Source organism: Labrus bergylta, chromosome 11, assembly GCF_963930695.1.
Source record: "Labrus bergylta chromosome 11, fLabBer1.1, whole genome shotgun sequence".
In the NCBI taxonomy this organism is placed as follows: domain Eukaryota; kingdom Metazoa; phylum Chordata; class Actinopteri; order Labriformes; family Labridae; genus Labrus; species Labrus bergylta.
In genome coordinates this window covers 6,911,780-7,055,958 of record NC_089205.1, presented here as the reverse complement: position 1 = coordinate 7,055,958, position 144,179 = coordinate 6,911,780, and the positions used below count along the sequence as shown (strand labels likewise).

The 144,179-nt window shown below is 39.8% G+C and overlaps 11 protein-coding genes and 1 pseudogene across 11 annotated transcripts; 10 read left to right on the top strand and 2 right to left on the bottom strand.

The window, feature by feature from the left end:
- Positions 1 to 26,310: 26,310 nt before the first annotated feature.
- LOC114921185 (trace amine-associated receptor 1-like) lies at positions 26,311 to 28,554 on the top strand. The gene is made up of 3 exons (XM_065960512.1): positions 26,311 to 26,599; positions 26,669 to 27,256; positions 28,478 to 28,554. The coding sequence occupies exons 1-3, from the start codon at positions 26,311 to 26,313 to the stop codon at positions 28,552 to 28,554; spliced, it is 954 nt and encodes a 317-aa protein (XP_065816584.1).
- Positions 28,555 to 38,023: 9,469 nt separating this feature from the next.
- Positions 38,024 to 39,019, top strand: LOC109976432 (trace amine-associated receptor 1-like). Its single transcript, XM_065960511.1, has 2 exons — positions 38,024 to 38,312; positions 38,382 to 39,019. Exons 1-2 carry the CDS (start codon positions 38,024 to 38,026, stop codon positions 39,017 to 39,019), a joined length of 927 nt encoding a protein of 308 aa, XP_065816583.1.
- A 2,805-nt stretch (positions 39,020 to 41,824) lies between these two features.
- Positions 41,825 to 43,861, top strand: LOC109976433 (trace amine-associated receptor 1-like). Its single transcript, XM_020626551.2, has 2 exons — positions 41,825 to 42,648; positions 43,845 to 43,861. Exons 1-2 carry the CDS (start codon positions 41,928 to 41,930, stop codon positions 43,859 to 43,861), a joined length of 738 nt encoding a protein of 245 aa, XP_020482207.2. The 5' UTR covers positions 41,825 to 41,927.
- A 3,453-nt stretch (positions 43,862 to 47,314) lies between these two features.
- On the top strand, positions 47,315 to 48,042 carry LOC109997372 (trace amine-associated receptor 1-like). Its single transcript, XM_020651835.2, has one exon. The coding sequence runs from the start codon at positions 47,341 to 47,343 to the stop codon at positions 48,040 to 48,042; it is 702 nt and encodes a 233-aa protein (XP_020507491.2). The 5' UTR covers positions 47,315 to 47,340.
- Positions 48,043 to 61,675: 13,633 nt separating this feature from the next.
- Positions 61,676 to 62,692, bottom strand: LOC109997371 (trace amine-associated receptor 13c-like; annotated as a pseudogene).
- A 3,653-nt stretch (positions 62,693 to 66,345) lies between these two features.
- On the bottom strand, positions 66,346 to 70,250 carry LOC109997370 (trace amine-associated receptor 1-like). The gene is made up of 3 exons (XM_065960510.1): positions 69,723 to 70,250; positions 67,053 to 67,341; positions 66,346 to 66,983 (listed from the first exon to the last, which is right to left on the bottom strand). Exons 1-3 carry the CDS (start codon positions 70,248 to 70,250, stop codon positions 66,346 to 66,348), a joined length of 1,455 nt encoding a protein of 484 aa, XP_065816582.1.
- A 14,888-nt stretch (positions 70,251 to 85,138) lies between these two features.
- On the top strand, positions 85,139 to 86,019 carry LOC109989276 (trace amine-associated receptor 1-like). The gene has a single exon (XM_020640962.2). It carries the CDS (start codon positions 85,255 to 85,257, stop codon positions 86,017 to 86,019), a length of 765 nt encoding a protein of 254 aa, XP_020496618.2. The 5' UTR covers positions 85,139 to 85,254.
- A 21,534-nt stretch (positions 86,020 to 107,553) lies between these two features.
- On the top strand, positions 107,554 to 117,789 carry LOC109997374 (trace amine-associated receptor 1-like). The gene is made up of 3 exons (XM_065960509.1): positions 107,554 to 107,649; positions 116,794 to 117,082; positions 117,152 to 117,789. Exons 1-3 carry the CDS (start codon positions 107,554 to 107,556, stop codon positions 117,787 to 117,789), a joined length of 1,023 nt encoding a protein of 340 aa, XP_065816581.1.
- A 5,028-nt stretch (positions 117,790 to 122,817) lies between these two features.
- LOC109989278 (trace amine-associated receptor 1-like) lies at positions 122,818 to 126,106 on the top strand. The gene is made up of 3 exons (XM_065960507.1): positions 122,818 to 123,345; positions 125,111 to 125,399; positions 125,469 to 126,106. Exons 1-3 carry the CDS (start codon positions 122,818 to 122,820, stop codon positions 126,104 to 126,106), a joined length of 1,455 nt encoding a protein of 484 aa, XP_065816579.1.
- A 3,625-nt stretch (positions 126,107 to 129,731) lies between these two features.
- LOC109989279 (trace amine-associated receptor 13c-like) lies at positions 129,732 to 130,787 on the top strand. The gene has a single exon (XM_029278698.2). It carries the CDS (start codon positions 129,756 to 129,758, stop codon positions 130,785 to 130,787), a length of 1,032 nt encoding a protein of 343 aa, XP_029134531.2. The 5' UTR covers positions 129,732 to 129,755.
- A 5,038-nt stretch (positions 130,788 to 135,825) lies between these two features.
- LOC109989280 (trace amine-associated receptor 13c-like) lies at positions 135,826 to 136,845 on the top strand. The gene has a single exon (XM_020640966.2). It carries the CDS (start codon positions 135,826 to 135,828, stop codon positions 136,843 to 136,845), a length of 1,020 nt encoding a protein of 339 aa, XP_020496622.2.
- A 4,086-nt stretch (positions 136,846 to 140,931) lies between these two features.
- On the top strand, positions 140,932 to 142,785 carry LOC109989281 (trace amine-associated receptor 13c-like). The gene has a single exon (XM_020640968.2). The coding sequence runs from the start codon at positions 141,055 to 141,057 to the stop codon at positions 142,075 to 142,077; it is 1,023 nt and encodes a 340-aa protein (XP_020496624.2). The 5' UTR covers positions 140,932 to 141,054; the 3' UTR covers positions 142,078 to 142,785.
- Positions 142,786 to 144,179: the final 1,394 nt, after the last annotated feature.

Here is a 144,179-nt window from a genome sequence, read left to right as displayed (position 1 = left end):
GGGAAAGACTTGTGATATCATTCTGCACAGAGGAAACACACAGGCTTCACAGACAATATATTATAAAATGTTGTTTATCCTTCAGCTGCCTGACGTCACATTGCCATGTTGTGTAATGTGTTTCCCTCTTCTAGGACTGAACATCGAGTTAGTGAGAGATTAGAGCACAAACATGGAAAACAGCCCGAACCAAATGAAGACTGATGAAACTCTCAGGAAATGCCAAAGATGATAATGAAATGATTCTTTTTCATTTTCAGCGCTCAAGTTGTCTGGGAATATCTGACTGTTGACATTTTGTGTTGCTTTAAAATGTCAAACAGAAATACTTTTTTTCCCCCTGTAAATGCAGAACTTCACAATACTGTCATCTAGTGGAGAGATTCACTCAGCCTGATATTGTAAGCGTTTAGGCCATGCACTTCAGTAAATCCTCTTAATGAGTTCAATCAAGCTGAATTAGGGAGAAGGAAATTGTGTTTTTCCCTTTGTAAAACAAAAAAAAGCAGATGAAGGACCCACTTAAATTGTGACAGAGACTACATCCTACTTTGAGAGAACTAGACAGAAATTGTGAAGAAACGCTCCATCAAGCAGCAAAAGAAGATTTTGGGTCGGCAACTGAACATTTATCGATCGCTGTTGGGCTTCCAATGGAAAGGTTGACGTCATACCCAAAACAGCACATGTCACTCCTCTGTCATTATCCCTCTACTGGCTCCCAGTTACTCCTCCCATCAAGTCAAAACTCTGCATGCTGCTCACTCACCAAATAGCTACAAATACAGCTCGTCCTTACCTGAACTCCTTCATCAGGTGTGCACTCCCTCCCACCCACTGCGCTCTGCCAAAGGAAGGCACCGGGACCAACCTTCACAGCAGGGCCCTAAGTGGTGAGCTAGACTCTTGTCCTCTGTCGCCCCTCAGTGGTGGAATGAAATGCCAACCTTCATTCAATCTGCATGAGTCCCTTTCCAACATCAAGAAAAGACCCAGCGCTTTCATGAAAGCCTACAATGATGATAATCATGACGATGATGATGAAGATATTGATGATGAAGCTCTTCATGATGTTGATGATAAAAAACAACAACAAAAAACTCTTCGATACACACTGTGCTCCACCTGTAGGCACCTGTTTCCTTGCTTTTGTTGTACTTCCTCTCAAATGTACATCGCTTTGGACCAAAGCATCTGCTAAATTCAATTGTAGAACTGTAGAATTGTAGAATTGTCATGAGCATCTCGAGAAATTACAAATCTTACAGGCATGCATACTAGCAGATCAACTAAGAAGAAAACTCTACCATCACTCACGGGAAATGCTTGTGTGTGTAAATGCTTATGCACAACATGATCACCAGCCCTGTCTTATTTTAAATGCCTGCTCTTTGCAAATAAATAAATAAATGTGTAAGTTCAACAATGAGTACAAATAGCAGCAAAAGTTCAGGGGTTTCTGAGGGATGTTGAACATTGTGTTCTGCATGTGATTTTCAGATTGTAATGAGGAAAAGCCAGTTTAAAGTTTTACTATGGACTCAGTCCGTGTTAATCATGAGCTAACTCTTTTTTAAATATTTTATGCCTGAACACTGCCCTCTCCTGGCCTCCTGCCTGCTGTGTCTCTTTTCACCTCTTTGTGGGGACACATCCACTCTTTGAGCCTCTCCTGACTCCACCAGCATGACACTTTACTTTATTACAACAGACCCTGATGCCAAACGACATGAGGAGAGTGAACCTTGGGTTGAACACACAGTGTGTCCTCAGACCTGTCACTGTGTAGTCTCATTGTTTGCTCTCAATAACTCCCTGCAGGGTCAGCTACACAGAGATGCAACTCATCAAAACAACACAACATAACCTGAAGTTTACCTTTTTTTCTTTCTTTCTAGAAAAAGCACAATTTAGAAACATAATGATGAGAAATAAAGCAGAAAATGTAATCTGACGGATCTTAATCTGCAATGTAAAGGACTCCTATATGAGACATTTCATGAGACATTTCAAGGAGTAAGAGCAGAAACAAAAGGCGTCTGCATCATATGAATACCTTCAAAGATAACTGTGCTCTATGGGAATTTGGCACCTTTTTTTCGAGACAGATTTTAAGCCTTTACATTGACATATTATCCCCCTCATTTCTAAAATAATAAAATGGAAAGCCTTCAGGCTGCTGGATGCTGCCTGTGAGTCTGAAACAACAGTGTGCTTGATGTTTCTCATTGTGTGTGTTTGTATTTCACATTAAGCTGTTTCATTTCCTCGCTCCTCTCATCCCTCCTTTGTTCATGTGAAATCCTGACTCCCACAATCCCTCTCTCTCTCTCTCTCTCTCTCTCTCTCTCTCTCTCTCTCTCTCTCTTCATTAGGGATCTGAAGCTCTGATCAGGTGATGCTTTCAAAGTTCCACATAGAGTTATTCCACCTCTCACAGTTTTGTTTTTGTTCAGTTCGAGTGAGCGCTCCTGCCAGCTTGAACCTCTTCTAGAAACACGATTACCCTAAATCAATATACCAGGAGTGAGTCAAATAAACTCTCTTTGGCTAAACCAAACCAAACTTCTCAGACACGGGGCGCTGCATGGTCTAGCTGTTGCGTTGCGCTCCCGATCTACAGAGGCTATAGTCCATATGCCTCGGCCCTTTGCTGCATGTCATTCCCCACTCTCCCCACCCAACATTTCCTGTCTCTCTTCAGATGTCCTATCCATTGAAGACAAAAATCACTCAAAAATATTTGAACTACATAAATAAATGAAAACTTCTCAGACACTGTCGGAGTTTCCTCTGTACCAAGAGATCTTTGTGCACTGGGAATGTTTGCTTCCCTGGTGGAGATCCCTGAAGTGGGTACACACAAACACAGGACACAGGACTCTCAGCTTTTCAGTTCACTCCAATGAAAGATCGCCACAGATAGATTCATGTCTTCCACATTTTCTCCCAGTAATTATCACAAAAAGGACCACAGTGTGTGACAAAATGTGATGGAAATATGGATCAGGATGGTGAAGAGAAACTATTGGTCAAAAATTAATCACAAATCAAAAAAATGATATTAACTTTCATTGGTTGAATTACTGACCTGAGGTGTTCAGGTTGATTAGCCTCTGAATGTTCATCTTCAGCTTCAACACCTTTGACTTGTTTTATGTTTGGGATTTATATCAAACTCGCATAATCATCATAAATACAACCAAATCAGCGGTGAGAAAACAAGCAGCATTTGACCATGAATCTATTCTCCTCTTTATGGACAGGAATCATTGTTGATTATTTCTGAATTCAACTCCAGAGGAGTTCATTAACTGCTGCTGATGACTGATTTTCTCTGGATTGACTACAAACAATGACAGTAGAGAGTTGCTTCTCTGTCAGAATCCTTTGTTTGCTCAGCAGTAAGAGGCTTTCTTTTCCTCTTTAATCTTCAATCCATTTCTTTAATAAAACAGAGCAATGGTTTTGGTGTGGTTAGAGGATCTATATGAGCTATTTCTGCACATCTGTTTGGTTTCACAAAAATGTAAAAGCAGCAGTCTGCTTTCAGGAGGGCAGCACCAACCCAGACACTTCACAGCATCTGACTTTCGGTATTATCTGTACTGGTGTCAGTTGTTTGGTATGGATAGAGACTTTAGCAGTCCTGAGGTTGTCTGGGTCAAACTGTCCAGCTGTGTGCATATTATCCTGTCTGACTGCCTGACCTGACTGGTGAAAGATGAAGTCAGTGCTGAAACTTCCACCATCAGGGTTGTAAATGATATCCTGATGAAAGCCTCTGAATGTGAATGCAGAGTGTAAGTGCTGCCTGAGAAGTGAATGTGAGCACAGTGGCAGCTATTTTCACTCCGTGCTTGAACAAAATCACTCCTGCTATCTGCTGCAGGATTTCAATTAGCAACTTTTTTGAAGTCGAAAAAGTTACAAAGAGCTGAAAAAGAGTTCCATGTTGCATCTTAGAGCTCCTGATGGATATGGATATCTGACATAGGAACATAAAAAGCTCCTCCTGAATCACCCGGGGTTACCTTATGGGAGCAAATGTTACTTTAATCAGGGGAGGAAGCAGAGGAATTGCCAGCTTAAAAGTATCTATTCAGTTATTCACTGAACAGTGAGTGACAACATGTTTTGCTTTCTCCAGAGTAGAAAAACAAACAAAGATATCATGCAATGTTTAGCTGAGATGTTATTTCTTCTCAAAGCTGCTAACATACAGTAGTTCAAAATGATTGCTCTGTATGTTTAAAAAAATGTCATAACAATAACTATAAAGGCATCCTTGAAATGTCTAGGAGAGAACAAGCCCTGCTGACTCTGCATGAAGCAAAAACATATTTCACACACTCTAACTGTGCATGGAGACATACTCCTGTGAGGCTGTTTGCCCCTGCTGGGCTGCTAAGGGAATCTTATATAAAAATATGGATGTTCCAAGATAATAACTTCAAAATCGATTAAATACAAATTAAATGTTCATACTAGATAATTATTTGTCTACTAATCATGGGACAGAGTTGTGTGAAGAGTACTTAAAGACAGGAAGAAAAATATTTTTTTACCTGACACATTGTTATGGGGTAATTTGATATGTTGCCAGAATTTAATTCCTCATTGGAATAATTGAAAAGAAAGAAGAGGTTGGGCAACAATCAAAGCTAATTTTCACGATGTACTACAAGACCAAATTTTCCAAATTTTTTATCAATATTTTCAGATAGTTACTCTGGGATTTACAATTGTGCAATAAAATATAATGTATCTTTTGACATTTGAGTAATACTGTAACACTGTGACAGCTGCAGCCATGTTGACTTTATGGTGAGTTTGACACATTCTGTCCTCATAGCCGTGAGCACAGAGCTGTCATTTAAACTATTTCTTGTGTTACTTGATGACATCATCAATTTGAAGTTGTGATGCCTTTATTTCCAGGTTAGTAACTGTGTTAAATATTCTTTATTTTACTTTCCAAAATCACCAGGGAAGCACAGAGGTGGACTTTGCCTCAAATTTAAATCTTACCTCCAGCTGTTTTGATTCATAATTTATGAGTTATGTCCAGCCAAAATTGTTTCAGTATTCACATTAAAAAATAAAAAATAAAAATAACAGCAATAGTAAAATAACAAGGCCCTAAAACCCTTGTTCATCCATTTCTGTCTACTAAGTGAGATCATGGTCGGTAGAAACGAACAGAGAATAGCAGGGAACCTCACAAGGAGTTCAAAGAGTTGAGTGGGGATAGTCTACACACTCAATAGTTTGTTGAGTGAGGCTGTTTTTCAGCACCATGGACAGAGTCAGTGCACTGACAGCATAGTGTGCTACTAAATCACAAACACAAAGCCTCTTAACATTTTTTAATGATTTGTTATTTTAAAATACTGGAAATGTATCAGATTGAAATGCAAAGAAATCTAACAGCGGCCTACTGCAACGCAGCTCATTTCACTAGTTGATTTTGGAAAGCAGATTTCAAGAAGAACCCCAGCCACACAGGCCACTCCCTGGATCTGCCCCTGCTGCCTAGACAGAAAAACCGGAAGCCAATCCAACAAAATCACAGATCACAACATGTATAGAGGCTCCTATTAGGCTGTAATATGGAAGCAAGCACAAGACCACTCAGACAACTATCTTTGCAATCTTCAGAAACTTGGACAATAATAGAGCAGTAAGCTGCATCACTCTTTGTTGGTTTCCTGTGTGAGACTACAGTTTATAGAGGGTACTGCAAACTCAAATAAATGTTCATTTTTTATAAAATAAAAGTCATAATTAGAATATTAGAATGATAAAAAGTTAGTAGCAAGTTCATTCAGAGATCATAAAATAGTTCTTCTGAAAGCCCATTTTCTTGATTTCCTGTAGTTCATTGAGCCATGATGATATCTTAAAGACATTTTCTAGAGTGATGGCATCAAGGTCTTTCAATCACAACTGATACTTAATTAATAACTAAGTATTTCCTATGTGAATGTCTTCTCAAAACCAGGCAGCGTGCATGGCGAGGTCATCAGTCTTTATAAACTTGTGTGAATACGACAGATAGATTATTTATAAGTGCAAATATATATGCTAAGGATAGAACTTATAAATGACTCCATATGAAAGAATAGAAAAACAATATGACTGCAGCGAGTGATAACATGTTCTTTAGCACTTTAACTGATAACTGGAATCAGCAGCCTTAATATCTCCCAAAAAAAAACTGCTTGAGTGTCAAAAACACACACACACACACACACACACACACACACACACACACACACACACACACACACACACACACATACACACCCTCACACACACACACACCCTCACACACACACACACACACACACCCTCACACACCCTACAGGAGACGAGGGATACTGCCTCTTCCAATATAATCAGAGCTCCATCAGCAGTGAGCGGTATAAACAGCTCTTATGGGAGCATTAAATCACTCCCCTGCCTTGATTTACTTGAATGTGAAACTGGTGTGTGAAGCAGAGCCCTTCAAGAGCTGTCACATAAAATCAAAAGAGAAAATCATTTTAAATAAACTGACTGATTGATCTGCACAGTGGTGCAGTGGTTCCCTGATTCGAATCGCTGTCTGGACGGTAGCCTTTCTGTGTAGAGTTTCATGTTCTCCCCGTGCATGTGTGGGTTCTTTCCGGGTACTCCGGCTTCCTCCCACAGTCCAAAGACATGCTCGTTAGGTTAATTTGAGGCTCTAAAATCCGTAGGTGTGAATGTGAGTGTGGCTGGTTGTCTGTCTCTGTGTGATTGACTGGCAAACAGTCCAGGGTGTACTCCTTCTTTCGCCCAATGACTGCTGGGCTCAGCTCCTCCCCCCCCCCCCCCCCTGCAATCCCGTACGGGAAAAAGCAGTGGAGAAAATGAATGGATGGATGACTGATTGATAACTAATACATGTCAAAGCATGACTCAATGCCCATACAATACACATTATATTGACTGATATGGGAGCCGAGCTTTGCCTGGTTTCCTTTTATTAAGTGGTCAACTATTAACACAACTTGTTTTATTATAGAACCACACAGGCTTTGAAGATAGGACTTTATTGATCATAGATCCATTGCTGACACATATTGAGGTCTTAAAGCTTAAAACCTATATATATTTCTTTAAAAAAGTGTATCTACAGCCATGGACTCTTGAGTCTAGCTCTACCTCTTAGCGTCAAGGTGGGAAGCCCATCTTTTGATAAGTGCAGTATGTATGCAGAGAGGGTGATTAGCTGCAACCACGACATGTACACCTCCAAGACCCTGAGGTGTGCAGGTTAAACTGTGGCCGATACCTCTCACCCCGGACATGGCCTGTTGACCCTACCGTCTGGTAAGAGGCGGCAGTCTATCAGGACCAAAACCTCACACCACAGGAACAGTTTCCTCCCGTCTGCTGCCAGCCTGATCAATAATGTGAACTATTCTGATTGTAATGTGTGTGAATATAAATCTGTGTTCGTGTCCCTCTCTGTGTAAAGTTTTTGGCATACAAGTCAGATTTTTTGGGGGGACAGTCAGCCTGTTGAGAGGCCTTTAACAAGTCAAGCAGCTGTTGACTCTGTGTATCACTAAGACAGAACATCATCATACTGTTGCTGTTTCCATTTCCCATTGACCCTGGCAGACCGATTGTTCTCACATGGCCCATTTGTTGTGTCTGTTTACATACTGACTCTATATGTTCCCCTTTATCTCTCCATCATTAGTTCTTTTCACATTGCTTTTTTTCTGCTGAAGTGTCACAATTCAGCTCAGCCTTCATCACATCTTTATAGATTCATATTGATGCTGTGATGGCGTTATACATTGTGTCCAGGTCTGTGAATTCACATTGCGTTTCAGCATTGCCGAAGCAGGAGTTCCACATACACACGCAGTCAGACATGCACACTCATACAGCGCTGCGCTCCCTGATGGCTCAGCTGATACCATCTCGCCTCTGTAACTAAATTCAGATTAAAAGCGAAACTTCACAGGGCGGGGTTAGATATCGTGGCTTGAAACAGCAGTCTTTTAGTTCAATATTTCTTCAGCATCTAATGGGCCACGTTTGTCTACTCAGCACTTCTTACTCATTACTACTGGCGCTTATTAAAGCTGTAAATTATGTGGCAGCAAACTTGTACAATCCCAGTCAGTAGTTCTCTATATTGGCTACAGCAGCAGCGGTCCAGAGACTTTGCCCTCCCTCATGAATTGCAAGTGAAAATGCTTATGGAGCAGCTTTAAACGCCTGCAACAGAACCCTGAGGGGGCATTAATAAAGAGGCGGAAGAAATACGCACTGATTAAATCAATGAATAAACAGACTTCATGTTATCCACTAATAAATCTTCCACATTTGAACACTCAATCCAAACCAACAGATTACATCAATAAAGACACCACTGACAGGTAACATAAAGTTTCTGTACCTCTACTTTTCACTTTGTGTTTGACTTGTGTACATTTCTTCATTACATGGTCCACAGACTTGTCTCGTACTGTAGTCCTCCCACAGAGCCCAGTCGCACTGACTGATTAGTCTCTCTGACTGATTAGTCAAAAATGGCTGACAGCCAGACTCAATAAAAACAAAAAGAAGAGGCAGATTTGGGTCGGGAGATGTAGATACCAAAAACAAGACATTAAAATGGCGACATAAACCGAGAAAAATATTTTTTGTATGCTGTAGTAACCAAATTCCAACTGTGACTGGATGTCTGTTTGGTGTTGTTCAAGTTCAGGCGAAAAGAGACGCAGTGATTAAACGGCAATCAATCACATCACATTTCCAGATGACTGTTGGAGGGTGGTGATCTTTTAACTGATCTAATGAAAAGATGACAAACGGTGAATGATAATCGACTTACCTGCTGATGACTGATAATTCAGGAACTACAAATATCACCCTTGATGAATGTCGGTAAAATGATTTAACATGATCAAAACCAGGGATGCACTGTTGCCTCACAGCAAGAAGAAGGGTCCTGGTTTGAACCCTTGGTGGGACATCGGCCTTTCAGTTTGGAGTTTGCATGTTCTTCCCAACAACAACTAAAGACAGTTCAGAGGTATTCTATAGATTTTAAAAATCTAGATTGCCTTTTTCTGAAAAGCTGAGAGAAACATCTCCTCATTGTTTCTTTTTAAGTGCCTTTGTGAACTTTCTGTCTGTCTCCTCATCTCTCAGCTGTGATATTATATTATATTTAAAGCCAGCATCCTAATTATTGAAGCCCAATTGATTAAACATATTGTCTTACTGAAAAGAATAACAACAAGAAAACAAATAATAAAAAGGGATTGTAAGGGGGAAAGAATGTTTAAATTGTGGTTAAAAAAAAGGAAAAGCATTTAAATAAAATGGACTGGTTATAAATGAACCTAATAATGTGACTGTGGCACAAAGTGCCCGCAGCTACAACAATCCCCCACTAGGTGGTAGGCTTTAACAAGGAATTTGTCAGAGGCCCCAGCAGCAGCCCACAGACTGCAAGAGGTCGGAGGTCAGGCTAACTGTAGAGACGTTAACCTGACTCATGCCAGTCCCAGCTCTATTGAATTGTAGATGAAGAATTTGTAGATGTGTAAAAAAGTACTTAAAAATGTACAGTTTTATTGGTGGTCAAAACTTAATGTATACCATATGTTATAAACTGAACCCAAATAAAGGCTAATGTTCTCAATTTTAAAGATAAAATAAAAATAACAGAAAATAAAGAAAACTGACCACACAGAATATGAAGCCTTATACCACAGTGCTCTTCGCTTTATCACAGGCGACAGATTTCAAACTCATCATTATGACCTTTATCGTTCTGTAGGCTGGTCCTCGTTGGGTCAATGAAGAAAGCAGCACAGTATTTTGTGTATTTACAAGGCACTCATAGGTAAACTCCCTTCTTACCTTACTACTCTCCTGTCTATAAACATATCGAGCCATTCGACAAGGTCTCAAAACTGGATAACTTTGAAAACACTGAGGTTTAGAACTGAATGGGGAAAGACTGCCTTTAGTGTTGCTGCACCAGTTATGTGGAATGACCTTCAGAGGATAGCTAAGTTGCCCTCTCTTGTTTCATGCAGCGTTTTTAAAGACCTCGGCCGTATCCGAATTGTCAAGTACATACTCAATCTTGCAGTAGGCAGTAGGCAGTAGGCAGTACGTACTATCCGTGCTGCATACTGTTAGTACCTACTATTCAGTATGCACACACAGTAGGCAGATATTTGTGCCTACTTCGTCTGATTCATTCAGTATGGAAGTGACGTCATTTACGTTTCTCGAACCGGCCGCATTCATCCGTTTTTTTTTTTGTTTTTTTGTTTAGCTTTATTCAAGAAGAGTAATACGCATATACAGTCAGGTAAACAAAAAACAATATCACAATGTAAATCAAGTAAAAGGCAGATTAAATAACTAAATAACATAGAGTACATAAAGAAAAGTACAAATAAAAGACAGTAATATACAAAATATAAAATAAACTAATAAAGACACATTTAAATAGTGAAATCATTATTTAAATAGAGGGGGAAAGGTTTTATAATAATGCAGACATTTGTTATATTTTCAGTTGTTAATTAAAAGTAGTGATTTCAGTCGGGACTTTAACTCTAGATTAAAAATTGATTCAATTAATCCACGCTCGTTTGTTTTGATTTGGAGGCGGACGTGACGTGACGATGTACGTTAAATTTCGCACAGCATTGTGGATGGTAAAAAAGAAGATGGCGAGCTAAAGGAGCAACTTCAAAAGACTCAAGATTCCCTCAAAAGGCAGGCCTCAAGCCTGGCTATCTGGTTAAAGGTGTGGTAGGATTTGCCCTACCTAAATAAACATTTGAATTCGTTGGACATCTGCACACACATGACAAATAACTGCAGTACGTGTAATGTGTTTGGTGTAATGTGTTTGGTACATTGATTTATACGAATAGAATCGGGAATATTTAGCATATGTCGTATGGAGGGTAAAAAGTGCCCTTAAGAATCTGTTAATTGAAGGCCTATTTTCTTTTATTTAATTGTGGTATTTTCCTTGATTAGGTTCAAGTGTTTTTTGTTATTTGTTACAAATTGAACTTTGAAATACAAAACTGGTTATCAACATTATGTGTCGTGTGTTTAATTAATTCTCCACCAGCTCCAAGAGTCTGAAGTGTCTGATGTAACCAGGACAGAGATAATATACTGCTCCTTTAAGTTTACAACGGGCGCGTCTGGAGATAGTATCTGAAGGAGATTTAGGAGTCCCCTCAAGTGGAATGTTTACATTGAGGTGTTGTATAGGAGTATTGCCATATATGGTTGCATAACTTGATGTTTTTATGACCCATGACGAAAAGCAGATGTTTAGATGCATATAAGCAATTGTCTCTGTGTGTTCGAGAGAGATCATTATTGGCTTCTTGATCCTCCTGGTCAGACGTGACCAGTGATTCTGTTTCTTGCTTAAATAAAATTATACTCTTTGAAAGCAAGTCAGTCTCAACGGCGAATTTCTTCATCATCAAACATATCAACAACAAGGAAATCCACATCAATTTTGGCGTCACGAACAGGATCAGTTGGGGCCTTCTGCAGGGGACCACAGCTTGTTCATTATTTCCATCACTTCGTAAGTGTTTCTTTCTTTTTTCTGCACATATTGCGGAGCTGTTTCTGTCGTCTATCGGCAATTTTGGTCGCACTGTCAAAGAACTGAAGTGCAATGATGTGTTGATGTTGGAGTAATTCTCTGTCTAAATTGGGGTTTATTGAGTTAAAAAGTATGTAATTAAAGGGGAATAAAGAAGAGATGAATAAAGTTGAAAGGTAATGATAGCATAAGCGCAACTAGTAACGAGACCAGTTAGCTAAAAAACTATGCAAGTTTAACAAGGACAGGGCCCGTATCCTCTTAACAGTAAGTCATGTGTAAATTAGACACTGAAGTGAAAGTTGGCTTTAAGAAGTAGTCAAATTTGAGTAAAAATAAAACAAAGGGGATCCCTGGCCAGGGTATTTGGATAAATTATAAACATATATTGTAGGTAAATAAAAGAGAAGAAATAAAGATGAGAAGTGTAAAGATGAGAAGTAAAAAGATGAAAAGTGAAGATAAGGAATAAAGATAAGAGAGATTTCAAGAGATTTTACTGAATTGATGTTGCATTGTCTATATGGATTCAGAGTGATTAAACTTTTGTTTTGTTTTCTTTCTGTTTTCTATGTTTCTCTTTACTATGCTGTGTGAGAGCTAAAGGGAAGACAGACAGATGGATTGTGTCTGAACTGGATCAGTCAAAAAGGGCAGATGAGGAGAGACCTGGCGGGTACTTCACAAACACTGGAAGCTTGCGGATGACAGCATGTAGGGATCCTGAATCCAGCTTGATCAAGGCCAGTGCGGTTTTATCCACAAACTCTTTCAACAAACACCTGAACTTTTCTATCTGTGTATACACATTTTTATAGTCAACATCTTTGATACATGTTTAGTCTGTTTTCACGTATAGGCTTACATTGTTTCTTCTATGTATCACATTACAATTATATAGGAGGAAGTCTTGGCAACAGACTGACTAATTGAAGCATTTGGTCAATAATGGAGTATTTTTGATTTGATTGATCATTTATGGAAAAGTTGATTTGATTCAAATGTTGATTTGATTCAAATGCTGGTTTCATTGTCTGAGTATGGTCTAGCTTGACCTGGGCTATTTTGAGATGGAACATTGACATTATTTCCATAATTTTAAGATAAATAAGTGTGATTAGATGCACTAGGTGATAAACAAGTGCTTTTGCTTTTATAGTAAGAAGGCTTTGGTCTCCTTTGGGGTTGGCAAATTTATTCACTTTCAAGTGTGGTAACAGTACTTTCTAAATAGTTTGACTAATTTCAGTTTGACTTACAATACGAGGAACTAAGAGGGTCATTGTAATGTCAAAGATGGACACCAAAATTACAAAATCAATCACTCCTGTTAATGTAGTACAGAAGACTAATCCTCTTGTTAAAGATATTCCAAAAATATCAGAAAAATGGAGTAAGCGTTGGCCTGACATTGACCAGCCTTGGCCAGTGGAAGGGACTTTGAACCCAGATGTGATCAAAACAATACAGGTACTTGTGTCTATATACAAGGTAAAGCAGAAGAAGGGGAAAAAGGGAAAAAGGCGTATGGAGAAAAGACAAACTGAGCTTGGAGTTCTGCAGTTGTTTGAAAATGAAGGACAGAAACTGTTAGAAGCTGCAAACGAAAAAAGAGGCCGCGGTATGCAAGAAATACAGAAAAATGATAAGGCAGTGGGTAAGTTAATGGAGAAGGTTAACACACCCTTCTCGCATACTGCCTTAGTAAAGAAGCCCCCGCCTTATGAGAAGGAAGTGAAGTTTACTGATGTTTACCCTCAGCTCCCAGTGATTATACAGAAGGGCAACTATCACATCACAGATGAGGATGAACAAATAATCGAGAAGGGAAAGGCTACAACGACCATAGAAATGTACCCAAGCTCCGACAGCAAACACAAAAAGACCAGTTTGAGAAGTTGGAGCGGTCAGCGGTTCAGACGACTGGACATGTGATTGTGATTGATTCGGATGAAGCTGTTGGTGGATATGACCCAGCAGTAAGACGGATGTTGGCTAAAGCGGAGAAAAAAGGAGACAAGCCAATAAGAAGAATGGATCCAGGAAAGGACGACACAGATGTGAGCAATGGTGATGAAGACTCAGAGAGAGAAGGTCCTTCATATCTTTACCCACTAGCAGCCGGTTCAGGGGTGGAAGATGATGGATGCAGCGCTTTAAGAGAGGTGGAGAGAACTATAGATAGATGCCTTGTGAACATAAATGAATCTACCAGTCCAGAAACCCAGCAAGTCTTGGAAAAGCAACTACAGGAACTGAAAAAAACACGGAAGAAAATACAGAAGAAGTCTCAAAGGTCTGACACTTTGGGGTATGAATTACGTCCAAGAGAAGAAAAGAGACTCGATAAAATGTGTCCAGTAATTGTGCGAGGTCAAAATTTAGAGTATAAACCTTGGCAAAGTACAGACATGTCAAACATACTTGAAAAGTTACCCACTCTTCAAGATGGAGCGCATCCTTGGATTTCGAAGTTGGAAGAGGTTTTGGTGGGAACACAGCCTGCCATGGGAGACATTAAGAGACTCTTGGCTAGCCTCATTGGGGTCCCAGCGATGGAGGAAATCCTACAGGCGGCAGGCCTTAATAGATATGTGGCGACTGCAGTATATGATCCGGAATTGTTGGCTGCCAGTAGAGGTCGGATGTGGAGAGCATTGAGAGATGCATTTCCAACCAACGTACACCCTGATAATATTCTCATTAAATCATTGGGCCCACAGGAAAACCCAAGAGCTTATGTGTCAAGGGCTCATCAAGTGTGGAGAAATGTCACAGGAAATGACCCGGATTTGAATCAAATGGAGCAATCAATTTTGAGAGCTAAGATACAGAAGGGATTGCCCCTACCAGTGCGGAGCAAGCTGGCGGAGGTGGTTGGTCTTGGAAGCATGGCAAAAGGTGTGTATACAGATCACATAGCACATCAAGTTGATCTGTATCGGAAAAAAGAGCATGACCAGAAGGAACAGGACCAGGAAACTCTTAGAAAGCTTAACCAACTACAGTTGGTGGATGATAAGAAGAAGGAGAAGAAACAAGCTGTGGTTATGCAGAGTCAGCCTCAATCAACTCAATTACCACCACAACCGCAGCATGACCAGATCCAGTATCAGCCACCCCAGCCGTTATCCATGATTCCCAATGTTCCTTTTTCGCAGCCAGGGTTTGGCCAACCACAGATATGGAGAGGAAGAGGTCAAGGAAGTTTAGGAAGAGGAAGAGGAGGAAACTTTCAACAATCTTGGGGAGCATGTCATAATTGTGGTCAGATAGGCCACTTTGCTCGTAACTGTGATAAAACAGGAGGAGGTTTCAGAAGAGGCTTCAGAGGAGGCTTCAGAGCAGGTTTCAGAGGAAAACCAAGGGAACTCATGGGACCGGTGAACCCTTACAGGGGCCCGGAGCCAGGGTTCTAGGGGTGCCCAGAAGACTCAAAAGGGGGGTGTCAGCTGGTAGTGTCAGGGCCGGAGCAAGATCCAACAATAGTGGTGAAAGTCAATGATCAACCATTGGAAGTAATGGCGGATTGCGGAGCAGCTTTTACCTGTGTTCGGCCTGAAGATGCTATACATCTCCCCATGTCTGACCAATTGGCACGGACGATCGGGTTTGAGGGTGTGAAACAGCTGATTCCTCTCACAAAACCAATTGAGCTCTGCTATAAACATCGGAAAATCACAATACCTATATTGGTGTCAAAACATACGCCCATTGCACTCTTGGGAAGAGATGCTTTATGCAAACTGAATTGTACAATACGGTGTACACCGGACGGCTGTCTGGTGGATGTGCCGAGTGATGTTTATCACCAACTATTTATGACACCGGAGACTGACACTTCTTCAGTGTACTGGATTGGAAATCTTAGTCCAGAGCTATTGGAGCCGGCCAAGCTGTGGGAGAAGTTCATTGTGGCAAATATGCCTAATGCTAAGCTCCCTGAGTATCCACACCACTGCACACTTAAATATTTTAAGAACGCTGGTCAAATAAATCCGGAGGAGTGGTTGAGTAGTCAACCTAAACAGGTTCACCTTAACTCATGTTGCATGATTTTGGGGCCACAAGGAGCAGCAATGAAGATAAACAGTGATGATTATCTTAACAAGGAGCACGACATCAAGGAAAGTGTTCCACATGTGGAAAGTGTTCCACTTTGCTGGTTGCTGAAGGATTTGAACAGAAGCATATAGGGGCAATGATGGCAGAAGCTGAGAAAATACAGTTTGCACCAACAAAGGAGAATCCTGCTATCTGGATGAGTGAAGATCAGCAGTTCATGAAAATCATGATCTCAGCTCAAGGACAAGGATGACCACAAGTGGTGATAATGACTCATGAGTCAATTTTCAGTGCTATATTAGACTCAGATAGTATGACAGAGGGGATGCTGCAACAAGTTCCAGAATGTTTGTGGTCACGGCATAGTACTGATATTGGCCTTGTGAAGTCAGCCCAACCGGTGAAAGTTGAACTTCGACCAGGAAGCAAACCTCCTTGGAAGAACCAATATCCACTAAAAGAGGAGGCAATCCAAGGGATTGAACCACAAATCGAAGGTCTGTTGCAAGCAGGTGTGTTGGAGAAATGTTCAGATCCACAGAGTAACACACCTATATTGCCTTTAAAGAAGCCAGATGAATCGTATCGCTTGGTACATGATTTAAGAGAGGTAAATGAAGTGGTGGCTGGCTTTTCGGCGGATGTGCCCGATTCTCATACTATGTTGGCCCAAATTCCCCCAGACGCTACACATTTCACAGTGTTAGATCTGTGTGGAGCATTTTTTAGTGTTCCACTAAGTGAAGAAAGTCAAGGGTTGTTTGGATTTACATATAAAGGACAGGCTTTCAAATACAAGAAGCTCCCTCAAGGATTCAACCATAGCCCTCATATTTTCAATAAAGTGTTGAAGGATGATTTGGCAGGGTTAAATCAGATTTTGAAAAGTACTGTTATTCAGTATGTAGATGACATTGTCATCTGTTCACCAGATAAGGAAACGTGCCAAAAGGATTCAATTAAATTGTTGCAGTTATTGGCAGAAAAAGGACACAAGGCTTCTCGGAAGAAGTTGCAATTCTGTCAGGAGAAGGTGGTGTATCTGGGTCAAACAATAACTCAGGGACACAGAGGCATCTCTGACAACCATTTGGAAGCCATTCGAAAGGTGCCGAAGCCCAGAACAGTCAGAGAGATGATAACATTTCTTGGAATTGCGGGATATTCTTCAGCATGGGTGGAGGACTATGCCACTCTAACAGGGCCTTTGAGGGCTATGATCAAAGAAACCGGGAATGCTCAACTCCATTGCAATCTCACATGGTCACCCATGAAGTGGACTTGGAGGATAACATTACGCTCAGGGATGTTGTCTCAATGCAAGAAGCTGCTTCTGCGATGGATAAACAATTATGGAGAGACAGAGGAGCCACTCAAGATTCCACTGGCCTGTGGAGAAATCATGAAGGACTGCTGGTAGCGCCCCCAGACCTGCTGGGTCTGATGATCCAGGAGGCACATGGTTTAGCCCATGTAGCAAGGGGGGAGGTTAGGAGAAAGATCAAGAAAGAATATGGTTTTTGGGCACCGTACTTGCTTGAACAGATTGATTATGTCATAGGCAGGTGTACTATCTGTCTAAAAAACAACGTTCGTAGGGGTGTGATGGTTCCTCCCGGTTACATTCCAACGCCAACAGGTCCTATGCGTGAGTTAGTTGTGGATTTTGTTGACATGATAAGACCAGTAGGAGGTAAAAGATATATGCTAGTCGTTGTGGACAGATTTTCAAGGTGGCCCGAGGCCTGTCCAACCAAGTGGAAAGATGTTCAGTCTGTTGCCAAGTTTTTGTGTCGTGAGGTTATAAGCAGGTGGGGACTCCCAGACCGCATATCCTCAGATAATGGGAAAGAGTTTGTGGATAAAACAGTTAGACTAATTCTGCAAAAATTGGGAATTAAACAACGTCTAGGAGCTGTTTATCATCCGCAAAGACAAGGTGCTTGTGAAAAAATGAATGGTGTGTTAAAAAACCGCATTGTTAAAATCTGCCAACACACAGGTTTGAATTGGGTGGAAGCGCTTCCGCTGGCGTTAATGGTGTGTCGTTCAAGTGGGCTCCGTGATTTGCGCATGACACCCCATGAGTTGGCAATGGGCAGACGGATGCCGACAACCTTGTTTGCGTACAAGTGGCAAGGGTCCAAGTTTAGCCCTTTTAGAAGATGAAATACGAGTGTATGTTAATTACATGGCTGCTTTACATAAGAGAATATACACATGTCTCTGACAGGCAAAAACGAGAGGAGGTGCAAGAGAGACTCGATGAGCAAAAGACGAATGCAGTGCAACCTGGAGACAAGGTATTCGTGAAGGTGTTTAGGAGGAAGTGGTTTAATGAAAGCCGCGAAGGACCATTTGAAGTAGTCCGCAGTACGGGAACTGCAGTCCAGGTTAAAGGGTCTCCTACCTGGTATCATTTATCACATTGTGTTAAAGCGCCAACAGAAGAGGTTCCACGATCACAGAACCGAGATGTTGAAAGCGCAAGAGAGCCGACAGAAGCTGCAGAAGCAGCAGAGGTTCATGCAGACCCCCAAGGTCAAGATCCGGAAGAAGGGATTGACCATGTTGGGGCTATGCATGATGATTTTGATTACACTTTTGATGATGTCAGGGATGACTTGTCAGTCCATGAGCAAGAAAGACGATTTGGTGACATTGATTTACAACATGTCCCAGAAACAACAGAGTCTATTTCTCAAGAGCATGAGTCAAAGACTCCAGAGGGCTGTGATGCCTCTACAGGAAAATCCACAGACCCAGTTGGACCAAGGAGTCCAAGGCCAACCCGAAGAAAGGTTAGACCAAAATGTTACGAGGACTAGAGTAGAAGTGATTTTGGGAAAGTCAGTTCAGCTCCCATGTCAGTGTACAAAGGAAAATAATGGGAAAGGGAAATTCCGAGTCCAGTGGGAAGATAGCCATGGTAAGGTTATTGATTTATCAGGGGACATCACCACTAGAAAAGTATGTGTTGCTTAATGATCGAAGAAGGTCTAAGATTGAGGGAGACTGTAGTCTTTATTTACGTAGATCTCAGATTGAAGATCAAGGTGACTATAAGTGTACATATTATGACCCAAAATTAGTAAATATGGGAGAGCATAGTGTCCAATCGGGGTTAGGTTACAGAAACAGTATTGTGACTTTAGTGGTACTAAATGAAACTAGAATTGCAAAACCCCTGGTTGTTGAAGTAGGAAAACTGTCAACTACCATATCAACTCTCCCGCTGATTGAGAAAATAAAGCAGACATCCACCTTTTCAAAACTGAAGGTTACTGACGTCACAGAGATATTGCGTTTAAATACAGCTGAGCCTCAGATGATTTCTACAACTCAAATTCCTGTAAACATTGTGATTAAAGCTACGTTAGGGAATTCAGCACGCCTTCCATGTAAATGTGGAAAATGGAATAATGATGGTAATAATCCCCCTAATTGGAAAAATGCTTGTGGTGAAGAAATAGTGCTAACAGGACCTGAAATTAATAGTGTGCCTCGTGATCAAAGAAAGTATATTTTGTATAATCACATAAGGTTGTTTAGGGTTGTAGACAACTGTACACTTGTCCTAATCAATGTAACAGGGGAAGATCAGGGAGAATATACATGCACTTATTTGGATCCAGAGTTTAAATTTGTACCATATCACAATTATTGGGTAAAAGGGTATAGAACTCGTAAGATAATGCTTGTGGTAGAAGGCCTAGATCCTATTGAAGTAGTTACGGTGGCTAAAGAGGTTCAAAAGCAACTAGTCACTCCAAGGGTGACTGATGAACAGATGACGTCTACTACTGTAGCTCAGAGAATAACTAGTAGTATTAACGTATCAACTTTGGTTACTACTCTAGCTGCGACTTTGGTAAAAAAGGATGTTACAACAGCGATGATGACAATTTCTACTTCTGTTACTCCTAGTAATTTTACAAGTGAGGTTGTAAAGATGGGATCTACTATCAACGAAACAATGATGAGTTCTTCGGTGTCTACAAAGTCTGTAGGTATGATGTTGACATCTGTTGCTACATCTACATTAGTTAAGGCAGCTGAAACAATTCAGATGACTATGTCGAATCTGATTGGTGATTTTGTAGATGCTGACGGGACATCAGAAGGCATGACTAAACATCTTCATGCATTAGAGAAGCGTGAAACCCAATAGAAAGCTTATGGGTTTGATTCCTCGGTGTTGCAAATTGCAGACCCGTGGGCAAGTAGAAATATGTGGTACCAACAGTTGACTCACTCTGTTAGATTGGCTAGTAATTTGAGTGGTCCATGTGTCGTGAGAGTTCCGGCACCAGGCACATGGCCTTCAATTCTAGAGACGGTACCAGAACCTTTAACTTCTAAATGTCAAAATTATGCGCTATCGTGGTTGGTATTTAAGCAACAAGCACCAAATGATTATTGGATGGCCGTGTCGGTGCATCTATTTACACCTCAACGTCATTGTGCTTGGTTGAAGAACTTATCATATATAAATCTCCTTTATCAGTATGAAGATATTACGACAGCAGTCCCTGATCCTATGGAAGTGACACCTGTGAAGGTTAAATCTTGTTTTTGTTCAAATGGTACTCATGGTGGAGATGGTATGTTTATGGGAATATCAGAATGTGATAACTATATGATGCAATTTGGACGACGTGATCGAAGGGCTATTGATGACATGTATACAGTGACCTTTCATGCACCACATCGCCGACTGAGTAAAACTCTAAGTGTAAAGAATCAAACTTTACCGGGTCATTTTACCATAGGAACATTTAAAGATATCTGGTGGATTTGTGGCGATAAGGCATACTTATTTTTACCTTATGATTGGATTGGATGTTGTTATATGGCACAGTTGAAACTTCCGTATGATGTTTTTGTTATTCAGAAGGGACAAGGGTCTGATCAGGATAACTCTACGACAATCTCTGGCAGTAGAAAGAAAAGAGATTTGGCACAATTTCACAACTTGGAGTCTTATCATTGGAGGATAAGTTTGGGAGAGAAATGGGGAATAGGATTGTTTCCATGGTATGGTGTTACATACTTAGCTGATCATATTGATAATATTACATATACCCTGCAAGGGTTTGCAAACGAGACCATAAAAGGTTTTGAATATTTGTCAAATACTCAGAGGAGTCATCGATTGACGTTGCTGAAACATGACATGGCTCTTGATTACATTTTGGCCAAACAAGGTGGCCTCTGTGTAGCTTTGAATCTAACTGGAGAAGCCTGTTACACTTTGATTCCTGATGCCGCTGACAATATGACTAGTGTCATAGATGCTTTGAAACTAATTAGGGATTCATTTGGTCCATCAGAAAGAGCGGGATGGTCTGCGAATACCTGGTTACAAGACCAATTAGGACCAGTAGGAGCTATAGTGGTTCAGATTTTGGTGGCTACCCTTCTATCACTGTGTGTGATGTTTTGTTTTTGTACGCTGTTGTTGACCTTTGCTAAGGCTATGATATTGAGATGGGTAGGAGTTGTGATGCCAGGAGAAAACATTCAGATGCCGCTACTGAGTGGTAATGACCTAAGTGAAGGTGAGGAGGTCATAGAGATTGGAGAGAAATATCAATTTTTGAATATCTGAATTCAACATTGACTCACTATTATTTTGTACTGGAAGTGAATTGATAAAAGGGGGGAATTGAATATGTTAATCATGTATATTAATCATGTATATGTTAATCATGTAGTGGAATAATGTGAAAGTATGATACAAAAATTAATATTTTTGATGTTTTTTATGTACAAAGATACTGGCTGTTGATTTTTCTTCCCAGGATGATATTTGGGAGACCAATGTGAGGGTGGCTGATTGTCCAGAGATCCTTCCAGATTAATGGACTTGAAACAACCAAACTTAAGAAAATGGAGGATGGAAATGGACAACGGAAACCTGAATGAAGACATCATGATGAAGGGTTTCGATTGAAAAATCATTGAAGGTTTATTACAATGTAACTTGTATTGTTGATAAATATTTTTGTATGTTTTACTTTATAGTAGATATTTTTAGCAAGACATATTTTTCTGGAACTGTATAAGATGCATATATTGGGACCTCAGGTGTTTTCTTTCTTTATCGATCCTTAGGGAAAGTGGTGTTAGGTAGGGAAAGGTCCATTGGAAGGTGCGATGGGTCGACCAGCCTGACTTTGGACAATTTTTAGATTTTATTTCTGAGGTTTTAAATGTGTGCATTTATATATCAGCCTAAAAAGTTTTCATAACCCTTTTCTTTCTAATTGGTTTGGAGTACTATAGGTGGTTGCCTGGGGCAGAGGGTTTTCCTGTCTAGATTGTTTGATGGATAATAAAAAAAGATAGCTGCCTGATGGGTTTTTCGCTCTCACACAAATAAAAATTGTACTATATTGCTAAGGTTAAGCATGGACAGAAGTGATTCGTATGAGGCTAATTAACATCATAATTGTATAATTTATCTCGTTTGCGAGACTATAGTCTCGCTAGGGGGGACTATGAAGTGTCTGATGTAACCAGGACAGAGATAATATACTGCTCCTTTAAGTTTACAACGGGCTCGTCTGGAGATAGTATCTGAAGGAGATTTAGGAGTCCCCTCAAGTGCAATGTTTACATTGAGGTGTTGTATAGGAGTATTGCCATATATGGTTGCGTAACTTGATGTTTTTATGACCCATGACGAAAAGCAGATGTTTAGATGCATATAAGCAATTGTCTCTGTGTGTTCGAGAGAGATCATTATTGGCTTCTTGATCCTCCTGGTCAGACGTGACCAGTGATTCTGTTTCTTACTTAAATAAAATTATACTCTTTGAAAGCAAGTCAGTCTCAACGGCAAATTTCTTCATCATCAAACATATCAACAACAAGGAAATCCATATCAAGTCTAAATTACATTAGCCAAGCACACCTGAATTTGGTATATCTTGTTTTTTTGACAATTTATTGTTTATAAATACATATTTGATTTTAAGTAAATTTTGTGTCTGAGTGTTACAAATTGCAACTGTTTCACAATGTGAATTCATGGACATGGTTTACATGTGTGAATATGTGTTTCAGTGTCTAGATGCTATTATTGTTAACTGTTAATATGTTTATATTTGTGTGGTTTCTATTTTTGTATTGCTGCAGGGCACTCCTAGAAAAGAGACTTCGGTGTCAGTGGGTCCTCCCTGCTAAAATAAAGGATGAACTTAAAAAAGCCAGTCACGTGTCTGAGAGCTATGAATTGTTCCCATTTTCTCCAAATTTGTCTATTAATTCATAAAGATGTTATGCTGGCCACCATCAACGTGGAGGCTAGCCTGACGCCTAGCCTCCACCATCGGGCTGTGACGTCCCAACCACCCGACGCCCAGCCAAAACCATTTGACTGTGTCGTCCCAATAACAACCGTCCTCATTCATGCACGGCCTGCTCCGACCTCCACCTCAGCAGCAAGGAAGTGTAGACAACAGGAACGCAAGGAATACATAGGAGAAATCCTTCCTGCGTATTATCCCATATGCTCTTTTGTAAAGCACCTCAAGATAGCGCTTCTCATGAATTGGCGCTTTACAAATAATGATTAATTGACTGATTGACCGAAAAAAATCTGATACAGATTTATCGGCCGATATCTTTTTTAGATCTATGTTCGATCAAAAGAGGCAGGTATAGATACAGAACAGGAAAGAAACTGAGGATGTATGTGTATCAACTCTGGACACTCTGGAGAGTGATAACACAACATGTGGAATTTATGGGGATGTTGCCTAATGTAGTAAAATGTTTGTTTTAATAGAGGTATGGAAAATTGTTTGGATATGTATGTAGTCATAACCCCTTTATCATGATTCACCATATAATCTTTGATCATCAAAATCTAGTTTAGTCATCCTTTAGTCCAAGTGAAACTTTTTCCAAGTGTTTCCGATTGTGTTTTTGGATCTATTGACCTGGCACAAATATGTTTTTCCATAAAAGAACACAGGTAGAGTCATCGCTTGTGAAAATAATGAGTTCCCTGGTTGACGGTGCACTAGTGTACAGCCAGCGGTAATGAGCTCCCTGTACTTGGAGGTGTGAGAAGTGAGGAGAGGAGGCTGACTGCCTGAGTCCCCACCACACCATCATTCACACCTCTTACTGATGTTTATGTCACGCTGATTATTACATCAGACACACACTACAACTTTTGATCATAACAAACTGTTTCCAGAACACTCAACAAAAGTTTGCAGACAATAAGAAATAGCATGATGTGTCATTGTAAAGCAACTCTTGGCTTTTTCTTTGTGCAGCTTGTGTGACTTCTTCAAATGTTTTGGAGAAACATAGAACTGATATGGACTGGTGAACAGTGGAAGCTTTGGATCAAATGTTGGATCGACAATGTATAATTCACGTACTAACCACATTAACATGGATCCTAATATTCCATGAAAAATCATAACCCTATCTAAAACCTTATGAGTGAATAATAATAACTAATAGTCATCCTAAGGTGAGACACAGCAGGCAAAAATATAAATGTTTTATGCATTGGTCAATTTTTTAGATTTTGGGCTAGTTCACTCCCTGAATATTTCAAACTACCATAAAGCAAATATCCAAATTATACATTTATGTGTATACTTTAATACATTTTTGTCTGATCGCAGCGTAATGGCCGTCATGACTGATATCTCTGCAAAGCTCTCTCTCCTGCACAACGCTACGTAACCCAAATAAGGACACTTCCTTTCTACCAGCAATGAAAAGTGAAAGTTCAAAGGGGGGTTTAACACTAAGAATGTAATCTCATTGGCTTGTGTTGGTATCTGATAACGTGATTTGTTCAGACGCATCACGTGGTATGCTTTGACACTTCCTTGTTTAGCTTTCAGCGGCACCTTTGAGGAATGAATGAAAATATCTAGCCCAACCAAGAATACATGTTCAATCTGTTAAAGAGTTGTGAATTTATCTTACAGTCTGCTGAATAAAAAACTATGGAGGTCAATTGTATTAACTCTATTAGACTGACACCTTACGGCCCTTCTGAGGAGGACCCTGATGAAGGCCACAAGCAGCATCGGTCTAAGAGAGTTAATACAATTGATCTTCATACTACAAGTGTTGCTGGAGTATTTTAACCTTTTCAAGTCTATCACTCTCCGTGCACCTTGGTAGTCGGTGAAGTTGTGCCAGAAAACCTTACTCTGCTTCTCCAATAAAAATAAAAATTGTAACATTATAACAATAAAAAATATTTGTCCACATAATAAACTTGGTGAGGCTGAGATGCCTTTCTCCTGCTGTAGCCAGCAAAATGTTTCTGTTTAATTGTTCAATATATTACAAATATTTTCTGTGCTTTACCTTTCTGTCAACAACAACCATGTTCATATGAATGCCTGGCACTTATATAATTATATCTTTATGACAGAGAAGACAGTGGATAGAGTTGGAAATCAGGGAGAGTGAGTAAGTAGGGAATGGCATGCTGCCGGGGAGCCACAGGTTGGATTTAAACCAAAGCTGCCTGCTTTGGGGACTGTAGCCTATGTACATGGGGCCTACATGAGGACATACAAACTGACCACCGCCCCTGCAATGATCACTTATAAAGACCATTATATAAAACAAAGGGAAGTGAGTCACTGATGCACCCAAGGATAAGATAAATTTATATTTAAAATAGAAACAACTAACCAATGGGGACAGGGGGGGCATCTCTCTCCTATGTTTTCAATTTAGTTTTAAGTACCAATTTCAAACCCTACGTGTCAGAGTTACATATTGCCCCTTTAAATGACAATCTGCACTATCTCTTAAGTAAGCCATAATTCTCTTCACTGACTGACTGGACAGGTTGGACTGGTCGGGTAGCAACTTGTTATAGGTTTTAATCAGAATCCAAACAACATTTTATGATTGTTAAACACATACACATGGGGCTGACATCAAGTCCAGTTTGTCTTTTGCCGTCTGAGCCACTAGTCCAAGAAAAGTGACTCCTGTCGGCCATTTGTAAAACTCCCAGCCAAACATTGAAAAAGTTTAAAACTTTCAGCGAAGAACCCATTGTTGAATTGTGAAGGGACCTTCACTACCTGCTGTATCTCTTTTTCTGTCTGCTGGGACAGATTGTCCAACCTCCATCTCTGAAGGTCTTTTATTTAACCTCTGACTTTACTGGCCTCAGAGGCAGAGCTCATTTGGTTCAAAAAAAGCTGACCTCATGTGGCAGATTGTGCTCTGCTGGCCACTGTCCTACTAACTGTGGAAGGTAAGTGGAGGATTTGTATGTATGTATTTGTACAGTATGTAAACTTGCCAATGCTCATATTTCTTATTTCATTAATACGAGTAAATTAATGTCTGGAAATGTTTGTTTTTGTAATTGAGCAGACTGTCTATTAGCAATGGGGTAGGCCTAATCAAACCTAATGTTTTACAGTAGTTCTAAGCTGTGTGCAGAATCATGAACCAAAAGAAATAGACAGTTGAGACCTGATTTTGATTTACTGATTTTAAGCCAAACTGTATTCCTATGACTCTTTTTTTTAAACAAAATCCGTTCCTATTTTGTTCAGTTTTTGTTTCCTTTCAAACAGATGGAGCCAGAATGCTGCTTTGAGTCCAGAAACACTTCATGTTTGAAGTCAAGTTATCCCATACCCCTACGTGTTACCCTCTACATCATTTTCGGGGTCATAATCATCCTAACAGTGTGTGGAAACCTTTTGGTCACTTTCTCAGTGGCTTATTTTAAGCAGCTCCATACTCCAACAAATTACCTGATTTTGTCTCTGGCTATGTCTGACCTGCTTTCAGGGATAATAGTCATGTTCCCTTTTATGATTCAAACAATTGAGTCTTGTTGGTATTTTGGGGACTTCTTCTGTAATGTCTACATGAGTTCTGCTCCCACGCTGTGTACAGCATCAATTATCACTCTTTCCTTCATAGCAGTTGACCGATACTACGCTGTTTGCCAACCTCTGCTTTACAGAAGTAAAATATCTGTGAATGTTGTGTTGATCATGATCCTGATCTGTTGGAGTATTTCAGTTATTTTAGGTTTTGGAATGATTTTTCTGAAGTTAAATATTTTGGGTGTTGAAGAGTTTTATTATAACCATGTTGCATGTGAAGGAGGATGTATTTTTTTTATGAGTAGAGTGTCTAGTACTGTCGCCGCAGTGATTTCTTTTTACTTGCCCGGAATAATAATGCTCTGTGTTTACCTTAAGATTTTCCTTGTGGCACAGACACAGTTTCGCAGCATACAAAATGCAGGATGTGTGAACTCAGTAAAAAAGTCAAACACAAGCCAGACAAAGGCCACTAAAACCCTGGCTATTGTAATGGGGGTTTTTCTGTGTTTTTGGACTCCATTTTTTGTCTGTAACATCATCAATCCTTTTATTAGTTACTCAACACCGCCAACATTTATTGTAACACTTGCATGGTTGGGATCCTTGAATTCTACTGTGAACCCTATGATATATGCATTCTTTTATAGTTGGTTCAGAAAGGCTTTTAAATTATTAACCTCAGGTAACATCTTTATATATGGCATTTCTGATACAACACTTTTCACTGAATAAACTGATGAAAATTTAACAATTTGGGAATTCAGTTTTTATTTTTACAAGCAAAATGTTCATGAAATTGTTGTAAATGTGCCTTTTGAATCAAATAGATCTGCTAATGGATCTTTTGGAAACAACTCGGACCACCACTGATTTAGTTGGTTGACCAGAATGCAGTGGATCTTTCTGCTGGGATTCCTCCAAGAATATGAACAGAAGCTATGTCATTTTAGCTACTGTCATTTTAGGTGAAACATAGATTTGATTTTTCAACATTGTAAAAATAATTGTGTCCTAAGCTTTCGAGTTTTCTTAACTTGTGAATAATCCTCTTCCTGAAATTCATCGCATTGGGTATCATTCAGTTAGAAAGTTAGAAAAAAAAGGGTGATTTGGTCCTTGGTGAGCAACACACCTATTAGTGGAGAATGTGTCACCTTCAACCTTTAACTGATTTTCTCTGAGAAATAGGAAATGTTGAAACTGTCACAACAGAACCATATCTTGAATATTTTCAGTAAGTAAGTCCTTCCCTCAGTAATCAACAGGGTAAGCTAATGAGTCATTTTGATGACCTGTAATTAAACTTGAGATAACACTTTATAATAACCATCATCTATTAAGGGTAAATAGATAATTAACCATTAGTTAATAGTTATTTTGTTACGTTCAGGTAAACAACAAGGAACTGGACCCAAGTGCAGAATCTGAAAAAAAAAGATTTATTTTAAATAAAGTTCAAAAGTCCACAACAAAACTTACTAACAAAATCCAACAGGAGAAAACAAGGAGCCACGAGGAAACACAAGGAGACACTAGTAAACTGACGACCGACATAGACCTACAACTAACATTCGACATACGACAATGAACTGACACAGAGGGCAAGAAACACACAACACAATACATATATACATACATATCCCACCCATACAAAAAAAACATGAGCCCACAATACAGTTTAATATGTGATATTTGCAACTCAGGCTAAAGTTTAAAAGTTTAAATGTCTTCTGTCCTTACTTAAAGGGGAGTCGTTATAAAGTGCAATTGCAGTAGGTAAAAAAGTATTTTTAAATCTGACCTTTTTGCAGCTTAGCTGCCGTAGCCTCCCACTAAATACACTCTTTTGTTCACACACAAGATTGTGTAAGGGATGCATGTTATTGTCCATAATGTTCAACAGTTTCTGTATCATCCTTCTCCCCATCACCACCTCCAGGGGCTCCACAGCAGTCCCAAGCACAGAGCCAGCCCTCCTAATCAGCTTGTTAAGCTTTTTAGAGTCACAAGCCCTGATGCTGCTGCCCCAACAGACGGCTGCAAAGAAAATGGCACTTGCCACAACAGTCTGATAAAACATGGATAACATTTTGCTATACACATTAAAAGACCTAAGCTTCCTCAAGAAGTAGAGTCTGCTCTGACCCTTCTTGTAGACAGCCTCTGTGTGGTGGCAGCCTCTTCCAGTCCATTGACTACAATCAATGACAGTAGAGAGTTGCTGCTCTGTCAGAATCCTTTGTTTGCTCAGCAGTAAGAGGCTTTCTTTTCCTCTTTAATCTTCAATCCATTTATTTAATAAAACAGAGCAATGGTTTTGGTGTGGTTAGAGGATCTATATGAGCTATTTCTGCACATCTGTCTGGTTTCAAAGAACTGTAAAAGCAGCAGTCTGCTTTCAGGAGGGCAGCACCAACCCAGACACTTCACAGCATCTGACTTTCGGTATTATCTGTTCTGGAGTCAGTTGTTTGGTATGGATAGAGACTTTAGCAGTCCTGAGGTTGTCTGGGTCAAACTGTCCAGCTGTGTGCATATTATCCTGTCTGACTGCCTGACCTGACTGGTGAAAGATGAAGTCAGTGCTGAAACTTCCACCATCAGGGTTGTAAATGATATCCTGATGAAAGCCTCTGAATGTGAATGCAGAGTGTAAGTGCTGCCTGAGAAGTGAATGTGAGCACAGTGGCAGCTATTTTCACTCCGTGCTTGAACAAAATCACTCCTGCTATCTGCTGCAGGATTTCAATTAGCAACTTTTTTGAAGTCGAAAAAGTTACAAAGAGCTGAAAAAGAGTTCCATGTTGCATCCTAGAGCTCCTGATGGGTATGGATATCTGACATAGGAACATAAAAAGCTCCTCCTGAATCACCCGGGGTTACCTTATGGGAGCAAATGTTACTTTAATGCTTTTCAAGGCTCTGTCCAACAAACCTCAAATCAAAGTGAATCAAAGTGTTATTTCTAAAAGAAAACCTGGTTGAAACTTGATCCTTTACCAAAGGCCGATAGATAAAAAGCTAATTCAGCTGTTTTTGACATTTTGTTACATCACAGTCATTTGCTTGACATCTCCCTCATTTGATTGACATCTCCCTCCCTCCACAGACATCACAAAGTCGAGCAGTACCCATTTCAGCTATCTGATTCAGAATCAGGGGATGAAGCAGAAGATCTGCCAAATTAAAAGTACCCATTCAGTTCTTCACTGAACGGTGAGTGACAACATTGCTTTCTCCAGAGTGGAAAAACAAACAAAGATATGATGCAATGTTAGCTTAGATGCTATTTCTTCTCAAATCTGCTAACATACAGTAGTTCAAAATCATTTCTCTATGTTACAATTCCCTTAGCAGATGCTTTTATCCAAAGCGACATACATCAGAGATTAAGTACAACAGTAATTCATCCATACACCGCCACCGAAGCAGCGGGAGCAATGCAGGGTTAAGTGTCTTGCCCAAGGACACATTGGACATGTTGCTCAGCTGGGGATCGATCCCTCGACCTACTGGTCGAGAGGCGATGACTCTACCAACTGAGTCACAGCCACCCCCTCTATATGTTTAAAAAATGTCATACTAATAACTATAAAGGCATCCTTGAAATGTTGAGATGACATGTTTGAAATGTATAAAAATGCTGGAAACATGTAGATTTCATAGCTTTCTATTGAAGATGTCATCTTCAGTGAAAATGGTCAAATGTCAGAGGTTGAATGAGGTTTAGCAGAAAAAACAGATTAGTCTCACATGGCTGAGAGCAGAAAGAGCTGGCATATGGAAGAGACATGATCTCACAGAGTGGGAGATTCTTCAACATTGATATTAATAATGGAGGATTTGAGGGGCTGTGTAGGAGGCTGAACAAGACGCATACCATGCATCCATATTTTATTAGAGCACTGCATGAAGACACTGCTGCTTTCCAGAGACAACGTTAAAATGTAAGCAATCAACGTCAGAGCAAGAGACTTTACATTCTTCTATAATATCAGATCCTCACAAGAGGCCACATATGACATCTCTCCATTAATGCATGTTCACAGGTCCTGTTTGTGTTTGCGTGCCATCCTCAAGCGGACACTTGACAAACTGCATGATTTTACACTTCCACATTGGCTTCATTTTTCAAGACTGGAGGTTGCCGCTTGGCAAAAATGCAACTTAATCTCAAAGGGACAATGATTCCAACAAAGCAGAGGACTCTAATGATATTCAACCTGACAGGAATCAGAATAATTAATAGAGAAAGTTGAGCCAGAGAGACATGCAAGTGAAGATTTAAATCATTTCCAACAGTAGTAACTGTTATTAAAGACTGACACTATCAGTAATAATATCGACACAGATAATCATGCTGAACACTTACAAATTACTAACTGTGAACCTTAAAGGGAAAATATATCAGTAATATTCATTTGAGTATAATGGAACTGATAAAAATCAAACTAAATAGTTGCAAAATATGTGAAGACAGCAACACTAACAGCTGCACAGGTGTCTGAAGAAGAGGTCATTCTCTGGTTTTCAGAAATTCCTCCTGAAGCTGTGTGACTACAGGTCTGTTCATACCTGTAGGCTGCTCTGCCACATTTCAGCTGCTAGTTCATTACCGGAAATAATAGTAAAGAAAAAACTGCATCTCTCTTGTATGTCATTATTTCATACCTCTGGCTCGAGATGGCGGGGTGTTCAACCCTCCAGCCAACCAGTCTAGGAGAGAACAAGCCCTGCTGACTCTGCATGGAGCAAAAACATATTTCACACACTCTAACTGTGCATGGAGACATACTCCTGTGAGGCTGTTTGCCCCTGCTGGGCTGCTCAGGGAATCTTATATAAAAATATGGATGTTCCAAGAGACTAACTTCAAAATTGATTAAATAAAAATTAAATGTTCATACTAGATAATTATTTGTCTACTAATCATGGGACAGAGTTGTGTGAAGAGTACTTAAAGACAGTAAGAAAAATATTTTTTTACCTGACACATTGTTATGGGGTAATTTGATATGTTGCCAGAATTTAATTCCTCATTGGAATAATTTAAAAGAAAGAAGAGGTTGGGCAACAATCAAAGCTAATTTTCACGATGTACTACAAGACCAAATTTTCCAATTTTTTTATCAATATTTTCAGATAGTTACTCTGGGATTTACAATTGTGCAATAAAATATAATGTATCTTTTGACATTTGAGTAATACTGTAACACTGTGACAGCTGCAGCCATGTTGACTTTATGGTGAGTTTTACACATTTTGTCCTCATAGCCGTGAGCACAGAGCTGTCATTTAAACTATTTCTTGTGTTACTTGATGACATCATCAGTTTGAAGTTGTGATGCCTTTACTTCCAGGTTAGTAACTGTGTTAAATATTCTTTATTTTACTTTCCAAAATCACAAGGGACGCACAGAGGTGGACTTTGCCTCTAATTTAAATCTTACCTCCAGCTGTTTTGATTCATAATTTTTGAGTTATGTCCAGCCAAAATTGTTTCAGTATTCACATAAAAAAAAAAACGAACCCCTACCAGGGATGATTGAAACCAACCTGAATCAGACTTGGCAGGGGTCGTCTGTGCTTTGACAGAGGGAAAATAACAAGGCCTAAAACCCTTGTTCATCCATTTCTGTCTACTAAGTGAGATCATGGTCGGTAGAGTTGAACAGAGAATAGCAGGGAACCTCACAAGGAGTTCAAAGAGTTGAGTGGGGATAGTCTACACACTCAATAGTTTGTTGAGTGAGGCTGTTTTTCAGCACCATGGACAGAGTCAGTGCACTGACAGCATAGTGTGCTACTAAATCACAAACACAAAGCCTCTTAACATTTTTTAATGATTTGTTATTTTAAAATACTGGAAATGTATCAGATTGAAATGCAAAGAAATCTAACAGCGGCCTACTGCAACGCAGCTCATTTCACTAGTTGATTTTGGAAAGCAGATTTCAAGAAGAACCCCAGCCACACAGGCCACTCCCTGGATCTGCCCCTGCTGCCTAGACAGAAAAACCGGAAGCCAATCCAACAAAATCACAGATCACAACATGTATAGAGGCTCCTATTAGGCTGTAATATGGAAGCAAGCACAAGACCACTCAGACAACTATCTTTGCAATCTTCAGAAACTTGGACAATAATAGAGCAGTTCGCTGCATCACTCTTTGTTGGTTTCCTGTGTGAGACTACAGTTTATAGAGGGTACTGCAAACTCAAAAAAAAAATCATTTTTTATAAAATAAAAGTCATAATTAGAATATTAGAATGATAAAAAGCTAGTAGCAAGTTCATTCAGAGATCATAAAATAGTTCTCCTGAATGCCCATTTTCTTGATTTCCTGTAGTTCATTGAGCCATGATGATATCTTAAAGACATTTTCTAGAGTGATGGCATCAAGGTCTTTCAATCACAACTGATACTTAATTAATAACTAAGTATTTCCTATGTGAATGTCTTCTCAAAACCAGGCAGCGTGCATGGCGAGGTCATCAGTCTTTATAAACTTGTGTGAATACGACAGATAGATTATTTATAAGTGCAAATATATATGCTAAGGATAGAACTTATAAATGACTCCATATGAAAGAATAGAAAAACAATATGACTGCAGCGAGTGATAACATGTTCTTTAACACTTTAACTGATAACTGGAATCAACAGCCTTAATATCTCCAATAAAAAACTGCTTGAGTGTCAAAAGCAGCTCGCTGTGCTTATCACACACACACACACACACACACACATACACACACACCCTCACACACACACCCTACAGGAGACGAGGGATACTGCCTCTTCCAATATAATCAGAGCTCCATCAGCAGTGAGCGGTATAAACAGCTCTTATGGGAGCATTAAATCACTCCCCTGCCTTGATTTACTTGAATGTGAAACTGGTGTGTGAAGCAGAGCCCTTCAAGAGCTGTCACATAAAATCAAAAGAGAAAATCATTTTAAATAAACTGACTGATTGATCTGCACAGTGGTGCAGTGGTTCCCTGATTTGAATCGCTGTCTGGGCGGTAGCCTTTCTGTGTAGAGTTTCATGTTCTCCCCGTGCATGTGTGGGTTCTTTCCGGGAACTCCGGCTTCCTCCCACAGCCCAAAGACATGCTCGTTAGGTTAATTTGAGGCTCTAAAATACATAGGTGTGAATGTGAGTGTGGCTGGTTGTCTGTCTCTGTGTGATTGACTGGCAAACAGTCCAGGGTGTACTCCTTCTTTTGCCCAATGACTGCTGGGCTCAGCTCCTTCCCCCCCCTCCCTGCAATCCCGTACGGGAAAAAGCAGTGGAGAAAATGAATGGATGGATGACAGATTGATAACTAATACATGTCAAAGCATGACTCAATGCCCATACAATACAAACTATATTGACTGATATGGGAGCAGAGCTTGGCCTGGTTTCCTTTTATTAAGTGGTCAACTATTAACACAACTTGTTTTATTATAGAACCACACAGGCTTTGAAGATAGGACTTTATTGATCATAGATCCATTGCTGACACATATTGAGGTCTTAAAGCTTAAAACCTATATATATATTTTTTTAAAGCGTATCTACAGCCATGGACTCTTGAGTCTAGCTCTACCTCTTACCATCCCCAAAAACATTTAAAAAACAAAAGAACACAAAGAGAACTTCCCAAAGAACAACATCACAGATAGCAACTGCAACAGCAAGTTGCAAGCTCTTCCTAACTTTTCCTATCCCATACATGTACTTCCTATCTACTCAGCCTCAGTCCCATACTTGTATAAGTGCCTCAGAATAAGTGGTCCTCAAATGTAAATGTTCACTACACCTTGCATAGAGGATTTTAGAAAAGTAATATTAGCATATGAGTGAGGGAATTATTATACAACCAATGTGCAACACACAGTGTGTAACCAAGTAAGGAGGAGTCCAGGCTCAGTTTTGTGTATGGTAGTTTTCCCGCACAACCTGCAGGCAGTTGGGGGGCGCATGGCGTTGTTGCTATGCAACAGTGTAACGGAGTCCTGAATGTAAACAAACCAAGTAGGCCCCGTGTTAGCCGGGCGAAGCTATTAGCACAGTAGCATCTACCATATAGGTGGATTGGCAAACGGATACACAGTTGTAAGGCACAGTTGTACTGTTTAAAACAGCACTCCACAGTCATTATGCTGTGATTATTATTATAGACTAATTATTATTATAGCCACATGTAAACACGGACAGTGACCGCCGTCATGAAAGTTACCACTGTTCCCCGGTTGAGGATTACAACGCATCGCCACAGTGCGTTTCCAAGAAAGTTGTGGCGTCCTCCACCGAAGTTAAGAACCTTTTCCTTCTCTCTTTGGTCGAGATCCGTAGCCTAGCTGGGCACAGGAGCGATGGTTTGCAGCCTTGTTGGTACAGCTTCGACATCACCTCCCGGTACATGGCGCGTTGCTCGATTACTTCGGGGCAGTAGTCCTAGAAGATTGCAACAGGTTTCCTGGTAAGACAGCTTACCTCTCTTCTTTCGGGCTTCCTGGACTATTGCCGTCTTCGTTTGGGAATGATGAATGTGTGCAATTACCACTCTAGGCCTGGATCCTGGGGCTAGCTTGGCTACAAGGGGTCTGTGGGCACAGTCAAGCTCCGGAGCCTTGGGGAGAATCTCGTCGCCGAGAATCTCCTTCAATAGTTCAGAGAAGAAAGCCTGCGTACCTTCAATCGACTCAGGGAGGCCAACTATCCTTATAGTAGTGCGGCGGCTACGCAACTCGAGGTCGATAGTTTTAGCCTTTAGCTTGGTATAGCTATCTTCAATAGCCGTGCATTTAGCTTCCAGTACCTCCATTTTATCGCTAAGTTTGTGAGCGTTCGCCTCGAGTGAGGTAATACGGTGTCCGTGGTCTGTGACCGTTGTTTGGACAAAGTCCAGTTTCGCCTCCAGTGGTGTTATGGCCGATTTGAACTCTGCACAGAGGGCAGTTTTATGCTCCTCGAGTAGCTTCATGAGGGCCGCCATGTTATCCTCAGTGGTGACTGGAGCCGGTGTATCCCATTTCTTTTTGGACACTTTCGTTGACATTTTCAGGATCTTTTGCATAGGGAATAGTAAGCAATCAGCAAATTGCCGGGTTCCACCTTGCTAGATGTGCAAATGAGGCTTAAAAAGGTAGTAATACTGTATATAGCGTTGAGTGGGAGCTCGAGGAAAACACGTTTACTCCATATGTGACCCGGAAGTCCTCCCTTGATAAGTCATTTTGATGACCTGTAATTAAACTTAGAATTAGACTTCTCTTGATTCAGACAATTCAGCTAACTCTAGAAATATACATAAATCCCTTTCTCTCAAAGCCTGAAAAAGTGCATGTAGTTGCCAATCAATTGTTGCTCTTGTCATATAATACTTTGAGGATTTTCAGTCTGAGTTAAGGGGCCTGTAGGTGCTGTATTGGAGCCAAATGATAGTCAATCAATCAATCAATCAATCAAACTTTATTAATATAGCACCTTTCAGACAAATTAAATTGCAGTTCAAAGTGCTTTACAAGAGTGCAGAAAAGTTATTGACAAAAAAGTTGTTTATTAAATCATTGAGAGACGAATACACACCAATAACAATTTAATAAATTAAAATGAAAAAATAAAATACGACTCATAAAAGCAATAGGATAGTAAAATTAATACATATGAGAAAAATATTTAAAATTGTAGTAAGATAAAAAAAAGACAATACAATAATGTTAAGATTTGAATTTATATAAAGCACTATATCAAAGCCAGGCTGAATAAATTAGTTTTAAGACTGTTTAAAAATCTCAATATTCTCTGCTCCTCTCAGACCCTCAGGAAGGTTGACCACAGTCTCAGCGCGTAACAGCTGAAAACAGTATCACCAAAGGTTTTTGTCCTGCTCTGTGGAACAACTAAAATCAATACGAAAACTAACAGGCAGCCAGTGTCAAGATTTTAAAACAGGTGTGATGTGTGCTCTCCTTCTGGTCTTTGTCAGTACTCGTGCGGCAGAGTTTTGTGGTAGCTGTCGCCATGTCCAGTTCAAAATTAGATTTAACCTATTAACATTAAACCCCTGAATCTTGCAAAAGTTTGTTAAGGTTTTAGCATGGACTAAATCTATTTGCCTCACATATATTTAGTAAATCCTGGTTCAGACTGCAGGAAAATAGGGCCCATTTGAGGTCCGATTCCTCCTTCCCAACAATTGTGGGGTCATTCCCGATTCAAGGCACCTCGGAACCGATAATCTTACCAGATAATATTTTAGTGTTAGTCTTATAGTCAGGCATGCTGATTTGTTTCAAACAATGTTTGATATTGAGAATTGAAAATCTTGACAATAACTTCATGAAAGGGTTTGGCGGAAGTTGTGTGAGAATATAATGACAACAAGAGACGAGGGAGGACAGTAAAAAGTGGACATTAATTGCGACTTGTGCTAAGAAGCAACCCACACAGGTGCACTGCAGGCGGTTTTAATGCAAGCGATGGAAGCAGGCAAGAGAACTGGTTCAAAACTGATTCTACCCAACTTAAAAAGCCTCTGCATGTTTCTAATAGCATAACGGAGCAGAAACGTGCTCAATATTGGAGATGCTTTTGAAAAATGGTAAGAGGTTAGAACGCAGAAAGGTTCAAGACTGATGCAGAGCTGGCTAAACACTGAAGCTTCAGTGTCACTAACATGGCAACCTGCATAAAGAGTGATAATAGGGAGTAGGGGGCCAGGAAGACAGCTCTATTCAATGTTTTGAATTTAAGAACCAATTTTAAAGCCTACATGTCAGCGTGACAGCGTTAAATATTTCTGCTTTAAATGACAATCTGGACTATCTCTATAAGACTACACTCAAGTCATAATTGTCTTCTCTCTCACATGTTGCACATGCAGACTGACTGGGCAGGTTGGACAGGTAAGGGAGATACTTGCTGTGGCATATAATAGTAAAAATAATAAAATAAAATAAAAACATTTGAGATTGTTAAACAGATACACAGGTGCTGACATCAAGTCCAATTTTTCAAATTCCGTCTGGGCCACTAGACCAAGGAAAGTTACTCCTGTCGGCCATTTGTAAAACTCCCAGCCAAACACTGAAAAAGTTAACTTTAAAAAGATTTCAGCTAAGAATCCATTGTTGAATTGTGAAGGGACATTCACTACCTGCTGTATCTCTTTTTCTGTCTACTGGGACAGATTGTCCAACCTCCATCTCTGAAGGTCTTTTATTTAAACTCTGACTTTACTGGCCACAGAAGCAGAGCTCATTTGGTTCAAAAAAAGCTGACCTCATATGTGGGATATTGTGCTCTGCCGGCCACTGTCCTACTAACTGTGGAAGGTAAGTGTAGGATTTGTATGTATGTTTTTGTACAGTATGTAATGCTCATATTTTTTATTTCTTCAAGAAGACGAAATTAATTCCTATTTCGTTCAATTCTCGTTTCCTTTCAAACAGATGGAGCCAGAACGCTGCTTTGAGTCCAGAAACACTTCATGTTTGAAGTCAAGTTATCCCATACCCCTACATGTTACCCTCTACATCATTTTAGGGGTCATAATCATCCTAACAGTGTGTGGAAACCTTTTGGTCACTTTCTCAGTGGCTTATTTTAAGCAGCTCCATACTCCAACAAATTACCTGATTTTGTCTCTGGCTATGTCTGACCTGCTTTTAGCTATAATAGTCATGTTTCCTCGTATGATTCAAACAATTGAGTCTTGTTGGTATTTTGGGGACTTCTTCTGTAATGTCTACATGAGTTCTGTTTACACATTGGTTACAGCATCAATTATCACTCTTTCCTTCATAGCAGTTGACCGATACTACGCTGTTTGCCAACCTCTGCTTTACAGAAGTAAAATATCTGTGAATGTTGTGTTGATCATGATCCTGATCTGTTGGAGTATTTCAGTTATTTTAGGTTTTGGAATGATTTTTCTGAAGTTAAATATTTTGGGTGTTGAAGAGTTTTATTATAACCATGTTGCATGTGAAGGAGGATGTATTTTTTTTATGAGTGGAATGTCTAGTACTGTCTCCTCAGTGATTTCTTTTTACTTGCCCGGAATAATAATGCTCTGTGTTTACCTTAAGATTTTCCTTGTGGCACAGACACAGTTTCGCAGCATACAAATTGCAGGATGTGTGAACTCAGTAAAAAAGTCAAACACAAGCCAGACAAAGGCCACTAAAACCCTGGCTATTGTAATGGGGGTCTTTCTGTGCTTTTGGACTCCATTTTTTGTTTGTAACATCATCAATCCTTTTATTAGTTACTCAATACCGCCAACATTTATTGTAACACTTGGATGGTTGGGAAATTCAAATTCTGCTGTGAACCCTATGATATATGCATTCTTTTATAGTTGGTTCAGAAAGGCATTTAAATTATTAACCTCAGGTAACATCTTTAAATCTGACATTTCTGAGACAACACTTTTCACTGAATAAACTGATGAAAATTTAACAATTTGGGAAGTCAGTTTTTATTTTACAAGCAAAATGATTATGAAATTAATTATGTAATAGTGCCATTTGAATCAAATAGATCTGCTAATGGATCTTTTGGAAACAACTCGGACCACCACTGATTTAATTGGTTGACCAGAATGCAGTGGATCTTTCTGCTGGGATTCCTCCAAGAGTATTATCACAAGCTATGTCATTTTAGCTACTGTCATGTTAGGTGAACCATATAGCACCAAAGATCATCATAACTGTGTTGAAATAATTTTGTCTTAAACTTTCGAGTTTTCCTTAATATGTAAATTAGCGTCCTTCAGAATTTCACCCCATTGGAGAGCATTCAGGTCAACTTGATAAAAAAGGGTGCTTTAATCATTCAATAGGAGAGCTACACAGAATTATACCTTGAATATTTTCTCCAACTGAGAATTCTGAAATAAGTCAGTTATCCAAACAAGTCCTTTCCTCAGTAATTAACAGGGTTCATAAGTCATTTTGATGACATGTAATTAAACTTCAGTCAAGACTTCTCTTGATTCAGACAATTCAGCTATCTAAAGCTATGTCTAAAGGTATAGACATATATATATATATATATATATATATATATTTATATATATATATATATAAACCCCTTTCTCTCAAAGCCTGAAAAAGTACATGTAGTTGCCAATCAATTGTTTCTTTTGTCATATAATACTTTGAGGATTTTCAGTCTGAGTTAAGGGGCCTGTAGGTGCTGTATTGGAGCCAAATGATAGTCAATCAATCAATCAGTCAAACTTTATTTATATAGCACCTTTCAGATAAATTAAATTGCAGTTCAAAGTGCTTTACAAGAGTGCAGAAAAGTAATTGATGAAAAATAGTTTATAAAATCATTGAGAGACTAATGCACACCAATAACAATTTAATAAAATTATATGAAAAAATAAAATATGACACATAAAAACAATAAGATAGTAAAATTAATACATGGGAGAAAAATATTTAAAATATTAGTAAGATAAAAAAGACAATACAATAATGTTAAGATTTGAATTTATATAAAGCACTATATCAAAGCCAGACTGAATAAATGAGTTTTAAGACTGTTTAAAAATCTCAATATTCTCGGCTCCTCTCAGACCCTCAGGAAGGTTGACCACAGTCTCAGCGCGTAACAGCTGAAAACAGTATCACCAAAGGTTTTTGTCCTGCTCTGTGGAACAACTAAAAGAGAGGAACTGGAGGATCTGAGAGGTGGTACTGGTACATAAACTAAAATCATATCTGATAGGTATTCTGGTGCAAGGCCATGTAATGCTTTATAAACTAAAAAAATACTTTATTAAGAAGCAACCCACACAGGTGCACTGCAGGCGGTTTAAATGCATGCAATGAAAGCAGGTAAGTGAACTGGTTCAGATCAAACTGATTCTACCCGATTGAAAAAGCCTCTGCATGTTTTTAATAAGCTCCACGAGCAGAAACGTGCACAAACTAGGATCAATATTGGAGATGCTTTTGAAAAATGATAAGAGGTTAGAACACAGAAAGGTTCAAGACTGATGCAGAGCTGGCTAAACACTGAAGCTTCAGTGTCACTAACATGGCAACCTGCATAAGGATTGATAATAGGGAGTAGGGGGCCAGGAAGACAGCTCTATTCAATGTTTTAAATTTAAATTTAAGAACCAATTTTAAACCTGTCAGCGTGACAGCGTTAAATATTTCTGCTTTAAATGACAATCTGGACTATCTCCATAAGACTACACTCAAGCCATAATTCTCTTCTCTGTCGCATGTTGCACATGCAGACTGACTGGGCAGGTTGGACAGGTCAGGGAGCAACTTGCTGTGGCATGTAATAATGGAAAAAATATATATATATATTATTGTTAAACACATACACAAGTGCTGATATCAAGTCCAGTTTGTCAATGGCCCTCTGGGCCACTAGTCCAAGAAAAGTGACTCCTGTCGGCCATTTGTAAAACTCCCAGCCAAACAAAAAACTTTAAAACCTTCAGGTAAGAATCCCATTGTTGAATTGTGAAGGGACATTCACTACCTGCTGTATCTCTTTTTCTGTCTGCTGGGACAGATTGTCCAACCTCCATCTCTGAAGGTCTTTTATTTAAACTCTGACTTTACTGGCCACAGAGGCAGAGCTCATTTGGTGGAACAAAAAGGTGACCTCATATGTGGCAGATTGTGCTCTGCTGGCCACACTGTCCTGCTAACTGTGGAAGGTAAGTGTAGGATTTGTATGTATGTATTTGTACAGTATGTAAACTTGCCAATGCTCATATTTCTTATTTCTTTATGAAGATGAAATTAATGTCTGGAAATATTTGTTTTTGTAATTGAGCAGACTGTCTATTTTCTATGAGGTAGGCCTAATAAAACCTAATGTTTTATAGTAGTTGTAAGCTGTGTGCAGAATCATGAACCAAAAGAAATAGACAGTTGAGACCTGATTTTGAGTCCCTAATCATGAGCCAAACTTTATTCTCAACAAAATGTACATCAAGTTTTGTTCTTCCATCAGGTTACGGTTTTGCAACGGTTTTTGAGCTTGTGTATTGATTTTAATAATAAAGATACATCTATTGTTTAGAAAGCAATATCATGTGCATTTGAATCCATTCCTATTTTTGTTCAGTTCTTGTTTCCTTTCAAACAGATGGAGCCAGAACGCTGCTTTGAGTCCAGAAACACTTCATGTTTGAAGTCAAGTTATCCCATACCCCTACGTGTTACCCTCTACATCATTTTAGGGGTCATAATCATCCTAACAGTGTGTGGAAACCTTTTGGTCACTTTCTCAGTGGCTTATTTTAAGCAGCTCCATACTCCAACAAATTACTTGATTTTGTCTCTGGCTGTGTCTGACCTGCTTTTAGGGATAATGGTCATGTTCCCTGGTATGATTCAAACTGTTGAGTCTTGTTGGTATTTTGGGGACTTCTTCTGTAAAATCAGTTTGAGTTCTGATGTCACGTTGTGTACAGCATCAATTCTCAATCTTTCCTTCATATCAGTTGACCGATACTACGCTGTTTGCCAACCTCTGCTTTACAGAAGTAAAATATCTGTTAATGTTGTGTTGATCATGATCCTGATCTGTTGGAGTATTTCAGTTATTTTAGGTTTTGGAATGATTTTTCTGAAGTTAAATATTTTGGGTGTTGAAGAGTTTTATTATAATCATGTTGTATGTGAAGGAGGATGTGTTATGTTTCAGAGTAAAATGTCTAGTACTGTCTCCACAGTGATTTCTTTTTACTTGCCCGGAATAATAATGCTCTGTGTTTACCTTAAGATTTTCCTTGTGGCACAGACACAATTTCGCAGCATACAAATTGCAGGATGTGTGAACTCAGTAAAAAAGTCAAACACAAGCCAGACAAAGGCCACTAAAACCCTAGCTATTGTAATGGGGGTCTTTCTGTGCTTTTGGACTCCATTTTTCGTTCGTATCATCATCGATCCTTTTATTAGTCACTCAACACCGCCAACATTTATTGTAACACTTCTATGGTTGGGATACTTGAATTCTGCTGTGAACCCTATAATATATGCATTCTTTTATAGTTGGTTCAGAAAGGCTTTTAAATTATTGACCTCAGGTAACATCTTTAAATCTGACATTTCTGATACAACACTTTTCACTGAATAAACTGATGAAAATTTAACGATTTGGGAAGTCAGTTTTTATTTTTACAAGCAAAATGTTTATGTAATTGATGATGTAATAGTGCCATTTGGATAAAATAGATCTGCTAATGGATCTTTTGGAAACAACTCGGACCACCACTGATTTAGTTGGTTGACCAGAATGCAGTGGATCTTTCTGCTGGGATTCCTCCAAGAGTATTATCACAAGCTATGTCATTTTAGCTACTGTCATTTTAGGTGAAACACATATCAGATAAAGATTATCATAACTTTGTTAAAATAATTTTGTCTTCAACTTTCGAGTTTTGACTTTCGAAAACTTGATAAAAAAGGGTGCTTTGATCATTCAATAGGAGAGCTGCACACCTATTAGTGAAGCATTTGACTCTTTCAAACTTTAACTGATCTTCACTGAGAAACAGTAAATGCCAAAACTGTCACAACAGAATTATACCTTGAATATTTTCTCCAACTGAGAATTCTGAAATAAGTTAGTTATCTAGACAATTAACTAGGCAGCTTAAGTAAGTCCTTCCCTCAGTAATCAACAGGGTAAGTTGATAATTCATTTTGATGACATGTAATTAAACTTCATTCAAGACTTCTTTTGATTCAGACAATTCAGCAAACTCTAGACATATATATATATATAAACCCCTTTCTCTCAAAGCCTGAAAAAGTACATGTAGTTGCCAATCAATTGTTTCTTTTGTCATATAATACTTTGAGGATTTTCAGTCTGAGTTAAGGGGCCTGTAGGTGCTGTATTGGAGCCGAATGATAGTCAATCAATCAATCAATCAAACTTTATTTATATAGCACCTTTCAGACAAATTAAATTGCAGTTCATAGTGCTTTACAAGAGTGCAGAAAAGTTATTGACGAAAAAGTCATTTATAAAATCAATGAAAGACTAATGCACACCAATAACAATTTAATAAATTAAAATGAAAAAATAAAATACGACGCATAAAAGCAATAAGATAGGAAATACATAGGAGAAAAATATTAAAAAATTGTAGTAAGATAAAAAAGACAATACAATAATGTTAAGATTTGAATTTATATAAAGCACTATATCAAAGCCAGACTGAATAAATTAGTTTTAAGACTGTTTAAAAATCTCAATATTCTCGGCTCCTCTCAGACCCTCAGGAAGGTTGACCACAGTCTCAGCGCGTAACAGCTGAAAACAGTATCACCAAAGGTTTTTGTCCTGCTCTGTGGAACAACTAAAAGAGAGGAACTGGAGGATCTGAGGGGTGGTACTGGTACATAAACTAAAATCATATCTGATAGGTATTCTGGTGCAAGGCCATGTAGTGCTTTATAAACTAATAAAATAATTTTAAAATCAACACGAAAACTAACAGGCAGCCAGTGTCAAGATTTTAAAACAGGTGTGATGTGTGCTCTCCTTCTGGTCTTTGTCAGTACTCGTGCGGCAGAGTTTTGTGGTAGCTGTCGCCATGTCCAGTTCAAAATTAGATTTAACCTGTTAACATTAAACTTCTGAATCTTGCAAAAGTTTGTTAAGGTTTTAGCATGGACTAAATCTATTTGCCTCACATATACTTGAATTTAAGAACCAATTTTAAACCCTACGTGTCAGCGTGACAATCCGAATAGAATAGAATAGAATAGAATAGAATAGAATAGAATAGAATAGAATAAAATAGAGTTACTTTATTGATCCCAAACTGGGAAATTGTGGCGGTACAGCAGCAAGTTATCCAACACACAATATGAGTAAAAAACACAATGTTAGCAATCTAAACACAATATAATATTAACTACAAAGTAAATAAGTACTAAAAGATATCAAAAATAAGAATGTGAATATATACAACCAGGATTTCACTAAGCATTACTAGTCTTGAATAGGAAGATTAAATATGGAAGATTGAATGTAAATGTGCAAAAACAGAGTCGTAGATGGTTATAAATTAAATATTAAAGATTAAATGTAAATGTAAATGTGCAAAAACAGAGTAGTAAATGGACAGTATTGACATAAGTTAAAGTGCATGAGTGTAGACATATTATAAGCAGAAACTATACAATATAACGGCGAGTAGACAGCCAAATGAAGTGAGCATGAGTGCAGGGATAAATTGTAAATTTAACATGTGCAGAACAGATTACAGGAGAGACAGATATTATCATGATGACAGTTCTCTGCTCGCATGAGGGGAGCTGTTGTAGAGTTATGGCCTTCGGTAAGAAATATTTCTTGTATCTGTCCTTGTGACAGCGGAGTTGGATCAGTCTGTTGGAGAAGCTGCTCCGCTGTTTGTCCAGTAGGGTGTGCAGAGGGTGATCAGGATTATCCATAATGGATAACAGTTTTTTCAGAGCCCTCCTCTCTGTCACCACTACAAAAGAGCCCAGCTTGCAGCCTATCACAGAGCAGTTTGTCCAGTCTCTTAGTCTCACCAGCTCCAATGCTGTTCCCCCAGCAGACCACAGCAGAGAACAGTGCACTGGCCACAACAGACTGATAGAAGATCTCCAACATCTTGCTGCACACGTTGAAGGATCTCAGCTTCCTCAGAAAGTAGAGTCGGCTCATCCCCTTCTTGTACACAGCCTGAGTGTTGGCCTTCCAGTTCAGTTTGTTGTCTATGTTGACACCCAGGTACTTGTACTCCTCCACCACAGACACATCCTCTCCCAGGATGCATAGCGGTGGTGGCGCTGTCCTCTTCCTTCTGAAGTCAATCACCATCTCCCTGGTCTTATCCAAGTTCAGAATCAAGTGATTTCTTCCTGTCCACTCCACAAAGTTATCCACCAGCTCTCTGTACTCCCCCTCTTGCCCATCATTTATACACCCCACCACCGCAGAGTCATCAGAAAACGTCTGCAAGTGGCATGATCTGGAGTTGTACTGAAAGTCAGAGGTGTACAAGGTGAAAAGGAAAGGAGACAGCACAGTCCCCTGTGGAGCTCCTGTACTGCTCTCCACCATTCCAGACTGAACACTGCCAAGTCGGACAAATTGTGGTCTGTCTGTCAGGTAGTCAGTAATCCAGGAGGTGATGGACGAGTCCACACCCATCAACTGCAGCTTCTCTTCCAGCAGTTGTGGCTGGATGGTGTTGAATGCACTGGAGAAATCAAAAAAGGTGATTCTCACAGTGCAGCCGTTTCCCTCCAGATGTGAGTGAGCACGCTGCAGCAGGTAGATGATGGCATCGTCCACTCCCAGGTGTGGCTGGTAGGCAAATTGTAGAGGGTCAAGGGATGGTTTCACCTGCGGCCTGAGGTGGGTCAATACGAGCCTCTCCAACACTTTCATCACATGAGATATGAGAGCCACTGGTCGATAGTCCTTGAGATCAGATGGTGTCGTCTTCTTTGGGACCGGGACCAAGCAGGACATTTTCCACAGCACCGGTATCCTCTCCTGGCTCAGACTCAGGTTGAAGAGGTGTTGCAGAACCTCAGACTATAAGACTACGCTCAAGCCATAATTCTCTTCTCTGTCGCATGTTGCACATGCAGACTGACTGGGCAGGTTGGACAGGTCAGGGAGCAACTTGCTGTGGCAAGAAAAAATAAATAATAAGATTCTTAAACACATGCACATGGGGCTGACATCAAGTCCAGTTTGTCTTTGGCCATCTGAGCCACTAGTCCAAAAAAAGTGACTCATGTCGGCCTTTTGTAAAACTCCCAGCCAAACATTAAAAAGGTTAACTTTAAATCTTTCAGCTAAGAACCCATTGTTGAATTGTAAAGGGACATTCACTACCTGCTGTATCTCTTTTTCTGTCTGCTGGGACAGATTGTCCAACCTCCATCTCTGAAGGTCTTTTATTTAAACTCTGACTTTACTGGCCACAGAGGCAGAGCTCATTTGGTAGAAGAAAAGCTGACCTCATGTGGCAGACTGTGCTCTGCTGGCCACACTGTCCTTCTAATTGTGGAAGGTAAGTGTAGGATTTGTAGGTATGTATTTGTACAGTATGTAAACTTGCCAATGCTCATATTTCTTATTTCTTTAAGAAGACAAAATTAATGTCTGGAAATGTTTGTTTTTGTAATTGAGCAGACTGTCTATTAGCAATGGGGTAGGCCTAATGAAACCTAATGTTTTACAGTAGTTCTAAGCTGTGTGCAGAATCATGAACCAAAATAAATAGACAGCTGAGACCTGATTTTGAGTCCCTAATCATGAGCCAAACTTTATTCTCAACAAAATATACATCAAGTTTTGTTCTTCCATCAGGTTACGGTTTTGCAATATGTTACCAGTTTGTTTTTTTCAGCAAATGTTAAATGAAACAGGTGAATGGAGCTTGTGTATTGATTTTAATAATAAAGATACATCTATTGTTTAGAAAGCAATATCATGTGCATTTGAATCCATTCCTATTTTTGTTCAATTCTCGTCTCCTTTCAAACAGATGGAGCCAGAACGCTGCTTTGAGTCCAGAAACACTTCATGTTTGAAGTCAAGTTATCCCATACCCCTACGTGTTACCCTCTACATCATTTTCGGGGTCATAATCATTCTAACAGTGTGTGGAAACCTTTTGGTCACTTTCTCAGTGGCTTATTTTAAGCAGCTCCATACTCCAACAAATTATCTGATTTTGTCTCTGGCTATGTCTGACCTGCTTTCAGGGATAATAGTCATGTTCCCTTTTATGATTCAAACAATTGAGTCTTGTTGGTATTTTGGCGACTTCTTCTGTAATGTCTACATGAGTTCTGCTCCCACGCTGTGTACAGCATCAATTATCACTCTTTCCTTCATAGCAGTTGACCGATACTACGCTGTTTGCCAACCTCTGCTTTACAGAAGAAAAATATCTGTGAATGTTGTTTTGGTCATGATCCTGATCAGTTGGAGTTTTTCAGTTATTTTAGGCTTTGGAATGATTTTTCTGAAGTTAAATATTTTGGGTGTTGAAGAGTTTTATTATAACCATGTTGTATGTGAAGGAGGATGTGTTTTGATTATGAGTGGAGTGTCTAGTACTGTCTTCTCAGTGATTTCTTTTTACTTGCCCGGAATAATAATGCTCTGTGTTTACCTTAAGATTTTCCTTGAGGCACGGAAACAGTTTCGCAGCATACAAAATGCAGGATGTGTGAACTCAGTAAAAAAGTCAAACACAAGCCAGACAAAAGCCACTAAAACCCTGGCTATTGTAATGGGGGTTTTTCTGTGCTTTACGACTCCATTTTTTGTTTTTAACATCATCAATCCTTTTGTTAGTTACTCAATACCGCCAAAATTTATTGTAACACTTGCATGGTTGGCATACTTGAATTCTGCTGTGAACCCTATGATATATGCATTCTTTTATAGTTGGTTCAGAAAGGCTTTATAATTATTATTTAATTATTAACCTCAGGTAACATCTTTATATATGGCATTTCTGAGACAACACTTTTCACTGAATAAACTGATGAAAATTTAACAATTTGGGAATTCAGTTTTTATTTTTACAAGCAAAATGTTGATGAAATTGTTGTAAATGTGCCTTTTGAATCAAATAGATCTGCTAATGGATCTTTTGGAAACAACTCGGACCACCACTGATTTAGTTGGTTGACCAGAATGCAGTGGATCTTTCTGCTTTCAAGAATATGAACAGAAGCTCTGTCATTTTAGCTAATATATATATATATATATATATATATATATTTTTTTTTTTTAAAGTGTATCTACAGCCATGGACTCTTGAGTCTAGCTCTGCCTCTTAGCGTCAAGGTGGGAAGCCCATCTTTTGATAAGTGCACTATGTATGCAGAGAGGGTGATTAGCTGCAACCACGACATGTACACCTCCAAGACCCTGAGGTGTGCAGGTTAAACTGTGGCCGATACCTCTCACCCCGGACATGGCCTGTTCAAGACCCTACCCTCTGGTAAGAGGCGGCAGTCTATCAGGACCAAAACCTCACGCCACAGGAACAGTTTCCCCCCGTCTACTGCCAGCCTGATCAATAATGTGAACTATTCTGATTATAATGTGTGTGAATGTAAATCTGTGTCTGTGTCTCTCTCTGTGTGCCATTTCGTGCATACAAGTCAGATTTTTTTGGGGGGGCAGTCAGCCTGTTGAGAGGCTTTTAACAAGTCAAGCAGCTGTTGACTCTGTGTATCACTGAGACAGAACATCATCATACTGTTGCTGTTTCCATTTCCCATTGACCCTGGCAGACCGATTGTTCTCACATGGCCCATTTGTTGTGTCTGTTTACATACTGACTCTATATGTTCCCCTTTATCTCTCCATCATTAGTCCTTTTCACATTGCTTTTTTTCTGCCTAAGTGTCACAATTCAGCTCAGCCTTCATCACGTCTTTATAGATTCATATTGATGCTGCGATGGCATTATACATTGTGTCCAGGTCTGTGAATTCACATTGTGTTTCAGCATTGCCGAAGCAGGAGTTCCACATACACACGCAGTCAGACATGTACACTCATACAGCGCTGCGCTCCCTGATGGCTCAGCTGATAACATCTCGCCTCTGTAACTAAATTCAGATTAAAAGCGAAACTTCACAGGGCGGGGTTAGATATCGCGGCTTGAAACAGCAGTCTTTTAGTTCAATATATCTTCACCATCTAATGGGCCACGTTTGTCTACTCAGCACTTCTTACTCATTACTACTGACGCTTATTAAAGCTGTAAATTATGTGGCAGTAAACTTGTACAATCCCAGTCAGTAGTTCTCTATATTGGCTACAGCAGCAGCGGTCCAGAGACTTTGCCCTCCCTCATGAATTGCAAGTGAAAATGCTTATGGAGCAGCTTTAACACTAGAAAGACCAAGGCAGTCATTTTGACTGTTTGTTTTATTTTTCAATGTAATAACTTACTTAAAATAAAACCTATGTAACTACAGGACCATGACTTTTCCTAAATGTGTCTGTATTTTATTCTAGCATTGTTATTTTATCAAAAACACAAAACACAAAAGAGTTTTGAGTATTTCTACCTTGAAAGTCCATAGCGGTCATATTGCTGACAAGTTTAATCTATTTGAAAAACATCTTTGTAGGAGGTCTGGAGGTCTCTCACCCAGAACATCTTTAACAACAGAAATGTCTTTCCCTCGATTTGATCAATATTTATGCACAATTTGAAGGTTTTCCTCACCACTTTGAAATTAGGATTTAGTTATGTGTCCTCTTTTTATGTTCATCAGGAACATTTTCACGCAGTGATGCATTCATTTAAAAACATGCAGACTTCGAGTTCTTGTGTTTCTGTTCTATTTTAGCCCTGCAGAGTTCCTACAGCTGGAGCTTCATACAGGCTCTGCAATCTTTGTTGTTTTTATGACATTATTGGACTAACGTTAGTTTAGTTTATATATAATCAAACATAATACAGAATGTGTTCATTCTGTGACACATGATCAAAGTACGTTTTACTGACAGAAGAGTTTAATTCATAGAGGAGGCGGGACATCGTTGATTGACAGACAGACAGTCACCATGGTTACTCACTCTCACCTGCCTGCTGCTTTGTAATGAAGTGTCTGATGTAACCAGGACAGAGATAATATACTGCTTCTTTAAGTTTACAACGGGCTCGTCTGGAGATAGTATCTGAAGGAGATTTAGGAGTCCCCTCAAGTGGAATGTTTACATTGAGGTGTTGTATAGGAGTATTGCCATATATGGTTGTGTAACTTGATGTTTTTATGACCCATGACGAAAAGCAGATGTTTAGATGCATATAAGCAATTGTCTCTGTGTGTTCGGGGGAGATCATTATTGGCTTCTTGATCCTCCTGGTCAGACGTGACCAGTGATTCTGTTTCTTGCTTAAATAAAATTATACTCTTTGAAAGCAAGTCAGTCTCAACGGCGAATTTCTTCATCATCAAACATATCAACAACAAGGAAATCCACATCAATTTTGGCGTCACGGAACAGGATCAGTTGGGGCCTTCTGCAGGGGACCACAGCTTGTTCATTATTTCCATCACTTCGTAAGTGTTTCTTTCTTTTTTCTGCACATATTGCGGAGCTGTTTCTGTCGTCTCTCGGCAATTTTGGCCGCACTGTCAAAGAACTGAAGTGCAATGATGTGTTGATGTTGGAGTAATTCTCTGTCTAAATTGGGGTTTATTGAGTTAAAAAGTATGTAATTAAAGGGGAATAAAGAAGAGATGAATAAAGTTGAAAGGTAATGATAGCATAAGCGCAACTAGTAACGAGACCAGTTAGCTAAAAAACTATGCAAGTTTAACAAGGACAGGGCCCGTATCCTCTTAACAGTAAGTCATGTGTAAATTAGACACTGAAGTGAAAGTTGGCTTTAAGAAGTAGTCAAATTTGAGTAAAAATAAAACAAAGGGGATCCCTGGCCAGGGTATTTGGATAAATTATAAACGTATAATGTAGGTAAATAAAAGAGAAGAAATAAAGATGAGAAGTGTAAAGATGAGAAGTAAAAAGATGAAAAGTGAAGATAAGGAATAGAATACAAAAGAGTTTTGAGAAAAGTGGAAAAAAGTGCTGAGTAAAGGAAAAAGTGTGCATTGAAGCATGCAGTGTGAAGTAATTTGTTAAAAGACAATTTGTTAAAAGTTTGACCAAAGTAAAAAATTTGATAGAGGAAAATTATAAATGAGTCGACTTCAAAATTTGAACTGAAATGTGTGTGCGCTCGCTGAGGCGCTGCTGTTTTTGAAATGTGTGTGCGCTCGCTGAGGCGCGGCTGTCTTGGAATGTGTGTGCGCTCAAGCTCTATACAGCCTGAAGTGTTTGTGTGTGTGTGGCTGCTGGATGGTCTCTGTCTCTGTCTGTGTCTTGTCTCTTGTGTTGTGATTTGGATGTGTTTGAGAGGTCTGTGTGGTGTGAAGATGTGTATTTGATCTGGAAATGTTCTTGTATATGTGTGATTGATAAATAGAATAGATTTATTATTAAATAGGCATATATAGCAGGTGATTGGTTCAAAGGCGATTTAGTAACTTATAAGAGGGCACATTTTTGCTTCATCAGTGTTAAAAATCTATGAGCCCTTTGTCTAAGGGGACGTTTATATATCCGATTTGATAAAAAATATGAGCCTTTGTTTCAGAGGACTTTTACTTATCTGATCTTCATCAGTGTTAAAAACCTATGAGCCCTTTGTTTCAGGGGACTTTATATATTCGATTTGATAAAAATATGAGCCCCTCAGAGGATGTTTGTTTAATCTGATAAATACACATGAGCCTAATAAAGGACGTTTATACATAACATAAGTATATATAGTATCTGTTTTTAACAGAAGTGGAGAGACCAGCGAGGATAGTCTGTACCCATTCAGGTAGCAAGATTCGATCAAAGAACAGAAAAATTCCTGATAAAGTTTAGAACTGCCGGCTGATTGGAGTGTGAACTTCTCTTTCTGTCTGTTTGAGCGTATGTGTGTGACCACATTATGCTGCAAATTTTGTCTGTTCAAAAGAACATATAGTTTGGTTTAAAATAGGTAGAGAAGTTGGTTTTGACTATTAGAGAATACATTTTCTATTTGGCTGTTGATTGGGAGGATACTGTGCTGATTTTTGTGTGTGCATAGACTCTGTGCACAGGGGTGTAGCAGTGATCTTAAAAGTGTGTGTTCTGTGCTAGTATATTACCACCCTCTACGAAATCAACACATTCTGTTTCATTTAATGTCCAATAACTAAGTTTAGCTGAAACATCATATAACAAGACAAAGTTACAAAAGATAATTAGACACTAACTTTATGAACATCCATTGTGAGTAACCCAGTCAGCTCTAGAAACCAGATTCAAAACGGTTCTTTGTGATGCCATTATTTTGCTTTTCTTATTGCCTTACGCCTCAGTCTCTTTATTTCCGGTCTTCACATAAAATGTGAAATGCAAATGTAACCTTACCGTGCTTCAACTGTAATCAAATAGCTATGATTGGCTTAGTTGTCACTTAATAAATCTTACTTGACCGATAAGTTTTCTTTTAATGACTCCACTAGTAAAAAGCGTACATTTCAGTGAAAGTATGGGTGCCACAACACCCACGGGTGAGATGCGCCTGTCTGTGCATTAAATGCACTAGGTTTGGACCATAGGGTTTGGAGACGATGTTAACCCTTTGACAGCCAGGTTAGACTGGAAGCCCTTGCTAAAATTAGGAGGCGGGTCCAAGAGGCGTTGCCTCACATAGAAAGCCAATTAGCTTACTCCTCCTGTTAAGGGGAGTGGAGAGGAAAACACACCCCAGGCAGGGAGACAGCCTTTGCAATAGATAAAAAAAAATAGATAAAGATTACAGATAATGTGTGCATATTTCACTGAATTGTTATTGCATTGTGTATATGGATTCAGAGTGACCCTAAGACACTCAACTTTTGTTTTGTTTCTTTTTTGTCTTCTCTGTTTTTACTATGCTGTGTGAGAGCTAAAGGGAAGACAGACAGATGGATTGTGTCTGAACTGGATCAGTCCAAAAAGGGCAGATGAGCAGATACCTGGCGGGTACTTCACAGACACTGGAAGCTTGCGGATGACAGCATGTAGGGATCCTGAATCCAGCTTGATCAAGGCCAGTGCGGTTTTATCCACAAACTCTTTCAACAAACACCTGAACTTTTCTATCTGTGTATACACATTTTTATAGTCAACATCTTTGATACATGTTTAGTCTGTTTTCACATAGAGGCTTACATTGTTTCTTCTATGTATCATATTACAATTATATAGGAGGAAGTCTTGGCAACAGACTGACTAATTGAAGCATTTGGTCAATAATGGAGTATTTTTGATTTGATTGATCATTTATGGAAAAGTTGATTTGATTCAAATGCGGTTGAGTGCTGTGAATGCTGGTTTCATTGTTTGAGTATGGTCTAGCTTGACCTGGGCTATTTTGAGATGGAACATTGACATTATTTCCATAATTTTAAGCTAAATAAGTGTGATTAGATGCATTCGGTGATAAAGGAGTGCTTTTGCTTTCATAGTAAGAAGGCTTTGGTCTCCTTTGGGGTTGGCAAATTCATTCACTTTCAAGTGTGGTAACAGTACTTTCTAAATAGTTTGACTAATTTCAGTTTGACTTACAATACGAGGAACTAAGAGGGTCATTGTAATGTCAAAGATGGACACCAAAATTACAAAATCAATCACTCCTGTTGATGTAGTACAGAAGACTAATCCTCTTGTTAAAGATATTCCAAAAATATCAGAAAAATGGAGTAAGCGTTGGCCTGACATTGACCAGCCTTGGCCAGTGGAAGGGACTTTGAACCCGGATGTGATCAAAACAATACAGGTACTTGTGTCTATATACAAGGTAAAGCAGAAGAAGGGGAAAAAGGGAAAAAGGCGTATGGAGAAAAGACAAACTGAGCTTGGCGTTCTGCAGTTGTTTGAAAATGAAGGACAGAAACTGTTAGAAGCTGCAAACGAAAAAAGAGGCTGCGGTATGCAAGAAATACAGAAAAATGATAAGGCAGTGGGTAAGTTAATGGAGAAGGTTAACACACCCTTCTCACATACTGCCTTAGTAAAGAAGCGCCCGCCTTATGAGAAGGAAGTGAAGTTTACTGATGTTTATCCTCAGCTCCCAGTGATTAGACAGGAGGGCAACTATCACGTCACAGATGAGAGTGATAGTGATGGAGACTCAGAGAGAGAAGGTCCTACATATCTTCACCAGCTAGCAGCCGATGCAGGGGTGGAAGATGATGGATGCAGGATTTTAAGAGAGATTGAGAGGTCTATAAATAGATGCCTTGTGAACATAAGTGAATCTACCAGTCCAGAAGAAACAGGACCAGGAAACTCTTAGAAAGCTTAACCAACTACAGCTGGTGGATAATAAGATGAAACAAGCTGTGGTTATGCAAAGTCAGCATCAACCAAATCAATTACCACCACAGCCGCAGCATGACCAGATCCAGTTTCAGCTACCTCAGCTGTTATCCATGATCCCCACTGCACCTTTTCCACAGTCAGTTTTTGACCAACCACAGATAGGAAGTTTAGAAAGAGGCAGAGGAGGAAATTTCCAACAGTCTTCAGGAGTGTGTCATAATTGTGGACAGCTAAGCCATTTTGCTTGTGAATGTTACAGAACAGAGGAGATTTCAGAGGAGTATGGTGGATGTTGAGGTTGGAGAGGACTTTTCTGTTGTTTACAGGAAAGGTCAAGGAGTTAGATTTATGTTGAAGGAATTGTAAGGTAGAATAGTGAAGGTTCAGGAAGTAGAGAGTTAAGTGAATGCTCAGATAAGGAAATTGTTAGACCTGCTAGGTCTGATGATTTAGAAAGCACATGGTTTAGCCCGAGTGCAAGGGGGGAGTTAGGAGAAAGATTAAGAAAAAGTATGGTTTTTGGGTACTGTATTTGCATGAGCAGATTGATTATGTCATAGGCAGGTGTACTATCTGTCTAAAAAACAACGTTCGTAGGGGTGTGATGGTTCCTCCCGGTTACATTCCAACGCCAACAGGTCCTATGCGTGAGTTAGTTGTGGATTTTGTTGACAGGATAAGACCAGTAGGAGGTAAAAGATATATGCTAGTTGTTGTGGATAGATTTTCAAGATGGGTTGAAGTCTGTCCAACCAAGCGGAAAGATGCTCAGTCTGCTGCCAAGTTTTCAAGTTTTTGTGTCGTGAGGTTATAAGCAGGTGGGGACTCCCAGACCGCATATCCTCAGATAATGGGAAAGAGTTCGTAGATAAAACAGTAAGACTAATTCTGCAAAAATTGGGAATTAAACAACGTCTAGGAGCTGTTTATCATCCGCAAAGCCAAGGTGCTTGTGAAAAAATGAATGGTGTGTTAAAAAACCGCATTGTTAAAATCTGCCAACACACAGGTTTGAATTGGGTGGAAGCGTTTCCGCTGGCGTTAATGGTGTGTCGTTCAAGTGGGCTCCGTGATTTGCGCATGACACCCCATGAGTTGGCAATGGGCAGACGGATGCCGACACCTTGTTTGCGTACAAGTGGCAAGGGTCCAAGTTTAGCCCTTTTAGAAGATGAAATGCGAGTGTATGTTAATTACATGGCTGCTTTACATAAGAGAATATACACATATGTCTCTGACAGGCAAAAACGAGAGGAGGTGCAAGAGAGACTCAATGAGCAAAAGACGAATGCAGTGCAACCTGGAGACAAGGTATTCGTGAAGGTGTTTAGGAGGAAGTGGTTTAATGAACGCCGCGAAGGACCATTTAAAGTAGTCCGCAGTACGGGAACTGCAGTCCAGGTTAAAGGGTCTCCTACCTGGTATCATTTATCACATTGTGTTAAAGCGCCAACAGAAGAGGTTCCACGATCACAGAACCAAGATGTTGAAAGCGCAAGAGAGCCAACAGAAGCTGCAGAAGCAGCAGAGGTTCATGCAGACCCCCAAGGTCAAGACCCAGAAGAAGGGATTGACCATGTTGGGGCTATGCATGATGATTTTGATTACACTTTTGATGATGTCAGGGATGACTTGTCAGTCCAGGAGCAAGAAAGACGATTTGGTGACATTGATTTACAACATGTCCCAGAAACAACAGAGTCTATTTCTCAAGAGCATGAGTCGTCAAAGGCTCCAGAGGGCTGTGATGCCTCTACAGGAAAATCCACAGACCCAGTTGGGCCAAGGAGTCCAAGGCCAACCCGAAGAAAGGTTAGACCAAAACGTTACGAGGACTAGAGTAGAAGTGATTTTGGGAAAGTCAGTTCAGCTCCCATGTCAGTGTACAAAGGAAAATAATGGGAAAGGGAAATTCCGAGTCCAGTGGGAAGATAGCCATGGTAAGGTTATTGATTTATTGGGGACATCACCACTAGAAAAGTATGTGTTGCTTAATGATCGAAGAAGGTCAAAGATTGAGGGAGACTGTAGTCTTTATTTACGTAGATCTCAGATTGAAGATCAAGGTGACTATAAGTGTACATATTATGACCCAAAATTAGTAAATATGGGAGAGCATAGTGTCCAATCGGGGTTAGGTTACAGAAACAGTATTGTGACTTTAGTGGTACTAAATGAAACTAGAATTGCAAAACCCCTGGTTGTTGAAGTAGGAAAACTGTCGACTACCATATCAACTCTCCCGCTGATTGAGAAAATAAAGCAGACATCCACCTTTTCAAAACTGAAGGTTACTGACGTTACAGAGATATTGCGTTTAAATACAGCTGAGCCTCAGATGATTTCTACAACTCAAATTCCTGTAAACATTGTGATTAAAACTACGTTAGGGAATTCAGCACGCCTTCCATGTAAATGTGGAAAATGGAATAATGATGGTAATAATTCCCCTAATGGGAAAAATGCTCGTGGTGAAGAAATAGTGCTAACAGGACCTGAAATTAATAGTGTGCCTCGTGATCAAGAAAGTATATTTTGTATAATCACATAAGGTTGTTTAGGGTTGCAGACGACTGTACACTTGTCCTAATCAATGTAACAGGGGAAGATCAGGGAGAATATACATGCACTTATTTGGATCCAGAGTTTAAATTTGTACCATATCACAATTATTGGGTAAAAGGGTATAGAACTTGTAAGATAATGCTTGTGGTAGAAGGCCTAGATCCTATTGAAGTAGTTACGGTGGCTAAAGAGGTTCAAAAGCAACTAGTCACTCCAAGGGTGACTGATGAACAGATGACGTCTACTACTGTAGCTCAGAGAATAATTAGTAGTATTAACGTATCAACTTTGGTTACTACTCTAGCTGCGACTTTGGTAAAAAAGGATGTTACAACAGCGATGATGACAATTTCTACTTCTGTTACTCCTAGTAATTTTACAAGTGAGGTTGTAAAGATGGGATCTACTATCAACGAAACGATGATGAGTTCTTCGGTGTCTACAAAGTCTGTAGGTATGATGTTGACATCTGTTGCTACATCTACATTAGTTAAGGCAGCTGAAACAATTCAGATGACTATGTCGAATCTGATTGATGATTTTGTAGATGCTGACGGGACATCAGAAGGCATGACTAAACATCTTCATGCATTAGAGAAGCATGAAACCCAATGGAAAGCTTATGGGTTTGATTCCTCGGTGTTGCAAATTGCAGACCCGTGGGCAAGTAGAAATATGTGGTACCAACAGTTGACTCACTCTGTTAGATTGGCTAGTAATTTGAGTGGTCCATGTGTCGTGAGAGTTCCAGCACCAGGCACATGGCCTTCAATTCTAGAGACGGTACCAGAACCTTTAACTTCTAAATGTCAAAATTATGCGCTATCGTGGTTGGTATTTAAGCAACAAGCATCAAATGATTATTGGATGGCCGTGTCGGTGCATCTATTTACACCTCAACGTCATTGTGCTTGGTTGAAGAACTTATCATATATAAATCTCCTTTATCAGTATGAAGATATTACGACAGCAGTCCCTGATCCTATGGAAGTGACACCTGTGAAGGTTAAATCTTGTTTTTGTTCAAATGGTACTCATGGTGGAGATGGTATGTTTATGGGAATATCAGAATGTGATAACTATATGATGCAATTTGGACGACGTGATCGAAGGGCTATTGATGACATGTATACAGTGACCTTTCATGCACCACATCGCCGACTGAGTAAAACTCTAAGTGTAAAGAATCAAACTTTACCGGGTCATTTTACCATAGGAACATTTAAAGATATCTGGTGGATTTGTGGCGATAAGGCATACTTATTTTTACCTTATGGTTGGATTGGATGTTGTTATATGGCACAGTTGAAACTTCCGTATGATGTTTTTGTTATTCAGAAGGGACAAGGGTCTGATCAGGATAACTCTACGACAATCTCTGGCAGTAGAAAGAAAAGAGATTTGGCACAATTTCACAACTTGGAGTCTTATCATTGGAGGATAAGTTTGGGAGAGAAATGGGGAATAGGATTGTTTCCATGGTATGGTGTTACATACTTAGCTGATCATATTGATAATATTACATATACCCTGCAAGGGTTTGCAAACGAGACCATAAAAGGTTTTGAATATTTGTCAAATACTCAGAGGAGTCATCGATTGACGTTGCTGAAACATGACATGGCTCTTGATTACATTTTGGCCAAACAAGGTGGCCTCTGTGTAGCTTTGAATCTAACTGGAGAAGCCTGTTACACTTTGATTCCTGATGCCGCTGACAATATGACTAGTGTCATAGATGCATTGAAACTCATAAGGGATTCATTTGGTCCATCAGAAAGAGCGGGATGGTCTGCAAATACCTGGTTACAAGACCAATTAGGACCAGTAGGAGCTATAGTGGTTCAGATTTTGGTGGCTACCCTTCTATCACTGTGTGTGATGTTTTGTTTTTGTACGCTGTTGTTGACCTTTGCTAAGGCTATGATATTGAGATGGGTAGGAGTTGTGATGCCAGGAGAAAACATTCAGATGCCGCTACTGAGTGGTAATGACCTAAGTGAAGGTGAGGAGGTCATAGAGATTGGAGAGAAATATCAATTTTTGAATATCTGAATTCAACATTGACTCACTATTATTTTGTACTGGAAGTGAATTGATAAAAGGGGGGAATTGAATATGTTAATCATGTATATTAATCATGTATATGTTAATCATGTAGTGGAATAATGTGAAAGTATGATACAAAAATTAATATTTTTGATGTTTTGTATGTACAAAGATACTGGCTGTTGATTTTTCTTCCCAGGATGATATTTGGGAGACCAATGTGAGGGTGGCTGATTGTCCAGAGATCCTTCCAGATTAATGGAATTGAAACAACCAAATTTAAGAAAATAGAGGATGGAAATGGACATCATGATGAGGGGTTTCGATTGAAAAATCATTGAAGGTTTATTACAATGTAACTTGTATTGTTGATAAAACATTTTGTATGTTTTACTTTATAGTAGATATTTTTAGCAAGACATATTTTTCTGGAACTGTATAAGATGCATATATTGGGACCTCAGGTGTTTTCTTTCTTTATCGATCCTTAGGGAAAGTGGTGTTAGGTAGGGAAAGGTCCATTGGAAGGTGCGATGGGTCGACCAGCCTGACTTTGGACAATTTTTAGATTTTATTTCTGAGGTTTTAAATGTATGCATTTATATATCATCCTAAAAAGTTTTCATAACCGGTTCTACGATCTCTCTGCTTTGGCAGATCGTCAGCAAGTTAAAATCCTTCACGATCTAAGATCGTTATATCGCCCACCACTACTTGAAGGTGCGCATCGCTGTTGCCTAGCAACTATTGTTTATAACGCTCGAGCCAAGGAGGAAAGAAAGCTTACCCGCCTAAAACCATATAGAAACTTCATCTGACACTGGCTCTGAGATTGAACCTGAGAATGATACAGAGATCATTCCTATTCGCAAAAAACGCCGGCTGCTGTTCCTGTGGTTGTCGATAAACTATTCAAATTTCAAATTCATTAGAATTTAATGTTTGTGTCCTGAAGTTTATTATACCTTTCACAACATTACAGATCCATTTATTCTTATATTTGATATTGATTATTTAAATGATATGCAAATAATTCGTAAACAGTCAAAATGACCACTACGGCCTTTCTAGTAGTGATAGAATGACGGTCGTTCTAGTGTTAAATGCCTGCAACAGAACCCTGAGGAGGCATTAATAAAGAGGCGGAAGAAATAGGCACTGATGGGAGACTTCATGTTATCCACTAATAAATCTTCCACATTTGAACACTCAGTCCAAACCAACAGATTACATCAATAAAGACACCACTGACAGGTAACATGAAGTTTCTGTACCTCTACTTTTCACTTTGTGTTTGACTTGTGTACATTTCTTCATTACATGGTCCACAGACTTGTGTCGTACTGTAGTCCTCCCACAGAGCCCAGTCGCACTGACTGACTCTTAATGATTAGTCAAAAATGGCTGACAGCCAGACTCAAGATTTGGGTCGGGAGATGTAGATACCAAAAACAAGACATTAAAATGGCGATATAAACCGAGAAAAATATTTTATGTATGCTGCTAACTAACCAAATTCCAACTGTGACTGGATGTCTGTTTGGTGTTGTTCAGGTTCAGGCGAAAAGAGACGCAGTGATTAAACGGCAATCAATCACATCACATTTACAGATGACTGTTGGAGGGTGGTGAACTTTAAACTGATCTAATGAAAAGATGACAAACGGTGAATGATAATCGACTTACCTGCTGATGACTGATAATTCAGGAACTACAAATATCACCCTTGATGAATGTCGGTAAAATGATTCAACATGATCAAAACCGGGGATGCACTGTTGCCTCACAGCAAGAAGAAGGCTCCTGGTTTGAACCCTTGGTGGGACATCGGCCTTTCAGTTTGGAGTTTGCATGTTCTTCCCAACAACAACTAAAGACAGTTCAGAGGTAGATTAAAAAAAAAAAACATGTGGCTCTGTTTTGGGCATGTTGTAACTTTCTTTGAATGAGATTATTGCCTTTTTCTGAAAAGCTGAGAGAAGCTTCTCCTCATTGTTTCTTTTTAAGTGTCTTTGTGAACTTTCTGTCTGTCTCCTCATCTCTCAGCTGTGATATTATATTATATTTAAAGCCTAATTATTGAAGCCCAATTGATTAAACATATTGTCTTACTGAAAAGAATAACAACAACAAAACAAATAATAAAAAGGGATTGTAAGGGGGAAAGAATGTTTAAATTGTGGTTAAAAAAAGGAAAAGCATTTAAATAAAATGGACTGGTTATAAATGAAACTAATAATGTGACTGTGGCACAAAGTGCCCGCAGTTACAACAATCCCCCACTAGGTGGTAGGCTTTAACAAGGAATTTGTCAGAGGCCCCAGCAGCAGCCCACAGACTGCAAGAGGTCGGAGGTCAGGCTGCCTGTAGAGACCGTAGACTGTAAAAATAATGTACGGGACAAGGCAAATAGTATCATCTGAACCTGCTTTTTTTGCAAAAATAATACATGAGGACATAACTATGTAAGAGGATACACATTTATGATTGAGGAATGTTTTCAGGTTTACAACGAGGTAAAAGCATTTCTTAAACTTCTTAAAGCTGTGTCATTTAAGAGATACATTCATGGTTGAAGAATTTGGGCTAAATATTTTCAGTGTGATGATACAGTAGAAACACTTTTTGAAGCAGGGATAAAACAAGGCATAAATAATTGGGTTCAAGGTTGAATTAAAATAGCCCAACCAAACAAATGTTTCAAAGACAGCAACTGGTGTGCTAAAGCCATTGTATGCATCACCTACTGAATTAAAAAAAATGGCATCCAACAGAAGATGAATGCACTAAACACAATTCCCAAAGTCTTTGCAGCCTTGTTCTCAGATTGTTTAATGACCCAAATTCTTCCTCTGTCCTTTGAAGAATGTTTCACATCTCCAATCTTTTGTAAATGCTCTTTAGCTACAATAAATATTTGAGTGTACAGGCAAACCATTACAATACAGGGAAAGAAAAAGACAATAATACTGTCCAGGATTCCCCAAAGGTGGTTAAAGAGAAGGTTACAGCTGCCAAGGCAATTAATTGATTCTATGTAATCCTCCAACCCAGCAACATTTGCCTTTGAGTAAAGTAGTCCAAAAGAGTAGACAGCAGCCAGTGCCCAGCTGCAACATACCATAATCCAGGCCACTGGCATTGTGATCTTCATGGAGTAATGCAGAGGATCGCCTATAGCTTCATGTGTCTATAGCAATGCAAATTAGATGGAAAATAGAGACACTAGTAAGAAACATATCAAAGCTGGAGTGCAACTGACAGAAGACTTCCCCATAAAACCAGCAGCCATGAACAGTTCTGATGGCACTGAAAGGCATCACAATAACACCAACTAGTAGATCAACCAGAGCAAGAGATAAAATAAGCACACTGGTAGAATTATGCAGCTGCTTGAAATGGCTAATTGACACAATGACAACTGTGTTTCCTAAAATTGTAATCAGCATGCCTAAAGAAAACAATAAATAGAGGATGAATTTGGTCCCCACACTGAACTGTGTCAGGACACAAGAGGCATTAGACTCAGGAAAACAAAATTGCTCCTGAGAAAATCCAACTACCATCATGAACTAAAAACATATACCAATACATTAACTGAGATAAAGAGGCATGCACTGGGGAAGTATGTAGAGAGGCTATCTCGGTCTTGTAATAAAAAATACAGTGTCTTAGCACCGCCTACCCTGTGTCACATATTTGGCCATCCAATCGAAAGTTCTTTGGACAATGAAAATCATGAATAAACAGTCTGTCACACACTATTCAATTTGGGAAAATTTGTTAAAAAGTAGTCAGGAATTTTACAGTTTACCAAAGTCAAATTCCTTGTGTGTTTAAGCATAACTGGCAAACAAAGCTGATTCTTATTCTGATTCAACAAGGTAAACATTTATTGTTATATAAATTATTACATTAAAAAAATATGCCATACATCTTGAAAAATAGAAAATATACTGTATATATATTCAAGGCATGATTGGTGGGTGGGTAAACACTGCTGTAAGTTGTATATATCCGCTGAGCATATGCAAATCATGTGTGGCCTTGTATGTGTTAAATCAAAATGTTCAGACTGGTTGAAACATAAAATCCATTTGGTTCACTTTCAGACTATTTACAATTGCTCCCACCATATTGGAAGATTACTGGAGGTTATATTACTGGCTGAACAGAGAACATCAACATCGAAATTGACTGGATGCATAGAGCATCCAGTCAATTTCAAAATGAAACACAATCAACAGACTCCTGTTCATTATCCTATCACGGTATCAACAAAACAGGCACCAAATTCGAAGCAAATCGATCATAGAAAGACAAAGTAACCTGTTTTTCGCACGTTGTTTTCTTTATTACCGTGCAACCTTGTAGTTGTCCTGTGATCTTGTGAGCCTGCGAGTGCTCATGACTGTGGTTACCTTTCAGATACAGACCCAGTAGGTCAGGCAGTGCCGTCAGATTGAACAAAACCATGGAGGAAATGGAAAAGGGATCTCGTGAATAGAACTCGTTTACTTTATTGCTGTACAGCAATTCACTTTTATTGGGAACATTGACACCCGCTCTGTCATGTGGAGGAGGCAGTGTCACTTGGTCAGTGAGCGTGTAGATCTGCCTCGCTCTGCTATTCAAGTGTCAAAGGGAAACATGTAGAATTCCGGGATTCAATCTGAGCTGTTGTATATCACAAATCTCTCTTTTACGCTACTTTTATCTACCTACCACCGTGGATGGCAGGTTGAGCTATCGGTGGCATCAATGTTGCCCCATGTGTGCACAACAACCAAATGTGTGTAATTAAAACATGATGACAGTGTTGCAAAAATCTATTTCATGGCAGAACGTTATACAAGTGACAGTACTGACATGGGTTTACTATTCGACCCCAACTCAGAGTAAAGCTTTGTTTCCTTTATAACAAAATGAGCCTGCAGAGGGTGTTATGATCTGATTTATCCCAAGTGCCCTCCTTTGGAAGTTTTCCAGGAAGATTGAACCAATAGGACAACCCTGGTTGGTCCTAGAACAAGCTAGGATGAAGTTATCCCATCTGGCGAGGGAACATCTTGGAATACTCCAGTAGGAGCTTGAAAACATTGCTGGAAAGATATACAATTGTCTAACTGCCCTGACCTGCTTTTATGGGATATGGATGAATGAATAAATAAAATATTTATTTTTGGGCTCTTTGTGCCTGGATAGATAGGACAGTGGATATAGAGAATGGGTAATGACATGCGGGAAATGAGCCACAGGCTGGATTTGAACCTGGGCCACACTAACCACTGCACCACCAGCACCCAAATAAATGCACATTTGACAAGTGTTTTCAAACTACGTACTTGGAAAATCAGACCTTGGTGAGAAAAGGGCAGTTAGACCATGACTGACATTAATAAAATCTGGTCCTCAAACGTTGTCCAATTTGATAGAATATATTCCCCAGTTATTATTTTTTTATGTTAAGATCCAACCATATCACCTTCCTAGAAAAAATGTCCCACTGGTAGTCTTAACTTATAGCAACAAAGCTAAGTGCAGGTCCATGTCAGGCCTGTGCCAGCCTATCTATAAACATTATCGAAAGGGAATGTTTTCAGCCTACTCCTAATGTATAGGATGTCTTCCTCCCAGGACCAAACTGGAAGATGGTTCATCAGAAAGTAGGCTTTTAATTGAATGCTCAATGAATGCCAGGGCTAACCGGACCTGAGCACATTTACCTCTTGTACACACTATAAGCACAGATCAGAACGCTCACACTAGTCAAACAAACTGGACTTTAGGGTTGAAGCATGCTTGGGCACGGCACAGATTGTTTAGTATGAGTGTGCCCTAAGACTGCACTATGAGCACCCTAGATCTGTAAGATATGATGGCGCCTGCCCATCAATCGCTTTGTAAGTGAGTTAAAGATTTTAAAGTCAAAAACCCTGCTTAGAAATCAAAAATGCTTTTGCTTTTTCAGACAGGATGTGACTGATTTTAGCAGTCATGCAAGTCAAAAAACAATTATTATAATGTATTTTTCTGTGAAAGTTGAAGGATCATAGCCTTGTTTATACAGTGGTGGTAGAGGCAGATTGATGCCATTTAGGGATAATTCAAAAAGTCTCTCAGCTGTTAAGGCCACAAAACATTAACATATTTAAAACATGCATTTAGTTTTGGAAACTAAATAATTTGATGTGATTTCTTTAAAAGGGATAATTGAGTATCATCTGCATTATCATGGTTTAGTTTTGTATATTTGAGTTTCCCGTTTTATCCCAGTGTTGCTTGTTTCCCTTGTGTTAATGTTTTCTAGTGTTGATGGTTTCCTAGTTTTGGATTCAGTGTTTCCTGTTTTATTTTGTAATTTCTTATCCTCGTGTATCTCTGTGTTGTAGTGTGTTTAGTTACAATCTTGAGTTCTGTGTGTCTTTTGTGTTTCATGATTCAGTTTGTAGTTGTCCTCAGTGTTTCATGTATTGTATTCCTGCCTCTGTGTTCCTTCCCTTGTGTTGTCAGATCATTGTTGTAAGTTCTGAGTAGTTGTCCGTCAATGTCAGAGTTTCAAGTGTTTCCTTGTTTTACCTTTTTTGGATTTTGTTCTTGTAAGTTTTTGTTTTGCAATTTTCCTCTAGCCTTTTTGTTAAAATAAATCGTTTTTGTTAGTTTATTCTGCACTTGGGTCCACCTCTTTGTTTTCCCACATCTATGACATGCATAACAATATAAAAGTGAACTTTTTCCAGATTATTTAATTTTAAGCCTGGCTGCAGGAGTTTTAAAATCCTTCCCAATTTTGAATTCTGGTGGCATCACACACATAAAGAGAATCTAAACACATGTGAAAATCTTGGCACATCACATACTAACAGGACTTTACAAAGAGTATCACCTCATGTGACCTCACGTAAACAATGGAGCCTGTGGTTTAATCAGGATTATAATGATTTGTGCTGAGGGGAAGAAAAATTACTGCTTATTACTGTCCCTCGTCTCTCATGGTTATTGTATTCACACACAACTTCCACCAGACCCCCTTCATGACGTAATTGTCAAGATGTTAAATTCTAAAAATCAAACATTTTTTTAAATAAACTGATCTCAGAGAAGATTGGGGATGTAACAGATCTATTTGAGCCAAATGACACATTTAGAAACATCAATTCAGAATCATTTTGCTTGTAAAATAAATACTAACTACCCAAAAACATAACGAATCATCAGTTCAGTCATTGAAAAGTGTTGTCTCTGAAATGTCAGATTTAAAGATGTTACCTGAGGTCAATAATTTAAAAGCCTTTCTGAACCAACTATAAAAGAATGCATATATTATAGGGTTCACAGCAGAATTTAAGAATCCCAACCATACAAGTGTGACAAAAAATGTTGGCGGTATTGAGTAACTAACAAAAGGATTGATGATGTTACAAACAAAAAATGGAGACCAAAAGCACAGAAAACCCCCCATTACAATAGCCAGGGTTTTAGTGGCCTTTGTCTGGCTTGTGTTTGATGTTTTTACTGAGTTCACACATCCTGCATTCTGAATGCTGCAAAATTGTCTACGTGCTACAAGGTAAATCTTAAGGTAAACACAAAGCATTATTATTCCGGGAAAGTAAAAGTTAATCACTGAGGAGACAGTACTAGACACTCCACTCATAAACACAACACATCCTCCTTCACATGCAACATGGTTATAATAAAACTCTTCAACACACAAAATATTTAACTTTAGAAAAATCATTCCAAAGCCTACAAGAACTGAAAAACTCCAACAGAGCAGGATCAGGATCAACACAACATTCACTGATATTTTACTTCTGTAAAGCAGAGGTTGGCAAACAGCGTAGTATCGGTCGACTGAAATGAATAACAGATTCAGAATTGATGCTGAGCACAACGTGATATCTGAACTTATTGAGACTTTACAGAAGAAGTCCCCAAAATACCAACAAGTCTCTATAAATCGAATCATTCCAGGAAACATGACTATTATCCCTAAAAGCAGGTCAGACACAGCCAGAGAGAATATCAGGTAATTTGTTGGAGTATGGAGCTGCTTAAAACAAGCCACTGAGAAAGTGACCAAAAGGTTTCCACACACTGTTAGGATGATTATGACCCCGAAAATGATGTAGAGGGTAACACGTAGGGGTATGGGATAATTTGACTTCAAACACGAAGTGTTTCTGGACTCAAAGCAGCGTTCTGGCTCCATCTGTTTGAAAGGAAACGAGAATTGAACGAAATAGGAATGGATTTTGTTGAGAAAAAGAGTAATGGGACTAAAATTTGGATTATGACCAGTGAATCAAAATCAGGTCTCAGCTGTCTATTTCTTTTGGTTCATGATTCTGCACACAGTTTAGAACTACTTTGTAAAACATTAGGTTTAATTAGGCCTACCCCATTGCTAATAGACAGTCTGCTCAATTACAAAAACAAACATTTCTTGACATTAATTTCATCTTCATAAAGATATTAAAAATATGAGCATTACATACTGTACATATAGATACACACAAATCCTACACTTACCTTTCATAGTTAGCAGGACAGTGTGGCCAGCAGAGCACAATCAGCCACAAATGAGGTCAGCTTTTTTTGTACCAAATGAGCTCTGCCTCTGTGGCCAGTAAATTCAGAGGCTAAATAAAAGACCTTCAGAGATGGAGGTTGGACAATCTGTCCCAGCAGACAGAAAAAGAGATACAGCAGGTAGTGAATGTCCCTTCACAATTCAACAATGGGATTCTTAGCTGGAAGTTTTAAAGTCAATGTTTTTAATGTTTGGCTGGAAGTTTTTTACAAACGGCTGACAGAAATCACTTTTCTTGGATTAGTGGCCCAGACGACCAATGACAAAATGGAATTGATGTCAACCCCTGTGTATGTGTTTAACAATCATAAAATGCTGTTTGGGTTCTGATTAAAAACTAAAACGAGTAGCTCCCTGACCTGTCAAACCTACCCAGTCAGTCTGCATGATCAACCTGCGACAGAGAAGATAATTATGGCTTACTTGTATTCTTAAAGAGATAGTCCAGATTGTAATTTAAAGGAGCAATATGTAACTCTGGCACATAGCGTTTAAAATTGATACTTGAAACTACATTCATAACATTAGAGAGAGCTTTCTCCCCCTTGAATCGATCCTTATGCAGGTTGCCATGTCAGGGACACTGAAGCTTCAGTGTTTAGCCAGCTCTGCATCAGTCTTGAACATTTCTGCGTTCTAACCTCTCTCCATTTTAAAAAAGCATCTCCAATATTGATCCTAGTTTGAGCACGTTACTGCTCGTGGAGCTAATTAGAAACTTGCAGAGGCTTTTTAAGTTGGGTAGAATCAGTTTTATCTGAACCAGTTCGCTTTCCCGCTTCCAAATTGGACTGTCAGCACCTGTGTACCTGTGTTTTTTTTTTAATTATTATTTGTTTTTTTTACTATTACATGCCACAGCAAGTTGCTCCCTGACCTGTCCAACCTGCCCAGTCAGTCTGCATGTGCAACATGCGACAGAGAAGATAATTATGGCTTGAGCGTAGTCTTATAGAGATAGTCCAGATTGTCATTTAAAGCAGAAATATTTAACGCTGTCATGCTGACATGTAGGGTTTAAAATTGGTTCTTAAATACAAATTTAAAACATTGAAGAGAGCAGTCTTCCCCGCCCCCTCCTCCCTATTATCAATCCTTATGCAGGTTGCCAAGTTTGGGACACTGAAGCTTCAGTGTTTAGCCAGCTCTGCATCAGTCTTGAACCTTTCTGCGTTCTAACGTCTTACCATTTTTCAAAAGCATTGCCCGCTTCCATCGCTTGCATTAAACGTCTACGGTGCAGCTGTGCAGGTTGTGTCTTGCCGCAGGTCGTCATTACTGTCCATTCATTACTGTCCTCCCTCGTCTCTTGTTGTTATCATATTCACACACAACTTCCGCCAGACCCTTTCATGACGTAATTGTCAAGCTCTTAAATTCTAAATATCCAACACGTTGGAAATAAATTGATCTCAGAGCAGATTGGGGACATGGGGTTCATCTTTATACCAATAAAACTACAAGATAATCTGACCTGAGCAGCCTTGAGTCGGGAACGACCCCACGATTGTCTGGAAGGGGGAATTGGACCTCAAATCGGCCCTCTCCTGCAGTCTGAGCCAGGATCCAGGAAACATATGTGAGGTGAATAGATTTAATCCAAGCTAAAACCTTAACTAACTTTTTGCAAGTATGAGGAGTTTATTGTTCACACATCAAATCTAACATTGAACTGGACATGACTATCATTTGTGTCCAGTGCAACACTTACATGCCCCTTAAGATCTCCTTCTGAGACAGTATTTCTTGGAGCATCCACGTTATTAGAACCCTTTCGCATCGTCAGCAGGAATCTCAGGGACTCAGGTGTTTCGCCCCTTAACCTGAACACCTTGCCTGAGTGGGGCAGCGAAGACTGACTAGCCTTCATCTGCAGAAGGGTTCCAACTGTGGGCTCTCTTCAGCCACAGCCATCTTGAGCTGGACGTGGCTGCAGCTGCAGCTATGTCCCTGGTGGCATTCTTCAGCTGTTAGAGAGGAGACTGGAGGAAGTAGCGCACCGATTTTGCTGGGAACTCGCCGCTGCCGACTTCAGTGGGGTAGCTGGTTGCATGCCACCCCTTTAAAACAGCTTTGTCGACCAGGTCTTGGTACTTGGCTTTTTTCAGTTGGTGGGACGTGGCTAGCCTTTCTTCCCAGGGCACCCTGAGCTCAGCAACTATAATGGTTTTTGTGCTCCTAGAGAGCAAGACCATATCTGGTCGGTGGGAGGTCACTGCCACGTCCTGTGGGAAGACAAGCTTCCTCTTCAGGTCCACTCTCAACTCCCAGTCGGAGGCTCGTTGCAAGGTAGAGGGTGGGTTCTTGGCCACCATGCTGGTCTTATGAGCCTTGTCTCCTTCCCTCACAAAGGTTATGGCTTCGGGCGGTTGGGCCTGCTTGTTGTTGGCTTTGACTCGCTGCTGTTCCACCCATTTGACGATTTCCGTGAGGACCTTGTCGTGCCTCCATCTGTACTGCCCTTCTGCCAATGCCTTTGGACAACCGGTCAGGATGTGGTTCAGTGTACAGGAGGCTGCTCGACCCATCTTGGTTGCAAGATGGGTCTTCCTCTCCGCCCCAGATCTTCAGATTTCTTGGGGTTGGCAGCAGGTCAGTCACAGAGCGCAGGAGAAAGCTCAACTTCCCTTGATCTGTCTGCCACAGTTCCTTCCAAGACAGCGGTTGCTCCTGTGCCTGGTCCCACTGCGTCCATCGACCCTGAGAGGCAAGTCCGATCGCTTTCACCTGGCACTCCTCTTCTGCTGCCTCACAGACTCTTTGCACCACGAGGCCTCTTCTGGCTCTGGCATCAGCCCTGCTCCACCTCTTCTCGCTGTAGTGTCCAAGGCCCAGGCGTCCCTGGCATACCACGCCCATGATTTCCTGGTGTTTCCAGTGGGATTCTGCTTCCATCACAGCTTGCTGGGGCTTCCACTTTCTGCCGCATTTGATGGTCTTGCTTGCGTGTCTTACTTTCCCGTCTTCAGATGAGAGGAGTGTACTGACTGCCCTTGCCTTGGTGGTTTTAAACTCCTCAACCACCGATGAGACTGGAGGTCTTGCTGTACAGGTTGATTGCGCTGAAGGATGGGGGGACTCCCAGCCATTTCCGCAAGAACTTGCTGCACAGTCTTTCCATACCTTCCACCTGGGACATGGAAAAGTCGTAAAGTAAGAATTAAGTTTTGTAACACTTTATAATAACCATCATGTATTAAGGGTAAATAAGGGTAAACAGATAATTAACCATAAGTTAATAGTTATTTACTGTTAACAAACATTGAAATGATAGTTGCTAATGTTTGCTAATGATTTGTAATGCTATAATATATCTAATGTTAACAGTTTATTAATGCACACATTATAACATTGTTGACCGTGATCACATGGGCCAGCCTGATAAGTTGAAAGTTTGAAAATCAAACTAATATTAAATATTCTCATATAATCATGACGTTAATGTTTTTAACTGTATGAACCAAACCAATACCAGGACGAGTGCAACATGCAAGATCTCCATGATTCTTTACTTTTACTTTGCGATTACCACTTTACCCTGCCCCAGGCCTTTTTGTTTGAACAATCTTTACTTACGTAGTTTTGTTTACAAATTCTGGGCCTCTTGCAAAAAGTGCAATGTGAAAACGAACCGCACCAAACCAAAAAAGAAACGTTATATTTGGTCCAGACCAACGAAAGCTAATTTCAAGGTCCCATATTATCCTTTTTCTGGTTTTATATGCCCTTTAGTGTGTTTTCCAAGTGTCCTGTGCATGTTTAGGCACATCTATTTGCAAAAAGTCAAAGTCCGCGGAAACGCGGCTTCTCCTACGTCCTCCTGATAGCTGTAGCATTAGCTGCATGTAACGCTCGGTTCTAGCCCCCCTCAATAAAAATTTGTCAGTGCGACGTCATTGTCAGTGTGAGATCACTGATCTAAGTCCATTGGTTCGTTGTGGCAAGCCCAACAGCTCATGTTGAAATTTCCGAGAAGCGTGCTGAGCAACTGACCAATAACGACAGAGTGGATCGGCAGACCAATCAGAGCAGACTTGGCCCACGTGGGGTCTAACAGTGTGGGCTCAGCAGAGTGTAGCTGACAGACTCAGAGCGTAGAGGGATCAAGGAGGAGCAGTACATGAAAACAGGCGTTTTTTTTATATAGCTATAGTACCAGACAGTACAGCCGTATGTCAGGATGCTCTCGATTGTGCAGCAGTAAAAGTTATTCAGCAGATCGCGAGGAAGTCAGTTACATCTCAGGGTCCTCAGGAAAAAGAGGCATTGCTGTGCTTTCTTTATTATGTGTGAGGTGTTGAGGCTCCAGCTCAGGTCCTCTGAGAGGTGCACTCCCAGGAACTTAAAGCTGGTGACATGCTCCACCTCTTCCTCGTTTATGTGCAGACTGTTGTGGGGTGTTTTTTGTTTTTTCCTGTAGTCAATTATTATTTCCTTGGTTTTCTTTGTGTTGAGGTGCAGGTTGTTGTTTTTACACCACCCAGGGAATGTTTGGACCTCCTCTCTGTAGGCCGCCTTGTTGTTGTTGGAGATCAGTCCTACAATGGTGGTGTCGTCTGCAAATTTGAAGAAGGTGTTGGAGCTGTGGGTGGGTGTGCAGTCGTGGGTGTACAGGGAGTAGAGGATTGGACTGAGGACACAGCCCTGGGGTACTCCGGTTTTGAGGATGATGGTGGAGGAGATGCTGTCTCCCAGCCTGACATGCTGAGGTCTGTTAGTTAGAAAGTCCTGGATCCACAGACAGAGGGGGGTTCTTAACTGCAGTGTGTGCAGTTTGGTGACCAGTTTGCTTGGCTGGATGGAGTTAAATGCAGAGCTGAAGTCGACAAACAACATTCTGACATAGGTGTTGGGCTGTTCCAGGTGGGTGAGGGCAGTGTGCAGTGCGAGTAAGATGGTGTCGTCTGTGGATCTGTTGGCCTTGTAAGCGAACTGGTGTTGATGTGTGACAGTACCAGTCTCTCCATGCATTTCATGATTACCGGTGTCAGGGCAACCGTCGGTGTCGGTGGTGGGGGTGTTGAGGCTTTGTTTGTAGTCTGTGATGTTCCTGATGCCTTTCCACATGGAGCGGAGGTTGTTGTCTTTGAGGTTGACCTCAATCTGCTGCTTGTATTGTAACTTAACAGTTTTGATGCCCCTGTTTAAGTCTGCTCTTTACAATATAACAATTCATTTAGCAGATGCTTTTATCCAAAGCAACATACATCAGAGAGTAAGCACACTAATCCATTAATACACCACCACCGAAGCAACGGGAGAAATGCAGGGTTAAGGGACAGGGACACATCGGATATGTTGCTCAGCTGGGGATCGAACCCTCGATTTTCTGGTTGAGAGGCGACGACTCTACCAACTGAGCCACAGCCGGTCTTCTTCTGCTGTGTGCTTCCCTGTCCCTTGATCTGAATGCTGCATCCTGGCTTTGAGCAGCACTCGCACTGTTGTTGAACCAGGGTTTTTTTTTGGGAAATACTTTGACCTGCTTCTTCGTGGTCACATTGTCCATGCAGAAATTAATGTAAGACAGTACTGATGAGGTGTGGAGCTTGATGTCTGGCTCCTCAAAGAGCTCCCACACGGTGTCCTCGAAACAGTCCTGGAGTGCAGAAGAGGCTTCCTCACTCCAGACCTGCACTGTCTTTATAGTGGGTTTTGATCTGCTGATGAGGGGTTTGTAGGTTGGTGTCAGGAACAGGGATAGGTGATCAGATTGTAAACTTTTGGCTTAAGTAAATTTGGGATTTTCTTTTTGTTGTCTGCTTTAAAACACTCCACAGTCCACAGCATTCATATAAATATGCTGGTTACCACTAGCTTCACTTCTTAGTGTGTTTTGTTGTTTCTTTATTTCTTCAGATTGTCTTGCCATATTTATTGCTTTTTCTAGATCAAGGTCTTTTTCCATTTGTATGCGTTCTGAGAGTCATGTGCCAGTCCCTGATTAGCTCATCATGTAGCATTCCATAGTTACAGTGTTCTGCTAATGCAAACAGGGCAGTAACAAAAGCATTGACAGTCTCGTTCGCTTCTTGTTTACGCATATTAAATGTTGCACGCTCATACACCAGTCACGTCACTTAGCTTCAGGCCTCTCAAAACATCATCGGCTTCGTCTCCCATACAATATATTAACGTATTCACCTGATTGTCATCTGACCTTGCCGTTAAATTACTTGCTTGACGGAATCGTTCAAATCTCCGGATCCATTTTGTCCACTCGTGTGGCTTGGCATGTCAAAGGGCTCCGGGGGCTGAATGCTAAACGTGGCTGCGACCCACAATGCATCACTGTCCTAACAACACTGCCTCCTATTGGTCTATCTGTCAAACTATTATTATCAAATAACAATAACACCACACATAGTATGTAAAAAAGGATTTCTAACCATCTTTCAATCACTTAATATCTTGAGTATCCACTACATGTATATGTTTCAAAATAAAAGGAATGTTTTTAAAATAAATAATATGACTGTGTCATAGTTAAGCCTGGGCTACAACTTGGTACTTGATAAAGTATCAGTTATCTATTAAAAAATATTTGTAGATCCTTTAATAAGTATTAATAAAGGATTACAATCTGCAGTTCCAACTTTATAATAACCATCCAAATAATCTTAATAGACGCTTTATAAACTATTTACAAACCATGAATAAATATTTGGTCCATGTGTCTCTGTATTGTTTATAGATAGTTTATAGATGTTTTTTAGATAGTTTATAGATGTTTTCTAAACCATCTCTTAAAGGCTTAGAAATCATTTGGTCATCATTAACAAACACATTATAAAGTGTATAAAATGTTATACTGTGTGCATTAATAAACTATGAACACAAGATAAATTATACTATTACAAATCATTAGTCAGCATTATTAACTATCATTTAATTGTTTGTGAACAGTAAATAACTATTAACTAATGGTTAATTATCTATTTACCCTTATTTACCCTTGATAGATGATGGTTATTATAAAGTGTTACCTTAACTTTAATTACAGGTCATCAAAATGACTCATCAGCTTACCCTGTTGATTAATGAGGGAAGGACTTACTTTAGCTTTAAGTTATTTCAGAAATCTCAGTTGGAGAAAATATTAAAGATATGGTTCTGTTGTGACAGTTGCAACATCTCCTGTTTCTGAGAGAAAATCAGTTAAAGGTTGAAGGTGACACATTCTCCACTAATAGGTTTTTAGCTCTCCAAATGTAAGGACCAAATCACCCTTTTTTTTCTAACTTGAACTTAATGATACCCAATGTGGCGTATTTCAGTGGGAGGATTATTCACAAGTTAAGAAAACTCCAAAGCTTCAGACACAATTATTTTGGCAATGTTAAAAAATAAAATCTATGTTTCACCTAAAGTGACAGTAGCTAAAATGACAGAGCTTCTGTTCATATTCTTGGAGGAATCCCAGCAGAAAGAGCCACTGCATTCTGGTCAACCAACTAAATCAGTGGTGGTCCGAGTTGTTTCCAAAAGATCCATTTGCAGATCTGTTTGATTCAAAAGGCATATTTACAACAATTTCATAAACATTTTGCTTGTTAAAATAAAAACCAACTTCCCAAAACTAAATTTTCATCAGTTTATTCAGTGAAAAGTGTTGTATCAGAAATGCCATATATAAAGATGTTACCTGAGGATAGCAATTGAAATGCTTTTCTGAACCAACTATAAAAGAATGCATATATCATAGGGTTCACAGCAGAATTCAAGAATCCCAACCATGCAAGTGTTACAATAAATGTTGGCGGTGTTGAGTAACTAATAAAAGGATCGATGATGATACAGGTGAAAAATGGAGTCCAAAAGCACAGAAAAGCCCCCATTACAATAGCCAGGGTTTTAGTGGCTTTTGTCTGGCTTGTGTTCGACTTTTTTACTGAGTTCACACATCCTGCATTTTGTATGCTGCGAAACTGTGTCTGTGCCACAAGGAAAATCTTAAGGTAAACACAGAGCATTATTATTCCGGGCAAGTAAAAAGAAATCACTGTGGAGACAGTACTAGACATTTTACTCTGAAACATAACACATCCTCCTTCACATACAACATGGTTATAATAAAACTCTTCAACACCCAAAATATTTAACTTCAGAAAAATCATTCCAAAACCTAAAATAACTGAAATACTCCAACAGAGCAGGATCATGATCAAAACAACATTCACAGATATTTTACTTCTGTAAAGCAGAGGTTGGCATACAGCGTAGTATCGGTCAACTGATATGAAGGAAAGATTGAGAATTGATGCTGTAACCAATGTATAAACAGAACTCATGTAGACATTACAGAAGAAGTCCCCAAAATACCAACAAGACTCAATTGTTTGAATCATACGAGGAAACATGACTATTATAGCTAAAAGCAGGTCAGACATAGCCAGAGACAAAATCAGGTAATTTGTTGGAGTATGGAGCTGCTTAAAATAAGCCACTGAGAAAGTGACCAAAAGGTTTCCACACACTGTTAGGATGATTATGACCCCGAAAATGATGTAGAGGGTAACACGTAGGGGTATGGGATAACTTGACTTCAAACATGAAGTGTTTCTGGACTCAAAGCAGCGTTCTGGCTCCATCTGTTTGAAAGGAAACAAGAATTGAACAAAAATAGGAATGGATTTTGTTTAGAAAAAGAGTAATAGGAATACAGTTTGACTTAAAATCAGTGAATCAAAATCAGGTCTCAACTGTCTATTTATTTTGGTTCATGATTCTGCACACAGCTTAGAACTACTGTAAAACATTAGGTTTGATTAGGCCTACCCCATAGATAATAGACAGTCTGCTCAATTACAAAAACAAACATTTCCAGACATTAATTTATTCTTCTTAAAGAAATAAGAAATATGAGCATTGGCAAGTTTACATACTGTACAAATACATACATACAAATCCTACACTTACCTTCCACAGTTAGTAGGACAGTGGCCAGCAGAGCACAATCTGCCACATGAGGTCAGGTTTTCTTGTACCAAATGAGCTCTGCCTCTGTGGCCAGTAAAGTCAGAGTTTAAATAAAAGACCCTCAGAGATGGAGGTTGGACAATCTGTCCCAGCAGACAGAAAAAGAGATACAGCAGGTAGTGAAGGTCCCTTCACAATTCAACAATGGGTTCTTCGCTGAAAGTTTTAAACTTGATGTCAGCCCCATGTGTATGTGTTTAACAATCATAAAATGTTGTTTGGATTCTGATTTAAAACTATTACAAGTTGCTACCCGACCAGTCCAACCTGTCCAGTCAGTCAGTGAAGAGAATTATGGCTTACTTAAGAGACTCTTCCCTCTACGGGTGCTGAGAGTTGGCAGCCTGTTGCAGCAGCTCAGACTCTTTTTTTCTTCATTTCGTCTCTTTTCTTGCTTTTATTAAGTATTTTTGCACTGTTTCGGTGTCTATTGCGGGACACTGCTGCAGCGTGTTAGTTGCGGTATTACTCATGGAATTACGTGTTTCTTTCGGGACTTTTTTTTTTACTGTTGGAATGATTACGTACACTCCTGAGGAACTACTGAGCTTCAGGCATGGAGCCGGTGTTCCTCCTACACGACACCTCTCCCGGAGTTATGGAGAGGCGTCCACCGGGGGAAGAAAGCCGGCGCTAAAGTCAGGGAGCGGATTGAGAGAGACAGGAAATTTAAACTCTTTCTACCGTCGGTCATCATGGGGAACGTCAGGTCACTCGCCAACAAAGCGGACGAACTTACAGCTTTAGTAAACAGCCAGAGTGTCTACAGGGAGTGCAGTTTACTTTGCTTCACGGAGACATGGCTACATGGGAATATACTGGACAGTCACATCGATCTGGCTGGCTTCACGCTGGTACAAGCGGACAGGGGGAGAGAGAGCGGTAAGAAGAGAGGAGGAGGTCTTGCTGTCTTTATTAACTCTAAATGGTATAATCCAGGACATGTAACTGTGAAGGACTGTGTCTGTACCCCAGACGTTGAAATGCTGGCGGTGGGATTACGCGCGTACTATCTGCCATGGGAGTTCTCACATGCCATTGCTGTTGCTGTTTACGTCCTACCATCAGCTGTAGCCGCTAGCGTGAGTGACGTCATCCACACTATGATGGCGTGATTACAAACCCAGCATCCCAGCGCCCTCATACTGATCAGCAGGGACTTTAATCATGTCTCTCTCTCCCCTGTCCTGACGAACTTTAAACAGTATGTGCACTATGCTTACAAGAGGGAATAAAACCCTGGACCTCCTGTATGCCAGCGTGAAGGGAGCATACAGCTCTTCTTCTCTCCCCCCTCTTGGGGAATCAAACCACAACCTCATCCACCTTGAGACCACCTACAGGCTCCTGGTGAAGCAGCAGGGGGCCAACACAAGGACTTTGAAGGTTTGGTCTGAGGATACAGAGGAGGCCCTGCAGGAGTGCTTCAATGTCACAGACTGGGAACTGTTTGAGGAATATGGTGATGACATTGAAGGCCTCTCTCACTGTATTACAGACTACATCCATTTCTGTGAGGACACCATAGTCCCTACCAAAACGGTCCGCTGCTTCTCAAATAACAAACCATGGATCATTAAAGACATTAAAGCTCTCCTCAACAGAAAGAAGAGGGCCTTCATGACTAGGGATCGTGAGGAGCTCAAGGCTGTCCAAAAGGAGTTAAAGAAGAAGCTGAGAGAGGCCAAGAACAACTACAAGGACAGGATTGAGGACAAGGACAAGGCCAAGATGGGACAGAACAACTCAAAGGAGGTGTGGAATGGCATGAAGCAGATGACGGGCTGCAGCAGGCCGGAACCCAGAATTAAAGGAGACCCAGTATTTGCTGCTGAGTTGAACCTATTTTTCAATAGGTTTGACACATCCCCTGACCCAGTGAGCTCAAATAGTGGGTCTAGGTCTCCCCCCACCACCTCAGCCCCCATTCACACCTCTGCTGGAGACTCTGCTCTTCCTCTTCCTCCCATCAAGGTCCTGACCACCCCCCCCCCCCCCCTCTCTCAGCTCCTCATCAGCAGCTTCAAAGGACAGCCCACCCTCACCCTCACCCCCCTGCTCCCTCCCTTCAGGTACCTGCATGACAATAGACAGTTCCCCACACCCCTCCCCCGCTCACTGTCTCACTCTCACTCTTACTACCAGCCAGGTACAAAGAGAACTCTCCAGACTCCACATCAGAAGGAGTCTTTCAGCACCTCTTCAACCTCTCCCTGAGGCTGATGAAGGTGCCTGACCTGTGGAAGACCTCCTGCATCGTCCCGATACCAAAGAAAGGTCGTCCCAGCGCTCTCAATGACTACAGACCTGTGGCACTCACGTCACATGTCATGAAGACATTTGAGAGGCTGGTTCTCCAGCACCTGAGGACCCTGCTCACTGCTTTCCAGGATCCGTTGCAGTTTGCATATCAGAGGCACATTGGTGTGAAGGATGCTATCATCTTCCTGACCCACAAAGCCCTGTCACACCTGGAGACAAAGGGAAGCGCTGTGAGAGTCATGTTCTTTGACTTCTCCAGTGCTTTCAATACCATCCAGCCCTGCCTCCTGAGGGACAAACTGCTGGATATGCAGCTGCGCCCTGACATCTCAGCCTGGATCTTCAACTACCTCACGGGCCGGCCACAGTATGTCAGAGTGGACGGCTGTGTGTCTGATGTAGTGACGGGCAACACAGGAGTACCTCAAGGAACTGTTCTGGCGCCTTTTCAGGTTTAACTCTGGTTCCTGCCACCTCCAAAAGTTTTCCGATGACTCCTCCATTGTTGGGTGCATCACTGATGACGACGAGAAGGAGTACAGAGGACTGTTAGAGAGCTTCGTCACATGGTGTGAAAGCAACCACCTGAAGCTCAACATCAGCAAAACAAAGGAGGTGGTAGTGGACTACCGGAAGAAGAAGAGGCCCCCTGCCCCAGTCAGCATCCAGGGGGAAGAAGTAGAGAGGGTGGACTCATATAAGTACCTTGGGGTCCACATCAACAATAAACTGGACTGGTCTCACAACTCTGATGCCCTCTTCAGGAAGGGACAGAGCAGGATGTTCTTCCTGAGGAGACTCAGATCGTTCAGTGTCTGCAACAGACTCCTGAAGACCTTCTACCAGTCTGTGGTGGCCAGTGCCCTTCTTTGCTGTGGTGTGCTGGTGGGGTGGTATTAAGACTGGTGAGGCAAACAGGCTGAACAAGCTGGTGAGGAAGGCCCGCTCTGTAGTGGGTCTTGATCTGGACAGTTTGGAGACAGTGGGTGAGAGGAGGATGAAGGACAAAATCTTATCCATCCTGGATAACTCCTCTCACCCTCTACATGGTGAGCTGTGGCAGATGGGCAGCTCCTTCAGCCAACGCCTCATCCCCCCCCCAGGTGCAAAACAGAGCGCTTCAGGCGCTCCTTTGTGCCCACTGCCATAAGACTATATAACAGCAGCCGATGACAACAATAACAGCCCATCCTTGACACTAAACTTCACCCCCATAAAACACTACCCACATGACCTGCTTCATTATTATCATTGTATTATTGTATTATTATTATTACTTTGGTCAATATATATATACATATATATTGTACATTCTATATATTTTTTATTATATTATTATACTAGTCTATATTACATAACATTTCATTATATTACACTATATTGTTCATATTGCACTATATTATATTATATTATATTATACTACATTATATTATATAACTGCACTCTGCATCACTGTGGTACAACACTGCCTCTCTTCTCTGCTGTTTACATTACTTGCTGCTATTTATTTATCATACCAAGTCACTTTAATCATCACTTGTCACTTTATCTTGTCATTATCTGGTCATTCTCTTCAAATACTGTCTCAATTCTCAATTCCCCCCAGTTAACTTCAACATTCATTTTTGTACTGTATATACCCCCTGTTTTTAATTTTAATTTTAATTTTAATTTATCTTATTCTATTCTGTTTAATGTGTATTTGAGCTTTCTTGTCTGTGCTGCTGTAACGCCCGAATTTCCCCTCTGGGGATCAATAAAGTACTATCCTATCCTATCCTAGTGCAGATTGTCATTTAAAGGGGCAATTTGTAACTCTGACACGTAGGGTTTGAAATTGGTACTTAAAACTAAATTGAAAACATAGGAGAGAGATGCCCCCCCTGTCCCCATTGGTTAGGTGTTTCTATTTTAAATATAAATTTATCTTATCCTTGGGTGCATCAGTGACTCACTTCCCTTTGTTTTATATAATGGTCTTTATAAGTGATCATTGCAGGGGCGGTGGTCAGTTTGTATGTCCTCATGTAGGCCCCATGTACATAGGCTACAGTCCCCAAAGCAGGCAGCTTTGGTTTAAATCCAACCTGCAGCATGCTACCCGCTCCCCGGCAGCATGCCATTCCCTACTTACTCACTCTCCCTGATTTCCAACTCTATCCACTGTCTTCTCTGTCATAAAGATATAATTATATAAGTGCCAGGCATTCATATGAACATGGTTGTTGTTGACAGAAAGGTAAAGCACAGAAAATATTTGTAATATATTGAACAATTAAACAGAAACATTTTGCTGGCCACAACAGGAGAAAGGCATCTCAGCCTCACCAAGTTTATTATGTGGACAAATATTTTTTATTGTTATAATGTTCCAATTTTTATTTTTATTGGAGAAGCAGAGTATGGTTTTCTGGCACAACTTCACCGACTACCAAGGTGCACGGAGAGTGATAGACTTGAAAAGGTTAAAATACTCCAGCAACACTTGTAGTATGAAGATCAATTGTATTAACTCTCTTAGACCGATGCTGCTTGTGGCCTTCATCAGGGTCCTCCTCAGAAGGCTGTAAGCCGGAAGGTGTCGGTCTAATAGAGTTAATACAATTGACCTCCATAGTTTTTTATTCAGCAGACTGTAAGATAAATTCACAACTCTTTAACAGATTGAACATGTATTCTTGGTTGGGCTAGATATTTTCATTCCTTCCTCAAAGGTGCCGCGGAAAGCTAAACAAGGAAGTGTCAAAGCATACCACGTGATGCGTCTGAACAAATCACATTATCAGATACCAACACAAGCCAATGAAATTACATTCTTAGTGTTAAACCCCCCTTTGAACTTTCACTTTTCATTGCTGGTAGAAAGGAAGTGTCCTTATTTGGGTTACATAGTGTTGTGCAGGAGAGAGAGCTTTGCAGAGATATCAGTCATGACTACCATTACGCCGCGATCAGACAAAAATTTATTAAAGTATACACATAAATGTATAATTTAGATATTTGCTTTATGGTAGTTTGAAATATTCAGGGAGTGAACTAGCCCAAAATCTAAAAAATTGACCAATGCATAAAACATTTATATTTTTGCCTGCTGTGTCTCACCTTAGGATGACTATGAGTTATTATTATTCACTCATAAGGTTTTAGATAGGGTTATGATTTTTCATGGAATATTAGGATCCATGTTAATGTGGTTAGTACGTGAATTATACATTGTCGATCCAAACATGTGCATCTAAAACATTTGATCCAAAGCTTCCACTGTTCACCAGTCCATATCAGTTCAAAAGTTGTAGTGTGTGTCTGATGTAATAATCAGCGTGACATAAACATCAGTAAGAGGTGTGAACGATGGTGTGGTGGGGACTCAGGCAGTCAGCCTCCTCTCCTCACTTCTCACACCTCCAAGTACAGGGAGCTCATTACCGCTGGCTGTACACTAGTGCACCGTCAACCAGGGAACTCATTATTTTCACAAGCGATGACTCTACCTGTGTTCTTTTTTGGAAAAACATATTTGTGCCAGGTCAATAGATCCAAAAACACAATCGGAAACACTTGGAAAAAGTTTCACTTGGACTAAAGGATGACTAAACTAGATTTTGATGATCAAAGATTATATGGTGAATCATGATAAAGGGGTTATGACTACATACATATCCAAACAGTTTTCCATACCTCTTTTAAAACAAACATTTTACTACATTAGGCAACATCCCCATAAATTCCACATGTTGTGTTATCACTCTCCAGAGTGTCCAGAGTTGATACACATACATCCTCAGTTTCTTTCCTGTTCAGTGACCATCTTCATCATATATCTTTTCTGAAAGTGTGTGATAACTGCTATTGAGGTAATTAACAGGGTTCATAAGTCATTTTGATGACATGTAATTAAACTTCAGTCAAGACTTCTCTTGATTCAGACAATTCAGCTATCTAAAGCTATGTCTAAAGGTATAGACATATATATATACCCCTTTCTCTCAAAGCCTGAAAAAGTACATGTAGTTGCCAATCAATTGTTTCTTTTGTCATATAATACTTTGAGGATTTTCAGTCTGAGTTAAGGGGCCTGTAGGTGCTGTATTGGAGCCAAATGATAGTCAATCAATCAATCAATCAAACTTTATTTATATAGCACCTTTCAGACAAATTAAATTGCAGTTCAAAGTGCTTTACAAGAGTGCAGAAAAGTTATTGATGAAAAATAGTTTATAAAATCATTGAGAGACTAATGCACGCAGATAAGAATTTAATAAAATTATATGAAAAAATAAAATATGACACATAAAAACAATAAGATAGTAAAATTAATACATGGGAGAAAAATATTTAAAATATTAGTAAGATAAAAAAGACAATACAATAATGTTAAGATTTGAATTTATATAAAGCACTATATCAAAGCCAGACTGAATAAATGAGTTTTAAGACTGTTTAAAAATCTCAATATTCTCGGCTCCTCTCAGACCCTCAGGAAGGTTGACCACAGTCTCGGAGCGTAACAGCTGAAAACAGTATCACCAAAGGTTTTTGTCCTGCTCTGTGGAACAACTAAAAGAGAGGAACTGGAGGATCTGAGGGGTGGTACTGGTACATAAACTAAAATCATATCTGATAGGTATTCTGGTGCAAGGCCAGGTAGTGCTTTAAAAACTAATAAAATACTTTATTAAGAAGCAACCCACACAGGTGCACTGCAGGCGGTTTAAATGCATGCAATGAAAGCAGGTAAACGAACTGGTTCAGATCAAACTGATTCTACCCGACTGAAAAAGCCTCTGCATGTTTTTAATAAGCTCCACGAGCAGAAACGTGCACAAACTAGGATCAATATTGGAGATGCTTTTGAAAAATGGTAAGAGGTTAGAACACAGAAAGGTTCAAGACTGATGCAGAGCTGGCTAAACACTGAAGCTTCAGTGTCACTAACATGGCAACCTGCATAAGGATTGATAATAGGGAGTAGGGGGCCAGGAAGACAGCTCTATTCAATGTTTTAAATTTACATTTAAGAACCAATTTTAAACCCTACATGTCAGCGTGACAGCGTTAAATATTTCTGCTTTAAATGACAACCTGGACTATCTCCATAAGACTACACTCAAGCCATAATTCTCTTCTCTGTCGCATGTTGCACATGCAGACTGACTGGGCAAGTTGGACAGGTCAGGGAGCAACTTGCTGTGGCATGTAATAATGGAAAAAAAATATATATATATTATTGTTAAACACATACACAGGTGCTGATATCAAGTCCAGTTTGTCAATGGCCCTCTGGGCCACTAGTCCAAGAAAAGTGACTCCTGTCGGCCATTTGTAAAACTCCCAGCCAAACAAAAAACTTTAAAACCTTCAGGTAAGAATCCCATTGTTGAATTGTGAAGGGACCTTCACTACCTGCTGTATCTCTTTTTCTGTCTGCTGGGACAGATTGTCCAACCTCCATCTCTGAAGGTCTTTTATTTAAACTCTGACTTTACTGGCCACAGAAGCAGAGCTCATTTGGTAGAAGAAAAGGTGACCTCATATGTGGCAGATTGTGCTCTGCTGGCCACACTGTCCTGCTAACTGTGGAAGGTAAGTGTAGGATTTGTATGTATGTATTTGTACAGTATGTAAACTTGCCAATGCTCATATTTCTTATTTCTTTATGAAGATGAAATTAATGTCTGGAAATGTTTGTTTTTGAAATTGAGCAGACTGTCTATTAGCAATGGACTAGGCCTAATGAAACCAAATGTTTTACAGTAGTTCAAAGCTGTATGCAGAATCATGAACCAAAAGAAATAGACAGTTGAGACCTGATTTTGAGTCCCTAATCATGAGCCAAACTTTATTCTCAACAAAATGTACATCAAGTTTTGTTCTTCCATCAGGTTACGGTTTTGCAATATGTTACCAGTTTGTTTTTTTCAGCAAATGTTAAATGAAACAGGTGAATGGAGCTTGTGTATTGATTTTAATAATAAAGATACATCTATTGTTTAGAAAGCAATATCATGTGCATTTGAATCCATTCCTATTTTTGTTCAGTTCTTGTTTCCTTTCAAACAGATGGAGCCAGAACGCTGCTTTGAGTCCAGAAACACTTCATGTTTGAAGTCAAGTTATCCCATACCCCTACGTGTTACCCTCTACATCATTTTAGGGGTCATAATCATCCTAACAGTGTGTGGAAACCTTTTGGTCACTTTCTCAGTGGCTTATTTTAAGCAGCTCCATACTCCAACAAATTACCTGATTTTGTCTCTTGCTGTGTCTGACCTGCTTTCAGGGATAATAGTCATGTTCCCTTTTATGATTCAAACAATTGAGTCTTGTTGGTATTTTGGCGACTTCTTCTGCAATGTCTACATGAGTTCTGCTCCCACGCTGTGTACAGCATCAATTATCACTCTTTCCTTCATATCAGTTGATCGATACTACGCTGTTTGCCAACCTCTGCTTTACAGAAGTAAAATATCTGTGAATGTTGTGTTGATCATGATCCTGATCTGTTGGAGTATTTCAGTTATTTTAGGTTTTGGAATGATTTTTCTGAAGTTAAATATTTTGGGTGTTGAAGAGTTTTATTATAACCATGTTGTATGTGAAGGAGGATGTATTTTTTTTATGAGTGGAATGTCTATTACTGTCTTCTCAGTGATTTCTTTTTACTTGCCCGGAATAATAATGCTCTGTGTTTACCTTAAGATTTTCCTTGTGGCACGGAAACAGTTTCGCAGCATACAAAATGCAGGATGTGTGAACTCAGTAAAAAAGTCAAACACAAGCCAGACAAAGGCCACTAAAACCCTGGCTATTGTAATGTGGGTTTTTCTGTGCTTTACGACTCCATTTTTTGTTTTTAACATAATCAATCCTTTTATTAGTTACTCAATACCGCCAAAATTTATTGTAACACTTATATGGTTGGCATACTTGAATTCTACTGTGAACCCTATGATATATGCATTCTTTTATAGTTGGTTCAGAAAGGCTTTTAAATTATTGACCTCAGGTAACATCTTTATATTTGGCATTTCTGATACAACACTTTTCACTGAATAAACTGATGAAAATTTAACAATTTGGGAATTCAGTTTTTATTTTTACAAGCAAAACGTTTATGAAATTGTTGTAAATGTGCCTTATGAATCAATTAGATCTGCTAATGGATCTTTTGGAAACAACTCGGACCACCACTGATTTAGTTGGTTGACCAGAATGCAGTGGATCTTTCTGCTTTCAAGAATATGAACAGAAGCTCTGTCATTTTAGCTACTGTCATTTTAGGTGAAACATAGATTTGATTTTTCAACATTGTAAAAATAATTGTGTCCTAAGCTTTCGAGTTTTCTTAACTTGTGAATAATCCTCCCACTGAAATTCATCGCATTGGGTATCATTCAGTTAGAAAGTTAGAAAAAAAAGGGTGATTTGGTCCTTGGTGAGCAACACACCTATTAGTGGAGAATGTGTCACCTTCAACCTTTAACTGATTTTCTCTGAGAAAAAGTAAATGTTGCAACTGTCACAACAGAACCATATCTTGAATATTTTCTCCAACTGAGATTTCTGAAATAACTTAAAGCTAAAGTAAGTCCTTCCCTCAGTAATCAACAGGGTAAGCTGATGAGTCATTTTGATGACCTGTAATTAAACTTAAGATAACACTTCATACTAACCATCATCTATTAAGGGTAAATAGATAATTAACCATTAGTTAATAGTTATTTTATTACGTTCTGGTAAAAAACAAGGAACTGGTCCCAAGTGCAGAAGCTAACAAAAAATGATTTATTTTAAATAAAGTTCAAAAGTCCACAACAAAACTTACTAACAAAATCCAACAGGAGAAAACAAGGAGCCGCGAGGAAACACAAGGAGACACTAGTAAACTGACGACCGACATACACCTACAACTAACATTCAACATACGACAATGAACTGACACAGAGGGCAAGAAACACACAACACAACACATATTAAACGGTTTGGGTTAGGGTACCCCTAACCTTAAACTATTTCTTGTGTTACTTGATGACATCATCAATTTGAAGTTGTGATGCCTTTACTTCCAGGTTAGTAACTGTGTTAAATATTCTTTATTTTACTTTCCAAAATCACCAGGGAAGCACAGAGGTGGACTTTGCCTCAAATTTAAATCTTACCTCCAGCTGTTTTGATTCATAATTTATGAGTTATGTCCAGCCAAAATTGTTTCAGTATTCACATAAAAATAAAAAAAAACCTACCAGGAATGATTGAAACCAACCTGAATCAGACTTGGCAGGAGTCATCTGTGCTTTGACAGAGGGAAAATAACAAGGCCTAAAACCCTTGTTCATCCATTTCTGTCTACTAAGTGAGATCATGGTCGGTAGAGTTGAACAGAGAATAGCAGGGAACCTCACAAGGAGTTCAAAGAGTTGAGTGGGGATAGTCTACACACTCAATAGTTTGTTGAGTGAGGCTGTTTTTCAGCACCATGGACAGAGTCAGTGTACTGACAGCATAGTGTGCTACTAAATCACAAACACAAAGCCTCTTAAAATATAAATTTTTTAATGATTTGTGCTGTGCTTATCACACACACACACACACAAACACACACACACGCGCACGCACACGCACACGCACGCACGCACACACACACAGACACACACACACACACGCACACACACACGCACACACACACACACACACACACGCACACACACACGCACACACACACACACACACACACACGCACACACACAGGCACACGCACACACACGCGCGCGCACACACACGCACACACACACACACGCGCGCACACACACACACACGCGCACACACACACACACACACACACACACACACAAGGGATACTGCCTCCTCCAATATAATCAGAGCTCCATCAGCAGTGAGCGGTATAAACAGCTCTTATGGGAGCATTAAAACACTCCCCTGCCTTGATTTACTTGAATGTGAAACTGGTGTGTGAAGCAGAGCCCTTCAAGAGCTGTCACATAAAATCAAAAGAGAAAATCATTTTAAATAAACTGACTGATTGATCTGCATGTTGGTGCAGTGGTTCCCTGATTCGAATCTATATATTTTTAATTTATATATATATATAAATATTTCTTTTTTTTTAAAGTGTATCTACAGCCATGGACTCTTGAGTCTAGCTCTGCCTCTTAGCGTCAAGGTGGGAAGCCCATCTTTTGATAAGTGCAGTATGTATGCAGAGAGGGTGATTAGCTGCAACCACGACATGTACACCTCCAAGACCCTGAGGTGTGCAGGTTAAACTGTGGCCGATACCTCTCACCCCGGACATGGCCTGTTCAAGACCCTACCCTCTGGTAAGAGGCGGCAGTCTATCAGGACCAAAACCTCACGCCACAGGAACAGTTTCTTCCCGTCTGCTGCCAGCCTGATCAATAATGTGAACTATTCTGATTATAATGTGTGTGAATGTAAATCTGTGTCTGTGTCCCTCTCTGTGTGCCATTTCGTGCATACAAGTCAGATTTTTTGGGGGGGCAGTCAGCCTGTTGAGAGGCTTTTAACAAGTCAAGCAGCTGTTGACTCTGTGTATCACTGAGACAGAACATCATCATACTGTTGCTGTTTCCATTTCCCATTGACCCTGGCAGACCGATTGTTCTCACATGGCCCATTTGTTGTGTCTGTTTACATACTGACTCTATATGTTCCCCTTTATCTCTCCACCATCAGTCCTTTTCACATTGCTTTTTTTCTGACTAAGTGTCACAATTCAGCTCAGCCTTCATCACGTCTTTATAGATTCATATTGATGCTGCGATGGCGTTATACATTGTGTCCAGGTCTGTGAATTCACATTGTGTTTCAGCATTGCCGAAGCAGGAGTTCCACATACACACGCAGTCAGACATGCACACTCATACAGCGCTGCGCTCCCTGATGGCTCAGCTGATAACATCTCGCCTCTGTAACTAAATTCAGATTAAAAGCGAAACTTCACAGGGCGGGGTTAGATATCGTGGCTTGAAACAGCAGTCTTTTAGTTCAATATTTCTTCACCATCTAATGGGCTACGTTTGTCTACTCAGCACTTCTTACTCATTACTACTGACGCTTATTAAAGCTGTAAATTATGTGGCAGCAAACTTGTACAATCCCAGTCAGTAGTTCTCTATATTGGCTACAGCAGCAGCGGTCCAGAGACTTTGCCCTCCCTCATGAATTGCAAGTGAAAATGTTTATGGAGCAGCTTTAAACGCCTGCAACAGAACCCTGAGGGGGCATTAATAAAGAGGCGGAAGAAATACGCACTGATTAAATCAATGAATAAACAGACTTTATGTTATCCACTAATAAATCTTCCACATTTGAACACTCAATCCAAACCAACAGATTACATCAATAAAGACACCACTGACAGGTAACATAAAGTTTCTGTACCTCTACTTTTCACTTCGTGTTTGACTTGTGTACATTTCTTCATTACATGGTCCACAGACTTGTGTTGTACTGTAGTCCTCCCACAGAGCCCAGTCGCACTGACTGACTCTTAATGATTAGTCAAAAATGGCTGACAGCCAGACTCAAGATTTGGGTCGGGAGATGTAGATACCAAAAACAAGACATTAAAATGGCGATATAAACTGAGAAAAATATTTTATGTATGCTGCTAAGTAACCATATTCCAACTGTGACTGGATGTCTGTTTGGTGTTGTTCAGGTTGAGGCGAAAAGAGACGCAGTGATTAAACGGCAATCAATCACATCACATTTACAGATGACTGTTGGAGGGTGGTGATCTTTAAACTGATCTAATGAAAAGATGACAAACGGTGAATGATAATCGACTTACCTGCTGATGACTGATAATTCAGGAACTACAAATATCACCCTTGATGAATGTCGGTAAAATGATTCAACATGATCAAAACCGGGGATGCACTGTTGCCTCACAGCAAGAAGAAGGCTCCTGGTTTGAACCCTTGGTGGGACATCAGTCTTTCAGTTTGGAGTTTGCATGTTCTTCCCAATGAACCAATAAAATGTAGTAGAACAACTAAAGACAATTCATTTTTTAAATTTATTTTCTTTAATACTTTTTATTTGATAGTTTTGAAGAAAAATAACAAACTGTCAGAATGAGCGTAGATGTACATATAAGTGCATCATCTATACAGGCATGGATAAATATTTATGTTAGCTCATTCTACGACAGAAGAGAAGAGTGAGCAAAAAAGAAAAGTTTTTTTCTTTTTTTTCTTAAATAAAAAATAAAATAATAAAATAGAAAAAGAGCAAAAGAACAACAGAGCATATTAACTTATCAAAAAGAATAAAGAAAAAAACAAAACAATAAAAAAAGTGGGCCTTGGCTTGTTCTACTCTAATAGAATTTAATATATATTTTTGTTTATGTGTTCTTCACCATCTGCTTGTGGCTTTAGTTCAATGCTCAAGTATACGCAAAACTTTGCTCTTTGTTGATCTTCATTTCGCCCCTATATTAAATCTGTGTCTGTTAACATCTTCCATCGTGACTCAAAGACGTCACCTATATTCCTTATCCTATGTGTAATTCTCTCCATATTATAAACATCCTTAATTGTGTTTTTCCATTTAATTATTTGTGGTGGGGTTGGTTTTAGCCAGTTTTTAGTTATCTGTTTGATCGCCGTTATTCTTAAAATTCTATAGAGGTATTTATCTGAGTTGAGGGACAGAGCATGGGGGGGAGCTCCCAAAAGTAGATCTTGTGGACCGAGGAAGAGGTTACATTTAAAAATCTTGTTTATTTCCTCTTTCACTGAGGACCAGTATTGTTCTAAAACTGGGCATGAGTAGAATATGTGAGTGTGGTTAGCTTTGCTTTCTCCACAGTTGCGCCAGCAGCTTGATGTGACGCTATGGCTGTATTTGGATTGGATGATAGGTGTTTTGAAGTTTCTAATTTGAAGTTTCCAGGAGAACTCCCTCCAAAGTAAGGAGCTTGTTGTTTTCCAAGTGTTACTACAAATATTTTCCCATTCATCATCCAATATGTTTACATGTAATTCGTTTTCACAATTAGTCAGTGCCTTAAGTCTAAGCACATCTCCCTCCCCTTCTATAATTCTATAGATGTTTCCTAATACATTCTTAGAGTTTTGTTTGTTATACGTGTTGGCTATATATGTTACTCAGGGGTGTATGTCATTTAGAGTCTTATTGCCCATTATTTTTGTTAAGTAGCTTCTTACTTGGAGGTATTTAAAAAAATTAGAATTTGGCAGATTGAAACTTTTTGAGAGATTCTCAAAGGTATCCACCCCCTTATTTTAAATGAACTGGATAAATCTGGTCAGCCCTTTTTCAGCCCATAATTTAAAAGTATCATCTATTGTATTTGGTTTGAAGTCTCTATCGCTTACAATTTCTCTCAAGTACACCAGGTCTTTTTGGAGTTGTTTTATTTGTGTAACTTTTATCCAGGCTCTTAAAGTACTGCTAATGCAGGTGCTATCTATTCTATCGGCGGTAAAATTAGTTACTTTAGTAAATATGCATTCATTTAACGTTTTCTCCATTTGTGATATTTCAATTTTTCTCCATTTTGCTTTAGAATTGTTGTTCATCCAGGCTAGGATTACTTTTATTTTGGCAGCTATATAGTAGTTAGAGAGGTTTGGTAGGGCTAGTCCTCCAGATGTTTTTCTTTTTTTTAGTGTCTTAAATTTAATTCAAGCTTTTTTCCCTCCCCAAACAAAGGTATTCAACAGTTTGTCCCATTTATTAAAGTTATTTTGAGGACTGCATGTTGGTAGGTTTTGAAATAAAAACATGAATCTTGGCAAGATGTTCATTTTTATTGTTTCAACTCTTCCTGTTATAGATAGTGGTATGGTTGACCATCTCTTTAAGTCCTGTTTAAGGTTGTTTTCCAGTTTGCCATAGTTGTATTCTTGTAATTTACTCAGGTCTTTGGGGATGAACACCCCTAAGTATTTAATTTTGCTTTGTTCCCATTTAAATTGATATTTCAGTTGAGTATCTTGATCTATTGGTCGGCCAAATACCATTGCCTCTGATTTATTTGTGTTTAGTTTATATCCAGAAATGCCGCTGTATTGCTTTATTTCATCCATCACTGCAGTAAGAGACTGGGTTATATTAGTTACATACAGAATTATGTCGTCCGCATACTGCATTGCCATTTTGTGTTCTTCCTGTCCAATATGTATTCCTTGTATATTGTTATTATTCCTCATTTTTTCTGCTAAAGGTTCCATAGCTAGTATAAAGATCAACGGGGAGAGGGGGTCCCCCTGCCGTGTACCTCTTAAGAGTTCAAAGGATGCCATTTACTCTAATCCTTGCGTTTGATGTATTGTACATTGTAGGCAACCAAGAAATTTTCCATTGAAGTTAAATTTTTTACTTGTTTCAAATATATAAGGCCACAGTACCCTATCAAAAGCCTTTTCCGCATCGAGTGTCAACATGAGTAATTGCTGGGGGTTTTTCTGAGAGTGTTCAATTATGTTTAGAGTCCTTCTTACGTTGTCACTCACATGCCTATTTGGAACAAAGCCAGTCTGGTCTAAATTTATAATATTAGGGATTATTTTCATCAACCTGTTTGCTAAAATAGCTGTCAGCAGTTTTTGGTCAACGTTCAGCAACGAAATTGGTCGATATGACGCACAGTCTGTTGGGTCTTTGCCCTCTTTGTGTATTACTGTAATTATTGCTGAGTTCCATGTGGGAGCATACTCGTTAGTATCGAGGGCCCAGTTGTATACTTTACATAAATATGGTATTAATTCTTGTTGAAATTCCTTATAAAATTCATTTGTGAAGCCATCACTACCTGGGCATTTCTCATTTTTAGTTTTTCGTATAGTTTCTTCTAGTTCCTTCTCTGTTATTGGTTTTATCAGCTCTGTGTTTTCTTCTTCAGTTACCTGAGGTAAGTGTATATTTTCAAGGTAATTCTGGATTTTTTCCAGGTTACTTTGAGACTCTGGGGTGTACAACTTCTGGTAATAATTTACAAATTAATTTGCTATTTCTGTCCTGTTAAATAGATTTTTTGAGTTACTGTCCTTTATTTTCAGTATCTTTGCTTTTGTATTTTGTTTTTCAGCCGGAATGCCAGTAACTTTTGTGCTTTTGGTCCGTTATCATAATACCTTTGTTTAGTGAAGGTTAATGCTTTTTCAATCTTTTCCAGTTCAATTTGGTCTAACTTTTTTCTGATTTGTCTTATTTCATTTAAATTCTGCCTTTTGGGGTATTGTTTGTGTTCATTTTGAAGTCTATTTAAGGAGATTAATAATTGCTTGTTTTGCTTTTCTTTTTCCTTTACCTTAAATGAAGCCAGCATTACCAGTTCCCCTCTAATTACTGCTTTAGCCCCCTCCCATACCATGATGGGGGAGACCTCTCCATTATCATTAATCTCCAAATACTCTTTTATTGCTTTCCTTATTCTATTTTTAAAAACAATTTCAAAAGTGAGTTATTAAGTCTCCAAATTGTTGACTTTCTTTCTATTTCTAAGTTTAATTTCACAGATATCATTGCATGGTCTGATACCTCTATTGCATCTATTTCACGTTCGGAAACCTTGTCTAGATCTGTTTTAAACATAAAAAAGTAGTCCAGTCTTGAATATTTATTGTGGGCTGCGGAGTAGTAAGTGTAGTCTCTTTTGTTAGGATTTAATTTTCTCCAGATGTCTATAAGACCAATCTCAGTTTCTGCCGCTTTTAATATTTGTGAGGCCTTCTCTGCTCTATGTTTTACATTGTATTGGCAGTCTAGCTTGGGATTCATGACCAGGTTTAGATCACCCCCCATAATCACTGTCCCTTTTGCCTCTAGAATGATCAAGTCTATCATTTTGGATATAAAGTCAGGCCCTTGTTCCGATGGCTTGTATACATTCAAAAATGTTATTTCAGCATTATCTATTCTTCCTTTAATTAGTATATGTCTCCCATCTTTATCTGCAATTCGTAATCAATATTGCTACTCCCCTCCTTGCAGAATGAAAAGAGGCTGAGTGTACTTGAGCATTTGTTAATCTTTCTAGTTTCTTAAGATCTTCTCTTGAGAGATGATTTTCCTGGAGGAACATGACATTTCCTCCCTCTCTCTTCATCTTTTGTAGCACTTTTTTCCTTTTTATTGGGTTATTTAAGCCATTCACATTTAGTGAAGTTATCTTAATGTCCCCTGACATAACAAGATCATTTTTAATGTTTTGAGTCTCATAAATTCTTTCATATTTGTCTTCCTAACTATGTTCCCAGGCCATATCAAAAAGTAAGCAAAAGTGATAAATTTAAAATAAAATAAAAATAACATACAATTAAATAAAATGACTTCCAATAATGCCACCCCGCTAATTTGGCAGCTTTGTTTGGTTTTCCATGTGTCTTTTGTCACATGGATCCTTGGGTCTATAAGCGGTTGTGACCCTTTGCTTATCAAAATAAAAAAGTGTCTGTTACAACACATAATGAAATACAGCAGCAGTAGGCTTTTATAACTCCTTCCACCTCGGTGCCTCTAATTTCCCTATTTTATTCCTGTATTTTTTTACCTTAAGGCCTAATTTCTGCATCATCAGGAGACATGTTTTTCCATGAGCCAAACTAGTCAAAACAAAAAAGCAATATTAAACTAATTTGATCATACATATACAAGTGAATAATTTCATGTTTGTAAGTTCATTTTAATAAGGTAGAGACAGATTCAACAGTTTAGAACTAATTCTGATAGCACCAATTCTTAAATGCTCTTTTCAGCTAACTCACCCTTGCCCATTATTTTTATTTGTTTGTTGATAATTGATCAAATTGTATTATTGTATTTGTGCTAGTTTCCATTTAAGGCAAATTATACGCTTGTCTAATATTTCAAGTGTCACCCCGTCCCCTTTAAGTCAGGGTGAAGAAAAGAGGTCAGTATCGAAATTAGATTATTTTTCTGACACTAAGAGAATTAAAGAAAATCATCGTTGCTCCTTAATCAGAGCTAATTTATTAGTGTATGTTAGAAGAAAGCAGAAATTCATCATAGTCCCCTGCACATTAGTTTTTAAATAACCAAAAAATCTATTCAGTGAAGTTTATATTTACGACAAGCATTCAGTCAAAGTTTAAACATATGCAAGGGGAAAGAGAAAGTTTCCTGATAAATGAGGGATTAGATGTACCGAGTCATACCAACCAGTACACCGTTAGAAGTTGTCTTCTTTAAACTTAAAACAGTTTTCCATTTTTTTTACTTGTGTCTCCGTCCATGTTCTGCTATCTTGGCTCTGTCCAACACCGTATTTCAGTCTTTACGACATTGTTCGGTTTAAGTAACTTAAAGTAATAGAAAGGCTAGGCTATTTCCTACCTATATCAAAAGCCATTAGTCTAATTGTCCTGAAACTCCTCATGCGCGCTCCTCTCCGCCTTGCGTCTTCGCTGCCGTTTCCCCTTGGATGCATGCATTTTCCAAAAGTCTCCTTCAAGCAGCTTCTCCTCCAAGTCAGCAATGTGAGATCTTGGGATCTGTATATCCAGGGCTTTACCGGCTGCATAGGCGTCTTCATAGATGTCTATTCGGTCTTTTTCAAACACCTTTAGCCTTGCTGGGTAGATTATGTGGGATTTCACCTGTCTTTCCTGTTTTCTGATTCCTGTTTCCTGTTTTCTGATTGGGTGCAGTCGGTTTCGTTCCTGTTGGATTTTAGTAGTGAAATCCTGGTCAAAAAAGATTCTTGTGCCCTGCAGTAGGATTTCTGTTTTCCCCCAAGCCGATCTGAGAACTTGTTGTCTTGTGTCCCAATCAACAAAAGAGACAATAATCGAGCGTGGTCGAGGGCGATTGTTTTCTGTGCGCTTACTTGCGGTGTGCTCGTGAAATTTTCTCTTGAGCTTGTAGTCCCAGTTTGTCCTTAAGCAGGCCTTCCAAAAAGTGGATCATGTCTTCACCCTCTCCTCCTTCCTTCACATTATAGATCCGGATGTTATTTTGTCTTGATTTATTCTCCAAATAATCCAGTTTATTGGTTGTCTCTTTCAACTTCATCATTAGGAAATTATTGATCTCATAAAAAACTGTCTCTTTTTCTTCGCAAAGTGCCAGTCTTTCCTCCACCTCCTAGTGATGTGAAAAGCAGTTCTTTTCAGTGTACTGAATCAGTAGAATCAGTTCAGTAAAGTGATTCGTTCAAAAGATTCGTTCACCGAATCGTTCAGTACTTCTCTGCAGCTCTGCCTGTGAATTTAGAATTTAATAAGCTGAAATACAGCCGAACGTTTAGTTCTGCTCGCGATCGTACTGAGAACAGCCGGTGGTGAATAATAAACCAATGAGCTGAGAATTTAGTTGGATAAAGTTACAGTTTGCAAACTGAAAGCTGCTAAAACAATCACATTTATTTTCCCCGACCGTTCTGTTCAGTACGTTCAGTACACAAATCACTCACTGACTGTCTGACTGAGAGGAAGAGAGAGACTCGGAGGCGGAGCTCTCGTTCAGTTCCTTCACTGAAAGAGAGCTCCGCTCTTCCTCTTAGTTCGTTCAGTGATTCATGTCGGAGCTCTCGTTCAGTTCGTTCAGTGAATGTGAACGAGCGAGATTGCGAGTCACCAGCCTCAGTCATACACACACACACACACTGTACTGACTGAAACACGATCGTTAGTAGATGTTAAAACAGTCAGCTGAGTGAAATTAAGTTGGATATAAAAGCCGTTTGTAAACTGACAGCAGATATAAAAAGCACATACATTTTTGCGACACCTAAATGTTAAATAATATATTTTCTACTTCCTCAATTTTGGAGACATGAGAGGGAGAAGTAGGGGCGGGCTTTAGAGACACAGAGCTCCCGACCGACTCCGTCCTGTTGGTTCAGTCAGTACGTATCACTGACATGAGAGGGAGAGGGAGGGCGGGCTTTGAGCGACTCTTACAGTCTAGAGAGAGAGACACGAGACGGGAGAGAGGAGAGCGCAACTGAAGTTGAGAAATGAACGACTCTTTTCAGTCAGTGATTCAGTTCAGTTCGTTCACCCAGATGATTCGTTCGTTTTGAACGAATCGTTCATGACCGACACGTCACTACCACCTCCTCCATCCATTCTCTGGTGTCTTTTATTTCTCGTTTCACCTCTTTAATATCTTGTTGTAGTTCAGAGAAAGCTTGCTTTGTTTCCGTCCGAAAGTCTTTGAAGTCTTTTCGGAAGTTGTCCAATTTAGAGGTGATTTTTGGAGTAATTGTTCCATCTCGTGTTCTTTGTCTGTGATTTGTTTGTTTGTTTTACCTCGTGATTTCTTTTCCGTCTTCTTCTCTGAAACTGAGATTGCTCCTGAGCGCAAATTCATTCCCTTATGAGGATAGGCCTTTGGTTTTCCCCTTTTCGTTTAGAACATATTATATATTTATCAACTTAGACCGAGGTGATAGGGAGCTCGAAACGCACGCTGCCATCACTTGCGCGCGTCCGCCGTAAATCCCACTAACTAAAGACAATTCAGAGGTATTCTACAGATTAAAAAAAAAAAAAAAAACATGTGGCTCTGTTTTGGGCATGTTGTAACTTTCTTTGAATGAGATTATTGCCTTTTTCTGAAAAGCTGAGAGAAGCTTCTCCTCATTGTTTCTTTTTAAGTGTCTTAAAAACTTTTCTGTCTGAACTTTCTGTCTGTCTCCTCATATCTCAGCTGTGATATTATATTATATTTAAAGCCAGCATCCTAATTATTGAAGCCCAATTGATTAAACATATTGTCTTACTGAAAAGAATAACAAGAAGAAAACAAATAATAAAAAGGGATTGTAAGGGGGAAAGAATGTTTAAATTGTGCTTAAAAAAAGGGAAAGCATTTAAATAAAATGGACTGGTTATAAATGAACCTAATAATGTGACTGTGGCACAAAGTGCCCGTAGTTACAACAATCCCCCACTAGGTGGTAGGCTTTAACAAGGAATTTGTCAGAGGCCCCAGCAGCAGCCCACAGACTGCAAGAGGTCGGAGGTCAGGCTAACTGTAGAGACGTTAACCTGACTCATGCCAGTCCCAGCTCTATTGTGCACTGTAAGAATTTGTAGATGTGTAAAAAAGTGCTTAAAAATGTACAGTTTTATTGGCGGTCAAAATTTAATTTATACCATATGTTATAAACTGAACCCAAAGAAAGGCTAATGTTCTCAATTTTAAAGATAAAAGAAAAATAACAGAAAATAAAGAAAACTGACCACACAGAATATAAAGAATAAATAAATTTTTCTATATAAAAAAATGTGCTAAATCAGTGGAAGACTACAGATGTGTATTCTGTCTGGAATGGACAATCATTTCTGGAATGGGAGTGAACTTGGAGGCTATGGGGTTGTTCAGTTTGGTGAGTAGAGTCTGTTTGAGAAGTTTATTACAGGGGTGTAGATGATGCCGTTGGGAAAGGTGATCTGGCAAGTTTTCTACATTTTCTTTAACTGTTTGAGAAATGAGGCTGGTTCATGTTCTGAAAGGGTGAGGGGTGAGTTTTTGGAGTATGTCTTTCATGTAGTGAAAACTAGCTCAGGGATAATTGTCTACCTGTACGAGCCGGTCTGTGAGTGAAGGGATACTGGAGAGGTTAGAGTCACCGATGATTCGTGTCGTCTACCTCCAGTAACCAGTGATTTTCTCCAAATGTATGTGTGTGTGTGGTTTCTATGTCCTGGTGGAGTAGGAGCTCCAGCTTTTCTTTCATTTCTCCCTTCATCGTCCACCACCTCAGTTCTTATGGTTGCCTCAAATGGCTCTGCCGCAAGCAGCTCTGGCTCCCTCTGCTGGTGGTGTTGAGAGTCTGGAGATGGAGAGGATGATATGTGTGGAATCTTATATTCTTTATACTTTTATGTTTGCTCATTAACTGATCCAATGCATTACACATAGCATTACACATATCACGTATACATGCACCGTGTCCTTATATGACCACTGCAACACACGAACCTTGCACGATACTCACCTCACCACAGGTGTTTTATCTCACGTACACAGACTCAACAACAGCTCCTTATAAGGACTATTTTTTTAAACTCTCAAGGACAAGTTACTGCTACATTCACATATTTATACACTGACCACAAGGTGCTGACACAGATAAAGCTGCACCTGTTTCTTTGATCCTCCTCTGTAAGTTTCGATCACACTATATGCTCAAGTATATAAAGATTGTACGCCCCAAGAGCGGGCAGAGAACTTACTTTGTGTATCCTGTACGCATAGCTGAACTTCTCTCCATGCTGCATGTAATAAACTGGGTGACTTAGCAACTCAACAGTTTCTGAAAGTCTCTTTTATTTACTCTCGTCCCAAGGTTCGGAGGGTTTTCTCTTTCTGCTGATTTTCTGCAGGCCCAGTTCTACCACAATTACATGGCGACGAGGATGGGATTCCTAACATCAACCGGGTAGTTTCCTCCGAAACAACTTCTCCACCCAAATCAACTGAGGAATAGGTAAGTCAAACACCTTTTCTAAAGTTTGACAGTTTAGGGGTGGAGAGTATAGAGTTGTGAGAAGGGAGCTCTAGGTTTGGTAACGGAATCCCTGATAAATTTTGGGTAAAGAACCAGAACTGTGTGAAACTACTCTGACCATCGGACGATAGTGAAAGACTAAAAGAGATCCATAAAATAAGGAAAGCAAAGGTAAATAAAAGAAGAAGAATAAAATCAGGTAAATAAAAGAAGAATAATAAAATCAAGTACCTAAATTTGTATAAAATAGTGGGAACGAATTTATTGAACTAATAAAATCAAGTACCTAAATTTGTATAAAATAGTGGGAACGAATTTATTGAACTAATAAAATCAAGTACCTAAATTTGTATAAAATAGTGGGAACGAATTTATTAAACTAAAAATTCTGGGTTTCATGGGAAACCTCAGAGACGTCTGAGGGAGTACAGTGAAAACAGAATATTAAACTAAAATTCTGGGTTTCATGGGAAACCTCAGAGACGTCTGAGGGAGTACAGTGAAAACAGAAATTAAGCAAAGAATTGCAAAAACAAAGATAAAGTAAAATGGCTATGCTAAAGTGATAAAATAAAACAAACAAATAAAAGGAACAATGGGAAAATCAACCAGTAAACTAAAGCCTGATGGCGAAGGTAATACTCCGGATAGATCAATCTTAATGCAAATGAAAACAGGGTACCCTGACATAGATTGGTTTAAAATATTCAAACGTTGGAACAAAGAAACAGGAAAAGAATGGCCTGTACTGGGCACTTGCGACCCAAAGAAATGCGCAAAAGTGGATAAAATGTTGAAAGAAAAGTGGTGGGGAAAAGATGGCAAAGGAAAAGCAGGACCAAAGAAGAGTGAAGACCTCCATTGGGGGCTTGTGAAAGGTCATGTTGAAAAGAAAGCAGCAGTAAGTAGGGAGAGAACAGCGCTGAAAACAGCGGCTGAAATGTCAGAAAAGGCACAGCAGGAAGGTGAAGCAAACGAGAAACTTAGATTAATGTTACATTCAGTTAATCAGCCAGGAGAGCCAAGCAAACCCCCAAAAAACAGATAAAGCCAAAGTTACAGCTTGGTCTCCGAATAATCCATTTGGTAAAAAGGGCTCAACTGTTAAGTTGTACCCCAGCCTGTTAACAAAAGAAGGCTCTCCCCCTGACTATAGCTCAGATGACGAATTGTACCTGTTTAGAAATACACCACGAGCACCCGCACCCAGACAGGGCAGAAGCGGACAGGCTGCAGCTGCACCGCAGCAACAGGATGAGCGAGCAGAGGGAGGGGGAGATAGCAGTAAGGAGCTTTTGGGCGGATCAGATGAAGAACAAAAAGCACAGAGGCATTCTGAAAGAATTAAACAGCAAAAATTTAAAAAAGAACAAGACAAAAAGGAGCAAGGTCAGAAAGGAGCTAGCGGATCAGGACAGGGAGGCACACACATGCTCGAAGCCCCTTTAAGAATATTTCCAGGAACAAATGGGGATGGGTCTCTTATCACTGCATACCGCCCCTGGACTAAAATGGAATTAAAACAACTGACTGACGATACCCCAGATCCTAAGAAGGACGTGACTCAGACTATAACATATCTAAAGAGACTGTCTGGATGTTTCCATCCCTGTCAGGGTGACTGGTACAGCTTTTGTATGGCGCGTTGGCCTAAGCTCGAGGATAGATGGAAAATACATCTTGATGCACAGAGCGCAGCTGCAAAAGATCAGACAGAAGAAAGGGGCGAACTTATGTTGGAAGAAATAATGAAGGATTTACAGACTAAATTCAAAGTCAACCCAGATTGGGGTAAACTGTCAGGACTACATAAGAGAAAAGAGGAACAGGTAGAAGATTTTGTGACTAGGTTGCAAAACACATTTAAGAAATACTCAGGCTTAACCTCAGAGCAGTTCGCCCCGCTTCTTCCGCGCGCATTCGTTGACGGATTAGAAAGACATTCTAAAGAAGTGATAAAACAAGACCTTGCATGGGAGGTAAAAACTCTAGAACAGTGTGTAGCTATAGCCATATATAGTTATACATATAGTTCTAGCTCAGAGTCTGACACCGATTGTAAAAACAAAAATAAACTAAGACACAGAAATAAGGGAAAGAAAGACAAACGTAAACAACATTCTGGTGCTGTAAAACAAATGATTGTGCAACAGCCTCAGCAGGTTGCCCCTACCCAACCCTCCTCTCTCCCACAGACACAGTTTTTATCTCCAGCTCCCACACAGTGGTCAGTTTATCACCCCTTTCCAGCAGCTCAAGGAACCAACCCCTTTCACAGTCGAGAGCCACCCCAAGGTCAACAGGTAAGACCAGATCAATGTCTGTACTGTGGCCAAAGTGGACATTGGGCCAAAGACTGTAGATTGAAGGCCAGCCAACAAGGGCGTGGCCGAGGAGGAGCCCCAGGTTTAAACAAACCCGCCTACAGAAGTAACTGGGCTCCTCCTAGAGGAGGGGGCGGAGGTAGAGGCATGAATAGACAGCAAATGGGTCCCCCTGGTGGACCATTCCTGCACCCACAATAGGCCAGCGAGGCTCCACACCTAGGCTCACAGGGAAGTAAGCCACCCACACTTACACAAACACTAATTCCCCTTTTATTAGCTCCTCTTTCTGTTTCTCCAGATCCGAAGGCAGTGATGGAAATAAACAGGACCTTAACTGAGATGCTAGTAGACACTGGGGCTACTGTTTCTACCCTAACTCCCTCTGATGCAGCTGCTGCTAATGTTGCACCCACCACAGAAACCCTAAGTACCATAGGAGTGGCTGGAATTACGCAACAAAATTATGTCTCACAACCTGCTGCAGTGTCTTTTCAGGGTCAAAATCTGGAGCACTCTTTTCTACTTATGGGCGACAACTCACCAGTAAGTTTAATGGGAAGAGATTTATTAGGTAAGTTAAAAGCCACTTTGGTATGCCATGCTAATTCTGTTGAATTACAGCTCCCTCCAACTTCCAAGATGTCCATGACAGTTAACCAGCCTGGACTTTTCTACAGCCTAATGTATAATGACTTTCAGTCAGATATTATTATAAGAAGCATGGTGCCTTTTACATTTGATCTATTGCAGGAGTTTCTCTCAGACAGCCCAGACCTCCCTGATGTTTCCTCAGCTTGTGTCCCTCCACACCGCATGCACTGGACTTTGCACGTTGACCCTACAGGACGAGACCTTGAGTATTTCCATCATTTTTCTCCCTTCTTAGGACAGGCCTGTAGTGTTTTTGCGTGCACCATTTTGTTGTGTAAGCAGGGGGGTGCCCTATTGACACATCAATTGGGCCCAGTAGCCTCCAGCTTGTTCCAGCAACCTGACTCCGCCCCACACCTGACTCTCTACACCTGTGAAGGTTACGAGCCTAAAGACTTAGGTCCCATAGCAAAGACCTTACAGACTCTGACTCCAACCATCTCACATTTGTACCAAGGAATGGTGTACTCCCACTATGAGGGCGTGGCATGGACAGTGACAGTAGATGACTCATGGTTAGCTGATGACGAAGATCCTGTATGCACCATTTCACCTTTTAAGACCACTGACATGTCTCACCCTCTTTCTCTGTTCTCAGTTTCTGTTCCTCCTCAGTCCCCTGCCACAGCGGGAGTCCCAGACATTGTGGTCTCAGTACTCTAATGAGTGTGGCCTAATGTTGTCTCACCCTCCTGTGTCAATTCCTGTAAAATCAGGTCCTGCTCCCAGAAAACAGCAGTACCCCCTCTCACAGGCCTCTCTGGAAGGCATTAAGCCTGTCATCGCTACCCTTTTAGACCAAGGAGTTTTGGTGCCGTGTCAGAGCCCCTGTAACACCCCTATTCTACCCGTTAAGAAACCTAACTCCCCTGACTGGCGGTTTGTTCAAGATCTCCGCCTGATTAATGACTATGTGGCTCCCATGACTCCTGTAGTACCCAGCCCCACCACCATCCTAACCTCTATTCCTCCCTCTACTCAGTGGTACTCTGTTGTTGACCTCTGTTCTGCTTTTTTCAGCATCCCTGTCTCCCCAGAGTCCCAGTACCTGTTTGCTTTCACCTACGGTGGGCATCAGTACACGTGGACTCGCCTCCCACAAGGTTTTATTCACAGCCCCACTCTTTTTGCCCGAGCCCTTCTTACAGATCTAGCTGACGTTCAACTCCCTGGAGGCAGTGCCTTGATCCAGTACGTGGACGACCTGTTGGTAGCCAGCCCCACCAAAGAGGCATGCGAAACGGACACAAGAGCTCTGTTGTTGTCATTGGCTGAGAAGGGACACAAGGCCAGTGCCACGAAAGTCCAGCTGGTGCAACAAGACCTGGGCCATGTTCTCAAAGGTAACACCCGCCAAGTCAGTAGTAAACGTGTTTCTGCTGTTTTGAACATTCCAAAACCCCACACCAAGAAGCAGCTGAAGTCGTTCCTAGGCATCCTCGGGTACTCCAGACCATGGATCATGGACTTTGCCCCTCGAGCCAGGCCCCTTCAAGACATGCTCCTGCAGGCAGCTCCTGAGCACCTCCAATGGACGGAGGATGCAGAGACAGCGTTCACTGACTTAAAACAAGCACTTTCACAGGCCCCGGCGCTGGGTCTCCCTGATTACAGCAAACCTTTCCAGCTGTACGTTCACGAACGCAATGGGTTTGCCTCTGGTGTTCTCACTCAACAACATGGCTCTAACAAACGCCCAGTAGGTTACTATTCCACTCGCCTTGACAACACTGAGCTGGGTTTGCCCCCGTGTCTCCGAGCTGTGGCGGCTGCTGCTTTCATGGTAAGAACCGTGTCTGACCTGGTATTGGACTCTCAGTGTAAACTTTATGTTCCCCATGCAGTGAGTGCTCTGCTTACCAGAGCCAGCACACAACACCTTTCCGCAGCCAGACAGAGTCATTATGAATTGTTGCTGCTGTCTATGCCTAATCTTACTATTCACAGATCTCCAACTCTCGATCCCTCTTCTCTCCTTCCTACTGCTGCTGACGGTGAGCCCCATGACTGCCAGGCGACGGTAACAATGACCTACACCATTCGTGAAGATCTCTTTGACACCCCTTTGTCTAACCCTGACCTTACCCTGTTCACTGACGGCAGCTCTTCTAGAAACCTGCAGGGCACCCTTGATTCAGGTTGGGCTGTAGTTTCTCCCACTGGCACCATTCTTACAGGTAAACTTCCAGACCACTTCTCTGCTCAACAGGCGGAGCTAGTGGCTCTCACTCAGGCATGTATCTATGCAAAGAATAAATCTGTTAACATCTACACTGACTCTCGGTATGCTTTAGGTGTCTGCCTTGATTTTGGTAGAATCTGGAGACATCGTGATTTTTTAACATCTGCAGGCACCCCTATTAAAAATGCTTCCCTAGTAGAGGCTCTCCTAAAAGCTCTCCTTCTTCCTTCTAAAGTTGCTATTCTCAAATGTGACGCCCATACATCTTCCAAAGATCCTGTGAGCCTCGGTAACGCAAGAGCTGATACTGCAGCAAAAGCCGCTGCGGTGTCAGGAGCCCTCGCTCCCGTGTTGGCGACCTCAATACTGGTTTCTCCCAGCCCGGATCCCTCCGTCCATGACGTAGCTGCCTTACAGTTAGCTGCCGAACCCTTGGAACGATCTCACTGGCAGACAAAATGTGTTCTTGTAAATAATGTATATTACTCTGTCGACGAGCGCCCGTGTTGCCCTCAGTCGCTCCTCCCCTACCTCTTACAGATTGTTCACGGTGTGGCACACGTGAACAAAGGGGGAAGGAAGCGATAATTAGATGTGTATGGTATGCAAATAATGTATCCCAGGCATGTGCTGATTTTGTACAAAGATGTGCCATTTGTCAACAACACAACGTTGGAAAGACAACAAAAGTGAAACAAGGTGCTCATCCTGCTCCACCAGGACCATTTTCAAATTTACAGATTGATTTTATCCAGATGCCAAAACACGGACGGTTTCAATACGTCCTGGTCATGGTGGACACATTCTCAGGATGGCCCGAAGCTTTTCCTACTGCAAAAGCAGACACAACAGCAGTATCAAAAGCCTTACTCAAAGAGTTCATTCCAAGGTTTGGTATCCCAGTATCCATTAATAGTGAGAGAGGGACTCATTTTACTGGACAAATAGTGCAAGATGTTGTTACAGCACTAGGAATCAAACACCACCTGCACACACCTTACCATCCACAAAGTGCAGGGAAAGTTGAAAGGTTGAACCAGACTCTGAAACTCAAACTAGCTAAAATATGTGCACAGACACAACTTAGCTGGCCGGAGGCTCTTCCTCTGGCCCTGATGAGTATCAGAGCTACTACTAGCAGACGTAATCATTTATCTCCATATGAGGTGATTACAGGACGAGCCATGAGCACCCCAGGATCTCTGGGCACTATGATAGTGCCTCAAGAAATGGCCCTGAGACATGATAGTGTACTAAACTATTGCAAAGCGTTGCACTATGTCTTCTCATCCATTCACAAACAGGTTCGTGAAGGACAACCACAACCCCTGAACGAACCAGGACATCCACTGCAACCAGGTGACTATGTGGCTATAAAGATCCACCAAAGGAAGACTGCACTGCAGCCCCGGTGGACCAAACCTTATCAGGTTCTACTCGTCACAAACACCGCAGTAAAGGTCGAAGGTCGACCTACATGGATCCACGCATCCCACTGTAAGAAGGTAACACCACCTGCTGCAACGGCTGACAAGACTGCATTAGAGCGTTGAGGAATTAGTCGACAGGAGTGTACGACGTGCTCTGCTCCTACAGCAGGCGACATGGCTCCAACTCCAACCCTCCTGCCATTGACTGAGAGGCAGCCACGCGGTCAGAAGAGAGACAGACCCAGACCATGGCATCCTTTTAGAAATCATAAAGGCCTGTGTGGCCTCCGAGGCACGACATGTATCCTCCTAATTTTTGCTAGCATTGTGCTAGCACCTTGGTTATGGTATCAGCTGCAAGAAACTAACACTAAATCTGTAACCACTCCCACTAAACCCTCTCTCACCAACTCTACAGCACCCGATGTTAACACCACCTTTTCTCCACAGCAACAACCACGTGAAAGACGGTATATATCCTCTACCACTGTCTCTTGTTTCACACCTTCTCCCAAACAAACTCATAAGACCATTCCTCAGATTTTCCTTCCTAGAAATCAGACCACCACCGTTGTAATAGATGTAGTAAACTACCAGGTCAAAGACCACAATGGCAAGGGAAACCAAGTAGCAGGCCTCCCTCTCTATATGACTAACGACCAAAAAGACCGATGGTGGACCACGTTAGTAGCCGATCCAGCAGGAAAAGATTGGTCTGGCTACACTAAAACCAAAGATGCTCAAAGACAGCGTAAGCTAATCACCACCTCCGGCCCGACCAATGGCAAATACACCATCACTGTTAACTTACAAGGCAATCGTTCTCTTTTCTCCTCGCCCATACCAGCAAACACCACTCAATGCTGGCTGTTCCTCCTGTGGGGATGGTCGTCCACTAAGGACCCCCATGTGCTAATCTCCATGTGTGAATTTAGCTGTCCGGACAACGCCACCTCCCCAGCCAGGCCTTCTGTATCTCAAACAGCCAGGTCAACGTTTATATCATTTCTGTTTTCACCACTCCTGACAAACCAGATTTCGTTGACCTCCACCAGCGGGTAGCTATAGAAACAGGGTTCACAGAATCAAATACCTGGTTAGATTGGGTTCAGTACACTGCCCTCTCTTTAAATCAGACCAATTGCTATGTATGCACAGTAGCTCGACCTGCTGCAATCGTTGTACCCTGTCCTTGGACTTCAATACCGCCCAACGCCTCCAGCTCTGACAATGGAACAAAAGTAGCATTGTCCAGCATGAACTGCATTGTATCCCTGTTTTTGTCTCCTAGTATTAGCCACGTCAAGGCCGGCTGTCTCAATCTCTCTCGCTCTTATCCGCCTATTTCTGCCATTAATACTCCTCCACTGTTTAATTCTGCTAAAACTACCAATTTGACTTGCTTTGTCAGAAACCAGTCAGATGGTAACGGTAACAGCATAGGCTCTATGGGTTCCTCTCTCTGTAATGTCACGTTCTGGATTAACACCTCCCTGCCTAATCATGGCCATGTTAACTATCACAAAACAGCCCGTGCTGACCTCTGGTGGTGGTGCGGTGGTGGTGTATTGTATCCTATGCTCCCCACCAATTGGACTGGTAGGTGCTCTTTGGTCCAGTTAGCCTCTCCGTTCTTTATCCTGCCTTTAGCCGTAGGTCAGATCCCACATCCAGGTACCACTCTCCATAGATCCAAACGCACAACTATTCCTGGTGGCACATTTGACCCTCACATCTATATAGATGCCATAGGAGTCCCGCGGGGGGTCCCTGACGAATTTAAAGCTCGTGATCAAATAGCTGCAGGATTCGAATCTGTACTGTTCTGGTGGTCCACCACTAATAAGAATGTAGATTGGATAAATTACATCTACTACAACCAGCAAAGGTTCATCAATTACACCCGCGATGCAGTGGCCGGTCTGCATGAACAATTGGATAAAACTAGCCTAATGACCTGGCAAAACCGTTTAGCATTAGATATGTTGTTAGCTGAGAAAGGCGGCGTTTGTAAAATGTTCGGAGACTCCTGCTGCACGTTCATCCCCAACAACACTGCCCCTGACGGTTCAGGGGCACTGCTCTAGCAGGCCTGACCTCCCTTAGTGAAGAAATGGCTGAAAACTCAGGTATAGATAACCCTTTCTCCTCATTGATGAGCAATTTGTTTGGTAAATGGAAAGGTCTAATTATGTCTGTCCTACTTTCAATTGCAGTCATGGCTGCGATTCTCATTCTCTGTGGTTGTTGCTGTATCCCATGTATTAGAGCTCTTATGACTCGCTTGATTGACCGTGCTATTTCACCCCCACATCCTGAAGATGCTGTGCAAAATTTCCCGCTGCTAGCGGTTAATGGTGATGCTAATGACGCTGATGATGAAAATGAAGGCTACCCCGATCTCAGTTTCTTCCCCTTTGATGAGTGATGTGTGAAGGATGTTTTATGTTTTATTTTGTTTTATTGTAGTTTGTTCTAAAAGAACAAAAGGGGGGAATGTGGAATCTTATATTCTTTATACTTTTATGTTTGCTCATTAACTGATCCAATGCATTACACATAGCATTACACATATCACGTATACATGCACCGTGTCCTTATATGACCACTGCAACACACGAACCTTGCACGATACTCACCTCACCACAGGTGTTTTATCTCACGTACACAGACTCAACAACAGCTCCTTATAAGGACTATTTTTTTAAACTCTCAAGGACAAGTTATTGCTACATTCACATATTTATACACTGACCACAAGGTGCTGACACAGATAAAGCTACACCTTTTTCTTTGATCCTCCTCTGTAAGTTTCGATCACACTATATGCTCAAGTATATAAAGATTGTACGCCCCAAGAGCGGGCAGAGAACTTACTTTGTGTATCCTGTACGCATAGCTGAACTTCTCTCCATGCTGCATGTAATAAACTGGGTGACTTAGCAACTCAACAGTTTCTGAAAGTCTCTTTTATTTACTCTCGTCCCAAGGTTCGGAGGGTTTTCTCTTTCTGCTGATTTTCTGCAGGTCCAGTTCTACCACATATGGTAGAGCAACATATATGTCTGTGTGCACTCTGTGCAGTTTGTGTGTGGTGGTTAGAAGGGGGTGACAAGGGGTAGGCAGATGTCCCATCCCGCACAAGCCCCAGATGGTCAAGGGCATTCTCAGGGAGTGGATGGATTTCAGCTTTAACTCCCAGTCTGAGGTTGTATTTGGGCATTGGGGGCTGAGTCGACCTGACGGGTCCCCTTGAGGTCAGGGAGGGAGAGGGAGAAGTTTAGGTTTAGGAAAGGGGGGAGGTGAGATGTTATAGGGTAAATAAAAAAAATATATAACCAAACATGGTCTGGTGGTCTACATAGAACCGGTCCAACATAGTGCACAGACCAGCCATGGGCGTGTGGGTATTGGTGCTTTTCCCTGCATATTTTGCTGTATTTGTCTAATTAAGGTGTCGGCGTAACAATTCAATACCAAACTCAAATGCAAAAGGATAGGCCGGGACACAAACACCAGTTAGTAAGAAGAAGTGATTACAGTAACTTAAATGTTCATAGGCCATACACAGAGAAAAAATTCAACGAGGGCACATCCACCAATCAAAAAATCCAAACCAAGTTCAAAGCGGATAAGCAAACAAGTCTGGAAAGCATGAGCACACAAAGGAGACCATGAAAATATGGCAGAAGGCTGGTGGAAACACAAGGATATATACAGTATAAGGTCAGACTAATTGCAGATGGGGTGTTGGGACAAAAGGGAGGAAACTGAAAAAATGGCAGGAAGTAAGACTAGATATGATACAATAGAATAGAATAGAATTACTTTATTGATCCCAAACTGGGAAATTGTGGAAAAAGCACCAGGATACAAAATAAAACAGAAAGTGAAGACAAATCACATGAACAGGAAATACTGGACTTCCGGAATATAACAGTTGGATGCTCAATTTTAATTTATTGGTTTGTCTTGTTAGTCAGGTCTTTGTCATGGCATCTTTTAGCTCAGATAAATATCCCTTTCATGTCGTCATTTTTGAGCTCAGGCAATTTAAGCCATTTCAGGGATGCCAAAAGTCTTTCCGTCATGGTCTTGATCCTGTCCTATGTCTATTTGGTTGGTTGCATATTTGTATCCTATTTTAGAGAGTTAAGAGTCGTTTTGTGTTTTTTGTTTGTTTGATTTTATACATCATTATGTTTTGTGCACTCATTAATGTGTCTCTTATTTGTCTTTTTATCGGAACCATTTACTTTAGTTCTCGTGCATGTTGATATAACACAGCAGGCTGTAAGTGACTGTGTGACATTTAGCATCTAGCCCCATAGACTGTAAACATTAATGGATGAAGCCTGAGTGACGTCAGCCATCTGTTCCAGCAGGGGGCTCTGTAGGCTCATCGTCAGCCGCAGTCATGCTGGAAAGCCTGTCTCAACGTAACTTTCAATCAACCTAACAACAGACTGAGAGCTGGAGCTGAGGCGAGTTTTAAGCCTCTTGAAGAACCGTTACATCGTGCCCACCTGTGAATCATGTCAGCTACGCGCCTAACTATGGATAACTTTTTTCTTTTTCAAAATTAAATGGAGCCGTTTAAAAAAAAATACATTACAGCTTGTTAGCGTATTTATCAGAAATCTGCGAGTTTGCATTATTGGTAGCTGGGGGAAAGAATTATTTTCCCCCACGGGACACCGCTAACTATAACACAACCCTGACTGTATCTTTCTTTATTTGTCAGCGGTTGTCAGGAGATTTAAACGTGTGTCGTGTTGAAGAGATGGTGAACAGTGTTCTTTGTGGCCGTTACTTTCTTGAGCTCTTTTTTCCCTCCAGGCCTCCTTTTGTGAGACTTTTAATTCTATTTTAAATAAGCATGCCCCCCTTAAGAGACTAAGGGTAAAAAATAGATCAAACCCCTGGTTATCAAATTTGCTATACAACAGAGACAAAGCATGGCAATGAGCCAGAGAGACTAACTCAGTGAGTGACTGGCAGCTTTTTCGAAAGCTCAGAAACGAATGCTCTGGGTTAATAAAGAAAGCAAAATCAAATGACTTCATCACCTCACTAACTAACAATGAAACAACCCCTCACAATTTTGGAAAACAGTGAACTCGCTGAAATCCAACTCAGTTTCATCCCTTCCTCAGTACATTGTCACTAAAAATTGACTTGTTTCTGACCATCAAGCAATGGCTTATAACTTTAATCAGAATTTCACTGATGTAGGAAATTCTTTTGTGGATGCAAATATAGCTGGATGTCTCAATGAACAGCCTCAAGATGACTGCTTAAGGCGGAATGTTAGAGCCCTTTTTTCCTTTTGGGAATTTACAGAGGAAGAGGTACTAACCTCATTACTTACTATAAATACTAAGAAATACATGGGGGAGGATCAACTTGAACCGCTTATCATTGGACTGGCCACCTCGTTTATTGTGAAACCATTGACATATATTTTTAATTTATCCCTTTCAACTGGGATGATTCCCAAAATTTGGAAAGCAGCACATGTCTTACCACTATTCAAAGGGGGGATCCAAGTGATTTTAACAACTACCGTCCCATCTCTAAACTTTCTTGCTTGGCGAAGGTCTTTGATAAATCAGCAACTGCGTGATTTCATAAATTAAAATAACATTCTTACTCCCCATCAATCAGGATTCCGACTGGGCCATGGTACAATATCGGCAGCAACCCTTGTAATAAATGATATAATTAACTCAATTAATAATGGTCAAAAATGTGCAGCCCTCTTCATTGACTTGTCCAAGGTGTTTGATACAGTCGACCACCCTATTTTGTTAAGCAGACTGTCATCTTTTGGATTTGATGAGACTGCACTGAACTGGTTCCACAATTACTCGAACCCAAGCAATAGTTGTGGATAATGTAAAGTCCCCCTTCATGGAGGTCAACAAAGAAGTACCTCAGGAATCTATCCTTGGACCAATTCTGTTTACAATGTATATAAATATCATTGCAGAAAATATTGAAAACTGTAAAATTCACCTGTATGCTGACGATGCAATATTATATGCCATTGCGCCCTCCAATAATCAAGCCCTTTCATTGCTACAGACCGATTTTAACTCTTTCCAGCAAATTCTTGTTCATCTTAAATTGAAACTGAACCCCGAAAAAACTAAATATACGATCTTCTCAAGACCGTTGAACCCATTAATGCCACATTGTCAACAGTAGACAATGTAAACATTGAGTGTGTTCAACAGTTTAAATATTTAGGTATCTGGTTAGATCATGATTTGTCGTGTAGGTCTCACATTTCTTGTTTATCTGGAAAAATACAAAACTGCCCGTTTTGGAATATGGAGACACACTCTACATGCACACATCTGCTTCTGTCTTGAAGCCTTTAGATGCCTTATACCACAGTGCTCTTCGCTTTATTACAGGCGACAGATTTCGAACTCATCATTATGACCTTTATCGTTCTGTAGGCTGGTCCTCGTTGGGTCAACGAAGAAAGCAGCACAGTATTTTACCTTCTTATTGCTGTTATCTTTTTATTTATTTTTTTCAGCTCTTTTAGTTTCTTACATATTTTTAAATCTTTGGTCCTCTTGGTCTCAGCTCTTGTTGTTAGGTTCTTGTGTTTCCTGGGTTCTTATAATGGTTCTTGTGATGGTCGGGTTATATACAGTATGTCTGTGTTTGGGTTAGTTTGCTTTGTTCTTGCTTTTGCTGTTTGTCAAAGCACTTTGTAAACCTGTGTTTTTAAAAGGTGCGATATAAATAAAGTTATTATTATTATTATTATTATTATTTTGTGTATTTACAAGGCACTCATAGGTAAACTCCCTTCTTACCTTACTACTCTCCTGTCTATAAACATATCGAGCCATTCGACAAGGTCTCAAAACTGGATAACTTTGAAAACACAGAGGTTTAGAACTGAATGGGGAAAGACTGCCTTTAGTGTTGCTGCACCAGTTATGTGGAATGACCTTCAGAGGATAGCTAAGTTGCCCTCTCTTGTTTCATACAGCGTTTTTAAAGACCTTGTGTCCAAACTACCTCAGAAAAGAAATTGCAACTGTTTCACAAAGTGAATTCATGGACATGGTTTACATGTGTGAATATGTGTTTTAGTGTCTAGATGCTATTATTGTTAACTGTTAATATGTTTATATTTGTGCGGTTTCTATTTTTGTATTGCTGAAGGGCACTCCTAGAAAAGAGACTTCAATCTCAGTGGGTCCTCCCTGCTAAAATAAAGGATAAATTAAAAAATTAAAAAAAGCCAGTCACATGTCTGAGAGCTATGAATTGTTCCCATCTTCTCCAAATTTGTCTATTAATTCATGAAGATGTTATGCTGGCCACCATCAACCACCGCCTGACGCCTAGCCTCCACCATCGGGCTGTGACGTCCCAACCACCCGACGCCCAGCCAAAACCACTGGACTGTGTCGTCCCAACAACAACCGTCCTCATTCATGCACGGCCTGCTCCGACCTCCACCTCAGCAGCAAGGAAGTGTAGACAACAGGAACGCAAGGAATACATAGGAGAAATCCTTCCTGCGTATTATCCCATATGCTCTTTTGTAAAGCACCTCAGGATAGCGCTTCTCATGAATTGGCGCTTTACAAATAATGATTGATTAATTGATTGACTGAAAAAAATCTGATACCGATTTATTGGCCGATATATTTTTTAGATCTATGTTCGATCAGAAGAGGCAGGTATAGATATAAACATTTATTGTATTGATCCCTCAATAGCAGTTATCACACACTTTCAGAAAAGATATATGATGAAGATGGTCACTGAACAGGAAAGAAACTGAGGATGTATGTGTATCAACTCTGGACACTCTGGAGAGTGATAACACAACATGTGGAATTTATGGGGATGTTGCCTAATGTAGTAAAATGTTTGTTTTAAAAGAGGTATGGAAAACTGTTTGGATATGTATGTAGTCATAACCCCTTTATCATGATTCACCATATAATCTTTGATCATCAAAATCTAGTTTAGTCATCCTTTAGTCCAAGTGAAACTTTTTCCAAGTGTTTCCGATTGTGTTTTTGGATCTATTGACCTGGCACAAATATGTTTTTCCATAAAAGAACACAGGTAGAGTCATCGCTTGTGAAAATAATGAGTTCCCTGGTTGATGGTGCACTAGTGTACAGCCAGCGGTAATGAGCTCCCTGTACTTGGAGGTGTGAGAAGTGAGGAGAGGAGGCTGACTGCCTGAGTCCCCACCACACCATCGTTCACACCTCTTACTGATGTTTATGTCACGCTGATTATTACATCAGACACACACTACAACTTTTGATCATAACAAACTGTTTCCAGAACACTCAACAAAAGTTTGCAGACAATAAGAAATAGCATGATGTGTCATTGTAAAGCAACTTTTGGCCTTTTCTTTGTGCAGCTTGTGTGACTTCTTCAAATGTTTTGGAGAAACATAGAACTGATATGGACTGGTGAACAGTGGAAGCTTTGGATCAAATGTTTTAGATGCACATGTTTGGATCGACAATGTATAATTCACATACTAACCACATTAACATGGATCCTAATATTCCATGAAAAATCATAACCCTATCTAAAACCTTATGAGTGAATAATAATAACTCAAAGTCATCCTAAGGTGAGACACAGCAGGCAAAAATATAAATGTTTTATGCATTGGTCAATTTTTTAGATTTTGGGCTAGTTCACTCCCTGAATATTTCAAACTACCATAAAGCAAATATCCAAATTATACATTTATGTGTATACTTTAATAAATTTTTGTCTGATCGCGGCGTAATGCCCGTCATGACTGATATCTCTGCAAAGCTCTCTCTCCTGCACAACGCTATGTAACCCAAATAAGGACACTTCCTTTCTACCACCAATGAAAAGTGAAAGTTCAAAGGGGGGTTTAACACTAAGAATGTAATCTCATTGGCTTGTGTTGGTATCTGATAACGTGATTTGTTCAGACGCATCACGTGGTATGCTTTGACACTTCCTTGTTTAGCTTTCCGCGGCACCTTTGAGGAAGGAATGAAAATATCTAGCCCAACCAAGAATACATGTTCAATCTGTTAAAGAGTTGTTAATTTATCTTACAGTCTGCTGAATAAAAAACTATGGAGGTCAATTGTATTAACTCTATTAGACCGACACCTTCCGGCTTACAGCCTTCTGAGGAGGACCCTGATGAAGGCCACAAGCAGCATCGGTCTAAGAGAGTTAATACAATTGATCTTCATACTACAAGTGTTGCTGGAGTATTTTAACCTTTTCAAGTCTATCACTCTCCGTGCACCTTGGTAGTCGGTGAAGTTGTGCCAGAAAACCATACTCTGCTTCTCCAATAAAAATAAAAATTGGAACATTATAACAATAAAAAATATTTGTTCACATAATAAACTTGGTGAGGCTGAGATGCCTTTCTCCTGCTGTGGCCAGCAAAATGTTTCTGTTTAATTGTTCAATATATTACAAATATTTTCTGTGCTTTACCTTTCTGTCAACAACAACCATGTTCATATGAATGCCTGGCACTTATATAATTATATCTTTATGACATAGAAGACAGTGGATAGAGTTGGAAATCAGGGAGAGTGAGTAAGTAGGGAATGGCATGCTGCCGGGGAGCCACAGGTTGGATTTAAACCAAAGCTGCCTGCTTTGGGGACTGTAGCCTATGTACATGGGGCCTACATGAGGACATACAAACTGATCACCGCCCCTGCAATGATCACTTATAAAGACCATTATATAAAACAAAGGGAAGTGAGTCACTGATGCACCCAAGGATAAGATAAATTTATATTTAAAATAGAAACAACTAACCAATGGGGACAGGGGGGGCATCTCTCTCCTATGTTTTCAATTTAGTTTTAAGTACCAATTTCAAACCCTACATGTCAGAGTTACATATTGCCCCTTTAAATGACAATCTGCACTATCTCTTAAGTAAGCCATAATTCTCTTCACTGACTGACTGGAGAGGTTGGACTGGTCGGGTAGCAACTTGTTATAGGTTTTAATCAGAATCCAAACAACATTTTATGATTGTTAAACACATACACATGGGGCTGACATCAAGTCCAGTTTGTCTTTGGCCGTCTGAGCCACTAGTCCAAGAAAAGTGACTCCTGTCGGCCATTTGTAAAACTCCCAGCCAAACATTGAAAAAGTTTTAAACTTTAAGCTAAGAACCCATTGTTGAATTGTGAAGGGACATTCACTACCTGCTGTATCTCTTTTTCTGTCTGCTGGGACAGATTGTCCAACCTCCATCTCTGAAGGTCTTTTATTTAAACTCTGACTTTACTGGCCACAGAGGCAGAGCTCATTTGGTACAAAAAAAGCTGACCTCATGTGGCAGACTGTGCTCTGCTGGCCACTGTCCTACTAACTGTGGAAGGTAAGTGTAGGATTTGTATGTATGTATTTGTACAGTATGTAAACTTGCCAATGCTCATATTTCTTATTTCTTTATGAAGATGAAATTAATGTCTGGAAATATTTGTTTTTGTAATTGAGCAGACTGTCTATTATCTATGGGGTAGACCTAATGAAACCTAATGTTTTACAGTAGTTCTAAGCTGTGTGCAGAATCATGAACCAAAAGAAATAGACAGCTGAGACCTGATTTTAATATTCACTGATTTTAAGCCAAACTGTATTCCTATGACTCTTTTTTTAAACAAAATCCATTACTATTTTGTCCAAAATTTCTTGTTTCCTTTCAAACAGATGGAGCCAGAACGCTGCTTTGAGTCCAGAAACACTTCATGTTTGAAGTCAAGTTATCCCATACCCCTACGTGTTACCCTCTACATCATTTTAGGGGTCATAATCATCCTAACAGTGTGTGGAAACCTTTTGGTCACTTTCTCAGTGGCTTATTTTAAGCAGCTCCATACTCCAACAAATTACCTGATTTTCTCTCTGGCTGTGTCTGACCTGCTTTTAGGGATAATAGTCATGTTCCCTTTTATGATTCAAACAATTGAGTCTTGTTGGTATTTTGGGGACTTCTTCTGTAATATCTGTATGAGTTCGGTTTACACATTGGTTTCAGCATCAATTCTCAATCTTTCCTTCATATCAGTTGACCGATACTACGCTGTTTGCCAACCTCTGCTTTACAGCCGAAAAATATCTGTGAATGTTGTGTTGATCATGATCCTGATCTGTTGGAGTTTTTCAGTTATTTTAGGTTTTGGAATGATTTTTCTGAAGTTAAATATTTTGGGTGTTGAAGAGTTTTATTATAACCATGTTGTATGTGAAGGAGGATGTGTTATGATTCAGAGTAAATTGTCTAGTACTGTCTCCTCAGTGATTTCTTTTTACTTGCCCGCAATAATAATGCTCTGCGTTTACCTTAAGATTTTCCTTGTGGCACAGACACAGTTTCGCAGCATACAAAATGCAGGATGTGTGAACTCAGTAAAAAAGTCAAACACAAGCCAGACAAAGGCCACTAAAACCCTGGCTATTGTAATGGGGGTTTTTCTGTGCTTTTCGACTCCATTTTTTGTCTGTAACATCATCGATCCTTTTATTAGTCACTCAACACCGCCAACATTTATTGTAACACTTGTATGGTTGGGATTCTTGAATTCTACTGTGAACCCTATGATATATGCATTCTTTTATAGTTGGTTCAGAAAGGCTTTTAAATTATTAACCTCAGGTAACGTCTTTCAATCTGACATTTCTGATACAACACTTTTCACTGAATAAACTGATGACAATTTAACAATCTGGGAATTCAGTTTTTATTTTTACAAGCAAAATGTTTATGAAATTGTTGTAAATGTGCCTTTTGAATCAAATAGATTTGCTAATGGATCTTTTGGAAACAACTCGGACCACCACTGATTTAGTTGGTTGACCAGAATGCAGTGGATCTTTCTGCTGGGATTCCTCCAAGAATATGAACAGAAGCTCTGTCATTTTAGCTACTGTCACTTTAGGTGAAACATAGATTTGATTTTTCAACATTGTAAAAATAATTGTGTCCTAAGCTTTCGAGTTTTCTTAACTTGTGAATAATCCTCCCACTGAAATACGCCACATTGGGTATCATTCAGTTAGAAAGTTAGAAAAAAAGGGTGATTTGGTCCTTACATTTGGAGAGCTAAAAACCTATTAGTGGAGAATGTGTCACCTTCAACCTTTAACTGATTTTCTCTCAGAAACAAGAAATGTTGAAACTGTCACAACAGAACCATATCTTTAATATTTTCTCCAACTGAGATTTCTGAAATAACTTAAAGCTAAAGTAAGTCCTTCCCTCAGTAATCAACAGGGTAAGCTGATGAGTCATTTTGATGACCTGTAATTAAACTTAAGGTAACACTTTATAATAACCATCATCTATTAAGGGTAAATAGCTAATTAACCATTAGTTAATAGTTATTTACTGTTAACAAACAATTAAATGATAGTTAATAATGCTGACTAATGATTTGTAATAGTATAATTTATCTTGTGTTCATAGTTTATTAATGCACACAGTATAACATTTTATACACTTTATAATGTGTTTGTTAATGATGACCAAATGATTTCTAAGCCTTTAAGAGATGGTTTAGAAAACATCTATAATCTATCTAAAAAACATCTATAAACTATCTATAAACAATACAGAGACACATGGACCAAATATTTATTCATGGTTTGTAAATAGTTTATAAAGCGTCTATTAAGATTATTTGGATGGTTATTATAAAGTTGGAGTTGTAATCCCTTATTAATACTTATTAAAGGATCTACAAATATTTTATAATAGATAATTGATACTTTATCAAGTAACAAGTTGTAGTGCAGGCTTAACTATGACACAGTCATATTATTTATTTTAAAAACATTCCTTTTATTTTGAAACATATACATGTAGTGGATACTCAAGATATTAAGTGATTGAAAGATGGTTAGAAATCCTTTTTTACATACTATGTGTGGTGTTATTGTTATTTTGATAATAATAGTTTGACAGATAGACCAATAGGAGGCAGTGTTGTTAGGACAGTGATGCATTGTGGGTCGCAGCCACGTTTAGCATTCAGCCCCCGGAGCCCTTTGACATGCCAAGCCACACGAGTGGACAAAATGGATCCGGAGATTTGAACGATTCTGTCAAGCAAGTAATTTAACGGCAAGCTCAGATGACAATCAGGTGAATACGTTAATATATTGTATGGGAGAGGAAGCCGATGATGTTTTGAGAGGCCTGAAGCTAAGTGACGCAGACCAGCGCCAGTACACGAAAGTGAGAGACGGCTTCCAGTCATTCTTCATAGTCAAAAAGAAAGTAGTGTATGAGCGTGCAACATTTAATATGCGTAAACAAGAAGCGAACGAGACTGTCAATGCTTTTGTTACTGCCCTGTTTGCATTAGCAGAACACTGTAACTATGGAATGCTACATGATGAGCTAATCAGGGACTGGCACATGACTCTCAGAACGCATACAAATGGAAAAAGACCTTGATCTAGAAAAAGCAATAAATATGGCAAGACAATCTGAGGAAATAAAGAAACGACAAAACACACTAAGAAGTGAAGCTAGTGGTAACCAGCATATTTATATGAATGCTGTGGACTGTGGAGTGTTTTAAAGCAGACAACAAAAAGAAAATCCCAAATTTACTTAAGCCAAAAGTTTACAATCTGATCAGGTCTGGAGTGAGGAGGCCTCTTCTGCACTCCAGGACTGTTTCGAGGACACCGTGTGGGAGCTCTTTGAGGAGCCAGACATCAAGCTCCACACCTCATCAGTACTGTCTTACATTAATTTCTGCATGGACAATGTGACCACGAAGAAGCAGGTCAAAGTATTTCCCAACCAACCCTGTGCGAGTGCAGCGCAAAGCCAGGGATGCAGCATTCAGATCAAGGGACAGGGAAGCATACAGCAGAAGAAGACTGGCTGTGGCTCAGTTGGTAGAGTCATTGCCTCTCAACCAGAAAGTCGAGGGTTCGATCCCCAGCTGAGCAACATATCTGATGTGTCCCTGGGCCCTTAAGTCCCTTAACCCTGCATTGCTTCAGTGGCGGTGTATTAATGGATTAGTATACTTACTCTCTGATGTATGTTGCTTTGGATAAAAGCATCTGCCAAATGAATTGTTATATTGTAAAGAGCAGACTTAAACAGGGGCATCAAAACTGTTAAGTTATAATACAAGCAGCAGATTGAGGTCAACCTCAAAGACAACAACCCCTGCTCCATGTGGAAAGGCATCAGGAACATCACAGACTACAAACAAAGCCACAACACCCCCACCACCGACACCGACGGTTGCCCTGACACCGGTAATTATGAAATGCATGGAGAGACTGGTACTGTCACACATCAACACCAGTTCGCTTACAAGGCCAACAGATCCACAGACGACGCCATCTTACTCGCACTGCACACTGCCTCACCCACCTGGAACAGCCCAACACCTATGTCAGAATGTTGTTTGTTGACTTCAGCTCTGCATTTAACTCCATCCAGCCAAGCAAACTGGTCACCAAACTGCACACACTGCAGTTAAGAACCCCCCTCTGTCTGTGGATCCAGGACTTTCTAACTAACAGACCTCAGCATGTCAGGCTGGGAGACAGCATCTCCTCCACCATCATCCTCAAAACCGGAGTACCCCAGGGCTGTGTCCTCAGTCCAATCCTCTACTCCCTGTACACCCACGACTGCACACCCACCCACAGCTCCAACACCTTCTTCAAATTTGCAGATGACACCACCATTGTAGGACTTATCTCCAACAACAACAAGGCGGCCTACAGAGAGGAGGTCCAAACATTCCCTGGGTGGTGTAAAAACAACAACCTGCACCTCAACACAAAGAAAACCAAGGAAATAATAATTGACTACAGGAAAAAACAAAAAACACCCCACAACAGTCTGCACATAAACGAGGAAGAGGTGGAACATGTCACCGGCTTTAAGTTCCTGGGAGTGCACCTCTCAGAGGACCTGAGCTGGAGCCTCAACACCTCACACATAATAAAGAAAGCACAGCAATGCCTCTTTTTCCTGAGGACCCTGAGACGTAACTGACTTCCTCGCGATCTGCTGAATAACTTTTACTGCTGCACAATCGAGAGCATCCTGACGTACGGCTGTACTGTCTGGTAATATAGCTACATAAAAAAGCGTCTGTTTTCATGTACTGCTCTTCCTTGATCCCTCTACGCTCTGAGTCTGTCAGCTACACTCTGCTGAGCCCACACTGTTAGACCCCACGTGGGCCAAGTCTGCTCTGATTGGTCTGCCGATCCGCTCTGTCGTTATTGGTCAGTTGCTCAGCACGCTTCTCGGAAATTTCAACATGAGCTGCTGGGCTTGCCACAACGAACCAATGGACTTAGATCAGTGATCTCACACTGACAATGACGTCGCACTGACAAATTTTTATTGAGGGGGGCTAGAACCGAGCGTTACATGCAGCTAATGCTACAGCTATCAGGAGGACATAGGAGAAGCCGCGTTTCCGCGGACTTTGAATTTTTGCAAATAGATGTGCCTAAACATGCACAGGACACTTGGAAAACACACTAAAGGGCATATAAAACCAAAAAAGGATAATATGGGACCTTGAAATTAGCTTTCGTTGGTCTGGACCAAATATAACGTTTCTTTTTTGGTTTGGTGCGGTTCGTTTTCACATTGCACTTTTTGCAAGAGGCCCAGAATTTGTAAACAAAACTACGTATGCAAAGATCGTTCAAACAAAAAGGCCTGGGGCAGGATAAAGTGGTAATCGCAAAGTAAAAGTAAAAAATCATGGAGATCTTGCATGCTGCACTCGTCCTGGTATTGGTTTGGTTCATACAGTTAAAAACATTAACGTCATGATTATATGAGAATATTTAATATTAGTTTGATTTTCAAACTTTCAACTTATCAGGCTGGCCCATGTGATCACGGTCAACAATGTTATAATGTGTGCATTAATAAACTGTTAACATTAGATATATTATAGCATTACAAATCATTAGCAAACATTAGCAACTATCATTTCAATGTTTGTTAACAGTAAATAACTATTAACTTATGGTTAATTATCTGTTTACCCTTATTTACCCTTAATACATGATGGTTATTATAAAGTGTTACAAAACTTAATTCTTACTTTACGACTTTTCCATGTCCCAGGTGGAAGGTATGGAAAGACTGTGCAGCAAGTTCTTGCGGAAATGGCTGGAAGTCCCCCCATCCTTCAGCGCAATCAACCTGTACAGCAAGACCTCCAGTCTCATCGGTGGTTGAGGAGTTTAAAACCACCAAGGCAAGGGCAGTCAGTACACTCCTCTCATCTGAAGACGGGAAAGTAAGACACGCAAGCAAGACCATCAAATGCAGCAGAAAATGGAAGCCCCAGCAAGCTGTGATGGAAGCAGAATCCCACTGGAAACCCCAGGAAATCATGGGCGTGGTATGCCAGGGACGCCTGGGCCTTGGACACTACAGTGAGAAGAGGTGGAGCAGGGCTGATGCCAGAGCCAGAAGAGGCCTCGTGGTGCAAAGAGTCTGTGAGGCAGCAGAAGAGGAGTGCCAGGTGAAAGCGATCGGACTTGCCTCTCAGGGTCGATGGACGCAGTGGGACCAGGCACAGGAGCAACCGCTGTCTTGGAAGGAACTGTGGCAGACAGATCAAGGGAAGTTGAGCTTTCTCCTGCGCTCTGTGACTGACCTGCTGCCAACCCCAAGAAATCTGAAGATCTGGGGCGGAGAGGAAGACCCATCTTGCAACCAAGATGGGTCGAGCAGCCTCCTGTACACTGAACCACATCCTGACCGGTTGTCCAAAGGCATTGGCAGAAGGGCAGTACAGATGGAGGCACGACAAGGTCCTCACGGAAATCGTCAAATGGGTGGAACAGCAGCGAGTCAAAGCCAACAACAAGCAGGCCCAACCGCCCGAAGCCATAACCTTTGTGAGGGAAGGAGACAAGGCTCATAAGACCAGCATGGTGGCCAAGAACCCACCCTCTACCTTGCAACGAGCCTCCGACTGGGAGTTGAGAGTGGACCTGAAGAGGAAGCTTGTCTTCCCACAGGACGTGGCAGTGACCTCCCACCGACCAGATATGGTCTTGCTCTCTAGGAGCACAAAAACCATTATAGTTGCTGAGCTCAGGGTGCCCTGGGAAGAAAGGCTAGCCACGTCCCACCAACTGAAAAAAGCCAAGTACCAAGACCTGGTCGACAAAGCTGTTTTAAAGGGGTGGCATGCAACCAGCTACCCCACTGAAGTCGGCAGCGGCGAGTTCCCAGCAAAATCGGTGCGCTACTTCCTCCAGTCTCCTCTCTAACAGCTGAAGAATGCCACCAGGGACATAGCTGCAGCTGCAGCCATGTCCAGCTCAAGATGGCTGTGGCTGAAGAGAGCCCACAGTTGGAACCCTTCTGCAGATGAAGGCTAGTCAGTCTTCGCTGCCCCACTCAGGCAAGGTGTTCAGGTTAAGGGGCGAAACACCTGAGACCCTAAGATTCCTGCTGACGATGCGAAAGGGTTCTAATAACGTGGATGCTTCAAGAAATACTGTCTTGGAAGGAGATCTTAAGGGGCATGTAGGTGTTGCACTGGACACAAATGATAGTCATGTCCAGTTCAATGTTAGATTTGATGTGTGAACAATAAACTCCTCATACTTGCAAAAAGTTAGTTAAGGTTTTAGCTTGGACTAAATCTATTCACCTCACATATGTTTCCTGGATCCTGGCTCAGACTGCAGGAGAGGGCCGATTTGAGGTCCAATTCCCCCTTCCAGACAATCGTGGGGTCGTTCCCGACTCAAGGCTGCTCAGGTCAGATTATCTTGTAGTTTTATTGGTATAAAGATGAACCCCATGTCCCCAATCTGCTCTGAGATCAATTTATTTCCAACATGTTGGATATTTAGAATTTAAGAGCTTGACAATTACGTCATGAAAGGGTCTGATGGAAGTTGTGTGTGAATATGATAACAACAAGAGACGAGGGAGGGCAGTAATGAGTGGACAGTAATGATGACCTGCGGCAAGACACAACCTGCACAGCTGCACCGTAGACGTTTAATGCAAGCGATGGAAGCGGGCAATGCTTTTGAAAAATGGTAAGAGGTTAGAACGCAGAAAAGTTCAAGACTGATGCAGAGCTGGCTAAACACTGAAGCTTCAGTGTCCCAAACTTGGCAACCTGCATAAGGATTGATAATAGGGAGGAGGGGGCAGGGAACACTGCTCTCTTCAATGTTTTAAATTTGTATTTAAGAACCAATTTTAAACCCTACATGTCAGCATGACAGCGTTAAATATTTCTGCTTTAAATGACAATCTGGACTATCTCTATAAGACTACACTCAAGCCATAATTATCTTCTCTGTCGCATGTTGCACATGCAGACTGACTGGGCAGGTTGGACAGGTCAGGGAGCTACTTGCTGTGGCATGTAATAGTAAAAAAAAATTGTAAATTGTAAAAAACTTCCAGCCAAACATTAAAAATATTTACTTTAAAACTTCCAGCTAAGAATCCCATTGTTGAATTGTGAAGGGACCTTCACTACCTGCTGTATCTCTTTTTCTGTCTGCTGGGACAGATTGTCCAACCTCCATCTCTGAAGGTCTTTTATTTAGCCTCTGAATTTACTGGCCACAGAGGCAGAGCTCATTTGGTACAAAAAAAACTGACCTCATTTGTGGCTGATTGTGCTCTGCTGGCCACACTGTCCTGCTAACTATGAAAGGTAAGTGTAGGATTTGTGTGTATGTATATGTACAGTATGTAATGCTCATATTTTTAATTTCTTTATGAAGATGAAATTAATGTCAAGAAATGTTTGTTTTTGTAATTGAGCAGACTGTCTATTAGCAATGGGGTAGGCCTAATTAAACCTAATGTTTTACAAAGTAGTTCTAAACTGTGTGCAGAATCATGAACCAAAAGAAATAGACAGCTGAGACATGATTTTGATTCACTGGTCATAATCCAAATTTTAGTCCGATTACTCTTTTTCTCAACAAAATCCATTCCTATTTCGTTCAATTCTCGTTTCCTTTCAAACAGATGGAGCCAGAACGCTGCTTTGAGTCCAGAAACACTTCATGTTTGAAGTCAAGTTATCCCATACCCCTACGTGTTACCCTCTACATCATTTTCGGGGTCATAATCATCCTAACAGTGTGTGGAAACCTTTTGGTCACTTTCTCAGTGGCTTATTTTAAGCAGCTCCATACTCCAACAAATTACCTGATATTCTCTCTGGCTGTGTCTGACCTGCTTTTAGGGATAATAGTCATGTTTCCTGGAATGATTCGATTTATAGAGACTTGTTGGTATTTTGGGGACTTCTTCTGTAAAGTCTCAATAAGTTCAGATATCACGTTGTGCTCAGCATCAATTCTGAATCTGTTATTCATTTCAGTCGACCGATACTACGCTGTTTGCCAACCTCTGCTTTACAGAAGTAAAATATCAGTGAATGTTGTGTTGATCCTGATCCTGCTCTGTTGGAGTTTTTCAGTTCTTGTAGGCTTTGGAATGATTTTTCTAAAGTTAAATATTTTGGGTGTTGAAGAGTTTTATTATAACCATGTTGCATGTGAAGGAGGATGTGTTGTGTTTATGAGTGGAGTGTCTAGTACTGTCTCCTCAGTGATTAACTTTTACTTGCCCAGAATAATAATGCTTTGTGTTTACCTTAAGATTTACCTTGTAGCACGTAGACAATTTTGCAGCATTCAGAATGCAGGATGTGTGAACTCAGTAAAAACATCAAATACAAGCCAGACAAAGGCCACTAAAACCCTGGCTATTGTAATGGGGGGTTTTCTGTGCTTTTGGTCTCCATTTTTTGTTTGTAACATCATCAATCCTTTTGTTAGTTACTCAATACCGCCAACATTTTTTGTCACACTTGTATGGTTGGGATTCTTAAATTCTGCTGTGAACCCTATAATATATGCATTCTTTTATAGTTGGTTCAGAAAGGCTTTTAAATTATTGACCTCAGGTAACATCTTTAAATCTGACATTTCAGAGACAACACTTTTCAATGACTGAACTGATGATTCGTTATGTTTTTGGGTAGTTAGTATTTATTTTACAAGCAAAATGATTCTGAATTGATGTTGTAAATGTGCCATTTGGCTCAAATAGATCTGTTACATCCCCAATCTTCTCTGAGATCAGTTTATTTAAAAAAATGTTTGATTTTTAGAATTTAACATCTTGACAATTACGTCATGAAGGGGGTCTGGTGGAAGTTGTGTGTGAATACAATAACCATGAGAGATGAGGGACAGTAATAAGCAGTAATTTTTCTTCCCCTCAGCACAAATCATTATAATCCTGATTAAACCACAGGCTCCATTGTTTACGTGAGGTCACATGAGGTGATACTCTTTGTAAAGTCCTGTTAGTATGTGATGTGCCAAGATTTTCACAAGTGTTTAGATTCTCTTTATGTGTGTGATGCCACCAGAATTCAAAATTGGGAAGGATTTTAAAACTCCTGCAGCCAGGCTTAAAATTAAATAATCTGGAAACAGTTCACTTTTATATTGTTATGCATGTCATCGATGTGGGAAAACAAAGAGGTGGACCCAAGTACAGAATAAACTAACAAAAACGATTTATTTTAACAAAAAGGCTAGAGGAAAATTGCAAAACAAAAACTTACAAGAACAAAATCCAAAAAAGGTAAAACAAGGAAACACTTGAAACTCTGACATTGACGGACAACTACTCAGAATTTACAACAATGATCTGACAACACAAGGGAAGGAACACAGAGGCAGGAATACAATACATGAAACACTGAGGACAACTACAAACTGAATCATGAAACACTAAAGACACACAGAACTCAAGATTGTAACTAAACACACTACAACACAGAGATACACGAGGATAAGAAATTACAAAATAAAACAGGAAACACTGAATCCAAAACTAGGAAACCATCAACACTAGAAAACATAAACACAAGGGAAACAAGCAACACTGGGATAAAACGGGAAACTCAAATATACAAAACTAAACCATGATAATGCAGATGATACTCAATTATCCCTTTTAAAGAAATCACATCAAATTATTTAGTTTCCAAAACTAAATGCATGTTTTAAATATGTTAATGTTTTGTGGCCTTAACAGCTGAGAGACTTTTTGAATTATCCCTAAATGGCATCAATCTGCCTCTACCACCACTGTATAAACAAGGCTATGATCCTTCAACTTTCACAGAAAAATACATTATAATAATTGTTTTTTGACTTGCATGACTGCTAAAATCAGTCACATCCTGTCTGAAAAAGCAAAAGCATTTTTGATTTCTAAGCAGGGTTTTTGACTTTAAAATCTTTAACTCACTTACAAAGCGATTGATGGGCAGGCGCCATCATATCTTACAGATCTACGGTGCTCATAGTGCAGTCTTAGGGCACACTCATACTAAACAATCTGTACCGTGCCCAAGCATGCTTCAACCCTAAAGTCCAGTTTGTTTGACTAGTGTGAGTGTTCTGATCTGTGCTTATAGTGTGTACAAGAGGTAAATGTGCTCAGGTCCGGTTAGCCCTGGCATTCATTGAGCATTCAATTAAAAGCCTACTTTCTGATGAACCATCTTCCAGTTTGGTCCTGGGAGGAAGACATCCTATACATTAGGAGTAGGCTGAAAACATTCCCTTTCGATAATGTTTATAGATAGGCTGGCACAGGCCTGACATGGACCTGCACTTAGCTTTGTTGCTATAAGTTAAGACTACCAGTGGGACATTTTTTCTAGGAAGGTGATATGGTTGGATCTTAACATAAAAAAATAATAACTGGGGAATATATTCTATCAAATTGGACAACGTTTGAGGACCAGATTTTATTAATGTCAGTCATGGTCTAACTGCCCTTTTCTCACCAAGGTCTGATTTTCCAAGAACGTAGTTTGAAAACACTTGTCAAATGTGCATTTATTTGGGTGCTGGTGGTGCAGTGGTTAGTGTGGCCCAGGTTCAAATCCAGCCTGTGGCTCATTTCCCGCATGTCATTACCCATTCTCTATATCCACTGTCCTATCTATCCAGGCACAAAGAGCCCAAAAATAAATATTTTATTTATTCATTCATCCATATCCCATAAAAGCAGGTCAGGGCAGTTAGACAATTGTATATCTTTCCAGCAATGTTTTCAAGCTCCTACTGGAGTATTCCAAGATGTTCCCTCGCCAGATGGGATAACTTCATCCTAGCTTGTTCTAGGACCAACCAGGGTTGTCCTATTGGTTCAATCTTCCTGGAAAACTTCCAAAGGAGGGCACTTGGGATAAATCAGATCATAACACCCTCTGCAGGCTCATTTTGTTATAAAGGAAACAAAGCTTTACTCTGAGTTGGGGTCGAATAGTAAACCCATGTCAGTACTGTCACTTGTATAACGTTCTGCCATGAAATAGATTTTTGCAACACTGTCATCATGTTTTAATTACACACATTTGGTTGTTGTGAACACATGGGGCAACATTGATGCCACCGATAGCTCAACCTGCCAACCATGGTGGTAGGTAGATAAAAGTAGCGTAAAAGAGAGATTTGTGATATACAACAGCTCAGATTGAATCCCGGAATTCTACATGTTTCCCTTTGACACTTGAATAGCAGAGCGAGGCAGATCTACACGCTCACTGACCAAGTGACACTGCCTCCTCCACATGACAGAGCGGGTGTCAATGTTCCCAATAAAAGTGAATTGCTGTACAGCAATAAAGTAAACGAGTTCTATTCACGAGATCCCTTTTCCATTTCCTCCATGGTTTTGTTCAATCTGATGGCACTGCCTGACCTATTGGGTCTGTATCTGAAAGGTAACCACAGTCATGAGCACTCGCAGGCTCACAAGATCACAGGACAACTACAAGGTTGCACGGTAATAAAGAAAACAACGTGCGAAAAACAGGTTACTTTGTCTTTCTATGATCGATTTGCTGTGAATTTGGTGCCTGTTTTGTTGATACCGTGATAGGATAATGAACAGGAGTCTGTTGATTGTGTTTCATTTTGAAATTGACTGGATGCTCTATGCATCCAGTCAGTTTCGATGTTGATGTTCTCTGTTCAGCCAGTAATATAACCTCCAGTAATCTTCCAATATAGTGGGAGCAATTGTAAATAGTCTGAAAGTGAACCAAATGGATTTTATGTTTCAACCAGTCTGAACATTTTGATTTAACACATACAAGGCCACACATGATTTGCATGTGCTCAGCGGATATATACAACTTATAGCAGTGTTTACCCACCCACCAATCATGCCTTGAATATATATACAGTATATTTTCTATTTTTCAAGATGTATGGCATATTTTTTTAATGTAATAATTTATATAACAATAAATGTTTACCTTGTTGAATCAGAATAAGAATCAGCTTTGTTTGCCAGTTATGCTTAAACACACAAGGAATTTTACTTTGGTAAACTGTAAAATTCCTGACTACTTTTTAACAAATTTTCCCAAATTGAATAGTGTGTGACAGACTGTTTATTCATGATTTTCATTGTCCAAAGAACTTTCGATTGGATGGCCAAATATGTGACACAGGGTAGGCGGTGCTAAGACACTGTATTTTTTATTACAAGACCGAGATAGCCTCTCTACATACTTCCCCAGCGCATGCCTCTTTATCTCAGTTAATGTATTGGTATATGTTTTTAGTTCATGATGGTAGCTGGATTTTCTCAGGAGCAATTTTGTTTTCCTGAGTCTAATGCCTCTTGTGTCCTGACACAGTTCAGTGTGGGGACCAAATTCATCCTCTATTTATTGTTTTCTTTAGGCATGCTGATTACAATTTTAGGAAACACAGTTGTCATTGTGTCAATTAGCCATTTCAAGCAGCTGCATAATTCTACCAATGTACTTATTTTATCTCTTGCTCTGGTTGATCTACTAGTTGGTGTTATTGTGATGCCTTTCAGTGCCATCAGAACTGTTCATGGCTGCTGGTTTTATGGGGAAGTCTTCTGTCAGTTGCACTCCAGCTTTGATATGTTTCTTACTAGTGTCTCTATTTTCCATCTAATTTGCATTGCTATAGACAGACATGAAGCTATATGCGATCCTCTGCATTATTCCATGAAGATCACAATGCCAGTGGCCTGGATTATGGTATGTTGCAGCTGGGCACTGGCTGCTGTCTACTCTTTTGGACTACTTTACTCAAAGGCAAATGTTGCTGGGTTGGAGGATTACATAGAATCAATTTACTGCCTTGGCAGCTGTAACCTTCTCTTTAACCACCTTTGGGGAATCCTGGACAGCATTATTGCCTTTTTCTTTCCTTGTATTGTAATGGTTTGCCTGTACACTAAAATATTCATTGTTGCTAGAGATCACGTTCGAAAGATTGGAGATATGAAAAGTTCTTCAAATGAGAGAGGGAAAATTGGCTTTATTAAACAATCCGAGCACAAGGCTGCAAAGACTCTAGGAATCGTGCTTGGTTCTTTCATCTTCTGCTGGATGCCTTTTTTTCTAAATTCAATAGCAGATGCATATACTGGCTTTAGCACACCAGTTGCTGTCTTTGAAGCATTTGTTTGGTTGGGCTACTTTAATTCAACCTTGAACCCAATTATCTATGCCTTATTTTATCCTTGGTTTAGGAAATGCTTTTACCTCATTATTAACCTAAAAATATTTAGCCCCAATTCTTCATCCATAAAGGTGCATACTCTGACACAGTTATGACAACAAGTTTCAGTATTTCTGTTTTGCTGTTTTTTGTTGAATCTTGGAAGAAGTTTTTGTTTGCCTTTTTGTTTATTAAAGACTTTATCTTCATTCTGCACTTGGGTCCACCTCTACTCGTTGTTTTACACACCGAACTGTAACAATGTCATTATCTTAAAGACATTTTGATCTAAAGGCTTATGTTAAAATGTTTGATGTGTTTCTTATACAAATAGAAAAAGTGAAGTGTATGACTACATATGTATGCATTTCTTTCCAAAACAAAACTGATATAAAATGTTTTATTTTTATAATTTTAATATTTTTTTTCTTACATGTGGAAGATAGTACAAATAAATATCAGTTGTATGCCCTAGATAGAGCTTACAGTAGCCATATTATAGTCATGTAGTATACTGTGTTATTGATAATACTATTACTTTTGTGTGTCCAAACTTCTGACTGGTAGTGTATAAAATAATATTATTATTTTACTGTCCACAGACAGTAAAGACAAATTTATAAAATCCTTTGACCAAAGGTTAATGTTACATTATATAGGCTGGTTTATTCAATGCAGAATTTCCTTTTCTGCTGCTTTGTGCACTTTTCTGATGATGCTTACATTGTATCACTACTTTAATTATTCTTTTTTTTTTTTCAAACTGACATTACTGGATAATAAAAAAAAAGAATAGCAAAAGATCAATCAATCTTAATATTAAACATGTGGGCTAAAACATTTGAAGTGGTACATAAAAACTTGACCTTTTATTGAAAGTGCAAAGGGTTGATTAAAGGTCCACATCTTGTACTAGTTTGCCTCCTGTCTGTGCCAGATGTTCTGCTGCTTGCTTCCATGTGTACATATAATACAGGAACAAAACAAGCATTCTCTGACATCTATAAAACTGATTTTGAAGCCAAAGATCAGATGTGTTTTTCAGCCTTCAGTGCTTAATACATGTAATACACAATTATTTTAAAATTGTCTTGAAGCCTTAGAAATAGAGCTGATTATTTGACTAACTTTCATAATGATGCCTTTATCAGGAGCATTAAAAGTAGCTGCATTATAAGGTGTATAAAGCTTGATTAGCAATATGAGCTAAAACATATAATGTAAACATCAAGTCAAGCAGTTCAGTAAAACTGTTAAAAAGTATACAATCTTGCATTCATGCAAAGAGTTCTTGGATGAATGTTGAGTTCATGTATGGTTAGTTAACTGGAATCTTTGATATGATAGATGTGCTGCAAAATGTAATCTTTGAGGATTGAATTTGTATGATATCACATTTCAGCCACTCAACTAAATAAAAATAAAAAGATTCTCATGGAAACTGTGAGGCAGCAAGGATGAGACGAGGACTCGTTTGCGGTGACCACGCTTGAATAAAGATCTGCATCAATTTGAGTCCTCTGACCTTTGTAATTATAAAAAAGCCATTTTCCCTTTGACACAGGTCAAAGTCCATACAGAGTCCGTCAATTTTAATAAAACAACAGAACACAATCAGTTGAACTCAATAAATTTATTTTCAACAGATGATAACGTTTGTGAAAACAAAATTCCCTTGAAATCAAGGCCCAAAATGAACATGATATTCACGAGCATGTATCTCCGCTTGGAATGCCAACAAAAGGACGACCCAAGTAGGGAAACATGAAAACTCAACCATCTGCTGCAACAAGGACAGAGAAGGACATAATGGATGAAGCCAGGTTTAATCTGTAGAACCTGGCAAAGGTTGATGAGGATACCCAGCCAGCAGCACTGCACAACTGGGGCCACTGTGGCTCAGTTGGTAGAGTCATCATCTCTCAACCGGAAGGTCAAGGGTTCAAATACCCAGCTCCTCCAGCAACATGTCCGATGTGTCTTTGGGCAAGACACTTAACCCTGAATTCATCTTTGGCATATGAATGGGATTAGTTTCTTCTGATGGTCTCACCACATAGCAACCTCTGCCATCAATGTGTGAATGGGTGTGAATAGGTAGGTGTGACATGCAGTGTAAAAGCACCTTGAGTAGTTAGAAGATAGACTAGAAAAGCAATGTATAACATTGTATATGTGGAATGTGCTGAGAGCCTGGAAGGGGTATCCACTCTAGAACTCTATACTTCTTCCTACTCCTTTTCAGGCATATCAATTGAATATATGTAATTTTCTTTTTCTTTTTTTGTGAAATAAATTGAACATTGTTTTTTTGTTTATTGTATTTTCGTGCTTTTCATTTTGTTTTGTATTTTTGATATGTTTGATTTTATTAGATATGTCTGAAATAAATTTAATCAATCAATCAATCAATCAATCAATCTAGTATCCACGCATTAGCCACGTAGATCATATTAACTAGCCAATGGACCAGACAGTGTTTAGAGACAGAGACTTCTACCCATCGTAGAGGCTCTGTGCTTCACAAAACATACATCAGACATTTGAAAAGACTTTGTACAGTCAACATAGTGCCCAAGAACCCTCACTGGGCACAGATTGTGAAGCCATACATCCTCAGCAGAAAGGTGTGGAGGACAGAAAGTTAGAAAGCCCTTGGACTGTGCCCTCAAAGCAGCCAAAGAGCTCTTGCATGCATGTTAATGTAAGACACCACTGCCATGCTGTCCATTCTCAACATAACTTGCCTCCCTTGTAAAACAGGTAGAAAGTGTCACAGAGCCATGTAAAACGCCTCAATCTTGAGCAGGTTCACATGCATGACCCCAGTGACCCAAAACAGACCTGTGCTCCCAGACAGCTGATTTGGGGGTGTATAGATGGCTTTTTTCAACATCAAGATGTAGCCCAAGCAACACCTAATGAGCCAACACTTCTGCTGTGTGCCTATGTGCCAGAAATTTTGATGGGGTAAAAACAAGTCAGTTGTCTAGGTAATTGAATACCCGAATGCCACTTGTCCCCAGAGGAATGAAAGCAGCATCCATACATTTTGTGAATGTGCGTAGGGAAAGGGAAAGATGAAAGGGGCAGACATTGTACAACCTTAAAGGCATACTTCACCCGTTGAAACATGAATCTGTATTGACATTGGGTCATATATGGAGTAGAAATGTGAAATCAATTTTGAAGTTGGTGCCTTCTTGGCCGAGAAAAGGCAGAAAGTGTCTTTTTGGCTCATGTGGATGAAAGACACCAAATCCTAGAATGCACAGCACCGCAGGCCACTCCCACTAAGGTCCTCGATTTCAGAATCAGAATCAGAAATACTTTTTTAATCCCAGAGGGAAATTTGATCGTTACAGTTTCTCCAAAATATACAGTATAGCAGTAGAAATATAGTAATAAAAACATTTACAGACATATTTACTTCAACACATAAGGTCATTTCCTCAACTGATTCTGAGATTTCTTCCAGAATTCATCTTGGAAATTCCTGGCAGAAAACAGACTCTATGTCTGTGTCCATAGGCAAACAGTGAGAGCACCGACACTACCAGTCTGCCCCAGCTCGAGCCGGCCTGAGCCGACCCACTAATCTGTGATTGTAGCTTCAGTGGTGGAAAATATGAGGAACTAGCGTTGTAGTTTCACCTCCGCTAACCGCAACAGCTTCCGATGACACAAAATGACGATTTTTGCGTCATCGGAAGTTCCTTTTCAGACTTAGAAATTCAAAGATTTCCCATCTCAGGGGAAAATGAGGGTGGGATGCACGACCATTCAAAAATACTACCAGGTTTCTAATGATACAAAGCGTAATGCAAATGGGTGAAGTAACCCTTCAAAAAACAAACCTGAGGAACAGCCTGTGTTCTTGAACGATGGGGACATGAAAATAAGTGTCTCGAAGGTCTACTGTTTTGAACCAGCCGTAAGTGTGAAGATTGATTACACACTTCAATGCAGGTGATACTTTTTGGAAAATATAAGAAGCCATTCTTAGTTAACTTTTTTTATTACCCAGTTAATTATTGAGATCATTGTTGTAAAAAAGAAAATTAAATAATTTAAACATATTAGTCTATATACCACCTCCAGAAAAGTCCAAAAGTGAGTATTTAAAAAAAAAGGAAATTTAGCATTTAATAAATATGCCTATATAAGGCTACATTAACATTTGGCCAAAGGTGTTGTAACAATTTAATCAACTAGTTGTACACAGGCCTTGTGATTTGCGAATAAGTGTGACAGTAAAATAATGATGTGGATTATAGAATATAATTCAATGTTAAAATCAAATTTAGTTCTTTAGCCTTTACAATGTTTGAAAATAGGTTAACAAGACTTTTACAATACATTTTAAATGTGTGCTTGGGGACAATAACTGGCTCTGCATAATCCATAGAAGATGAAGGAAAGAAAAAAATAGACATCTTGTGAGCTCCATTGAAAAAAGTCAAATGGTATCATCTGAACACAACAATGCAAAAATAATAATGAAGCATTTAAAATGTTCCGGTTTACAATGATGTAAAAGCATTTCTTAAGCCGTGGAAAAAACAAGGAATAAATACATTTCTGACAGCAAAGACCCTGAACATGCGTTTCGCTTCACTATGAATAGATTTAGTCTTCTTTGCTATATGACCACGTCTGTCATATTCATCGGTTTGAAAAGCGCTCAATGGCTGAATTGTGTCCACTCCTGAAATAACCCGAAGGCTGTCTTTGGGGGTAGCACACAAGCTCCCTGCCAGGAAAAGTCCCATTGGCAACCAGAACTAACAAGAAACAAAACATCAAAATACCAACGAAGAGGACAGAGTCTCTTCGGACACAGTCACCACCCGACATGAATGGATGCCCATTAGTGATTATTGAGTGGTATTACTTTTGTAAATTTGTATATTGTACTTTTTAGGAAAAAGCTACTGAATCTATCATTTAAAAATTAATAATACATTGTCACTATTACACTTTTTTTTAAATGTATTTTACCTGCAAGCTTTTGATTTGTTGGCACAATGAATCACGTGATTGGTGGGTGGCTTTGCAACCATGTTTTCAGTTACATTAAGACTTCAGCATGTTTGTCTCATCGCCCACTCTCTGTTGGGTTGTCTTTGAGGTCTTTGCGTCTAAGGTTATATGATGACTGGTGGCCTTTCTGAAGAGCATTACTGTTTTCCAGGCTTTAATGTATCATGTGTTAGGACACAGTTCAGTGTGGGGACCAAGTTTGCCCTCTTTATGTTGTTCGCTTTAAGCATGGGTTTAACCATTTTAGGAAACACGGTTGTCATTGTGTCAATTAGCCATTTTAAGCAGCTGCATAATCCTACCAATGTGCTTATTTTATCTCTTGCTCTGGTTGATCTACTAGTTGGTGTTATTGTGATGCCTTTCAGTGCCATCAGAACTGTTCATGGCTGCTGGTTTTACGGGGAAGTCTTCTGTCAGTTGCACTCCAGTTTTGATATGTTTCTTACCACTCTTTCTATCTTTCATCTCATTTGCATCGCTGTAGACAGACAGCAAGCAATATGCGATCCTCTGCATTATTCGATGAAGATTACAATGCCAGTGGCCTGGATTATGGTATGTTGCAGCTGGGCACTGGCTGCTGTCTTCTCGTTTGGACTACTTTACTCAAAGGCCAATGTTGCTGGGTTGGAGGATTACATAGAATCAATTAATTGCCTTGGAAGTTGTTACCTTCTCTTTAACCACCTTTGGGGAATCCTGGACAGCATTATTGTCTTTTTCTTTCCCTGTATTGTAATGGTTTGCCTGTACACTCAAATATTTGTTGTAGCTAAAGAGCATTTACAAAAGATTGGAGATGTGAAACATTCTTCAAAGGACAGAGGAAGAATTTGGGTCATTAAACAATCTGAGCACAAGGCTGCAAAGACTTTGGGAATTGTGCTTGGTGCATTCATCTTCTGTTGGATGCCATTTTTTTTTAATTCAGTAGGTGATGCATACAATGGCTTTAGCACACCAGTTGCTGTCTTTGAAACATTTGTTTGGTTGGGCTATTTTAATTCAACCTTGAACCCAATTATTTATGCCTTGTTTTATCCCTGCTTCAAAAAGTGTTTCTACTGTATCATCACACTGAAAATATTTAGCCCAAATTCTTCAACCATGAATGTATCTCTTAAATGACACAGCTTTAAGAAGTTTAAGAAATGCTTTTACCTCGTTGTAAACCTGAAAACATTCCTCAACCATAAATATGTATCCTCTTACATAGTTATGTCCTCATGTATTATTTTTGCAAAAAAAGCAAGTTCAGATGATACTATTTGCCTTTTTTCAATGAAACTCGGATGATGGATTTTCAAAATCCCTCCTTCATTTTCCTTTCTGCATCTTCTATGACTTATGCAGAGCCAGTCATTGCTGCATTTCCCGGGGCACCTATACTTTTTTAATATGACAGTTTTCCCATTTTCAAACGCTATGAAGACTGAATAATTAAATTACATTTTAACATTGAATTCTACATTATAATCAACATCATTATTTTTCTGTCCAGTTATTTGTTTATCACAAGGCCATTGTACATCCAGTTAATTAAATTGTTATAACATCTTTGACCAAATGTTAATGGTGTCTTAAATAGGCACATTTATTTATGCAGAATTTCAATTCATGCTGATTTTTGCACTTTTCTGGAGATGGTATGAGTCATAATAACTTTAAATGTTTTAATGAGTTGTTTTTAGCAATGATCTCAGTAACGAACTAGGTCATTAAAAAAGAACGATAACTCAGAATGGTTTCTTTAATTTTCAAAAACGTATCACATGCTATCCTACACTGAAGTGTGCAATCATTCTCTACACTAAACATTAGTTTGAAAACAGTTAATACCATAAACATGAATAATAAAGGGTTGGGAAGGGGTCATGAAGTGGTCCAAAAAACTAAATTGAAAGTAGAAAGGGTTGAAAACCGATCCACATCTTGTTCTAGTGTGTCCCCCATATGTGCTGAATGTTCTGCAGCTTGCCTCCATGTGTACATTTAATGCATGAACAAAAGAGCATGGATCACCAATCCCTGACATTTGTAGACCTGATTTTTAAGCCAAAGATCAGATAGATATTTAACCCTCCTTCAAAATCAGGACTTTATCTGCAGCATTAAAATAAGCTGCATCCATACAGCTGGAAAAATAAATAAATAAAAATAAAAGTATTTTGTTTAAATCAGAGACGGGTATGTATTCATAAAGTTTGAGTCTAACCCTAACCCACGTCGGGTGGTGGTAATGGGAGGACACAGTCCGATGGTGGTGGCTGGGAATCAGGGACGTCGTGTGGTTGTAGTGCCAGATCACCTCGCTGAACGTTTGGGGAGCTCCGTCTACTTGACAGCCTTGCTTCTGCTGCTAAGACAAGGCCTCCTGGGCTGCTGGCAAGGAAGGGGGGAGGGGTCTATAGCAGCAGGCCGTGCTCACCAACAATTCAGAGGTACCTAAAGGACCTGAGAGCTCAGAAGCTCACAGGAAAACGATATATAGATAGCAACCTGAAGTAATATGATGTGAATGCACAGAGAGAGAGAGAGAGAGAGAGAGAGAGAGAGAGAGAGAGTTCCCTCGGTAGTCTAAGCCTATAGCAGCATAACTAGGAGCTGGTCTATACCTGCACCAGCCCTAACTATAAGATTTATCAAAAAGGAATGTTTTAAGTCTATTTTTTTTAAATACAGAGTGTGTCTGCCTCCAAGACCCTGACTGGTAGAAGATTCCAAAGGAGAGGGTCCTGATAAATGAAGACTCTACCTCCCATAGTACATTTAGAGACTGTAAGTACCACAAGCTGAACTGCATCCTGGGAGTGTAATATGGCACTATTGGCTCTTTAAGATAAGATGGCGCCTGACCATTAAGAGCTTTGTAACTGAGAAGATTGATTTTAAATGATATTCAAGATTTTATAGGGAGCCAGTGCAGATAAGCCAATATGTCCCTTGTCCTAGTTCAAGTCAGTACACGAGCTGCAGCATTTTGGAATAGTTGAAGAGTCTTTAGGTAAGGTGGGACCCTGTTTAACAATAACAATGAAAGCTTTAAATTAATTTAATTCAATTCAGATGTAAACAGAACTGCTCAGAAAATTGGATTATAAAGAGCAATTAAAACTGCAAGTGGTGATGAAGGGCCCTTGCACCCCGGTGCATGTCGGGGTGTGTCACGACCACAGGAGTGCAGCAGCTGCGGAACGTGGCTAAGTAGCAGGTCGTGCAGTTCAATTTGTGAAAAAGTGGTTATACTGGCATGTTGAAATAGGCAGCGTAATGAAGATCACAGAAAATGTTTACGTAGAGCAGTTCAGGCTGGCACTGTCATGATACCTGTGACATTGGGAGCAAATTGAGCATTGTGTAGTACTTACTCCTTGCAGTAGGAGGCGCTATCCTTCAAGTTACTGCCATCAGTCAGATGCTACAAAATTCCTCTGGCCCGGAAATCCTTAATTCCCTCTGCAATAACCATTCTGAACAAAATCAAATAGACCTCCCCTTTTTAGAAACTGTTGTTTTTAAGTCCTCTTTTAATGTACTACACTTTCTGTTATTAATGTAAGTTGTGTTTATTGTTCAAGCCTTGTCAAAGGAGAATTTCTGTCTCTGTTGGGACAGACAATAAAGTATATCTATCTATCTATCTATCTATCTATCTATCTATGGTAAAAGTTGACTATTGTTATGTCTATGTGTTCAGAGGCCAACCCTGATCATACATGTGAAATTTGAAGCGGATCAGACAAAGTACATAGGATGTAGTACTTACTCCTTGAAGTAGGGGGTGCTATGGTTAAAGTAAATGATTGTTATGTCAATGTGTCCAGAGGCCAACCCTGATCATACCTGGGAAATTTTAAGCAGATCCGAGAAAGTATGTATGATGTAGTACTTAGTCCTTGCATTAGGGGGCGCTATGGTTAAACTTTATTATTGTTTTGTGTCACTGTGTTCAAGAGGCCAACCCTGATCATACCTATGCAATTTCAAGAAGATCAGACAAAGTATATAAGAGTTACAATCACTTCCTGTTTGATGACGATGTGATTTGAGGACTTCCTGTTGAGTTTTGTAGAGGGTTTTTTGTAGGTTTTGTCATGTTGGAAATGCATAGTAAAATTCAGAATTGTAGGTTCAACGTGCTGCGAGGGCTGAATGTTTGAAATATTGTAGGGGGCGCCACTGAGCCATTAAGCCACGCCCACTCACTTAAACGGTATAAGATGTTTGACTTTACTACCAGGATTATATGTATGAAGTTTTGGGACAGTACGACTATGTTAAGCCTGTGAAAAAAACTACTTCCTATTTGATGGCGAGCGACACGTCCGTATGGCGACAGCGTTAGACGTAGGCGTTTGAGCTTGAAAGTCTTGTATGGCCAAGGTGTTAGCATGATCCACACCAATTTTGAGGGGGAAATTAGCTACCGTGTAGCAATGGCTAATGCTAATTGAGAAGCAGTAACTTCCTTTTTGGGCCGTTATTGTGAAATTCAACTTTAACTTGGGGACTTCCTGTTGGGTTTTTTGAAACGCTGCAAGAGGATTTTTAGTCCGTCCTGACAAGCTTAATATGCCTACCAATTTACGTGAGTGTACGTGAAAAAAACCCTTTATGGGGAGGCCATTTTGAAAATTTCAAGGGGGCACCAATGAGCCATTTTGTGAACTCCATTTACGAAACCACCAAAATATCAAATTTTTCACGAGACCTGATGAGCGTGGAAAGTTTGCAGAGTTTTCTGGCACGTTCAGGCCCTTAAAAGTGGCCGCAAAGAACAATAAAAAGAACGAGAAAAATAATAATCGCTAGGGTTTCAAGAAGGTCCTCGCACGTTCGTGCTCGGGCCCTAATAATCAGCCTGTTGTGCCTGATTGGGGCAACAGATCAGTCAAACAACTCATGCAGCCAGAGAACAATGTCAAGTTTTTATTTTTAACCACCCTTTGATGATGATCCTAAACTTAACCTTGCAGGGCGTTTTGCCTTAACATGGTCTATAGTTTATGCTTAAAACTACCCAAAGAGACAAGTTCATGTTAAGCATGTCTGTGGAAAAATGACAACATAATTTATAGAGTTTATAGAGTTATAACTCTTTTCCAATTCACTGAAGAAAGACCTGCCAGTCCCTTGAGAGAGTATGACATAATCATAACTATTACACTTTTTTTTGATGTATTTTACCTGCAAGCTTTTGATTTGTTGGCACAATGAATCACGTGATTGGTGGGTGGCTTTGCAACCATTTTTTCAGTTACATTAAGACTTCAGCATGTTTGTCTCATCGCCCACTCTCTGTTGGGTTGTCTTTGAGGTCTTTGCGTCTAAGGTTATATGATGACTGGTGGCCTTTCTGAAGAGCATTACTGTTTTCCAGGCTTTAATGTATCATGTGTTAGGACACAGTTCAGTGTGGGGACCAAGTTTGCCCTCTTTATGTTGTTCGCTTTAAGCATGGGTATAACCATTTTAGGAAACACGGTTGTCATTGTGTCAATTAGCCATTTCAAGCAGCTGCATAATCCTACCAATGTGCTTATTTTATCTCTTGCTCTGGTTGATCTACTAGTTGGTGTTATTGTGATGCCTTTCAGTGCCATCAGAACTGTTCATGGCTGCTGGTTTTACGGGGAAGTTTTCTGTCAGTTGCACTCCAGTTTTGATATGTTTCTCACCACTCTTTCTATCTTTCATCTCATTTGCATCGCTGTAGACAGACATGAAGCTATATGCGATCCTATGCATTATTCCATGAAGATCACAATGCCAGTGGCCTGGATTATGGTATGTTGCAGCTGGGCACTGGCTGCTGTCTACTGTTTTGGATTGCTTTACTCAAAAGCAAGTGTTGCTGGGTTGGAGGATTACATAGAATCAATTTACTGCCTTGGTAGTTGTTATCTTCTCTTTAACCACCTTTGGGGAATCCTGGACAGTATACTTTCCTTTTTCTTTTCGTGCACTGTAATGATTTTCCTGTACACTAAAATTTTTATTGTTGCTAAAGCGCATGCACAAAAGATTGGAGATGTGAAAAAAGGTACCAATGAAAAAGGAAGAGCTGGGTTGCTTAAGCAATCTGAGCACAAGGCTGCAAAGACTCTTAGTATTGTGCTCGGTGCATTCATCTTCTGTTGGATGCCATTTTTCACAATCTCTTTGTTTGAAATGATCTTAGGCTTCTCCACACCAGTTGCTGTGTTTGAGGCCTTTTTCTGGTTGGGTTACTTTAATTCCACCTTGAACCCAATTATTTATGCCTTATTTTATCCCTGCTTCAAAAAATGTTTCTATTGTATCATCACACTGAAAATATTCAGCCCGAGTTCTTCAACCATGAATGTAGCTTTTAAATGACAAAACTGTACTCTGGAAATGTACTATTCACCCTGAAAGATTTCTGAAATTGAAGCCTGCATGTGCAGGGTCTTTGCTGTCAGATATTCCATCATGCATGTTTATTTTGCAAATGTTACTTTACAATACTTTTTAAAGTTTTTGAATGCAACCGGTTTTTTCCCAAATTATTTTCTCCCTATGACTGCTGTTGCACACACTTTATTTATGACCTATGTTTCAGTATTTGAATTGAAAAATATATATATGACTTGTTAAATACATTTGTATCTATCTTATGTCAAAGATCAATTTACACTTGTTACAACTAATCACTGTCTATACATTTTGATGAGATGCAGGGCTTATCTGAAATATTTTACATCGTTTGCAGAATCCTTATCTTGTGTGTTTTTCTCTGCTAATGGTGAGAAGGTTTTAGTAAAGTTGACACTGTTTTTGTTGTTGTTGGACACTTATTCTTCAGTTACTTTGTCCCATAAATACATACAAATTGTCATTGTTGTTAAATTTAAGAGGAGAGACAATAATTTATAATCCATTCAGTCTTCTGAACAGTAATTGTGAGGATTACATTGTCCCAACTAATCAGCATCACTGCTTTATCATTTCTAGTTTATTCAGTGGACAAGGATGCTTATGTGTTGACTTCCTGGAGCATTAAAAAACAAATATAGAAATATATATTTTGCAATTTGTGTTGAAAATTTAGACAATAATTTAGAAAAAGGGATTTATGAAAGAAAAACTTGCAACACCTCTAAAGGTCAAATTGGTTAAATTATATTATAGTTGACTTGTCGTGATTAACAGCAGCGTAAAGAGCAGTGAAGAGAGGCAGTGTTGTATCGCTGTAATGCAGAGTGCAGTTATATGGTACAATATAGTATAGTGCAATATCATCATATCACAATATAGTGTAATATAATACAATGTAATATAATATATAGACTAATATAATATAATATAAATATAAATTTTAAATGATAATACAGTATAATTATACAATATAATACATTTTATGGAGATGTTCATACATGAATTTAGGTCTGTATATTTATCTGGCATATGAATCTATGATACTTGGCTGCCAAATAAGGTATCCCTGGCCGCTCATTTTGGTCTTGTACTCAAGAGAACAAAGTGTGGAATGAGATTTAAGAATGGATGCCTGTTTAATGTCGAACAAAAATTAGATTTTCGGCTGAAAATGAAATTAATAAAAAGTAATTCTAAAAAAAAAAAAAAAAAAAAAGTATACTTGACCAACAGGGTACCCCATGCACAGCCAACCTACAACCTCAGGTGCCAGTAGGTTCAAAGAATATACAATAAAAAAATAAATAAACTGTGGCCCACATGCCATGCTGGACGAACGTGAGGAAAATAAAGGCCAAACATGTTGTTCGCTCATAATAGAGTTTTTTTTCTTCTTCTGTTTCTTCTTTGTGCTCTGTAAAATGTCTTAAAATAACAATAAAACAATGAAAATTGTGGAATTGATTCATACATATTTATTGTATTATTTGTTATTTTTTTTAGTGTGTATATTTCTGTTTGTTGGAATAAATCCTTATTCACTCAGTATAGAAACAGGTTAGCTCTTTTTTTAGCCTTGTTATTTTTTCAATTGAATCTGTGTGTGATCTCCCTTTCTCTGAGCAAGGTTATGACACATTGGGGCTCGTCTTTATTGCTATCTGTGTGGTTAAGAAAAATCCAGCATTAAGGCATGATCATACAAAGACACGGTGCTAGAAAAACGTTGTCACCATAACCATTGTTTTCCTATGGTACAACTCTCTTTCATCTGCTGCTGTGGGATATGTTTTTCTAGGAGATTTTGGGGGCACATAAAATAAAATAAAAAAAATAGTAAACGTTCCAACTCAAAATGGAGAGTCGCAGTGCTCTTGAAAAATAGAAAATTGAAAAAGTAGGAGCGTGCTTAACCCCTTACCAGGCAGGGCTTACTGATGAGATGGAGAGATTCACTATACTATATACTGTTCAATTTTTTTCAATATCATACATGCAAAAATCCAGCTTTTTATGTAATTTCCCCATCCCTGCTCGCCAAGGAGCAAAGCAAGCGCGAGAGC

Coding starts and splice junctions, on each gene's coding strand:
- LOC114921185 (XM_065960512.1), top strand. CDS start 26,311: ATGGAGCCAGAATGCTGCTTTGAGTCCAGAAACACTTCATGTTTGAAG. Junction 26,600..26,668: donor GTATTTTGGGGACTTCTTCT/GTAATGTCTACA, acceptor CCTTCATAGCAG/TTGACCGATACTACGCTGTT. Junction 27,257..28,477: donor TTTTAAATTATTAACCTCAG/GTAACATCTTTA, acceptor AATGTTCAACAG/TTTCTGTATCATCCTTCTCC.
- LOC109976432 (XM_065960511.1), top strand. CDS start 38,024: ATGGAGCCAGAACGCTGCTTTGAGTCCAGAAACACTTCATGTTTGAAG. Junction 38,313..38,381: donor GTATTTTGGGGACTTCTTCT/GTAATGTCTACA, acceptor CCTTCATAGCAG/TTGACCGATACTACGCTGTT.
- LOC109976433 (XM_020626551.2), top strand. CDS start 41,928: ATGGTCATGTTCCCTGGTATGATTCAAACTGTTGAGTCTTGTTGGTAT.
- LOC109997372 (XM_020651835.2), top strand. CDS start 47,341: ATGTTCCCTTTTATGATTCAAACAATTGAGTCTTGTTGGTATTTTGGC.
- LOC109997370 (XM_065960510.1), bottom strand. CDS start 70,250: ATGGGTCGAGCAGCCTCCTGTACACTGAACCACATCCTGACCGGTTGT. Junction 67,342..69,722: donor GCGAGTTCCCAGCAAAATCG/GTGCGCTACTTC, acceptor CCTTTCAAACAG/ATGGAGCCAGAACGCTGCTT. Junction 66,984..67,052: donor GTATTTTGGGGACTTCTTCT/GTAAAGTCTCAA, acceptor TATTCATTTCAG/TCGACCGATACTACGCTGTT.
- LOC109989276 (XM_020640962.2), top strand. CDS start 85,255: ATGTTCCCTTTTATGATTCAAACAATTGAGTCTTGTTGGTATTTTGGC.
- LOC109997374 (XM_065960509.1), top strand. CDS start 107,554: ATGGCCATGTTAACTATCACAAAACAGCCCGTGCTGACCTCTGGTGGT. Junction 107,650..116,793: donor GCTCCCCACCAATTGGACTG/GTAGGTGCTCTT, acceptor CCTTTCAAACAG/ATGGAGCCAGAACGCTGCTT. Junction 117,083..117,151: donor GTATTTTGGGGACTTCTTCT/GTAATATCTGTA, acceptor CCTTCATATCAG/TTGACCGATACTACGCTGTT.
- LOC109989278 (XM_065960507.1), top strand. CDS start 122,818: ATGGGTCGAGCAGCCTCCTGTACACTGAACCACATCCTGACCGGTTGT. Junction 123,346..125,110: donor GCGAGTTCCCAGCAAAATCG/GTGCGCTACTTC, acceptor CCTTTCAAACAG/ATGGAGCCAGAACGCTGCTT. Junction 125,400..125,468: donor GTATTTTGGGGACTTCTTCT/GTAAAGTCTCAA, acceptor TATTCATTTCAG/TCGACCGATACTACGCTGTT.
- LOC109989279 (XM_029278698.2), top strand. CDS start 129,756: ATGATGGTAGCTGGATTTTCTCAGGAGCAATTTTGTTTTCCTGAGTCT.
- LOC109989280 (XM_020640966.2), top strand. CDS start 135,826: ATGACTGGTGGCCTTTCTGAAGAGCATTACTGTTTTCCAGGCTTTAAT.
- LOC109989281 (XM_020640968.2), top strand. CDS start 141,055: ATGATGACTGGTGGCCTTTCTGAAGAGCATTACTGTTTTCCAGGCTTT.